At 39.6% G+C, this 144,179-nt stretch overlaps 4 protein-coding genes and 1 non-coding gene across 7 annotated transcripts; 2 read left to right on the top strand and 3 right to left on the bottom strand.

Moving 5' to 3' along the window:
• The first annotated feature begins 1,832 nt into the window (after window positions 1-1,832).
• Window positions 1,833-1,904, top strand: trnah-gug (transfer RNA histidin (anticodon GUG)). Its single transcript has one exon. It is a non-coding gene; the product is annotated as a tRNA-His (tRNA).
• A 977-nt stretch (window positions 1,905-2,881) lies between these two features.
• LOC128358800 (FERM domain-containing protein 5) lies at window positions 2,882-66,767 on the top strand. Of its 2 annotated transcripts, none has more exons than XM_053319187.1 (14): window positions 2,882-3,164; window positions 52,476-52,580; window positions 54,161-54,203; window positions 55,187-55,265; window positions 57,127-57,224; window positions 57,991-58,114; window positions 59,367-59,454; window positions 59,589-59,677; window positions 60,315-60,378; window positions 60,527-60,609; window positions 61,551-61,625; window positions 63,165-63,233; window positions 63,427-63,533; window positions 65,993-66,767. In XM_053319187.1, the coding sequence occupies exons 1-14, from the start codon at window positions 3,063-3,065 to the stop codon at window positions 66,577-66,579; spliced, it is 1,713 nt and encodes a 570-aa protein (XP_053175162.1). In that variant the 5' UTR covers window positions 2,882-3,062; the 3' UTR covers window positions 66,580-66,767. The 2 variants fall into 2 exon arrangements, with proteins under 2 accessions (XP_053175162.1, XP_053175163.1); XM_053319188.1 differs by lacking the exon at window positions 2,882-3,164 and adding an exon at window positions 21,255-21,373.
• Window positions 66,768-71,650: 4,883 nt separating this feature from the next.
• blm (BLM RecQ like helicase) lies at window positions 71,651-80,881 on the bottom strand. Its single transcript, XM_053319186.1, has 21 exons — window positions 80,667-80,881; window positions 79,127-79,854; window positions 78,891-79,020; window positions 77,215-77,318; window positions 76,976-77,090; window positions 76,208-76,884; window positions 75,817-75,993; window positions 75,611-75,729; window positions 75,400-75,513; window positions 75,200-75,298; window positions 74,961-75,109; window positions 74,772-74,878; window positions 74,268-74,428; window positions 73,937-74,132; window positions 73,640-73,830; window positions 73,395-73,539; window positions 73,060-73,259; window positions 72,763-72,955; window positions 72,516-72,638; window positions 72,225-72,426; window positions 71,651-72,094 (listed from the first exon to the last, which is right to left on the bottom strand). Exons 1-21 carry the CDS (start codon window positions 80,759-80,761, stop codon window positions 71,893-71,895), a joined length of 4,227 nt encoding a protein of 1,408 aa, XP_053175161.1. The 5' UTR covers window positions 80,762-80,881; the 3' UTR covers window positions 71,651-71,892.
• Window positions 80,882-82,393: 1,512 nt separating this feature from the next.
• LOC128358692 (pro-cathepsin H-like) lies at window positions 82,394-85,891 on the bottom strand. Its single transcript, XM_053319046.1, has 12 exons — window positions 85,719-85,891; window positions 85,541-85,572; window positions 85,215-85,320; window positions 85,065-85,135; window positions 84,879-84,983; window positions 84,362-84,448; window positions 84,134-84,189; window positions 83,951-84,032; window positions 83,764-83,832; window positions 83,572-83,678; window positions 82,754-82,879; window positions 82,394-82,668 (listed from the first exon to the last, which is right to left on the bottom strand). The coding sequence occupies exons 1-12, from the start codon at window positions 85,786-85,788 to the stop codon at window positions 82,599-82,601; spliced, it is 981 nt and encodes a 326-aa protein (XP_053175021.1). The 5' UTR covers window positions 85,789-85,891; the 3' UTR covers window positions 82,394-82,598.
• A 3,864-nt stretch (window positions 85,892-89,755) lies between these two features.
• Window positions 89,756-112,091, bottom strand: rasgrf1 (Ras protein specific guanine nucleotide releasing factor 1). 2 transcript variants are annotated; one of them, XM_053319041.1, is made up of 28 exons: window positions 111,816-112,091; window positions 107,886-107,992; window positions 107,393-107,540; window positions 106,588-106,680; window positions 106,239-106,492; window positions 105,090-105,169; window positions 104,701-104,894; window positions 103,046-103,155; window positions 102,727-102,845; window positions 102,085-102,245; window positions 97,554-97,617; window positions 97,072-97,214; window positions 96,855-96,937; window positions 96,516-96,764; window positions 95,661-95,669; window positions 94,544-94,914; window positions 94,329-94,448; window positions 93,229-93,399; window positions 92,931-93,037; window positions 92,296-92,408; window positions 92,133-92,193; window positions 91,455-91,558; window positions 91,267-91,351; window positions 90,973-91,170; window positions 90,805-90,884; window positions 90,599-90,716; window positions 90,441-90,509; window positions 89,756-89,848 (listed from the first exon to the last, which is right to left on the bottom strand). In XM_053319041.1, exons 1-28 carry the CDS (start codon window positions 112,089-112,091, stop codon window positions 89,756-89,758), a joined length of 3,780 nt encoding a protein of 1,259 aa, XP_053175016.1. The 2 variants fall into 2 exon arrangements, with proteins under 2 accessions (XP_053175016.1, XP_053175015.1); XM_053319040.1 differs by lacking the exon at window positions 95,661-95,669.
• Between the last annotated feature and the right edge of the window lie 32,088 nt (window positions 112,092-144,179).

A 144,179-nucleotide genomic window follows, 5' to 3' on the forward strand; every position in this document is an offset into this window, starting at 1 on the left:
AGAGCAACAGGACAAATCTATGTTGTTTTTTCGTCGTGTGTCAATGCTATGTTTCAAGCTGTTATACTTTAAGTCCCTCATGGGTCTAATTTGCATAATCTACCTGGTTCCTCAGAGAAACACGACTACACAACAGAGGTTTTAGTGCCATGTTTAGTTCCTTAGATTATTTCCTCTGCTTCCAAAGTACCAGGAACATTTAGAGGAAACAGCCATGGCTATAATAAGAGGAGTATGGAAGGAACAGGAGGAATTAAGGCAGGAAAACCCTATTCTAGTGTTCATATTGTTTTAAAAGCCCAATGTGTAGCATCTAGTGGAACAGACTTGGCAGAAATGGAATTTAATTTTCATAAGTGTGTTTTCATTAGTGTATAATCCCATGGAAATAAGAATGGTTTCTGTTAGTTTAGAGTGAGCCTTTTATATGGGAGCAGGTTCTCTTCCATAGAGCCCACCATGTTGCACTGCCATGCAAAGGAGTAGGTTTGATTTGGACATTGGTGGGGACATAAAAGTACTCCAAGGCAGTCCTGAAAGTTGATGGTTTTTTGCATTTGCAATCATAATAAAAAATAATCAATAAATCATAAATAAATAAATTAAACATCAGTAGGCCTAATTGACATGTTTATAATGCATATCTGAATATCTGGTAATATGCATTCTGTATTTATTAGTAACATATTGTTATTCAGGTCATCGTCACACTAACATCTGACACAATGCTGAATCTCATGACTAACATTCATCATGGTAGCGACACACGCCTCTCCACAGCCAATGCGGCGTCTATGTCTGTCTATGGACAGAGCTGCCATAGTAAACAGGGCACTGCAACAAGAGCACACCTTCAGAGACAGATCAGACCCATTCAATCGATCAGCAATTTCCTGCCAGCCTTTCTCTTGGATTTTATTAGTTTGTTGTGATCATATGTTTAAATATGTATTCAGCAGAAGTGGGTGCTAGAGACTGCTGCTGCTCTGTGGCTCATTTGTGGTGGATTTTGTCATTGTGAATCCGTTTGATCTGTGCGACGTCATGGGCTGCATGTGAAAGGCGTGTCTGAATACTCGAACCTGTCTTGAATTAGTTTGATTGCGTGAACGTGGATCGGATCGGATTTATAGAATCGCTTTAGCCTGATCTCATTTGTTAGGCTCATTCTAGTCAGGTGTTTGACAATAAGCGCCGCTTTTCTAAGCTTGCTTTATGGAACGGACCCCAGCTGCTCCTGACAATGCCTAAAGCTAGGCTTAAACTAGAGTGGATCGAGTTTTACCGTTGCAGCTCCAAAACTTTGGAATGAATTGTCGCGGCACATTAGACAGGCTCTACGGTGGCCCTGAAGGGCAAACGACAAAAAGAAAAAGACAACGACATTAACAAAATCACAACGGCAACCCCCGCCCCCAACCAATACACACACACACACACACAATAGCTATATGTAGCCTGAAGAATGACCGCACAAAATGACTTAAATGTCATATCAAGATCAATCATAATAAGTAAGCCAAAGCCTATTTAGCTACTCCTCATTTGTGGTTTCACTCTAGTTTCTAAACGAAAAGGATAAACATTATACAGACTAACGTTAACTACAGTAGGATACAACTCTGGAAAACGAACATTCTTTCTAAATACCCGTGTATCAAAAAAATAGTTCTCGTCATTCCTCATATCAACCTTTAGTGTGAAGTATTGAAGTACTGCTTTATTGACCGCAGTTTCAATATAAATAACCATACATACGATACATAACTCACGTGGTCTCTGGTCTTTATATAGACAGAATCCTCCTCCTGCGAACCAGTTCCTGTTAGCTCGCCGTGATCGTATAGTGGTTAGTACTCTGCGTTGTGGCCGCAGCAACCCCGGTTCGAATCCGGGTCACGGCAGAGATCTCTGCAATGAGGGGACGTGTATTTTGGGGTGTAAAAAAAATACACTATCCATATTTTTGCACCATCAACACACATGTACACCGATTCTATGTTAAATGTGTAATGTTGACAATGCAAGCCGTATCTTACAGGTATAATGGCCTGTAATCAAGATTTTTATGCCATCATAATGTGTAGTCGTGCTGTAAGTTATAGTAGAAATAAATGGAAATGGAAATGTTGTGAAATGACACCGTTGTTCACCCCTGCAGGGCCAAGCACCGTGCATTTTCATTATTTTCATACATTGCATGGGCGGCAATCCTTTTATACAGTCTATGGCGGCAATACGTTTTTAAAAAAAAATGTGCACTAACGAGGTCTGACCTGCAGGTGGCGGTCAAACACACCCAATTCTCATCATCATGGCATCGGACCCAATCTATGCATCGGACAACTATAATGCCAAATGTCCTCCTTTCAGTGTGGTTTACATCCCCAGTTAAACCAATTAGAGTGCTATGATTATAGATCAACATTTCGTTTGCAGAAAAAAAATACTATATTGTTTTTTTCTTTTTTTTTTTTTACATTTCAACACCACAACTTTTGTTAAAAACAGGGTAAGGCTCTGCAGTAGTAGTTTTGCTATATAAATAATATATGGCTCTATATTTAGTGTTAGTCTACGTAGGATATTTCATAATCAGAGGCACATTTTAAATATTTCCAGAGTGACCTGGATAGGGGTTTGTCGGGACCAATTGCGGTGTAAGAAAAACAATCTTGGATGTCAAAGCGCTGAGAAGACTCCTCACACCCCTATTGGATCACTTTGACGTCAGTTTCCACAGGGACCCGCCTTCTCGCTCAAGTGGCAGCGGTGAATGGTGAGCGATAATCCGCTGCTCTGCCACAGACACACTGCACAGCTGAGCTGCCTCTGGATCTGGATGCGGGCATCCTCGGATTCTGCTTTTAGCACGGCCCCACCGCACGCCAACTTAATGGGACAACAATGGTGCACGCCTCGGTGGCAGGATCCGTGGCTGCTGGTCGTTTAGGAGACCGGGGATTGTGGTCAATGTGACATTCACTTGCACGCTGGTGTTGAGTTGGGTTTTTTTTGTTCTGCTCCTATAGACGCAGGCAGAGCAGCGATTCTCTGAGAAGATGTTGAGCCGATTCATGAGTGGCAGCATCAGGAATCTTGAGCGGGAATACAGCTGCACCGTCAGACTGCTGGATGATACGGAATATACGTGCACCATTCAGGTTAGTCACCTGTCGGCCACAGTGTGTTCATTCTGCAGAGCTCTGAGTAGCAATTGTATGTATCCTGGCAGACAGAAGAGCCAGTGTCTGAGTAGAGGAACAGCAAGTGCCTGCATGACCCGCTGCTGGTGTCTGCTGAGAGGAATTGTTGACTCTGAACAGAAATGTGTGGGTAGTTATTTTTGCCATATTAACTAACAGAAGGCTAAATCAGGTGGATATTTTTTGCCTCACATGACCCACTATTGCCAGAACACATCAGTGAATTTGGTGGCAGGCTTTGAGACATCAGGGGAGCTGTGTAGGACAGACATGGCATTTCCCTCAAGCTCAGGTTGAAAGGATGCCAAAAGACAAATTACACTCTGAAAGGGCACTTTGGCAGCATTATTTCTCAATGTGTCAATTTGTCTTACAGCCCGAGGTAGTTGCTAGATCATTGCTCATTAGGAATCTATTGTTATCATTAGTGTTGTTGCTCATGCAGTTTCCCTCTGAACTTCTGACATTAATAATGCAGATAGGGTATCCCGTTGCCATTCCTGAGAACATGTCTGCAAAGTTACACAATGTGCCTCTACACTGGCGGAAGCACTGTCAAAAATTTGCTATGGAATTTTGATTTAGAATTGAAAAATATCAGATTTCTGTGTGCATGTGTAGCATTTTACTCCATAAAGCGGCAATTACTCCTATTAAGAACATGTCATGGTAATTTCAAACAAGACACTTTTAAAGATAAAAAAAAAACAGAATAAGGCCTTTTGTATTTAAAAAAAATCCACCTTTTTATTCCTTTTGTCTCACTACAACAAGGCTTTCTTTGATGATTGTGCAGTTTTATGTTCGTGCTGATTTCATCAGAAGTAGGTGAGAGGCCCTGTCACATCAATTACAAGACAATTCCTCTCCTTTTGTGGATGCTGCACAGTTGTGGGAAAAAGGTGTGAAGAAATCCTCTGGGACTTCTATGACTAGTCAGCAACATGTACACCTTTAAGCAGCTCCACAACATACCAAGGAAACATTAAGCCGGTATGTAGAACAATGAAACATTAATTAGACATGCCTGATTCTTTTCACTTTGATATCTGTTGTCCTCAGCAGGCCATACTGCAGTCGCTCCTCTCTTCTCCCACAAGAACGCGTGAAATAGATACTGCAATTACTGTGGGATTCGTGATTGTGGCCAGGTTGTAAACAGACCTGCATATCGGCACGGAGAGCCGAGCCAGAGATGGAGCTGGGCCAGATGGACTGTGAAACCAGCAGGTGTGCTGTTTGCAGCAGAGTCGTGTGGTCTGGGTGGCTGACGTCAGCAGGGTGGATGGAGGGGAGTGGAGTGAAAGAGGAGAAAGCTCCAGCTTCACTGTGGCTGTTTGGCATCCTGACAATCTTTGTGTCTAACCTGGCCCTGGGAGGGAGAAAGCTAATCCCCCTCAATGGCTGCTGGAGCGCGTTTGTAATTTGGTTCAAACTTTGTTCATCCTTCCTTCCTCCCTCACTCTCTCCCTACAGAATACCAGGACACCTAGACTAGGGAGTGCAAAGTAAGAGGCATAATTAGGTCATATATTCGGAGTCTCTCGCATTCTCTCTGCCTCTTTCTATACTGTATGTGTCTGTCTCCTTGTCTTTATCTTTTTTACCCTCCTATCCTCTTTCCAGTGTGCTGCAAATGTATTCCCACTAGATGTATTTCCATTACACTCTGATCCTTTCCCTAAAATGTTTAATGGTCCTAAATTCAAATTTGCCCCTGGCTTTGGCTGGCCTCCTTCTATTATCTGACATTGAACCAGGTATTAACTTCTTCAATGACAAACACATCTCCACCTTCAGCAAGTTAAGCATTAAGGCACAGAAGGCTTTCAAATGAGGAACAGAAAATGTGCCAGTCTTTTTGAAGCAGTGGCAGTTGTAATGCACGAACATAAGTTTTGCTTTAATGAATTATGGATCTTTCCACTATGTTAGGGAGAGGAAAAAAGTGAGCACTCATCATTACACAGCTCTGTAGATTTAGCACTAATGTAGTTGCAGGTTGACCGGAGCGCCTGAAATCCTCTTTTGCCCATAGGCCTCTTCTGCTGTCTGATTTTAATGCAATGTTACAGCAGAGTGTCAGACCGAGACATGAGCAGAGCCTCACATTTTTGTCATGTCTGAAGAACAGATAAATCGCATGCAGAGACAATATTATTGTAAATGATAGATTTAATGCAAGACGAGACCAGATAGATTCACCCACTCTGTTTGTGTGTTTGCTGCTGAGGCAAAACTCAAACATTATTCTGATGTAGTTTTGTCAGTTGCATTATTGATGAGTTTAAGAGACATCTAAATGCAGGTTGTTTATACTGAGTTTGCCTTCTAAAAGCACTGTCTGCCAGCTTGTGCATATAAGGAAGCCTCACATTTTCCATTATTTCAGTTTGAGTTGGCATCATTTTTCCGGATCATCACTCTTAAAGTGTCTGTTGTCAAAGTGGCACTGTTAAAAAGGTGTTTTGTATTTTGTGTGGGGAGAGAAAGCAGAAAGGCAGTGAGAAAGACCATCTTTACAGGAAATGATTGTTTATCTCCAAAAGTATTGCATGTCTTGTTGAGCATCGTTGTTACAGAGAGAGCAAGGCCTGTTTAAGCTGCCTTCAATCCAGTGCTTTTGCTGCAATTAGCATTTTCTCATAGTTTAACTTCTCCATTTACTTGTAATGTAAAAGTGTGATAATGTAGGACGTAGACTGGGCTTTATTTCTTCCTCCCTGCTGTAAAGCTCCTGCGCATTCCAAAAACCACCAGCACTTTGTTGTGGTGCTTCTAATTAATTACGGATTCATTGAATGGCTGTCAGCACACTAATCTGGCCCACTCTATTGCAGATACAAAGTTAATTATAGCTTACGCCCTGTAAAACCTGTGATTTCCGTTGGTCTTCCAATAACTGTTTCATTTAAGCAAACTGCACCCACCAGAATTTGGGGCAGTTTTGTTCAAATCAACACAAGGTTAAAAAAGTATATTCTGATACTAAATGTGCTAAGATAACTCAGAGAGTTTGTGTAGGACTTCTTATCCTTTCACTACTGCTGTGACCAAAAAAATCAATCAACACTGCAGTACAAGTTCTGCTGACGTCTCAGGGAGAAGACTGCCGGGGGATGGGAGCCTGTGTGTATTGAGGAAGCAGGGTGCTGGGCTCTCAGCTGTTGCTACGGTGACTCCACAGTTACTCTAACAAAATGTGAGATCATTCACCCTGGTCAGGATTCCCCTTCCAAAAGCCCTGACAAAGACTTGGCCGTTAGCACTCAGAGGAAGGTAATTTATTCCCTGAATGCCATTGGAGGGCACTGGTGGTGAGGTGACTAATGTCCCATCTCAACCAGAACCATCTTCAGACTGTCCCACTGTTCTCCTGACATACTTTCAGTCTTTTACTTCCTGTGGTGTCATTGTCATCGTAGATAAAATAGGTAAACAAGATTGGAGATGTTTGGCTGTGCTTGCTATTAAAGCTCACATTAATAGCTAGATGTAGTGCAAAACTGGAAAGTGCATGTAGGTCTGGGTATCATTTAATATACTGAAATGTTAGTGAAGATGCAGGACAGGAGCTTTGGTACTAATAGGCTGAAAGAAAAGCACAGGTGTAAATAATAAAATTAATGATGGCTGAATATCATTCAGTTGTTTAATATCAGGGTTATAATATTTAGCACATGGGCTTACTGGTGCACAGTCATGGTTTACTGGGACACTTTTTTGGTACCTTACTAGGAGAAAAAGTTTTTCTACAGATTTCTTAAAAAATATTAACAAGCACAGCACAGTTCTTAAATCTTAATCGCTATACAAACCGAGAACTTGTAAATTTGATGAGGTTTTGCATTTTATGAAGAACATTCTGATCAAGGGATTAGTGCCATTACAAATTTGAACAGACTTTTGACACCAGATATCCGTGCTTGCCTTTTTTTGAATGCTGTACTACAAGCACATTTTGGTTAGATCAAAGTGTTAAGGTTTGACACCTAGCCTCAGTGCAATTGATTTTGAGGTTTTCAGTGACATCGCTGGGTTTTCTCATTACTGGCTGCATTATTGTATGAGTATATGCATATCAGAAAATAAGACCAATGATGTTTGACAAAATAATTATTAGAAAGATGTTTCATTGTCGTTTTAGCTGCATCATCCGCTGTACATTGTAGAGATCCCTGGTGACTGCAGGTCTCTGTCATTTGCTGACTTTACACTATCCCGACCTTCTGAAGCACCCTGCACCAGGTCCACCAGGCATACAGTATGCTTGCCAGGGTTAAAGGAGTGTGTGTGTGTGTCTGTGTGCAGGTGTGTATGTTCAGATCTCACGCTGGCTGACGCATTGTTGCTACGCTTCATATGAATGATTAAAATGTGTGCTATGTATGAATATTTCATGAGGAGTAACCTCAAGAGGACGTCACTTGTATTTACCAGCATCACTGCTCACCAGCATCAAGATTGGCTGAACCTGTGGCGCACGGCTGGTAAGGATTACATCACTGTAGCGTTTAGCGACACAGCAGAGCAGGACAGGACAGCCAAGGCATGCAGCCCACTTCAGTCTCTTTCATGACAATTTAATATATGAGAGCAGCCACTTGCCCATTACCCTCTATCAGTCACGTCTTGTTGTCAATGACAGAGCAGATGCATTGTGTTAAAGTTGCAAAGGAGGCCGCTGCTCTGTTGCCGCCTTTGGATGTGGTCCTTAATCTTCACCCATATGTTGTCTCACACACAGCTCTGATATTCCAGTGATATTAAACTCTGTCTGACCTGAACTGGCTTACTGGGATTCATGAAAGAGCTTAGCTGAAGATGAGATGCCAAATGACTCTTTCGTTACGCCCCCCTTTGAAACATGAGCTCACACACGTAAACACATTACGCTTTTCTCTCTCAGAAATGTCATCAGCCCTCTTGTCGTATCAGGAGGCTGAGGCTACTAAATATGGGTGCAGAGCTTGTTTGGGTTTGTCTCACCAAATGGCCCTCTCATATTCCCTTGTGTCTCTTTGTGTGTTTCTATGTGCGTGTGTGTGTGCTGGATGGAGAGCAGGCAGGCAGTCTGTCAGTGCGTCGGTAGCAGTCTGTTGAGCCCTCCATTGTGCTGTCTGGGATGTATTGTGTGAGAAAGAGAAACGGAGAGGGGCCTGAGGTTATGCTCCACCTGCAAGCATGAATATTAAGCTTCCCGACCAGAGCAATATATCCCCGTGGTGGCTGGTCTGCTAATGAGAGAAGTGGACGAGACAAGAACAGCGCTGATGATCCTCCTGTTCTGTCAGGCCACTGCTCATTTTAAAGGACACAGCCCGCAGCCATGCCAACAGATTGCACAGCTTGTGGGTGATATTTTACTGTATATACTTCAGTGATGGGAATTGAGAAAAGGGTGAGAATTGGATAGCTTAACTCATTTGAATAAAGGGGAAAAACAGAGTTGAGTTAAGTTAAGTTTTGATCAATTACAGATAAGTGAAGGTTGGTTGTAACCTGCAGTCATGATACACATGAGTGATGCGCCACCTCAAGCCAGATAGCTAATAAGATAAAAGCTCAATGACCTAAATAAAGTTGTGAGCCCGGTTTGTTATCAAACACAATTTTAATTGCACTGTTGGAGTCAAGGAGGACAGCATAGCAACCTTGGTTAATATTGGATATTGGGTTATGTTTTATAATGGGCTGCATTTTGTGTGCAGTCATTTTTCATTGTGTAACTGCTCTCCTGCTTTTGTTTTGGGACTGTAGCATGCTCAATTGAAGCTTTGCAGACAGCTGCTAATGGAAGGGCACAAAATAAATGTGCTCTTGAATCATTTGTTATATAAAGTGTATTCATTTGTTTAAGGAGTGGCTGTGGCAGTAGAGGAAGTAGAGCGGGTCGTTCACTAATCAGAAGGTCTGTGGTTCAATCCCCAGCTCCCCCAGTCCACATGTCGAAGTGTTCTTGTGTTCTTGGGCAAGATACTGAACCGTGTGTGTGTGTGTGTGTGTAGGTGTGTGTGTGTGTGAATGAGTATAGAAACATTATGGGGTGTTTTGGATAGGAAGTGCTGTATGGCTCCTGTTGAGCAGGTTGGCACCTTGCACGGCAGGCTCTGCCATCACTGTATGAATGTGTGTGTTAGCATGTTTTGGAAAATGCTTTGAGTGTTCGATAAGACTCGAAAAGTGCTATATAAGTGCAGTCCACGGTGTCTAAACTAATACCAATATTGAAGGAGGAGAAGAAATGCTAATGTTGATTATTTGTTTATAAATTCTAGCCCAGAGATTTTACACAGCACATTATGTGTTGCTTGGGAAGAGGTTTCTACAAAATAGATGTAGCTTTTTTGCTTTTCAATTTGAGATGAACATGAACTCTGGTTATTTATTTATAATATGCTGTGATTGCTCTATTTTACACCAGTACCTGTGGCCTGTGTGCCATGAGAAAGTACTAATAGACAATGTCACTGTGCTACAATCCATAGTCCTCTCCTTTCCACTTCCTCCTCATTGCTCTCGTCCTTTTTGTCTTTAGGCCTCAGGGCGCTCTGCTGTATGAGAGAATCCAGCCTTTGTCTTGCTCTGTACTTCAAGGCCCTGTGCCTCTGCAGACTAATGAGGAAACACAGGAATGCGCTGGTACTATTACACCCATAGTGAAAAACAGCTGAACTGGACTTTAAGTTGTTGTATTTTGCCCAACAGCAGAATTAATTCTTTGTTGTTTAAGATATTTTTGATAAGTTTATTTTGTCTCTTTCAATCCAACAGTGCTGTTACTGGTAAATAATCCTTTGTTGCGCGCTCCGTCACAAAAGTTGCTTTGTGATGGAGGTTAATACTAATGTGGGTGTCATCAGCAGCACACAGGCAAGGTGCAGAGCTGACGTGGTCTGACAGCCGTGACACTCTTCTGTTGGCCAGCCTACCAACATAGTGATGAAAGAGACTCAGAGAAAAACTGGTACAGTGTGAAGAGAGACTAATTCAATCTTCAATTCAACTCTCAATCCAGTCTTCACTGACTCACTCAAGTTTGATGTCTCACAAGGGAGCTTTTTTTTTCCAACAGAAAGACGGAGGCGTTTTATTAATGGGACGTATTTGTTCTTTCTTCCTATTGTCCTCCTGTTATTTCTCTCTTTCATCCCACCCTCATCTGCTCCACGGGTCCCCTCTCTTTCTCTCTGACTATATCATTGCGCTTGTGGTTTTGCCTCACTGCAGGGTTTTTTGAGCTAATGATGGCCCTTCCTCCCCTCCTTCTTTCATCTCCCTTCTTCCTCCATCCATGCCTCAGCATCTGGCGTCTTGTTTGTCTCCTCAGCAGATTCACCTACTCATTGTGCTCTGTGGGATCTTGCTTCTATTCTGTTTTCAGTATGGTCGCTGCTATTCACGGAAACGGATGACTTACTGTTATTGATGCTATACTGACTGAAACTAGTGTCTCTGCTGTGCAGGGCCATTACATGTGTCTAATTCGCTGCTGCCCATCAAATACACATGAAAGCTCTCAGATGCAATAACTAAACATTATTTGATTTGATATTGATTTTTCTCTAACCAGGCATTTTCCAGACATAGTAGTCTTGCTCTGGTGCTTTGGGGAAATGAAACATCACAGTTCATTATAGAGTTAGGATTGTATTGCTGTTTTCAGTGGGCAGGCCAAGGCTTATTCCAAGGTTGACTGAAGCTTCGTGCTGTCAGTGATCAAATAAACTGGAACTGTGCTTCAGCTGATTTTCATAAGGCAGCTCAGCTCCTGGTTTCTGAAATCCCTCTGAGATTTAGCTTCAGAAGATTAAGGTATTACTTATAATGTTAATGTGACAGGAATCATGATTTTGCATTTGCTGGATAATTTCACACAATTTATGTTTAGTTACTGGTAAAAAAAAAAAATCCTAATTTGTCGTTTTTTATTTTTTCACTTTAAGTAGCTGAAAGGTCCCTATGACTTTGTCTTTAAGAGTTCCTGTTTGGAAGCAGCTTATATTCTCCTCATATCAACAGCACTTAAATACTGTTTATGTGCATAGTCAGTATCCACTTTGTTAAAAAAAAACACAAAACACTTAACTCCACCAGACAGTGAGTCATATATAAATAAAACATAGTCACAAAGCATGCAGACAGGGTTGAGAAACAGCAGATTGGATGGTGTATGAAAGTTCAGTGTTTTAAGTAACATTTAAGGCAGTATGATTGCTGCCACATGCTCCTTATTGTTTTTATATACAATACATTATATACTGTATCATTTTTATATTGCTTACCTTATTCAATTTTGGTGAATTTGCCTGCTTGTATTAGGTTGTGTTTTTCCATTTCTTTTTCATTTTGTCCTTTCATTTTGTAATTTCTGGTTTTGATAAGTGCTATTTAAATAAACTTCATTGTAATTTTGAATATTAATTTATAATGACTAATCTTCTGACAATGTTCTGAGATATTAGTTTGTCAGGAGTGGCGAGATTAACAAAAGCCATTATGTCAGCAAAAGTGCATCATTGATGAGAAGCACTGTGATTTACATGAAGATGTCAGAATGCACCTGTCCACTTCAGCTGTAGAAGATAAAGCAAGTGTCTGATCCTGCAGCTAAGAACATGAAACTACTGAGGGCTATAAATCTGTAAAAATGTTAAGTGGTCCAGCAATGTTAAAATTTAAGGACAGAGAATTCTCACTGATATCAGCATGTTTAGCACAGTAAAGACAGTGTAAAGTGCATTCAGACATTTTCTTCTAAACACATTAAATACATTAAAAAAGCATTTCAACCATTAAGATTTGAATTGTGGAGCTAGGCTTCACAAACTGTGTCAAGATTACTGTGTTCAGGATTTAGTGGGCGGGTCTGAAAATTGGCATAAACCCGCCCCTGCTGCTGTAGAGGTATAAATACATTCAGCGCACACTACTACTACTACTACAGTTAGCCAGTTAGCTGAGTTAGCCGCCGAGTTAGCTGCTGAGTTAGCAGCCTGGCTAGCGGCTGAGTTAGCAGCAGAAAGCTCTCAGACATAGCGTCCATGTTTCTGGTAGAGGTGGTGACTTTGATTGACAGGTGACACTTGGTAGGGGGCAGGGTTTCAGCAAACTCGGCGGGCACTCCCACAGCGTTTGGGAGCAGAGAAAGAGGCTGATTTGAACTTTGAAGCCTAATTTCATATATTTGGCGATTTTTTTAATCATTCAAATTTGGCAGAGTGGTTAACAACACACTTTTCTGTGGTATGTCAAACTCAGAACACATATTTATTCTTACTTTACACAGACTTTAAGTTCTTCAGTGTCAAATTATCATTGTTTGACATCAGTGCATGCATAAACACTAATAGAAATAATAACGCCACAAACAAATGAATAGGGATTGGCAGCCATCCACCTTAATATACTCTGTATAATAAGATAAATGTTATCTCCTGTGAAACAACAGTGCCTCACAGAATGTGTTTTGCGCTGTTTACCAGAAGGAAGGTGGCTGATCTCAAGCGTCATACTGGAAGTGGTCACGAAGGACAGCCATCCGCCCTCTCACAAATGTAGTATCTGGCTCTAAGAGAAATATGAGATCCTGTCATCCTCGTACGCATGTGTCTGGGTGCCTGTGAAGAGGGCCACTTGAGCAAAATGAGAGTACAAGGTCTGCCATTCTCTGTGGATCTCACTCACACTCTCCTCTGTCTTTTATCTCTCTGTTCAAAAGAGTGACAGTATGTGCTTTCACTCAGGTGTGCCACAGCACACAGTTGAACAAAATCTGCTTGTGAAAAATGAGAAAGGCGAGTGGAGGGGCTTGAACAGAGCCATGTGTGTCGGTGTCGGCGCAATAAGATGTCAAAATGAGATGGGCTGGTTGTTTTTGGTATTTAGAGTTGAAAAACCGCCCGTTGAATGTTTAATTCATCCAAGTCTAATTTACCACCCACTCTGGATAATTTTCCTCTGGAGGAGTTGTGTTTTATACCGGGTAGATGGATAGTAGGCTGAGTTTCTTTATGAGAGTCATTATTTTTGTGTGTGTGTCAAGCACTTTAAGTATGCATAGTTTGTGTCTGTGTGCATATGTATTTGCATGCTACATCATCCATCAGTCGATGGTTTATTCCATCTTACAATCAAATAAAGGGCCTGGGTGGCTCCTGTTGTTCCACGTGTCTGGGCCTGCAGATTACACTTACAGCTATTCATGCATGCAATCAGTCTCCTTTTCCTTTGTGTGTGTGTCAGCTCAGCAGTCAGAAGAGATGAGTGTCTCTAGAGAGGAGATAGATGAACACACACAGGAGACAAAGAGGTTGGCTAGTTGAAATACGCAACAAGCCACAGTCACAAAGCCAGCTGTCCATTGCAGGTTTTGGCCCAATTCAGCAGATGTGTTTATACAAAACAAATAAACACTGGATTTCTGCCGCCATGAAAAGGTTGTAATAAAATGTATGTATTGAATATAATAAATGAAAGTGAAGGTTGAAAACCATAGTTTAATTTAGGTTTTGTATCAGTTTTATAATGCTTGCTGGAAAGGCACAGACTTGTGTCTACATGTGCTGACCTGTCCGTGGTGATTTTGGATTTATGGTCTGTAATTCCTGTGACAGTATTCTTGATAAATCAGTTGACGGATAATAAAGTTCTTCTTCCGCCACAGCCACATTTCACTATCAGCTGCATAAGAAGAATATTTTTTCATGTGGATGATTTAATTTGTCTTAATAGAACAGTCAAAGTTTTAGAACACCCCGATTTTTCCAGTTTTTTATTGATATTCAAGCAGTCTGGCAGGCCCAAAGCCACAACAGAGTCAGAAGACAAGTTTCTGAGAGTCAACAGCTTGCGTGATAGGCGGCTCACAGGACAACAGCTTCAAGCACAGCTTCATAGTGGTCATAGTAAGCAAGTCTCAGTTTCAACTGTGAAGAGAAGACTTTGAGTTGCAGGTTTGGCAGCTCGAGTTGCAGCAAGAAAGCCATTGCTAAGATCTCAGAATAATAAGAAGAGGCTTGCCTGGGCCATGAAACACCACCAATGGACTACTGAAGACTGGAAGAAGGTGTTATGGACTGATGAATCAAAATGTAAAATAATCTGTTCATCACGCAGGAGTTTTGTACGCCATCGAGTAGGCGAAAGGATGGTTCCTCAGTGTGTGACATTAACTGTCAAATATGGAGGAGGAAGCATGATGGTCTGGGGCTGTTTTTCTGGATCCAGGGTCGCATTCTGCAGCACCATGCAGTACCCTCTGGTATGCACGTCGTTGGTCAGGGGTTCATCCTACAGCAAGATAATGACTCAAAACATAAATTCAAGCTATGCCAGAACTACCTTAGGAAAATAGACCAAGATGGTAAGCTTGAAAATTTTCTTTAAGAAAGACTATTAAATATACACACACACATATACACTTACACTTATATATATATATATATATATATATATATATATATATATATATATATATATATATATATATATGTGTATATATATATATATTATAGAGTAGATTTAGGTGTTTTATTTTTCAAGGTAGCTTTGGAAACTTGAAGATGTGAACTTGTGTAGAAGGATTTGTGTGTTTTGTGTGATTAACACCACTGTTGTTTTGTGGCTGTGTTGGGGGTAACGTCAAACAAGATTTGCAAAGAGATTTGCAGTTGGCAAACATGTTGTTACTGCTTAGACTCATGAACTGCTTGCACATATCACTGCCCAGATAATAAAAGGGCTGTCACTTTCTTTTTATATTGAGGCTTGGTAATGATATGAGATTATAGCTGTTACGTAAAAGGATCACAAAGAGAAATCATAGGCAATTTACACCTTTTATTACATTACTTCTCTCAATTATTCCTGTGGAATTACTTTCAGTCATTTGCTCAGTCATTTGTTCAGTCTTGGATTAGCTGGCCTTTTCAAAAACCAGCCAGGTTCTGTGCCTCAATTACAAGGACAACCACTGCATGTCACAGATTTCTGAGGACTTATTTTGGCCACAACATCTGCCAGAAATCTGTTCATTCTCATTATTCCTGGTTCATTAAGTTGTGTCTGGCTATATTAGACAAGAAGCAAAGATAGTGACTTGTTATTTGGGCAGCTCCTCTCCTCTCGTCTCCTCTACTCAGTCTCCATTTGCCTTTACGCCCCACTGACTATAGTGGAGAGTGATCACATACATAGAAGACTCATTGGCATCTTTTCATTTGGTTCAGAAAATTCCATTTTGTGCCCAATAATGTTTGTAATAGGAGACTATTTCCAAGAAAATCACATTAGGAACAGCATAAGCACTGAATAACTGCTTTGCTGTCTTTTGTAAAAATGGGTTTTCAGGCCAAATAGTGACATGGGGTTAGAGTTTAACAGTTGTGCATATGATTGTCAGTGTGCATGTCTCTAGGGAATGTTTGTATCATGACTGAGAACAGAATATGATTTTTTCTGAGCCATCAAATGCATTCCACTGCCCTCTATTTTGTAAAACTAGGGAGTTTCAGTGGAAAATTTTGTGTGTCTTATATTCAAAGCAAATTTCAAATTGAGATCATCCAGGGACTGCAGTCTGGATATAAATTGGATATGGAATTGAACTGAAAAAGATTAATCAGTTGATTGACAGGACTGCATTGATAATTCATTACATCAGTACAGTATTGTGTTCACCAGTGTGAGAGTCAAACTCCTGAAAGCCTCTAAAAATGTGCAACTTGTGGCATTTACAACATGAATAAAACAATTTACAAATTCCTCTCAGTGCTTTGATTGAAACAGAAGTTGTAGAAAAAAATAGTCCTACATTTGAACTGTGAAAAATATATTGCACTCTCAAATTTCTGACCTTCTAAGTGGTAAAATGTTAGACTTTGACTATGTAACCAAAACACTGAGATGATACTTTTGTGGCACTGAAATAATTCTGTGGACAAATGTCACCTTATTTTCACCTCGTTGTGTACTGTGTACCTATGATATGAGTTGTGGTTCTGCTGAATATCAACAGAAGTTGTACAAAGAAAAGAAAATGATTTTAGCCTTTGGTGGCAGCTCTGTGTCTTTGTTTTGGCTGAGCACACAGACAGAGGTGTGCCATATGGTAGCAGAAAAGCAGTCTGGAGGGGATTGTTTCAACAGTGGTGCTTCCCTCAATAAATGGTGTTCATGGAGCTCCCCACTGTCCCCGGGGTAGGAGACAGGTGCCACTGAGGGGAATAAAAGGCTGTTTGCACAGCGACTCAGCACGTCAGTCTCCCAACTCATTTGGAAGGGAAGAGTGATTGTTTGCCCTGGGCCTCTTTGGCTACGTCTACTGTGCAAAAGGGGAAGAATCATTTCAATAGTGTATTATGCAGTATGAAATGATGAGAAGTCTATATAAGATTGGGTAAAATATTTTCTTCCATGATTCTTCATTATTTGCAGTTACTGGTCTGATATGCCAAAGAAAGGTGGTATGATCATTATGAAGCTAATCTGTTAAGTTGTAAAGCTCACTCTCCTGTACCATAACTGCACGTGTTACAGAAGCTCTCCTAATTGGAATGCAATGAAGCGTGCAGTCAATACTAAGATCAGTAGCTATCCTGCAGGATGTGGGGATACTGATGATGCTGTGGTCCAGTTTGTGGTGAGCTATTTTTAGCTCTAGTCATTCCTCAGTGCGGGTACAGAAAATAATCAATATAAAGGAGTTGGCCTGACCACCTCTGCCCACATGCTGCCTCAAGCACAATGCAAAGCTAATGCATCATTAACACATTCTGTGACTATCATCTGATCTGTTGATGCCCTGTGTGCAAATGCTCTGGGAAAATCTAGTATGATATACAGCATATTCGATTGATTGTGTTGCTCAAACTGTGCCACAGTTTTATTCAAGCTGAAGGAGTTTCAGTCTCAGTTTAGCACATTGCATAATATGTAGCCTATGGCCTCTCTGATCGAAGACTTACAACTAGACACAGAGCTGATGCTCCAGTTGCCCTTTTTTTAGGCTGATCCGATAGCAAGAGCAGTCATGACATAACAACATGAGCAAGATGCCACACAGCAAACATCATATTAAAAAAATGCTGCACGTCAGACACATCCCAAACACTGGCATACATACATATGTTGACCACTTGTCAGGGATGTTTTAAAATGAGCCAACAATATTTATTTTCGTTTTAACATTCTGATATATATTATTAGTGATATTGGCTATGCTCCTAACGTTAGCCTTTTACTAATCACTAATGTCATCATCAGTTTTTAGTCTCACCTTGAAACTTCTTTTGCATTATAACATTCAGCATTTCTTTTTTTGTTAGTGTTCTGTATTTGCAGTATATTTCTTTGCTGCACTGTTGTCAGATTGGTGAATTGTAATTCCCTTGTGTTTAACATATGTTTTGTTAGAATGGTCATGCTTTCTTAATTTGCCCGTGTTTTGTTTAAGTTGCAGTGCATTGAACTGTCTTGGCCATCATACAGGGCATAAACACACTCAGGTTTACAAGAATAGATACGAGATATTTACCCTGGTTAAGTCAATTTTTTAAATGTATTTAAATACCTGGCCAAAAAAGTTTATTTTGGATTGGATTTTATGTACATTGTAATTTGTTTGAGCATTTATCAGTTTGCTGTAAAGACAGTAAACCATTTGACTTCATTAATATGATTGATAGTGAGGTTGACATTTGCCTAGATATCTGGTTTATCTGTCTGGTTTGACTCAGTTCATTGCTCATACCTTCTCAGTGTGGTGTTCAGCAGAGAAGCAAACTTCCCACCAAAATTAATGGCTGAATCTCATCTTAGCATCTTCATTGACCATGACTCTGACTCTGGGCTCCTTTGGGTTTTCCTGAAATGTCTCTTTTATACAGTAGGCATTAACTTCCCTCTATAATTAATGAGAGTAGCTAACTGAAGAGTGGCAGCAGAGCTTTATGGAAAGCCCCCAGCAGTGCCCTTCAGGACATCCCATTACGTCTCTCCTCTGGTGAGAGCAGACTCAGATTGTTGCTCCTGGCTTGGTAATGGTGTGGAGGCAGATGTGGCTGAGGCTGAGTGAGGATGAGGCTGCAAAGTGTTGTGCTCTGTAGGAGGTACAATCATGTTGAGATTAGTCTTTATCCAGTAGCTAAAAACATTTGTCTTTAGTGGCATGTTTACTTGTATTCACAGCATCAATGTAGTTTTCATCCCGTGGTCACCATTTCAGCCAGCAGGGAAATCATGAAATTGTAATTTATTTTCCATAAATTACATCATTGCTTCAACCAGGCTGTTTTTTTAAAGTTGCAAGTGGCTACATAATAGATGAGTGAATATATGAATTATACATTTGTGACCGAATAGTGAGGGTGTTGGATATTCAGATATTACTATGCTTTACTTCACACATCAGAACGCACTGTGGGCTACATTAATGACACTAAATGTAGACCACATCTCCTTGACCAAAGCCAAGGTTAATGATTGCTAATTTGAAAGAAATCAGCATATTGCTGTTCTCTGATGTTTCTCTGAGTTTTGAACTTTCATCTCCCTGAACTGTAGTGTGGGCAAAATATGAGTGTTTGAGTCTTTGCCAAGGCTGTGCCCTTCTGTGAATGGTGCAGTAATTACCAACCAGCTGTCAGGCCCTGTTTGCTCTGTGACAGTTGGCCAGACTTTGCAGTCAATACTTCACTGCCCACTTCATTCACTACAAACATCACCTTGATTTGATTTATCGCTAAGACTCTTGTCTATGAGTCAGAGCACACATGGCAAGGACTGTGGAGTGTCAGCGAAACTTTCTTTTATGTTATGACCTGTGTAACTTATTACATCAATTAATGGCAGAGTGAAGTTCACTCAAGCTGGTAAGGCTTACTGTCACACCTAAACATCTGCAGTGAGAAGGGTATATTAGCTTCTCTCCATGGCACAGCTGCTGTTAAATAACACAAATCTTTTCTATGTCTGTGTGTGTAGAAAAATGTACGCCTGTGTTACATAATTCCTCAGCTTTGTATGCCATATATACACCATGGATGTGTTAAACATTATATAGGGTATCCAAAAAGAGTATCTCAGCCTTTCACAGTGAAAGCCGCTTACCCAGCACATAGCCTATGCGGAAAAGGTTATCTATTGCTTTCTTCTTCCATGTACATAATGCATGCGCATTAATATCATTCTCTGGCTGCTTGCCCATGAGCCCCAGTGGCTTATATGTAAGTAGTAGTTCAATTTGCAATAAGTCAGAAAGTCATTTTTGATTGTTTGTGTTTCCCAGTCAGTTCTGTTGTAACAGATCAGAATGTCAGAGTCTTTTTGGGCACAGTGTTGCAGATGCACCACAGTGGTGTGTATGGAGGCTTGGTTTACATTTGCGTTGCACAAGATGATTTGTGTCAGAAGAAATAAAATAAAGACATCTTTATACCCAAAGTAGTGGTGAGTCTTTGCTTAGAAGAGCAGAGTAACCTGAAATATTCTCTTTGGCCCAAACAAACAGACACAGGCATTTTTGGCAGTGATATACATGCTGCACATTGCATTTGTCCCTCAGGATAGTGTTTGGCATATTGCACTGCTCCACTTTTCTTCCTCGTGTACTCGTGGCTGGTAGTTATAGTTTTGTTTTCTCTCATGACTGACATTAATCTTTATTCATTTGAACACATATATAAAGAAACTATATAATGTATCATATAATGAGCCCTCAACTGTGTAAAACCCAGATATACAAGGTTGACAAGTCGATCTGAAAAACTGCACACAAACACACCAGCAAGCCATGTACAGCATAGCATTACCTGTAAATTGAATCAGGCAGTATTACATGTCTGTATTGCACAAACCCACAGCTCTCATCAGAAGCTCTGGTAATGTTCAGACGATGAATCATGAGTATCTAAATGTTTGGAGACCTGCATAATTGGAAAAATGACAGATGGAAGGAAATGAAGGCCAATTCTGTAGCGCTTTGTAAATCACGTCGGTTGTTGCTATGCTGAGTGTGGGTGTTGAAGGTCATTTGTCAAGGTTATTGGCTGATGAGTCACCGTGGGGAGGCTTTGAGAGAAAGGGAGTGGGGGCCCTATACTGACAATGTTATATTATTTAAGCGCAGCCACAAATCCTTCAGTTTGTCAACACCAGAGAAAGAAAGATGGATGCTTCATTCCTTATAAAGCATAAGGTCACAGAATAGCAGCTGAATATTTGAAAAGATGTCTTTTTTAGTATTTTTCGCCTTTATTTGACAGCCAGTGAGGAGAGACAGGAAACACAATGAGAGAGAGAGATAAGGGCATGATATGCAACAGGGGTCTCTCAACCAGGCGTTGAACCATATGCATTGTGATTATGTGGTATATGTGCCTTAACCATTAGCCCACAGAGGCGAAGGCAGCTGAATTTTAATTCGCAGAGTATATGAGCGATATTGAAAGCTGATTTATATCATACTGCTATTTCTCTCTTTTTTATGGAAATGGAAGACTGATCAAACCCCATAATCATCTCACACATATTAAGTAGATTTTCAGCTCCGAGCATTAACAGCCGTAGAGAGAGAGCGGTCAGCTGCAGCTGTGCAGGTCTAATCCAGGTTTTCTAGCTCCTCTGTGTTTACCATCTCCACTTCCTCCTGCGCACAGTCTGTTATGTTTAGATCGCAGCCCACTCTGGAGGTTTATTTCTCTCTGGCCCTTTTCTGATATCCAGTAGTGGATTATTTCTCTCAATCAAGATGTTTTATGTAACCATTAGCCTGAGAGGATTATAGAAAAACGCTTTTAGAATTTAGTCCAACAAACCATAAAGATGTGGCCCTACTTTCTGATATGTAAATAATAATCCTCCTGGTGTGAAACATGCTTTTCTGAGGCATCAGTGGACATGTACTTAAACATATATCTTTCAATATTAAGAAAGATGTAGAAATGATGAGTTCCTTGATTCTACGATCCAAAATACCTTTACATTCACATATGACTGATATTGAAAATTAGTTGATAATAGATTAATAACATGCTTTGTGTTCTCATTTATCTTTGTTGTTCCTGAGTGGCAGCCAAGGAAAAATGACGTTTGCATGTCCTTGGTGTTCTGGGGTGCTGTAACACCTCATCACCATGGCAACTGCTCATGTCGTCATTTCTCTCCAGGTGTGCTGTGTGCCCAAACTCTCTCTGCTCCCAGCTCTGTCTCACCTCTTAGTGCACTAACTCACTCACCTCAAATAACACTAATTACACCTTTATCATGACAGAGCTAGATATTGTTATTGTGTTCCTGATTTAATAATTATGCTGTGTTTATGCTAAGCTTTTCCTTTTTCTTTTTTGTTTTGTCATCATATTGCCCCATTTGTGATTCATTGCTATGGTTGACGTGCAAGCTGGGTAATCAGATCTGTTATCTGTGAGATTTTCAGTTCGACTCACTAAACAAACTGCTGTCTTCCCTTCCTGTATTTACAAATTAAGCGTGCCAGTGAAGAATGAAAAACAACAGCAAGTGGCGGCACTCCACAGTGAGCAATACAGCCTGCAGATGAAAATCCACTTGTTCTGGTACAGTAATTAGTGCCTGAAGGGTGCAGCATTAGCACATTCTGCTAATCCAGCGCCAGTGCTCCAGTGGGCTCAGGGCTCGGAGAGTAGGACTGAATCCCAGTGGAGCAGATGGATGACGTGATCCGAGGGAGGCTGAAAGGGGGCCCTGATCATAAAAAGGCTGATTACATGGTGGTAATGGGATCAGCATTATGGGCTCAAGGCTGGTGGTTTGCGGGAGATCCGGTTCTCTCCGGGCTTTCTACAGCCGAGTTTAGAGGACTTTTTTCTTAAAGGGGTTTTTCTAGTGAATTTGACTGAAGGTTATGGTACCCTCAAGGCAACCTCCATTTATTGTGTTATGACATTGCCTGTTCATGAATCAAAAACATAGGACAAAATCGTCTTCACGACAAGAAAGCCTGTCACTGGGTTTTTATTCGAAGAAACTTAGATTTTTTTCTCCCATACACCCGCATTAGGAGCAACTTGGGGTTTAGTGTCTTGTTGAATGATACTGGAGCATGTGAACAGGACTGGGGATCAAACCACTAACCTTATGATTAATGACCAACCTGATTGGTAATATGTCCCCTGATTTTATAAAGGCCGGCATAAGTAGACCTCATAATGATGATAATGATAATAACTAATAATGACTGATTATCTGTTATTTGAAAATAAGGCTATCGTTTATTGTTTTACAATCACATTCAGCAATGACAATTGGTAAGTAGGCAATGCATTACCCTAAAGACCCTCTTTAGTTTAGCTTCATTCATCACTGTCACCGGACCAAGCAGCCAGTTACAGATGGTTGGTGTATGTGTGTGCGTGCATGTGTGAGTGTGTACCTCTATCCACATATCCATTCCTCTGACCTTTTCTGACTTCAGTGTGGCGATATGTGTGCGTTTTGTGTTTCTTTATCTGACTCTTGATGCTTTAAAGTAAGGTTTTATATGGCCCTAGTTTCTTGTCATTGAATTCAAGTTGGGAAATTTAATGGGTGTTCTTTTGCCCCCTCATTCATCCCAGAACAGGGATTACAGCTTGATTACAAGTATTTATTAATTAGTGAAAGTCAAAAAGAAGCAAGAGCCATTGTTTGGCAGGATTAAAACAGATTTAGTGGCTGTGTTGTTTCTCTGGGATGAAAGCAACTCTGCTCCTTTCACTTTTGGAAGTCAACCCAAGCCCCTTTATTCTTCCAGATGAAATACAGAAGTACTGTTTGAAGTGGATGCTGTGACTGAATGTATCATACATTCAGTTTGAATAGTTTCTTGGGTCTGTTTTTTTCTTCTTCTTTTTTTAAAATGCACTTTTAATCAATTGTTATCCCTGTTAAAGGACAAATGTAAAAGCAAATGTGACTGAATGCAGATTTTTTTCATTTACTCTCAGTTGACTTTCTTGCAGTTCATTTTGCTGTCCATAGAGGTTACACAATTTCCAAACCTCCGTCATGTGTCAGCAAAAATTATTTCAAGCATATTTAGACGTATGTAAATGTTCTGGTGAATCCCTTCTCCTGTCATTACCCCTGTCATTTGATGACATGCAGTCTGAATCACTGCAGAGCCATAAATTCAGGGATGCTGACAAATCTATCAGAATACTTGCTGACTAGGGAGGTTCTCATCTTATGGGCTGTGAGATTTTCGTCTTTCAGCAGCTCATCCATCTAAATCTCAGCAGCAGCAGCACAGTTGGTGAAGAAGGTGATAATCATTTTGAGACACACCTTTTGCTTCTAGGACCACTGCACTTGTGTGCTGTATTATGAGGTGATGGATGTTCATCTCCAAATCCACCAATGTTGACATCATCTTCAGCTCAATACTCCCTCCTATCATGCAGAAGAGTATCTGTTTATGTTTTTTTAATTTAAATGCAATCAACATTTATACACAGTAATTCTTCAAACAGATGGAATTGTTTCTTTAAGTTTTTATTTACTTGAGTTGCACGTTATGTGTTTGGCACTTGTTAATTGGTTTCCTCACCATCCTCCACTGGGATTTGAGGGATGTTTATGCATGTGAGCACACCACAAATGCATCATAAAATAATCCTAAGGATGACTTGGCAAATGAACTGCAGAAAGGCATTGTTTTTCAAGCATTTCTATCAGTCCACTGGCATTAAGATCATAAAAACAAGAATATTTGAGTCTTTCTTTAAATCTCAGACTTTTGCAGTATTTTTTAGTGAGACTCACCAGGGAGGCTGCCCTCTGTCTGCAGCTCAGGATGACATCATCGCTCCCAGAGCTGCATGACTGAGTAGATGTTGGAAAGACAGTGGGGGAAACGGCCCACAGCAAAAAGTGCAGCCTCCCACGCCACCCCGGTCCCAGTTACACCAGACCACATGCCACCCTGTGCAGCCAAGCCATGCCATTCTAGCTTCCCCCTGGGCAAACAAAGACCCCTTTCAGGCCAGTCCCTACTGTGATCATGCAGAGCAGAAGCAATCTGTTCCTCTTGGCTGCTCACTGTGAAGTGACCCAGCCTTTTCCTCGCTACAGCTTTACTGGTTTGTTCAACGCTCAACCTACCCGACTAGGTCTGCTTTTTGATTGCCCTGCTTGCTGTCCATCTTGAAAAGGGCATGGAGGCTCAGATGAGCCATCCCAGGGGTTAAACTTGTCAGGCACCATGCTTAATTTCAGTCAAAGAGCAGTTTTAAATTCATAGAATACTTAATTCAAGACATTTCACACATTTCCTCTTCGACAACTATTCAGACTCACAAAGTGTTTCTTGCTTCAATCCCTGCATCCTCTCAACTCTTTCTGGCAAGGCATCAGTGCATTTTCTGTGGGTTTTGATTTGGGAGGCAAGATGTACATGGTCCGTGGCCTTTATAGCAAACCAGGAACTGGTAAACATGACTTTAGGTAGAATTATCCAGATTTACATAACTTTCATAACTGTAAAACAAGATTATGAGATATTCCTTCAGTACACTGCAGCTCTGCAGAGGCTGACAATATGATTAAGACTGTAGGATGTATTTTTGCCAGGACTACAGCTTGAATTAACAAACATACAGCAAAATGACAAAACACACAAAATAGATTTCTACTTATCTATTGCAATATAAAATGAACCACCACCGAAAATGACCGAAAAACTGAAACTCAACTGAAATAGTTGAGGTAGTTATTCAAGATTAGCTGGAATATGTCTACATTGTTTGGCTGTAGCTGCTTCACAGTTACAGTTTTCCAGGCACTTGGAGTTTGGTAAAAACATGGCATGATGAGGCACCGATGCTTTTATAATGATGCAGCATCATGTAAATATATGATAGCATTCTAGGCTAGTTCAAATACTAACTTGTCAGTCTTCTGGATCAAGAATTTGTATTGTCTTTCCAGCCATGTAGATACATGAAAGAGAACAAAATACTGTGCTCAGGTCCTGGTGATCATAATAAAAAGAATATAATTAAACAATTTTCATATACATCTACACAACAAGACATAATAAGTCAATAAACACTGTTCTGAATCTACACATTGCAAATGTAGATTTAAATAAAAGAAAAGGTCCATCATTGAAGTGTTCAGTACATCCATTACACACCACATACCTTGACCATATCCTGAAGCCTGAGATGCAGTGATGTTAGCAAGAAAGTGGAGCAGTAGCTGAAGGTATTTTGATGATACTGAGTGGCTTTCCTGAACTTGCCCTCCTTTTGATGGTTGAAGATGCTCCAGGGCCAGAACGCTATTTGTTTGACCGACGAGGTTCAAACTGGGTTGTCTGGACCAGCATTCACCTGCACTCCCATCAGCCCTCTGGGGTGATGTCGCATCTCCACTCTGTCAATCAGCGGCCTCCCATTTCATTCTACCTGCAGCATCATTTCACTGGCCTCATTCAGTCACTCTGCAGTAGTCAAGGTGTTCAAGAAGCCTGGATGTGCACATAAGAGCCTCTGAGGCCTCAAGACACATGTAAGGTTATCAGGGAACCTTTTGTTTGCAAAAGAACTAAAGAAATTCCAACTTTTCTTAATAAAAAGATAGTTTTTTATTAGAATGACAAAGAGGTCATTTAACCACTTAAAGTCAGACTACAAAAAGTGAATAATAACAGTTTATAATATATAATAATTGGGACAATATGATTGGGTATCTGGTTGAGATCCTCACTGTAGATAGTTACTGTAGATATTTCTCTCCAGAAGACCATTTAGTTGTCCTGCATCGACAGGTTGTGTGATGTTGAGTAAGATGTATTTGTCGGGTTATTGACCTGTTGTTTTACACCAGTCACCTCTCTTTCATTGGCTTTCACACCAGAGAACAGTAAACCTGACTTATGTAACCCAACACTGATTTTATTTGCATCCCCCCGACTATCGATACATCCATCACAGCTTTTTAAAGGCTTACAAAAAAGACTGATCTAGCAATAGATTAATGATGAATATATTGTAGTTTACATGAGTGTGTTGCTATTGTTCTGAGAAAAATCTCTATGAATTTGGGAATTTTTTCTTAAAACCTAGCTTAAGTGTAAGAAAACTCTACTGGTATTCCCTGTTTAATTATTATTATATTAATTTGGTTATTGGTATTCCTCAATGATGGTTGACTGTCAGTGACTGTCTGTGAGAACAGTTTCTTAGTGCTACTCAGAGTTGGGTATTCAAAAGGGAAATACAAGGAGCTCTCTATTTTTGGCCACAGTGACAGCCTACTTTTTCCACTGTGGCGTTACAGTGGGTGAAAATTTTATCCAGTTAAGTAGAAAGCTCTTCTAAAGGCACTCATTTTCAATTGTGAAGATGCAGCTATTGTAGTTAGAAGTGGGAGATTTCCATACTAAGTTAAAAAAAATGAGAAGAAGCAGCAGCTGTTGGTCTTGACAAATGTTGCCATCATTGCTACTTTTGACTTCCATGAGTAAGTGTAATAAATTCTATAGATAGTTTACAGCTGTGACTTGTATGCAAATCATTTCTGATGTGCTTCTCTGTGGCTGTTCATTATCTCTGTGCACTAATCATTCAGCATTTATTAGGAATGTACTGTATATTCAAGAAGAATCTTATAAGCAAACAAACAGAAGAAAGTAATACATTAATTGCAGTTAATAATTTGAAATGCAAAAATGCACCCTAAATGTTACTTTTTATGGAAGCATGTAATACAATATATTTGAAAGTGTTACTGAGCTCAAAACTCAGATTCAGAGGCTTTAATGATGTAATGTTGCAGAGATTAAATGCTGAATTTAAGGGAAAAAAGAAAACATCATCATGCTTGTCAGTATCTTTGATCAAAAACTAAAACTCCCTTTTATTTAGTAATTATGTATCAAAGCAACACAAAGGTACAGTGTGGGCACATTTCCAGCAGTCCTGTTCACTGTATACAACGTTGAGAGTTAAGCTGTATGTTATTGCTTCTCAACGCAGTGTCAGCTACACACACACTTTCACACATTCCTGGACCGCAACGTGATTATTACAGATATTGAACATTAGTTTTCGGAGTAGCGTTGTGAAAAATTAATGTATTTCATAGATGACTAGTTTTGTGTGACAACAATTTTTAAGATATCAGCTACATTAAGCTGAACGAGGAAACTCCAGATAAAGCAAAACATAGTTTAAACTAAGAGCAACTGTAGTAGTGATACCAGCACAAGTGCATTTTTCTTATAGTGGTATACTTCTTAATTTCTTCTTTGAAACACACTGGGAAGAAGAAAAAGTGTTAGTCTGAATGGCTGCTCCTCCTACTCTTCGTGCTTGGAAAGTGCACGTGCAGTCTTGGTCTAATGTTCCAATATAGTATTTTTAGGAGGCAGATATTGGAACTTATTTATTTTGAGGCATATAGGCTCTGGCTTTGTGAGTGTGCCAGGGAGAGATGGTGGGTGGGTGTATGTACGTGCTGAGGCGATGATGCCCTCAACTCACAAGCAGCAGGTAAACATGCTTTTGTTTCTTTTCAAATCTTCCAATTTTCAGATTATTCTCTCCTACAATGCATTTGAAATGTGACAATCTTTCAGGGTCCTTTTTTGACTGTACAATTGATATATAATAACCACTATACATTCAAATACTAAGGTCAGTAAAAAAACTATTCTATTTGCTGTCTTTTTGCATATGATAGCAGCTGCTTGCATGTTGATTAACAATTCTTTGCTCAATTCTTAACATTTTGGGAATGCATATCTCGGTGGATTTTTGAAGATGAAAGTTTGCCATCATTAATAATTAAAGTTGATAATTCTGAGTTAAACAGATCTTCTTTGATGATATTCTAAAATATCACATTTTATAAGCTGTGTAGAGTCATGTCTTACTCACCTGTTTTTCCATTTGAAGTCTGGCACACTCAGATCAATACTGTATATAAGCTGTGTGGGAGACAGCTGAGGATGAATTGCAGCCTCTGTTGCTTAAGATGACTGAGTGCTATCTTTGCATTGTGTATGTTCTGCAAGAAGTCGCCTACTTTTATTCACAGGGCATGCATTGAAGAGCAACACCCTGAGTAAGAGAGGCTTGTGAAGCAGTGCTGCTCATGGATACCGCTGTTGCTATGAGACTGTTGAAAGCATGTTTAAAGCACAGCTCTGTTTTGATAGAAGTTGAAATATTTTTAACGCCTAGTGCTTAGGCCAATGTGAGCCAGAATTATGCTAAACCCTTCTGCTATGAGCATGCAATAATTTTCCTGGAAAAATGTGAGAATAAGAAGCCTGTGCTGTTAAAGTACATTGGGATATTTGTAGATTCTCCGCGCAGCTTCCCTCCTGTCTCTCTTACTGTCGACTGCTGTCTGATCAGCTTATGAAAGACAATATTTTCGCATAGCATGAATAACAGGGAGAGAAAAGGCCATGTTTGTCCCTCAGGGTTTATGCTGAGTGTTAGGAGGTTGAGGGAAGTGGTTACGGGAATACATTCAGATTGTCAGTTATGGTTTCGGAAAGGCCGCAATTCTGGGATCACGTGATGAAATGTGTTTGAAATAGTTGTGTCAGCTAACAGCTCGAGGTCACAGCTAATTATGTGTGTTCCTGTGTGCCAGTTTTGTGAATGTCTCTTACCTGTGCTGCACCAATAATTTGTTGAAAAACAGGTGAAATGCTAAGAGATATTCCAACTGTGCTCTGTCTTGCGTCATGATACTGTTGGATCCAACATGATTGCATGGGAGGTTTTTAACCTTTAGTCCCCGCAGAGCTGGAAGACAATCAGCACCATGTCTCCCCTGAGGAGAGCAAGCTAAGCTGGATGGGACTGAAACTGAAAGGCGGTTAGAAGAGTTCTCATAACTGCCTTTGAAAGTTCTATTTTTTGCTCCACTTCTGGAGATTCATCCTAAGAGGCTTAATTTATATTAGCCGTACAATCAGATTGCTCTCAAAATACCCGCTTTTAATTAAGCGTACAAACCAATTAAGTTATGCTCGTCTTCATTTTCTCCGTGGTTAACCTCAGACAAGGTTAGCAGCAGAGGCATCCACTGTCAAAGAGTTTATCATCCGATACATAAATCACCGTTGTTTAACGTGAACAAGCTGAAACTCTTCTTAAACATGATCAATTTGTGCAGGTGACACACAAACACACTGTCATAGCATCTGTCACAGCTGGACAAAGACGTTAAGCATCTGCTACTTTTACATGGCATCAAGGTGCCTTTCCTATTGCTAAGCACTTACTTTGATATTAAGTTTATCTGTGTAAAAGGCATAATTATTGTAGTATCAGTTTTTGTTTCATTTTGTTACACTTTCCAAAAAGAGATTAAAAGATATGTGAGGGTGAAATGTGTTCAGCTCAGCTTTCTCTCTTAAAGCTAATACGTTAAAGCTCCCCTCAGCAAATATTTCAAAGCAATCTGTCATCCCATTTTTCACATACTGCTTAAACAATATACTGTAGATCTCCTGGATGTCATCAAATTTTCTGTATGACGTCCTTTGAAGTTGAAAGTTGCATGCTGTACATAGTGAGAGCTTAGCATTAGAGTGTCTCTCTCTCTCTCTCTCTCACACACACACACACACACACACACACACACACACACACATGCACACTGTGAACAATTTATACCATATCCTTTTTGAGAAGGGGGCAGCACAGACTCGTCATAGGGTCAAGTTAATTCTCACATTTCCATCGTCAGATGGCCACTTTGTTTACTTTCGTCCTCATTAAAACCTGGATCAAAGAAAATAGTTCAAGCGAGTCCAATGTAACATTGTCAAGGATTAGCCAATAGGGAGACTCCTCCTTGTCACTTCATAAGTGACACCACAGTAAATCTCTGAAATAAGCTGTCACTCCAAATCCCCGGCCAGCACTTTTTAGCTTGTCCTGCCCTCACTGTTTGGTGCAGCGCAGTGGGTTGCAGACAGCAGCCACCCTCGCTTTCATAGGTAAACTCTTCATGGCTGTCACACTAAAAACTCAAGGAAAATAAAACAATCTCAAAGAAATGATTCTGCTTGCTACTGTGTCTGTTAGATGTTGGAAACTAAGAGGAGAAACTAAGAAGAGAGTTGCTGTAGCCTCAGTGCAGCTCAGTCGGCACAATTTGGAGCATGTAGTGCCTGCTGTGGTGTACAGTACAGTAACCAGAGATTACATCACATCAGATTAGATCAAAATAAAATAGGGTTTACATATATTAGGAACATTAATTTAATAAATCTCTTTTTGCTAAAGCAATAATAAGCTTTTGCTTTTTCTTAAAATCAATATATTGCAATCCTAAAAGACATTTTTATCTGTTCAAACATTTTTAGATGATGATGAAAGTGTCGTCAATATAAGGGGCTGTTCTTCCTGCTGAGAAGGCCTGATGGGTCAGATGCCTGCAGTGCAAGGACTTTTAAAGACTCCTCTGGGAGTTTTCAAAGACTACTCAGTTTTATAAGACATTGGAGAGCTCAGCCACATTGAAATGGCTTTTTTCCCAGTACGCGATCCAATTGTGTGTGACCAATAAGATAATTTGCTTTAATTTCCTCTATTATAGTGGAGCCTGTCATTACTTGGCTTTAATAAGAGCATTAGACTTTTGAAGGATATTTCACCTTGGTGTAACAGTATAGTTATCAGCGTCAGGGATTGTTGGCATGTGTTATTTCATGTACAACAAATCATGATTTCTTTATATGACAACAGAAACATTTTCTAAGTAAACAACACAATTTTTTTCATACTACGATATCAATTTGAAAGAAACTTTAACCTTGCGTCAACTTTAATTCATTGCAGCGAACAATATAGTTTTACCAACAGTCTGCTCTGCAACACACAACAAAGACATACTTGAGAAAAACAAACTCTGTATATTAAAATCTATTAAAATCCTAACACCCTGAACCTCTGAATCTCTGCTCAACTACTGAAGTGAGCCATCCTAACCCATCAAGGGAGTCATTTAAAGGATGAGCCACCTTTAGCCAAATGTATCCTTGTCATAACTACTCAGAGCTGCATTCTATGAAAACTTGATATTTCTGAATCATTTATTGAGAAGATTGCATCTCCCTTGGGCCTCCATTAGAGCGTTGACACGCAGGGGCAGTGGTGGGCCTTTCACGCCTGTGTGCACAAGCAGCCAGTCTCCAGGGCCAAACAGCTTTCTGCATTTTTATGGCTGGATTCACCACTGGAAAGTGATCTTTCCTGGGGCTCTGGGGACAATGGAGAGGGTGAAATGGTACCACGGAGGGCCCCTCTGCTCAGCATGAGATGTTTAAAACAGCCTGGAGGTGCTTAATTCTGAGAAATGGAGCTCAGCATCTTTCCACCAGTCAATTCAGCCGGCTTGTCTGCCAGTCACACTTATACAGCTCTTACACCATATAGAACCATATATACCATATATATTCAGAGATGTACTCATTAATTGTAGTTTTTGTGGTAAAGTTTTTGTTGCAGCAGTGGTTTACTTCAGAAAACTACAGAGGGTGATTTACAGTACACTGAGAGCCTCTGGCCTGCTGGAGTCAGATGCAGCTACAGTACAAATTATGTGGGATGACATAAGTATGAAAGGCTCACTGTGAGGAGGCAGTTTTCAAAGATGCACTATATCTGAGTCACTTGGTGTGACCTTGTAAAGAACGTCATCGTCTTCATCAGTCAGATATAGTTGATGTCATGCTTTAAATGCATAATCTTTGACATGTCCTCCAACTACAGCAAAGGCAGAACATCTATTGTCATTTTGTTGCATCCTCTGTGCTTTCATTGATTTTATCCAGCTATCAAGCAGAGTAAAAGGTCTTTGACAAGTAGGTAACAGAATATAAATGAATAATGTAGTAGTGGTGGGTGATATAATGATATATACCATGAGATAAATGTATACAGGCAGAGGTTTTGCAGTTCTATTTGTGCTGTGGTGGCAAAATTCTTTAACATCTCTCGATGTAATAGACCATTGTTGGCAATGTTGCATCAATGAGCATGATGAGTTTATGGTTTTATATGATCTTGTATCAATGTGATATATTAATTTGATTTGTTAGGTTCGTCATTTTGTGGATTAGCCAAAATACACAGTCATTCCTTGTTAGTTTGTCCATTAATTGATTAGTTGAGTATGGACAGGATCACAGCAGTAAATTCCATTTTTTGGTGTTTTACTCATTTTAAAGTTACTACAAGGATCTTTGATTTTGTGTTAGTTTTAGGAGCCCCTGTGAACAAAAGCTGCAGTCTTTTCCCAGAATGAAGACTGCATTTCCCAAGAGCACCACTGCCTTGTGTTGTAAAGATGTAGGCTAGCATAGACATGTTATGGAAGTGAGTGAAAGAAAGACACTGCTTATTTCTAATGCTGTTTGTAATGCTGTTGTTTTTAAACACAGCTGTTTGCAGGATGTGTAGCGATTATATAATGTTTCCTTTTTTAGCTATGTAAGATTAATAATTGTAATATGATGATGGTGAAGCAAAGTTAACTATTTTAGTGCCCTTTATACACCTAGGCTACATGTAAGTCTACATTCACCACCAAATCCTGCAGGGTTGTGTGGAGATATGGGCGTGTTTATCTGTGCTTTAAAACATAACTGCTGTGAAACAATCAGAAAATAACGTTTTATTTTTGAGAATCACTCCTTTATTTTTACTTCATTGCTGCTCACTCGCTTCATTCATTCTCTTGTTTGCCCGACCACAGCTGAACTCTTTCTCTAAACTGTTCTTTCTCGGCCAATGGTGAACCTCCAGTACTGGGCCGGCTGACCAATGTTGTAACTTCATCACTCAGTCAATGAGTCAGTCAGCCAGTGACAGACATTCAGGGTTATATTTGTGCTCCAATTCATTTTAAATCTCTGACAAATTATTTTTGGTTGACTGACAGCAACTCTTTCAGTGGTTCCACACTGCAAAGTCACACAAAAAACAGTGTCTGTCAAGCAAACCTTTTACCATCTGGAAGTGACTTCATCAGCACAGTCAGAAAATTCAAGCTTCCCCCTACGCTCTACAGAAAACCTTGACTTATTTCAAAAGGATTCTGCTGCCTTTGACTCTTCTTGCTCTCTTCAAATGTGTTGCCTTTACTTTTCCAGAGCGGCCTTATCACTGTTCTGCTGGAAAATGTGCATTTACTTATGTTTCCATTTCAAATAATGGACTCTCTGTGTGCTTTGGGTTTGAGGCAGCAGGGAATTATGTCATAATACCATTTTTAGGTTTCTAAAGCTGCCTGTCGATTTATGAAACTCACAGAGCTCACAGAAAGTAAGAAAGTTGGAGGCCCTGAGTGCAGGAGCTCTTACACTAGAGAATCATGCATTTGCTGACATATACAGTACCTGTCAACATTTTTGGACACACCTTTGCATTCACTTGAATGAAAAAATGTGTCCATACTTTTGACTGGTCTGGTAAAAGATTTAATTTCCACTCCCCAGCTATTCTCTTCATGTATGAAGTTGTTAAATTAGTCAGTGGTGTTCAAGACCCATTATTTATGCAAAAGGGACAGAGCCTCCCATGTTTCTCTGACCACAAAGACTCTTGTCATTGTATCCGTGATGTGCAGACATACCACAGATGCTGAAGACAATAAGAAAGTAAGGCCTACTGCAAGTCTGTGGGTCTCAGTTTAAGCCTTTTGATTGGTTCAGTGGGTCCCCCAATGAGCAAACAATACAAACACTGACCCAAAGCTCATTCAGACAAGAAGATGCTGCATTACAAAGGATTTCGTCTGGAATTTCTGCCTAACAATTGTTCACCCTTACATGCATTCCCAACATGGTTCCCACAGGTGCAATACAGGAAGATATACACAGGTTGTATCTTAACTCAGCTACACTCTTCTGAAGCTACTTTTTAACCACCCCAGACTAGTTGATGTGCCTGTCGTTGTCTCTCCGGTCAGCACTGGTTCTAAGCGCTTAGAGGGGCTGACTGGTTTAGACAAAGTAGCCTCACATTAGACTAACTTAATGTGACGACAGCGGGGCGAATCTCAGGGAGGAAATCTCTATAGATGGAGCCCTGAGGCTTGTTCTTCACTGCAAACCAACTGATTTTGAAGTGCAAAAACCATCCTTCACAGGTATCCATCCTGAATATACTGCTTTGTGATTTTAAGAAAAGTGTTCTGGGAGTGATAGTTAAATCCATATTTAAGATAATTTGCTATCCTGAACTAATATTCAAGACGTAATTTGATTGAATATTTTCACACTAGCTGTGATTCAGATTAATTCAGTCAAATATATAGGTATGATGGCAACAGGGTCATTCCTAACTGATGTTTTCTCCTGTGAGCTCACATTCAATCAGCAGACTTTACAAAAATAGGAGCTGCTACTGGGAAATATCCCTTTTCAATAATGATAGAAAAAGACCAAGAATTCAGAAGGGAAATTACAGTTTGACAGTAAAAAGATAACTGTGTCTGAATGAATTCTCTTCTTTCCCAGTAAGCCTTTTGGTTCTGCCCTCCATCTCATGTAGTCTTGCTTTTCATTAAAGATCTGACGGCTGCAGTTTATTGAAGGAGACACATAATGCTTTTACCAGCTGTTTTGTTTGTGTCAGCAGATCTTAAAAGTAGCATTAAAAAAGACAGTTTGGTAAGCAAACTATTAAGTGTGATAAATGGGAGGAAATTTGAGAATCTTGTTCGAAAGTGTCTGTAAATGTGCAGATGAAATGCTCTGACACAGGAAGGCAATCAGAGTTCATCAGTGTAGCGCCAGGAGGGGATTGTGAGATGAAACCAGTGAGTGTGTGCACCCTCACAGGAAGGGGGTTCACATTATCAGCACAGTATCACTGATAATCATGCCAAACAGAAGGTGCCACGGTACTGCGACAATTATACCCGATGGGTGTCCACGCATATTTTAGAGACAGCAGGCTGCAAAGAAAGAGCCAGTGGTGAACACTGTCTGGTAGGCTCCCGCTTCCTTTGCCTGACATGAGGTTAACTTTGGAAAAAAGGATGAGCCTGGAGCTCAGTGAGCTGGCTGCCTCTTTGTTTAATAAAAAAACCCAGGGCTGAGACTCACTGTGGAGGTTATAGCCTGAAACCAATTAGCAGACCATGTCGTCCAGCTTTTAACAGTAACTTCTCACAATGACCCAGCCAGGGAATAGTTTCCGTCAGAGTGAAATGTTCTTAAATGCCATTTATGAAATGGAGACTGTCGAAAAACCACTAAAGGATCACAGAGACTAAGCGCTGCCCCCGCCAAGAAATCCAGTAGTGCACTGCCTGTAGCTTTAGCACTGATAAACAATACGCATTAGTCAATGTATGAATGAGTCTTTGCCAAAAAAAACTCCAATGTTTGATGCAAAGTGTTAAGCCTCTAGACTAAACCTAGATGAAGGTATGATGATACCACATGCTGTACGAGTGCCCAGTTCCCCTTCTAGAAGAGGTTAACAGCACATGAGAATAAATGTCTGATCTGAGGGGTTGATTTAGTCGGAATTCACGACACTCAGTCATTGCTCAACAGCCTTTTCACTGCAATGGGGGAGACTGAACTGGCCATCACCACTAGGGCTGTGCAAATGCCAAAAAATGAAGCATTGTTTATATGCTAATCCCAAGCATGACACCAATTGTGCTGTTCATTCTGTTTTGGGGGTATTTGTCACACTTTTTAGGAAGAAAAACCTAACTGAAGCACAAAGGGGGGAATCTTCTTTTTTTTTTTGTGTGTGTGTGTGTGTAGGGGGGCGGGGGGTTACGGGACTCACTAAACCTTTGCAGTATACTAACCAAAGATGTGGACAGTTAAAAAGAAATAAAACATGTAAATCCTAGCCCTGTTGGGTTGTCTACATGGGGTGCACCCCATATGCTCAGCTGTACTATATGTGCAGCTGAGAATTGTGACAGAAAAGCTATTAGAGCCAGGTTGGCAGTGAATTCCATCACCGGTGGGCCAAAGGACTAATGACTCAGAAATCCTCATTGGGAAACATATTCATTATCTGACGTAGAGGAAGGCAGAGCATCATTTAGGCACACCGTACACGTCACAACAACTCTCCATCAAATGCACATCTAGAGCCACTTTTCAGGTGCTGAGGAAACATCCTGTTTGTTTCTCAGCAGCTGTGCTCACACATTGTGTTTCAGTGGCTGTTAATGAATAACAGTGAATGCTCTTATAAATGCTATACACTTTAGCGATATACAGTTGTTAATAGAGAGACTCCACTCCTCCATCACTCTCCTTCCAAACATCTGTGAACTTTACAGGATGAAATATACTGAAAACCATATTGACCTGCTGTATCACCATGGTATGTGTGGCTTCTTTTGAACACTGTCTCTTGTTCTGTGACTGTGGCACACATGTGAAGTGTAAGATTTGTTTAAGAAACATTAGGGAGTGGTTAGCTTTGCAGTGTGCTAGTATCAATTTGGGAAAAAAAGGATTAAACACTTTCAATTCGAACTGAAGATGCAAATCCAAAAAGAGTTACTAATGCTATGTTTGCTATAATGTAACACAAGTCATTCCTTAAGTCCAGCCATAATCATGATTTGAGGCAGTAGATGCAAAGCAATAGGACAGATCTTAGCTATTAGCCGTTTATTTCCAAATAAGCATTAAAGAAGCTAAGAGACATACTGTACTGCTGTCTTAACTGATGTTACACATCCTGTTAAATGTGTGTTTTGCAGTTTATCCTTAGGCAGTTAATTATCACTTTTAACTCAACCATTTACACATTTTTCTCCTGTAATTACTCAAATCCTCTACTCTAAAGCCTCAGCAGACAAAGCTTTCCTATAAACTGCAACCTCTGTTGCATGTTTGATCTCACCAGATGATAGTCTCATTGTCCAGTTCTCTGAAACTAATTTTATCTGCTTTCAGTCATGTTAAAGTACATAAATCAGGGTCAAGCAGGGTTAGAGCGAAGCGTTATAATTATAAATAATTATTGAATGGGGATGTTCTTGAGAAGTTGCCTTGGCATTTAGCTGAATAGGACATTTCTCATCCAATGGATTTCTCCCTTAATCATAAATGTCAACTCACATTTCACCCATTCAAACCATCCAACTGCTCAGAAGCTTTAAAATATATTATCTATGTCACTGTATCCACAGTTCTTTGGGTTTTTTTTTTTTTGCTTTTACTTATTCTCTCAATTCCTCACATTTCTGGGGCAAATGCTCACACATTCCCATCATGTTTTGATGGCCCACTTTTCGGCTGGTGACGCTGCTCTGCAAACTGTTTCTCTGGTTCTCAGCGTTGTCTTGTATCACATTTTGTCTGTGTATGTCATTAAACGTGGAGGCCTTTTCTAGTTTCAGTTAAAGCTACAAAAAAGATGTGTATATTCTGTTTACACTCAATTTTGCTCATCATTAAGCAGAGATTTATAGGCTGTTAAATTGTATAATGATTTCTTCCTTGAGACATCACTTTGACATCATGATGTATTTGTCAATGATGTCCCTTCAGCACATGATAGATGATCTTAAACCTTGTTTAGATATTCTGTCACCATCCATTACATATGTTGTGTCTCCCTCAGCAGCCCAGGGCTGCATAAGTTAATAACCCTTTTGAAGAGCTGCTGCTGAGGTTCTACAATCACAGCAAATGTTGGACCACATGCTGATCAATTGGTTCCACACCTTAGAGACATAAGCCATTTCTTGGAGTATTTGGCTTCGCTGTTTTCTTTAGGCATCCTGATATCAAATGAAATTGGTGATTTTATACACTCCCACTGACCAGCATATCCAGTACCAGTCATTTCCTGTATAAATCATGTTGTCCTCATCTACTCCTCTCTTCTTTTAGATAATGACCGTGATAATTGCTGGCTGGTTGTGGCTCAACGGGAGAGGAAGTTTTTATTGTTTCATGCAGAACACGCAGAACTCTTTAAATTAGTTTTTTACTCAAGGCTTTTTGTTTACACCCCATTAGCCACTGGAGGTATTTTGAGAAGTCTATTTGCAGTAATGGGTTGACAATTTGACAATTAATCCCATATGTAATAATCTGTATCTTTTAAAGTCTTGAAAGAAATGGGTGAAATGTAATGTAAACAAATGTAATGTATTGATTGATATATATATAAATACTAGTGCTGGATGAGAATTTAACATTGACGGTGGTTGACTCTCAGCAGAATCCTTTTGTGATTATTGGGCGACAGATTTATGTTGTCCAAATGATTGATTCCAACCAATGAAATGATGATGAAAAAACAGGGGGGAAATGTTATTTAAAACTTTGTTTTAAACATATAAAGAGTTTGGACTCGTGTAATGCATAATGATGCAACACAGCTCATTGCTTTGAAAATCAGTTTGATTACTTTATATATATATGATATTTAATGTATCATGAAATGCACAGCTAATAGAAAATATCCTTATTATTATTATTATTACTTTTATGATATTGATTTTAATCATATTGCAGCATAAATACAGTATAGTGCTGGTTGAGGAGTTAATAATTGTGACTATCAGACTAATACCATAAAGTATCATCAATTATTTTATGGAATAGTCAACATCAACTTACTATTTCAACACACTGTGTAGCGGCCCACTTGGAATTACCACACGTGACGCAGAGAGCTTCGACTGGTGTTACTTTAATTCTCTCCTCTTTTCACCTCCTGACACCATGACACCGTGAAAACTACGAAAATACAAATGCCATAATACCAGAATTCAGTGAATAACATATAGAAATCATGTTCACATTTTTAACTTAAACAAATACATTTTAGTAAACTTGAATAATGAATTTTACATGGAATTACCCTTTTAAATTGCTACGAGTTACAGCTTTTATGTAAATGAAAATAAAGACATTTTCTCTTTGTTTTAAATGAAATTAATCACTCTCTTTACAATGAATGCACCATTAGTCTCCTCCTACCTCCTTCTGCTTCCAAGGGCGCTAAGTTTGAGCACAACCTGCTAGCAGCCTGTCTTCCACACACACCTTGCGGTAACAGTCCTTATACAAAAAACACAATGACACAAACACGGAGCGAACTGCAATTAAACACCCTTTCATAAGCTTCAATACAGCTACGACATGTAAATAGTTTGTGTGTATGTTTTACCAACTTTGGAGTAACGTGAGCAGCATGTCGTTCTGCTGAGACGGGAGCAGGAAGTCTAGCATCGGCATAACAGGAAGTAACAAAATAAGAGTGGGTTCTTCAAAATAAAAGCACAAAAAAAAAACGTAAAGTGGCAGAACTGCATAAATGATCATAGACAAGATTAACTGCCATTTACACTCCCACCAAATCCTGCTACAATGAATGAGCAAATACACAAAAAGAGCAAATGAATTGTACAGGATTTCCTGACTGTAATAAACGAGTAACTTCATGTTGAACTATCAAAAGTACGAGTGATTTGTACTACATTATATCATTAAAGCAGTGTGCATTTAACTGTTGTGTTTGTTTGTTCTAATCAGTTCTCAAGGAGAAGCACTAATTTTTGGACTGGTCTCTCAATAACTGAGGGTTTGGAGGGGGGATCTTGTTTCCTTTGAGACTTTCGCTCTCCTACTTGCACTTTAACTCGACGTACTAAGCCGTCGCTGTCTTGAACAGTCTCCACCACTCGTCCTAGTTGCCAATGATTTCTCGGGAGGTTGTCGTCCTTTATGATGACAATATCATTGGCTCTGAGGTTGCGCTGAGGTAAGTGCCATTTCTGTCTTGTGGATATATTAAGCAAATATTCCTTTTTCCAGCGACCCCAGAATTGTTCAATGAGATATTGAACTCTCCTCCATCTCTTTGTAGCGTACAAATCCTCCTTCACAAACACTCCAGGGGGAGGAAGAGCAACTTTAGATTTCATCATGATGAGGTGATTTGGCGTTAAAGGTTCGAGTGCATGAGGATCATTGATTCCATCTACTGTTAATGGGCGACTGTTAACGATTGCCATGGCCTCGTATAACAGTGTTCTGAGAGAGGCGTCATCAAGTCGACCTGGGCACTGGGCAAAGGTAGCATTCAGTACATTTCTAACAGTTCTAATTTGCCGTTCCCAGACACCGCCTGCGTGGCTGGCAGAGGGGGCGTTGAAGACAAATTCACATTGCCTCTCAGACAGGAAGATTTCCAGTAGCTTGGTGTCACATTGTTTAAGTGCTTCCTTAAACTCATTTCTGGCACCAACAAAGTTAGAACCTTGGTCGCAGTGTAATTGTCGGACAGCTCCTCTGAGGCTGATAAAGCATCTCAATGCGTTGATGAATGAGTCTGTCGACAAATCTTCGAGCATCTCGATATGGACAGCTCTTGAGTACAGACATGTGAAAATCAGACCATATCGTTTGTATTCTTTGCGGGCTTTCTTTACAATAAACGGGCCAAAACAGTCCATGCCGCTATTTGTAAAAGGTGCTGAGGCTTCAAGACGTTCTTTAGGGAGTTCAGCCATCCGCTGGTTCTCAGTTGGCCGTCGAAGTTTCCTGCAAAGCACACAGGTGTGTATCAGTTTAGCAACCAGCTTGCTCCCACTAATGACCCAAAATCCATTTGTCCGAAGCTCCATTTGTGTCTGGCTTCGACCCTGATGGCACGTCTTAGCATGGTAGTGGGACACAATCAGCTTAGTGATATGACTGTTGTTTGGTAAGATGACTGGGTGCTTGATTTTGTGACAGAGATGACTGTTTTAATCTCCCACCAACACACAGAAGTCCTTCAGACCAGATGGGATCGAGACTGAAGAGAGAGCTTGAGTTTGGAAGGTCTTTCTCACTTTGAAGCATCTTTATCTCATGGGGGAAGGCTTGCTGCTGTACGATTTTGATCACTGCCTCAGCAGCCTTCTCACGCTCCTCCACAGTCACATGTTCACTATGTTTTTGTTTAGACCTCAGTCTCTTGATTCTTGCAACTACCTTTACAAGTGTTGTCCATGAGGAAAACTGACTCAGACGCTTGAGGATGTCATTGCAGTTTTTGGCTTCGGTTGCAAGCACCTGAATTGTCTTGACTTCAGGATCACCAACGAGCAATTCTGCTGGAGTGCTGGGCGTTAGATGTAATTCACGCTCCCAGAGAAACTTCGGTCCTCGCAGCCAGTTCGTTGAGTGAATGTCTGAAGCATGAAGACCTCGGGATGCATGATCCGCCGGGTTTTCTGAGGTTTCCACATAATACCACTGACTGGGATCACTATTATCTCTAATCAGCTGAACACGGTTTGCAACAAATATGTGGAACCTACGAGCATCATTGTTGATGTACCCAAGCACAACCTGTGAATCAGTCCAGAAAAACTCTTGATCAATTTTCATGTCAAGCTCACCCTTTAACAGAACACTTACTTTTGCAGAAACCACCGCTGCTGCGAGTTCAAGTCTCGGGATACTTGTGACCTTTGAGGGTGCGACCCTTGCTTTTGCCATGACGAGACTGCAATGGACTTCATTCTTGTCATTTTTGTACCTGAGGTAAGAACATGCACCGTATCCTACACAGCTGGCATCTGAAAAATGGTGTAACTCTACACTGACAATGTTTTGAAAGTCATGAGGGTGGTAACATCTTGGGATTGAGACCTCTTTCAATTTGAGAAGACCATTTATCCATTCCTCCCACCGTGGCTTTATGTCTTCTGGGAGTGGATCATCCCATCCGATGCCTCTGTGACAAAGCTCTTGAAGGATAAGTTTTCCACTTAGGCTGAATGGAGCGATGAATCCGAGTGGATCGTAGAGAGAGGCGATGACAGACAAACAACCACGACGAGTTGAAGGCTGATCCTTCAGGCTGATGTTAAAGCTGAAAGTGTCGTCTTTTATCGACCATTGAATACCAAGAGCACGTTCTGATGGGGTTGGATCGAAACCTAGAGGCTCAACATTTGCTGCTCTTTCAGAGGAGTCTAAGCAAGAGAGCGCTGCTTCTTCATTTGAGTTGAATTTGTGAAGGCGAAGGCCTCCTCTTTTGCACAACTCTTGTGACTCAGTGATCAGTTTCTTGGCTTCCTCAACTGATGGGACGCTGACTAACCCGTCATCAACATAAAAATTTTTCTCCACAAATGTTGAAGCTAGAGGGTAGTCAGCTTTGTGTTGTCGTGCTAAATGCTTCAAACCAAAGTTGGCACATCCTGGAGACGAAGCGGCTCCGAAGAGATGAACCGCCATCCTGTACTCTTGTGGTTCCTTCTCCAGATCACCACCTTTCCACCAGAGGAACTTCAGATAATTTCTGGATTCAGGAGTGACAGAAAATTGATAAAACATTCTTTCAATGTCACAGATGATGGCTACAGCTTCCTTCCTGAATCTACAAAGTACTCCTACCAGAGGATTGATTAGGTCAGGTCCAGTTAGCAGAGTGTCGTTTAGAGAAACACCGTGGAACTTGGCCGAACAGTCAAAAACGACTCTCAACTTATTCGGTTTTCTGGGGTGATAGATGCCGTGATGCGGCAGGTACCACTCTGTCTGTCCCTCAGATGTTGTAGGGGCAGGCTCTGCATCACCCTTGTCAATGGTTTCCTCCATGAAAGTTTTGTACTGATCATAGTATTGTTTGTTGGCCTTTAATTTTTTCTTAAGACACTGTAGGCGAACTGTGGCTAACCTCTTGTTGTTTGGCAGGTTGGGCTGACTGTTGCCTTTGAATGGGAGAGGCATCTCATAATGCCCGTCCTCCTTCTGTGTGATGTGGTTACTGAGGAACTGTATGAAATGAACATCTTCTTGGGACACATATTTATCCTCATGAGTTCTCTCAATAAAGTCTGATTCTAGGGCCTTTAGAACATCTGTCGCTGCTGGAACTGGCAGTTCTTTAACTGTGAGCCGGTGCACAAAACTCTGACTTCCTTGTCTGTCTAGGTGGGGGTTTGATGAGCCTATTATACTCCATCCTAGTTCTGATCTCTGTGCGAATGGTTGATTTTTGTCACCTAAGATGACTTCTCGAGGAGCCAGTGCTGCTGGACAGTCGTATCCGATTAGGAGCCCTACATCACAGTCTTGGAGGGGTGGTAACTTATCTGCCAAGTTTCTGAGATGAGGCCACAGTAACGCTGTTTCTTTTGTTGGAACATAAGATTTATCCACGGGGATAAAGTCACGGCTGTAGGCCTGCTGTAGTTGAATGCAGCTCTCAGAGTAGAGTCCTCGAACTTGTAGACCATGAACACTCTTACTCGATATTATTGTGTCGATAGCTGTCATAGTGCTAAGTTTCAGTTTTACTGGTTGGACATCCACATTCAGTTTATCAAGTACATCATCTAAGACAAATGTTGAATCACTTTGTGTGTCTAGTATCGCATATGTGAGTATTTCTCTGTGTGGTTCTTGTACTGAAGACACAAAAACTGGAACGATACTTGAGGTAGCAGACGTGCGTTGTGTTGATGTATGGGACATGACCTTGTGTGTTTCCTGGCTCGCATGTTCTTCTGTGGAAGTGGAACTATTCATTATTGCTTCCACAGGTCTTTGTTTCCTGTCTTCGTGCAAGCAGGTTGGGTGACGACGGTTGCATGTGTTGCACGTGTGTCGTCTCCTACAATCCTTGGTCATGTGACCCTTTCTCAAGCATCCAAAGCAGAGCCGATTTTCATGAATAAATGTCTTTTTATCTTCAACACTCTTAGCTGCAAAAGTGGGACACCTTGTGATACCATGAGCTTCACTTTTACAGACAAAGCAAGGTGATTTTGGTTTGTTGTTGTTCACTTCTTGTTTCTCTTGAGCGAAACTCTTTGTTTGTGTGTTTGTGTTGAAGGCTTTGGCTCTCTTTGGGATTCTATCATCTATCGGTTTGAAATTTATCAACAATGGAGAAGCAATAGGATTACAGGCTATCCGTGCTTCTCTGCTCAGGAACTCTGTGAAGCATGTAAGATCTGGATAGCTGCCTGATGTGTCAAGTTCATCTACAACAATTCGACTCCACTTTCGAACGATCCATTCTGGCAGTTTTTTGAGCAACTTGTGGTTTTCCTCACAATCGTTAAGTATAGCTAGTCCATTGACATGTGGGATTGCCTCAGTGCAGCTTTGGAGGAAGTCGGCGAACTCTCGTAGTGCTAGTGGATCGTTTGCGCTGATCTTTGGCCATTTCATGAGCTTATCACGGAAAGCTTTCTGTATGATGAATGGATTCCCGTATCTGTCCTGTAAAACTTTCCACGCTCCATTGTATGCATTCTCTGAATCTCGATAAAAGAACCCTTCTACAGCTTTGCGCGCCTCTCCAGCAAGATAATTTTTGAGATAAAACATCTTCTCGCTTGCTGGGAGTGGTTTTCTGTCAATAAGAGTCATGAATGACATTTTCCAATCTGTAAATCTTAAAGGGTCACCACTGAACGTGGTGGGTTCAGGGACTGGCAAGCGATTCATACTTAATGAGCTAGCAATAGCTTGTGCTAAACTGACAGACTCCTGGGTCATTGTCATTTCAGAAGCTGCATGGCGAGGTTGGAATGATGTCGCGGCTGGATTCAATTGAGGTTCAGATTTTAGCTTTCTGTAGCAAGCAGGGCTAGTTTTGTTGTTAACTTCTTCGTTGTGGTTCTCGAAACCTTCAAAACTGTCATATGCTCTCACACGAGCTGCTGCTATAGCAACGTCTTTTTCTGCTTGTAACTGCTGCAGTTTTGCTCTCTCTTGTTCCAACTGTTGTTGCATTTCCACCTCTTTTTCTTTCATTTCTGACAACATTTTTGCCTCTTTGAGTTTCCATTCACTTTCTAACTTGTGAAGATGTGCTTTCTGTGCTTGAATTTCTTCCATGGCCTTTGATTGCTCTAGCTTAGCAGCAAGCTCTGCTTTTGCGTCTACTCTACCGCTCTGGGTGCTGGTCAAGTCAGAGTGGTAGCTCGATTCCTCTGATGACTCTAAGCAGCTTGCAGTTTCAGTTTTGGTGTAGCCAAAGACAGACCCATATTCATTTTTGTTTAACGTTTCTCTTACTCTTTCTTTCTCAAGTTGATTGTTATAATCTTCATTAACAGTCTCTAGACGGTTACTTATGAGATTGCAGATTTCCTTTGTTAGTGTAACACAGGCGTCCATTTTGTTGACAATCTCAGATGTGGTGCTACTGTTACGTAGGATAGGTTCATATTGCTGTCTTACGGCGTCGTGCTTTGCTTCAATACCTTGCTGCAATGTATTGAGGTCTTCTAATGAGCAGAGGGTTTTTAGTTTTGTCCTTGTCTCCCTCGCTACTAGCTTCCAAGAGGCATAAGCTTTGTTAAATGTTTTTACACGTTTTTTGATGTCTTCTTTATGCTTCTCTTGGCCTTTCTCTGTTAGCTTTCTCTCACGTGAGCTAGACTTGAGTGGCGTGTCTGTGGGATTGTCCGTTTCTTCTGTTGGGAGTGACATTTTGTTTGTTTGTGCAACTGCTTTAGGTCGACTGTAGCCTCTGACTGCCCTATGCTTGAGTCTATACTTATAAGCTGTAGTTATCATTTACCACAGAGTAATACTTATGTCAAGCATTTCCAGATTATGGACATTCAATAGGATTTTTTTTGCATAAAACAGTAACAACAAATGTCATAAATGAGCGCTACAGACATTAATAGCTAAAGAGCTTCACCTTTTAAACTTTCTCATAAACAGACATGTCATGAATTATTACTCCATAAACACATGTGCCACTTGTCTTGAAATATTCACCAATTTCAGAACCGTTTTTTCAGAACGAATTATTTTGACCTCAAAATATGATACGTTAGTATGTAAAACACTTCAGTTACGCTGTAAGCTTGTATGTGTGTGAATAGTCCTTTTTTGCTCCTTGGCACTCGATGTCTCTTTTTCAGTATCCGTCGTTGTACCTTTAGTGTGCTGTCCTTTTTAATCTTGCCTGAGCATGATGTGGATGCGAACGAAGTCAGCTGGCTGGTAACAGGTCGGTAGCTGGATCTCAGATGAGATGGCGTCAGCTTCTCGGCAGGGATGGCAGGTCTGTTGCAGCCATGGAGTTTTCACTGTAGCGGCCCACTTGGAATTACCACACGTGACGCAGAGAGCTTCGACTGGTGTTACTTTAATTCTCTCCTCTTTTCACCTCCTGACACCATGACACCGTGAAAACTACGAAAATACAAATGCCATAATACCAGAATTCAGTGAATAACATATAGAAATCATGTTCACATTTTTAACTTAAACAAATACATTTTAGTAAACTTGAATAATGAATTTTACATGGAATTACCCTTTTAAATTGCTACGAGTTACAGCTTTTATGTAAATGAAAATAAAGACATTTTCTCTTTGTTTTAAATGAAATTAATCACTCTCTTTACAATGAATGCACCATTAGTCTCCTCCTACCTCCTTCTGCTTCCAAGGGCGCTAAGTTTGAGCACAACCTGCTAGCAGCCTGTCTTCCACACACACCTTGCGGTAACAGTCCTTATACAAAAAACACAATGACACAAACACGGAGCGAACTGCAATTAAACACCCTTTCATAAGCTTCAATACAGCTACGACATGTAAATAGTTTGTGTGTATGTTTTACCAACTTTGGAGTAACGTGAGCAGCATGTCGTTCTGCTGAGACGGGAGCAGGAAGTCTAGCATCGGCATAACAGGAAGTAACAAAATAAGAGTGGGTTCTTCAAAATAAAAGCACAAAAAAAAAACGTAAAGTGGCAGAACTGCATAAATGATCATAGACAAGATTAACTGCCATTTACACACTGTTTTTTGCTGCAATATAAAACTTAGTACATTAGCTCACTAAAATGACATGCCATTTCAGGTTCTATGTGTGACTTGACAGAAACATACATGATTTTATGATCCACAATAAAGGGAGCTTTATATTAACTGTAAGTGGTTGAGGGTTGCCCTTTGTGTGCCCCCAGTCCCAGCAGAAGCGGCACGGTCATGACTTCAACTCCACACAGCTCGGGCAGGAGAACGAATAGGACACATTAACCAGCACAATCACTCAGCCAACTGGGACATAAGAAATAATCTGCTTATGAAACCAAAGAAACCACCTTAGGGCTCCTGGTATCTTTACCTTACAGTGCTCACACATGCACACATACACGCGCACACACGCACACACACTCGCACACACAGTCAATGGCATCATGTTCCCACTCCTCCAGCTATAAAGTGATACAATCTTTTATTAATGGTCTGTGCCCCTGCGTTGACATGGAGACCATTTTAATGATTAATCTGAAAGTGCCTATTGTACACATGGGGCTCTTTAGGAAGTAAGAACCACTGTGTTGTTTTCAGTTATAGACACATCTCTTGTCATTGTCATTGATTATAGAAAGATCTTTTTACTTATTTCGTGTCCGTCATAGATGTCCATCAGCTTGTTTCAGGACATGTTGGTTTGTTGGCAACATACCATGAACGCAACATTTGACTGACTCTATCCATGAGTGGAACATAGGATTTTAGTTTGGTTTAGTTTGGATGGTTACAAACTAGTGATGAAATAAAAAATGTTATAAATGTAAATCATTTAATTATGTATCATACCCTCTACTCCGCTTACATCTGTTTATGGAGTCAAAAAACATTATCAATAAATATTCATATGTATAAATGTAATCACATAACTTGCTCTGCCATGTTTGTCTTGAACAAAAGACAAAGTCTATATGATGGAAAAAAAAGTTAAATGAAAACCTGCAATAAACTTATATATATATATAATAAAACACACCATGGTTACTTCAATTTAATTTATTTATTTCTCCACAGGGACAATGTACATCTGAACTAAAAACGTAAATGCACCCAATTGTAGCCAAGGGCTGATTTCCATTGGTAATCCCCCCTGCCAGATGTTACTGACACAATTCCTAAAACAAAAAAAATAACTACATTTCACATAATATATACGAGGCAATTACAATAAATATTCACAACAGTCATAACGTCAGTATAAGTCGTCCAGCGACACGTTAAAATAGTATTGCACACTTCATGTTGTTTCGGTACATTGTGCTTGTTTAAGCTTTATACCCTGGTTCTAAGTGCAGCAGAGTAGTGATCAGGCGTGGGAAAAGGAACTGCTTGGGGTGTGTAGATGGACTGTGTCATTGCAGCAATGCAGAATCCAGTACATATGTGTTATTGTGGTTTTGATTGATTATAATGAATGACAGTGGTAGATGTATGGACATTTAAGGGGTTAATGTGCTATAGTTCTGATTTCCAAGTGCTGCCAGTTACATAGTAAAGTACATGATGAAAAAGGTATAGCGACAGAAAGGCATAAATAAGTAAATGGGAGAAAAAGAAAAAAAAACAGAAAAGTAATAATAATAATAATTAAAAAATAAAAAATAACAAGTAAGATAAAAAAAATAAACAAGCAAAACAGACATTGTACATTAACAGTGATTACAGATTTGGTTATTTGTAAGCCACTTCTTTAGATGTAATTTGAATGTGTGTGATATGTTGTCCGTATTTATTCATATCATTATTTATTTCATAATATGTCATATTATTTCATTTATTTAATATTAAACAATTTGGGTTTCTGTATCAGTCAGGCTACTAAATAATAAGATTATATCCACTTTATTTTTAAGCTTTTTTCTTAATGAGAAATAACTTTGCTGACAAAGAAAAAAGAGATTGCTTGAGTAAGCAGCCAGGAATAAGCAATGCTTGTAAATTACATTAGTTAACATGGTAAACATTGCATTCTTGATTAAGTCGGCACTTTCAGGACAAGACTGGGCTTCTGCCTTTTAATTGTAGCCAAGATTTATTGGTGTGCACAACATTTGTTTTGTTTTGTTCTTGTTGTTTTTTTAGAGCTCTTTTTGGATTGGTTTTTCATTAGCAGAAGGTTCAAGAATTTATTGTTTTAAAACTCCACCCACAAACCTTTTGTAGGTCTGTTGGGTCTCCTGTAGGTCTATATTGAGATGCCAATCGAGGCGAGAAAATGATTCATTAGTATTAATTAGAAATTTCGGAACATCTCTCTCCTGCAATCACCTCAATCTTGTAATTAGAGCGACTGGTGGGGAATAAAGCAGCTGTGCTCAGTGTTGGGCAGAGACAGCGGTAGGGGGCACCAGGGAACAAGAAAGAGGGGGCAGAGAGGGCAGTTGGTGGGAGTGTTGTGGAATACTAACAAACTTGCGCTCTCATTGCAACAAAGGAGCAGATGTCCTTTCTGACTCAGTGTATCCTCTCCATTCAGAACCCTTTTCAATTGTTGTGGGCTTCCTTACTTGCACCCTATTATAGGCTTGGTGATAAAACAGGAGAAGTATAATGCATTTCAACAACAAAGAAAATCACATATATTTTTTGCCTGCTTTGTACATTTTTTTCCATGTAGAAGTTCATTTTGCACATGTTTAAAGCTGCACTCATTTTATTCTCATTATTTTTACCCACCAAAATCACTGGCAAACAAGCTCATGCACATAGTAGAGCATTCAACAGCTACCTACAAAAACTATTATATTTTCCTTGAAATTTGGTGGAAACCAAAACAAAGCAAAAACAGGTCTTAATATGGGACTTGAATTCATTAAATTGCCATAAAATGACTCTGTGTGCTCTGTGTCTGCTGCATTTGTAAATAGGAAACCGTTTGCCAACATGTTCATTATCAAAAAGATGGAGATATTCTGTTTGCAGCTTCTTGTGCTGCCACTGCCCCCAAATACCCCCCAAAAAATCAGGTAATGCAGGTTTAAGTTAATGAAGTATTGAAGGATGATTGACTGATCCCTATGAAAGCTGTTTGCAAAAGAAAATCACTGTACACTCTTGTCTGTGTGCATTTACATTTTGTACATGTGTGAGTACGTGTCATGATATTTTAAAACCGCATTTAGAAATGTGTGTGTGTGTCTCCGGAAACGCCACAAAGATCCTTCCTTCTCTACTTCATCCAGGCCCGCTAAGTTAGCAGGCATGTCAATTTGATTAGTAATCTTCCAACGAAGAAATAATCTCAAAGTGACAGTAGCGAGCACCCATGAAGCCCCTCGGTTTCGTTACAGAAAGGTCAGATACCTCCAGTAGTGCAGCTCTTATTGGCATTTGGTCACAGGGAGTCATAGCGGTTAAGCGACAAGCTCGGCATCGACAGGCCTTTGTCCTAATGAAGTGCCTGTTATCTGCAGCCTGAGTAATGACATGGAGGAGAGTGCTGCCAGTGACACTTCTACTGCCACCACAGGGCAAACGAGCACAGGGAGGGGAAGGAGGAGTGAGGCAGCTGACTGTGGCTGTCCAACCTTGACCTGAACTGACCTTCACTTGAATCATAATGAGGGCTGAGGCCTGAGTAGCCATTAGACTGCAGTGAATATGATATATGGGTTGGACTGGGTATGATTTTAAAATGTTTGCAGGGTTTTTCTACAAAATAATTTTCCATAGCTGGTTTAATACAGTTTAACACTAGCAAGATTTCCTGATTTAAATCAGAAAATGTCTAATCAAAAATCACTGAATAAGACTAACAAAGCTGAGTATTTATACCTACTGATACCTTCAGCTTCAATACTCATTACAGACAGTAGGTATTGAAAAGGTAATGAGGTTTTTTAGACATGATTGTGTAACAAACCATAAAGAAAATAATATATTATCACTATTTGTAGTTAATATGCTGAGCATGTTAGCAAACAGTAGTTCCTTACACATCCAGCAGACATGAAACAATGTCAGCATTCATTTGTAGTTATCTCTCCATCCACTCAATGAATATAAGTCCAATATTCACTCTGAGCTGAAAAACTGTAAAGCGCCATAGAGCCAAGGGTGATCATTTTCTGTTGGTTTGTCACTAGAAACGACACCTTTCTCATTATACATAGACAGTTTATCCATTGTTCATATAAAAATATTGATAAGTACAGCTTTAACAGACCATTTAGACCATTTATTCTGTGGACATAACTCATTTTAACTTAACTTAAAAACTTTCCTTTCCATGGAGTAAATTGTTCCTCATCTGTGTCTCAAATTGCCGCAAGCATGGACTGCTGTTAGACATTTTTGTATGCATATGCCGACTGACTAAAGTGCTACTACAAAAACAGCTTCCATTGAGATGGTTGTGGGATGTGGCACGAGGGCGTGATGTTTCTTTAGCAAGGGGGAAGACAGTGAGCCACTGGAGTGGCACTAGGATTAATGTTTGCAGTCTTCCTGACACTGATTAATCACACCCACCTTCTAACCTTATCACATTTACTGGAAATATGCTCTGATACAGTGCTTTAATGCCACGGAAATCAAGATACCGAAATGTCAAGGTTAGATCATGGGTGCAGGTTTTCCTTTTGAATGAAAATATGTTATGTAAACTCTGAAGTTTATGTTATCCAGGCTTGTGAATTTACATAAAATGCAGTTTTTCTGATATAATTGTACAATATTGATGATCATCTTGACTTAATTGTAGCCCTTCTGACGCTGATTTGCACTTCCACAGCATTACATTAGTTGAGAAATTGTCACTTGTTATTACTCTACCTGGCTCACTGCAGAAATCATCCCTCTTAATGTAGTTTGTGATTTTATCTGCATCGCTTATATAGGTGTATAAAACTCTTCCAGAGGTAAGGCAATGGATTATGTTGAAGAGAAGCCTTAACCTGTCATTGTTCTGTCATCTTTTTGTGAAGAGCAGCACAGTGAATGCTACAGGGCATTTCAAACTACACAGAAAAATGTGTTCCGGTCTGATCCAAATTTTCTGGTTTAAGCTAGGGTGGCCAGTTTAAGCTGCTCAGCAGTGTAATGCAGTCTACAGTGTTGTACATAAGGTGGAGGGTATCAGATGTGTATTGGACACAGTTTTCTCTCTGTGTTGTGGTGCACACAGCTGTTTCTCTGAGGGAAGCGTCCTCATGAGGTTCAGAATGCAGAGTATTAGCAGAACCCCAGTGAGATCTCGGCATATTTAATCCACCCTATATTTGAGTTCTTCTTTTAGCTGTGGATGGGGTTTATTCCACACACTTCAAATGGCTCTGGCTGTGTATTAATATTGAATGAATCCAAGATATCTCTGGCGGGATTTGAAGCACATTCTGCTAACAGGAATTACTGTGTTTCTCATGCAGAAACTCAGGACAGTGCCTTTCTATTGTTGAACCTTTTCACAGCCGCATATTAGTATTTGTGTTTTTGTTGACATTTCTCACTGAATGTTTCTTTTTTTTCTTTTACAGCGGGATGCAAAGGGACAGTATCTGTTTGACCTCATCTGCCACCACCTCAACCTGCTGGAGAAAGATTATTTTGGCATCAGATATGTGGATCCAGACAAGCAGAGGGTAAGTGTTTGTTGTGTTATGACCAAGGCCCTTTGTGTGGTCCCCTTCATTTGATTCATTTATCAGTTCCTGTATGGGTATTTTTAAATAATCAGATTGCTTTCCAAGAGACCCAAGAACAATAAATCATATCCATTCATGATAACACAGTGCTACGTCCTAAAAAGACTCGCACACATTAAAGCAAACTTACTTTAAAGGCCTTTAGGAGAATGAGAAATCCTAATTGAAAGCAGTTTATTTCAATTATACAGTGCATAGTGCAGTAGATACACCGTGCTTTGTGTGACGTTATCGCTGATTAAAAAGAATACTTTGATATTTTGGGAAATACCATTATTTACTTTTTTGTTCAGAGTTAGATGAGAAGAGCAATAACACTTGAGCACCTGTGTCTGTGCATTACGTATGGGGCTGGATCTAGCTGGGGGACAATTGGCCTAGCTTAGCATGAAGACTGGAAACAGAACAAACAAGATATATCACATTAATGTGTGAGTTTCAGGCTAGTTGTTTCACTGTTTCCAATCTTCAAGCTAAGCTAAGCTAAGCTAATCACCAACTGGCTCGAGCGCTATACACCAGTCTTCACATTTGACTCTCGACAAGTAAGCAAGTATGGATATTTCCCCAAAAGAAGTATTCATTTAATATTAAGAAAAATATCCAAAATATCACATACATTGGATTGAAATAGGGATGCTAAGCTTGAAATCTGTCTTCTTATATTAAAAGCATCCAACATTTCAAAAGCAGAAGTGATCAAATGTGAACTCAGAGTGACTCCATGCAGTACACACATGGCTATGTTGCTTTGTGTCTATATAAAAATCACATGGTTGACTATACTTAAAAAATGGATCAGATTTGATTTAGTCCATGAATGAGAGTGAGACTGTGGACCAGAGTGAAAAGTTGTGTTTCCTCAGATTTTTTTATTCACGCCACCTTTCAGTGTGACAGTTGTTCCATCAAGCTCCTCAGCTGTAGCGCGGCTTGATTCATAAAGTATTTACATGTTCACAGATCATATTGTTGTCTGCAGATAAGAGCCAAGCCCTGCTGATGCTGCATTTCCTATGCTGTCACTCAGGACTATTTTGGTGGTTGCTGCTGTGGGTAGGTTTGGTTGGTGCAAAGGCAACTTGGGAGAAAGATGGAGAGTGAACATGCTCCCAGAGAGAATGAAGAATCTGGCCATAGACACAGATCCAGTGTAACTGTCACCACCAGCAGGAGCTCACTGTTAAGTCAAAACCTGTTGTCTAATCAGCCTTACTGCTCTAACAGTCTCTCAAGAGACCTCCACTGCCGTGAGAGCTGTTTGATCTGATTCGCCTGAAAATCTTTGATGATTTCATAAAAGAAAACCCCACTAACTCTGTATTTTCAACTGCTTTGACATATTGAGGCAATATGTGATAAGAACAGGTGTCCCCAGAAAACTGTCAGTAGTGACAGGTGAAGATTATAGAAACTGCCATTGCAAGTGTCAGCTGAAGGATTTGATGTGTGGATTACTTAGAAAGGATTTTTGTGATCTAATTATGTGCATTTATCTGCTTTCCTTTCTAATACAGCACTGGTTGGAGGTCACAAAATCAATTGCTAAGCAAATTAAATGTAAGTACTGTGAGTTTATGTTTATCTTTGTGGATAATCTTGGAAATTGGGCGAATATATCTTTCATCCTCAATAAGAAGTCTGACACAAAATATATTTGAATCCATATTTGAATTTATAGGAAAAGTTCAGCATTTTGGGAGTTATGTTTTGGCTTGGACCAAGTAACTTTCACTGGTTGCCTGGCAACTGGTCCTGGCCAGGAAATGGCACATAACCACCCATAAAATCATTTTATTTCCATTTTCAATCCTTGTATGAATAAGCAAATGAGATATGACATTAATCAATAAGCCTTAGAGGTGGTTGACAGATTTTGTTAACTTTGGGCAGAGCCAACAACCGATTCTCCTGTCTCCAGTTTTTGTGCTACATTAATTTACTACATAGACATGAGATTGATATCAGTCTACTTATGTAGAAAACTCAAACTGATCATTACAGTAATTTGTCCTTGTGAAAATGTGATGATATTCTTACCTTTTTAATTGTTAAAATTCAATACTTTGGGTTTTCTAGAAATAAATTGAAAATGGTTCCACTTTGGGCTCATGTAAATAGGGTCTTATTATGTTTTTATAATGCAGAAAGACCAAACTGAAATGTATGATAGGGATGATGATTATTGATCAACAGAAGAAAAAAATGAAATCTAAATAAATAGTGGGTTAATATTCAGTCTTTAAAAAGGCACCCTAGAATTTTTATAAAATTCATACATACAAAATATAAAATATGCATAAGACAGTACAGTACACTTCAACCAATAAATAAACATTTCAACACTGGAGCAATTTTTAGTTGATGCCAGACATTTAATCTTGTAATTCATGAGGATAGATCTGCATTTGTCTGCTACAATGTAGTAATTTGTTGATGTTGAGATGGTTCTGTTTCACCTCATCTCTGGTTGATTGTCTGATCTGTTACCTGAAAAGGATTCCTGCCCATTTCTTAAATGCTGTTTTGTTTGTTTCCTCCAGCTCAGCCTCCCTTCACCATGTGTCTCAGAGTCAAGTTCTACCCTCCCGAGCCTGCTGCTCTCAAGGAGGAAATCACTCGGTATGACCTCCTGTTATTGCTTTCACTTAAGATGACTTGATATAGGTAGCTTTGTTTTAGATTCCTACAGTGACAGTGTAGTGTGGAAGAGGGACAACTTTTCTTTCATGGAGAGGCTGCCATCATTTGACAAACCTGTGAAAAGCAACTGTGGATGTTTTTTTGTGTGTGTTTAGTGCCTTTAGTACAGATTGTGCTCCAGAATTTTTAGACACATCAAACGTGTCTCTTTCTAAAACATTATTTATGAGCCTTCATAATTAAAATGCCCAAGTACTTTACTGTCTACTTCATTATGTTAAATATTACACAGAACACAGTTTACAAAAGCAGGGAGGGCAGTAAAAGCACTCAATGCACAACTTGTTTTCCCATCCAAATTATTTGTAAATCACATATTATCAAAATATTTTGCCCAGATAATTTATGGAAAGGTAAATATCACAAAACATCCAAACACTTACCAGCTAACTTATTGCCTCCAAATAATGTTGACAATATCCAGCTGGTTGCATCTAGTTCGCTGATGTATTCATCATCGCATGGCTAGAGGAGTCCGCTCTTTCTCTGAAGTGTAATGAGATGAAATATGTATCACATAGAGGGCACATAATGAAGAGAAAGGGTAGAGGAGATAGGGAGCAAAGGGTGATGATTGAGAGTGGGAAGGGAGAGTGGGAGGCTGCAGAGTGGGGGAAAGAGGAGAGAGAGTGATACATGATGATGAGAGTGGAGAGGACCCACAGAGTGAGAGAGAGGGTAAATAATCAATCACTCACAAGGCTCATTCAGCGTGTGCTCCCTCACGTCAAATTCTGTGGGGATTGTGTGGATAGTAAAGAAATGCAAAAGAGATTTAGCAAAGATGCACCACTCCTATGTGGTAAAATTTACGTAAGTTTTTTATTTCCAGCATCTTGACACGAAACTCTTATCACAGCATACATGACAGCAGTGAGCTCCTTTTTTAAAGAACACATCATAGAAAAGAAATTAAACCTGTCCAACCATGAAAACATGGAACTAAATGTCATGTAATTTAAGTATTATATTAATTAATAACCATGCAGAAGTGTCTCAGTCACATGTCTCAGAAACAAGAGGTCTTCAAACTGAGCTGCATATCACAGATTTGTTGTAACTCAATCAAAATGCAAAGCCCTTAACCCTAAATGCATGAATTATTACCCATCTATCCTTCTGTCACACCTTCAAAAGAATCTATTGTACTTAGTGCAGAGAGAACAACATGGGAAATGAAGGCAACTTTTTTACGCATGTCTCCATACAGTGAGTGTTGTTAGCCTTTGTGGAAATGGGCCAGTTAGACAGTTAGGCAGTGTGTAAAACAAGATGAGTGTCTTATTTTTGTGCTTTTGTTCCAGTTGGGGTTTTGAGAAAGGAGTATTTTAGTAATATTACCCTCGTGTGTTCACCTCATCATTAAAAAAAAAAATTATAATAAAAACGATCAACACTATTAGCTTCCCTTTTGCTGCGGATATTGTCTTGGAGTGAAATTCATGCTTCAGGATCTGGTTAGTTGGGTGAGTCTGAAACTAGGCTGGAGGCTTTAAGAGAAGCACAGCGTCAGTAGCTGCTTTTCTCCTTTCCCCAAGACAAAACCCTCATTTCAGCTAAATCAAAAAGAAATATTCAAACTACCCATAGGGAACGTGAACTCAACAATCTTTGAGGTTCATCAGGTTTGTTGTTTTGCTGCTGCTTCTGTCTTTTTTTATTGTTTCATTCCTCCAGTTTATTGAGAAACGTAACTGTATTAGTGGTTTAGAGGTATTTATGAGTCATGAATCATCAGTATGCTTATCAGCAGGCCTGATTTATCTCATTTTCCTCATAGATATCTTGTCTTCCTGCAAATCAAGAGAGACCTCTACCACGGCCGGCTCCTGTGTAAAACCTCGGATGCAGCCATGCTTGCTGCCTTCATCCTTCAAGGTAATGAATGGTGACAGATGGAAATTACTTTCACCACTCTTACACTGTTTTACCAGGCCCTGTAGTTCACCATGCTGAGAAATCCCTCCAGCCAGGCAAATAGATTTCTATGTGGAAAGGAGTTAATTAGGTGATACTCTGAGAATGTAACAGTATAATGCTCCAAAAAAAGATATGCTTGCAGTATTTTATTAGTCACAGAGAAAATTTTCTATGGATTAAGATATGTGATGATAAATGTTTTACGGCCATCAGATGTGCTTTGTTCATACTGATATAGACTATGAATCTGTACTTTGTATGATAATTCATTTAACGGCTTGCATAGTGTTTAATAAACAAAACATCACGCTCAATTATAATGTATTTGAAGTGGTTATCTGCCATCTTATCATCCTCTCAACACACTCACACCCATACGCTCACAAATGCTGACACAAACAAACAACACACGTGAGGTGGCACAGCTAACATCACAGAAGGTACAGTGTTAGAGGGGATGCAGGTTTTCTGGAGGAGGGGCTCATGAATTAAAGATGGGCTGCCTGGTCAGCTCCTCCTTGCAGAGAGAAATCAGCGTCAGGGTCATCCGAGGGAGTGCAGTCAGCGTGCCATGAAGGAACACAAATAATCCCGAGTATGTTCAGCCTGTCTGCAGTGGCAGAAGCACCAGTGTGCCTAAAACTGTAAACATCAGTTTAACTTTTATGTGCACTGAAAGTTTGTGAATATGTTAATATTCAACTTTTTCTGCTTCTTCTTCCAGCTGAGATTGGTGATTACGACCCCGGGAAGCATCCTGAAGGTTACAGCTCCAAATTTCAGTTCTTCCCTAAACACTCGGAGAAACTGGAGCGCCGGATTGCAGATATACACAAGACAGAGCTGATGTAAGATATAAAACAAATATAAGACTGCATCTCCATTGTCAGCCTACCTCTCAATCTTACATACCTGCAGATCCAGATCTCATACAAGCTGAACAAATACCACACTTCCTCGGACATTTTTGTAATGGACTGCAGTAATGACGTCCAATTGGTTTGTATTGGGTTGGCCAGACAGATTAATGTTGATTATCTGTGCAGATAGCGGAGAAAAGCACTCTCTTCTCTGCTATCAGCTCAAATAACACAGTTGGATTGTCTTGAGCTCATAGCCTGCCCTTTATTTGCACTTATTAGTGAGTGATCGGTCCTGGAACCAGCCCTAACTGTAAGAGCTGCACAGTGTACTGTAATAATGAAAGTGATTCTAAAAGTTTAAACTACACACACACACACACACACACACACACACACATACACACATACTACTATCACTGGCAGTAGGTGAGCTGATGAAGCGTTTCTCCTCAACACTGAGTCAAGAAAACATGGCCAAAAGGTATTTGAACTAAACTAATGTGACCTTTTCTTCTTGGCTCTGATTTGCTCTAAAATGAGTGCTTAAATGAGCCACTGTGTTACCTTACATTATTTAAGAGGCAGTTTAAAGGATAATGCTGGCTGCTGGTACTGTGACGCACTCCTGCTGCCTTCTGGATATTGGCTGAAGGATTGTCAGTGTAATATGGCTTTCCTGGACCTGCCAAGCTGTAAAAACACATGTGGTCACTCTTTCATTCCCTTTTTCATGCTGATATCCCCCCTGCATCATCTTCTTTTGGTTCTGTACCTTGTTACCTTTAGTTGTAATGAATAAGATTTGTTTCTTTGTCACATTCCTGAGCCAGTTTGTGACAGCTATGAAAATAAAGCCCCCCCCCCAAAAAAAACCCAAAGACAAAAGATGTCTGTTTAATTATATTCAGAGACACAATAGAGCTGGAATTGCATCAACCATGTCTAGTTTTGATGCTGCAGGAACAGTATGAGTCTCTGCTGCCCACTAGTGGCTTCTTCTTTTCTCACCACCAAGTGAACAGAGATACTCTGAAAACTAACAATGTAAGAATGAGTTGAATCCAACATAAAGAATAAGTGCTTTTTAGAAATGTTTTCAAATTTTAACATTTAATAACTTCTGTCTGCCTTTTTGGTCCTCCTCAATATGAATCTATTATATGAATTCATATGAATCCATTTTTAATGCTTATGGTAGACTGACACAGATGTTTGCTATGTTGTTGCCCTCCCTTAGTGGACAGACGCCCGAAACATCAGAGCGAAATTTCCTGCAGAAAGCCCAGATGCTGGAGACATATGGTGTTGATCCACATCCGTGCAAGGTTGGGTAGTGTTTTTTCAAGCACTGCTTTGCTATTTCTAGATTAACATTAATATCAGTAAACAGAAATATTCCTTGTATGTTAAAACATGCGGTTGAATTATGTTTGTGTCGTGGGTTATTTGTTTCTTTCAGGATGTATCTGGGAATCCAGCTTTCCTCGCATTCACACCATTTGGTTTTGTGGTCCTTCAGGGAAACAAGAGAGTTCATTTTCTCAAATGGTGAGCCAAATGTGCATCGTTGTCAAATGAGAGCTATACACAGTGCACTCCATGGCTTCAGTTTTACCTGATCTAAAGTATAGTAATCTGCTATAGGACATCAAGCAGCAAGTGCACAGCATCTGTTATATATTAACACTCAAAAAAGAGCATCCATCTGCCTCTACCTGGGAAAAGAGCTGAAGCATCTGCACAGATGGCTAATTATACCAGCTAGATTCACAAAACTTAGCAGAAGATCACGAAAATAGCAATACACCAGAAGGCACTACTTGTACTAAATGCTTGCTAATTCAAATTCACCAAGATGCTTTATTGAGAAATTGAAAGTGTGTACAACATGATGCATTTCTGCTTTAACATTGTTCTTTTTGTGCTCTGAAAAGTATATATAATAATATTGACGGACTTGTTATGTATTTTGTTGTCAGTATTTATAATGGCTTTGTTTGCCTTCAGCAGGAGCTCATGTTCCCCTGTTTTTGGTTCCCTGTCTGCAGGGAATATGATCAGTTATTTGTTTTGCTAGCCAAACACAGAGCTCCATTGCTGTTTATGTGATCTCCAAGTTGTTTTCATGAATATTTAATGAGGCTGTGGCTTTCTGTTCTGCTCGCTGTATGTGCAACCTGGACAGGAACGAGGTAACCAAACTGAAGTTTGAAGGCAAGACATTCCACATATATGCAAATCAGAAGGAGGTGAGAGCATGAATTGTTGGATGTTGAATAAGAGTCTGCATGTTCTGATGACAATGATTGTAGAGTGTACTATAAATATTTGTGATTTTCTCTCAGTGTGTTATATTGTCCTGCACGTTCTCTTATTTTCAACATGCAGGACAAAAAGGTCATCTTAACATACTTTGCACCCACACCTGAGGCATGCAAGCACCTGTGGAAGTGCGGAGTGGAGCACCAAGCTTTCTATAAGTGAGTCCATGAATAACTTCCTTCATTTCATTTCAATGTTATTCTTTTGCTCCCCACACTGTGATGATGTAGATATCTGCTCTGTATCCTTGAGCGCTCTTATAGTATCTTGGTGTCCTTAAAAACCCTCCCCTCCGGATGGTTTGTCAGCGGGAAAATTAAGTGTGAGTTGCTGCTGACCTTTAGTGAATGAGTGTGCGCTCGCACGAGACTGCAAGCACTTTGGTTCTCCTTCTGAGATATGGCTCCCCCATGTCAGCCATGAATTATAGTGCAGGTCCCCTCTGCTCTCTCCAGCTCTGAAAAGGTGATTAAAAAAAATAAGTAGCCTGTGTACTCAGGGGCCGGGTGTGGTGTAGTCATTTGGGGGCTGATGGTTCAGGTGATGAATGGTGTGTGGGGGTTAACAGATGAAAAGAGAGTAAGAGAGAGGGCATGTGAAGGGCACAGCTGAGCACGATGGATGGAGTTAATATGATGTGACCTTTTGATGACGCTCTGAAGTGGCAGACTGATAATATTTTAACAGCCTCCCACTTATTAGGGTCTTACTGCCTTAATAAGAAGTCAGTTGGGATAAAGACGTTCTGTCTTACGGCGAAGCAAGTACATCCCTGGAAAGCAAAATTAAACATTAATCATTAATGTCTCACTTACTATGACAACATACTGTAAACATATTGAATACTGTATGGAGACGTGCCTATAGTGCATGGAGAGCATGCATAATTTAATAATGGTATATTTGAGCCTGCTTTCTGCTGTGTTCTGCGATTCAGATGGAAAAGATTACAGATATTCACACTTTCTCCAAGAGTGAGATCATATTGGGAGCACATTCTTGCCAGAATCAGAAGAAAATTTCATTTTCAAGTTCATGGTGGCATTTTTTCTTTGTGTCCTTAATTTATCTCTTCTTTTTTTCCACCTTTTTCCATCAGGCTCGAGAAATCAAGTCAGGTTCGCACGGTGTCCAGCAGCAACCTGTTCTTCAAGGGCAGCCGTTTCCGTTACAGGTAGAGTACACAAGAAGACAGTGTGACTAATGTCAGGGAGAGGAGGACATTGCAGAAATCCCACCAGCTAGAATTGGAAAGAGGTGTTCCCAGAAGATGTGGCCTTCTAGCTTTCTGTGCTGTAACACCAGCCTACCTTTGCCTGGAGGATAGGACTGACACCTTACAATATAGAGGACACATAGGGGAAAATGAAGGGGACTGATCACGAGGCAATATCACATTGTATCTGCTGTATGCCGAAGGGATTGTCCTACATTAAAGGATCAGTTCACCAAAATGGAAAACATAAGAAACACATTTTCTAACTTATCCTCAGTGGTATTGACCCTACTGTTAGTTTTCATTTTTATCTGTTCAAGTCTTGAGATATCCATCTTTAAGATGTATGCATCTGGACATGAATGCAATTATTTTTGTGGTTCTCACAGCACAGAAAACTGCTTTTTAATGTGTTCCAGAGACAATATCCTGGTTAGTCTGAATTATCCACAGACTTTACTTTGAGTAGATTTTAATTGAGATATTTGAGACTGGTTTCCACATAAAGCTGTCTGTCTCCCCCCTCTGGCAGGAGAGTAAAGGGCGGCCCCTTAGATTGCCTGACACAGGCATGCAGCACATTCTCTCTTACACACCCCAAATAACACAGGGGGCCAGTAAAAACAGATATGTTTTGATGGTCCACCAGCCCATCGGGATTTGTCCCAGCATTCCCAATGGTCAGTACACAACTGGACGTAGCCTACCATTGTAGCTGTAAAACAGTGGGCGTCATACCCCAGTGACATGATTTGTTTCACTATCAGAATTTGCAGCCAAACAGCCAGCGTGGGAATGTCATGCCTAACATAAGATTTTAAAACTCTGTGCTGTGAAATACAGAGATTTATCTGGTTGTATGAACTAGTTTATCAAGGTCTTGAATGAAATGAATATTCATTTATATGTAAAAGTTCTACAAATACAGGTTTAATATGGAAGAAATTGTTCCTCTTGGGGTGCTGGTAGAAAAATGGATAACTCAGATCTTTGGCAAATAAAACTGAAACTCTTCATACCAAGATACCTCTAGAATTATGTGAGAAAATATGTTTCTTCTTCCTATGTGAATGAACCGGCCACTTTAAGAAGAAAATATTCATAATTGCCTGTTGAAAGGTCAAGATTAAATACATTAAAAGTCATTTTACAAAAATATCAGATGATATTCATGAATGGAGATTGTATATGAAGTAAGAACACAAGTGAAGTCAGTTCTCTGAAGTCAGTTTACTGTTGAAGGGCAAATCATGGTCATTGTTGTGATATTACTGCCTGCAAGTCTGTGTGTGCATTTGTCTGACTGGTGGTAATTCAGTTACACAAACCTGAATTCACCGGGTTTATTAAATCATGATGCTCATTTACTGTGCTCATCCACTGCAGTGATGGCTCTCATGGCATTGGATTTCACCAAGATGCCTGGTTTTGTGTGTGTGTGTGTGTGTGCGTGTATGTGAAACTCATCCTGAGCATCATCTCTGTGCTTTATAACAGTGGGCGAGTGGCAAAAGAGGTGATGGAGCAGAGTGCCAAAATCAAACGCGAGCCTCCAGAAATACACAGGTAGAGTTGTAAATTCAGGAGAGGTCCGAATGTTCTCCATTAGTTTTTTGTTTATTTCCCCTCCATTTTCTTAGGCACCAAGCTACTGTAAATGTCTTTATGTCAACAGCATCTACAAGCTACTGTATGAGTAACTTCCATTCATAGCAGTGCAGCGACTTTTGTGCATATGTGTCTGTGCTTGTCTCTGCAGGGCTGGCTTAGTTCCCAGCAGAAGTTGTCCATCCATCACCCATGGTCCCCGCCTCAGCAGTGTGCCACGCACGCGTCGGAGAGCCGTGCACATATCTATCATGGAGGGTAAGGAACAAGCTTTACCCAGAGGCCATGTGCCATCTTCATCAAGTGAAACATATCATTTGTAGTTTCAGTACCGTTCACTAAGCAGTTATGATCCCATATTCTTTAAATATAATCATTGATAATGTTCAGAGTTTTTATAAATGGATCAGGGAGCCATTGGTCCTTTTTGTAAGCACTCCTCCCCTTCTTGAGAAAACACACTTGTGTTCACACACACACACACACACACACACACACACACACACACACACACGCTGTAACTAGAGCCATTTGGCCCGGTTCATGCTTACAGAGTTGGTGGTGCTGCAGGTGTGTGCGTCAGTCAGTCCTCACATTTTGAGGTTTGTGTTTGTGTGGGTTTTTGTGTGTTATTCTGAACAATTGCATATTGTTTTGCACCAACAAAGTGGCAGTTAAAGTCACTTTTAATTCAGCCCACCTGCAGGCTCCCGGCCTAGAACAGGTGGCCTCACTTACCTCCTTTAATGAGATGGACACAGCAGGCAAACAGTCCTGCATGCCCCTGGATTAAATCAACAGTGAGGCCCTGTGGCCTTGCCTTTCAAGTTCATATTATAAGTCTTTATACACCGAGATAAATAGAGGTCAGTAGCAGGTGTACTGTGTATATTGAGGGTCTTTTGCAGTGGGTTCAAGAGAGCTATAAGAGTGTCCCACCCCCAATGTGTGCTGACTGGGTGTCTTAAAGTGGTATTAATACCCCAGCTGAAAATAGACTCCGTCTTCTACTCCATGTATGTCACTGGCCTGGGTGGGGCCAAACTAGGCCAGGCCAATGCTGGTGATCGTAGCACTGCAGCAGAAACCCACCGTTTTCACCTCACACACTCCTCTCCTCAAACTGCAACTAAGACAGAGCCCTGTGGCCTACCACATACACAGTGAAACTGTGGCCTGGATTCCAGGACAGGGACCATAAGGACAGGATAAACAAGTGCATGTTGCAGCCATGGTGAAGTGTCTGATCCGCATCACCACCCGGGTGAATGTCCACCTGCGTATGATCAACCACTGCTACCGGGATGTGAAGGTTCGCGTGCTGAGCCTGGGGCCTCGTATGTTGGGCAAGGCCCTGGGCGTCCTGCCCCTGTATCCTGCCCTGACGTGTCAGCAGGAGTCAGCCAGTGTGACCCCTCTTCCTGGCACTCCACTGCCCTGCGTTCAGCCTCCAGGTAAACTCATCACCGACCCAGCCAGGAGTGTGCTGTGCATGGAGCTGCCAATAGCTTTCTCTATTTTAAATCACTGGCCGTCTCATCAGTGTTGGTGAGGAGGGAGTGACACCAGCCCTGAGGTTACCTGTCTCTCCTGGAGTCTCCTGAGTCACTGGACATTCAAATATTTTTAATACAGTATTTCGAGGCATGTGTTCAAAGTATCAAATTTAAAGCTCATAAAAGTGTGTTTATGAGCATTTTGTCACCCAGAAAACACAAATTAAAACATCACTTTTCTGTTTGCTGCCTCACTTTTCGATGCATAACGTAGGCTAAGCAGATCAACACTAAGTAAAGATGGCCGCTGACAGTCATCCAGCCATTTATGCATTTTCTTTTCACTTGTCAGCAGTTTCACATCAACAGTTGCACAGACTCTGGATGTAATCCATCTTACTTTTCCTGACCTGATCAAAAGCAGAATTTTAATCCCTTCTCTTTATAGTGAAGGTGTAATGTTGCTGCTTGGACACTTTGGAGAATGTGATATCGTCAGCAGGGGCTCAGCCACAGCTCATCTTCAGTGACATGTACACTGTAAACAGGTTTTCACATACTGTTCTGTTACTTCTGCTGCAGAGTGGATTGTACAATAACAGTATAGTAAATCTGTAAAGCCTTGAAACTAGTGCAGTATATAGCCTACCGTAAGGAGATATATGGATGAGTAAATGAATCAAATGAATAATGTAGCTTTTGCTATCACGTTTGTTTTGGACTTTAGAAAGAGCTATTAGCAGCCAACATCCTCTTTGTATATCTATACAAAGAGGATGTTGGCTGTTTTAAAAGGAAGCAGGCTTGATTTATTTTATTTTCTCTCATGTATACTTTATCTTAATGGTTCTGTACACTTAGTGATTGTTAAATGAGGTCTACACTTCCAGTGCATCATGATTTGTTCCATTAGAGATCACCTCTTCTGTTCAATGAGAATATCCCCCCTGTCTGCTTGACTCAGGGGAAACATGATCAGATCTCTGCTATCAAATTGGAGACTGTTTGTCTGCCTCTGCTGGACAAACTGGAAAGAGTCATCTCAGCACTTAGTGCTACAGTTTATTGTGTCTGTGAACGCCACTCTAGAAAGCAGCATGAATGACCACATCATATCTTCTTCTGCTGTAAATTGTGTGTACTAATCCTTCCTTCCTACTGTTTCCCCTCCTCCTCTACGTCCCTGAACCCCCAACACCACCACCACCACCCCTCCAAAAGGTCTGGAGTCCTTGCGTGACAGTGCCCACTCTACACCGGTGCGTTCAGTGTCCCATGGGGAATGCTTCATGCCACGCTCCCGGAGCCAGGCCACAGACGCCAGCGAAGGGACGGCGGTGATCTCAGATGAAGCCTACAGCCCCTCTGACAGCGTCCTGCCCACACCGGTGGCCGAGCACAGCATGGAGCTGGCCGTCTCGCGCCAGATCAATGGGGCGCCCTGCAGCATCGAGGAAGAGAAGGAGTCAGAAGCGGGAACCCCTTCGTATGGGGAAGGGGGTGATTTTGGTGCGGACAGTAGATCAGCACGAGAGGGTGCATGGGGGGACTCGGCACTCAGCGAGGTAGAACAGGTGAATAAGTTTGTCTTAAGTGTCCTCCGTTTACTCCTTGTGACCATTGGACTCCTCTTTGTCTTGCTCCTCCTCCTCATCATCCTCACCGAGTCAGACCTTGATATTGCATTTTTACGTGACATCCGCCAGACCCCCGAATTTGAGCAGTTCCATTACGAATACTTTTGTCCCCTCAGGCGGTGGTTTGCCTGCAAGCTCCGCTGGGTGGGCGGGTTGCTCATTAACAAGTGAGAGTGAGGTCGTAGAGTTCGTAAGCCCGTTCGGGGGTCTGAGAAGACGGTTAGGACTCCGGAGTGATGGAGGGCAGCCTCGTCCCAACCATGAACCCTGCTTCTCTCATCATCCTCCTGCAGACATACAGCTTGGACCACTCCTGGTAACACTGGCCCAGGATCTCTCTTCCCCTCCACTTTGAGTTACCCCCCTCTCCTCCCTCCCTCCACACACACACACACACACACACACACACGTCCTCCTCCTCGTTTCGCTTTTCTTTTTTCTTTTTTTTCTACAAAGCCAGAGGACATTTTTTGCATTTCTTTTTTTAAATTTTTATTTCAAGTCATTTCAGGTATTTATTTTTTCAAATAACACAAAGGAAAAAAATGAAAACTGAAATCGAAGAACTGAAGAATTTTAAATAGTTCCTTTACAGCAACGGGAGATTGTTGTTGCAACGGATGAACGTTGCCTTCATTTGTTATTTATTACTTTTAAACCTGTATTTGTTTAAGAAAAGGAAGTAAGATGACTAAGGTAATTGAGGAAGTTGATACATCATTGAAATTAAGATGGAAGTGAGTTAGGTTAGAGTGGAGGTGTACTGCTGTGAAGTAAATGTGAAACAATGTAAAATCTTTTGGTATGAATTCATCCCCATCAGAGGTCAACAGTACAAACAGTAGATTCACCTCATTAGAAGAAAACACACAAATCTGATGGTAGTTAGTGAAGGTTCATGATACAGAGAACAGACAGGGTGATTACCAAATGCCTTTTTTTGAGAAGTTGATGACTGTTGGCAGTTTTGAATTTTGTGGATTGTTTTAAGACACTTTAGTACACAATGGTCTACAGAGTGAAAATCAAAATGTTTTACTAACATTCAATAAGGATACACTGAAATCAACCAGTACCAATAGTGTTATGTGACCCAGTAGTGTCAGATACGGTTAGAGAAATATTCATGATGAGCAAAGATTCACTGGCACCAATAGATAATAGTCTAGATAGATGTGCAATGCTCATATGGGTTTAATAATTAAGTACTTTTGAATGTGCTCATTTGTTCACTTTGTTCCATTATTTCACCAATTAATTTGATTTGCATCTTTTTCATCAAGTTGAAATTCAATGAATTTCTTTCTATGAAGAGTGTGATTTATTTTGGTTTCAGATCAACCTTGCTCTTAGGTTTATGTATCATACTATATTATTATTATTATTATTATTATTATTATTATTATTATTATTATTAGAGTAAGAATAATGATGTACTTTTTGTACAAATTAGTTTGTTTCCTAATATATTGACAGGTTTTCCATGTATATTTTAACAGAACTGAAATGTTATTTTGTTATTGAAGATTAAATTATACATTTTTTAGCGCTGTGTTTCAAGTAAGGTCAGAAGCATTTATGGAAATGTGGAAAGGGGGACTAAAAAACAAGGTTTTAATCCAGATCCGCTCAACACTGATCACATGTCTCATCAGTCCACCAGCAGTGAATCAGCCTTCAGTGTGTGTGCAATTTTAGTGATGACTTTTAAACGTGTATTTGTACAGAATGAAATCTATAGATTTCGTTACACCACCACAAATACCAAATAATCCAGAAAAACATTGTCACCTTTCATAACTTTACCATATCTTGTTTTACTTGAAGGGTTTGGAGAGGTGACTGTGAGCCTGACCGATACTGGATCTACACAAACAGCTAAACCCATGTCCTGATTTACAGCTAAGATTTATTAAGAAAATATGTTACACAAAACTACTTCTAAAACAATTAGTTAATCAATCATTAGAAAATTGCCAATTATTTTGATAATTGATTCATCATATTTCTGGTTTCAACTTATACAATGTGAGGATTTTCTGATCTGTTGGTCAGATTTTTTTAAAAAGTCATTTTGAAAATGTCTCCTTGAGACCTGAGTAATGTTTCACTTTCACAGTTTTCTTAGATTTTCTAGTTGGCAGATGAATTGATGATGAAAGTAATTGTTATTTTTAGCCACAATTAAAAATGTACAATGACATACAACTGGAAACATAATCTCTTGTGGAAATAACAGCACAGTCTGCTGGATACACTACAGTATGTGATGATGACACTTTCTGAGGTACTTTATACACATTGTTTAACAAATGTCAGCCAATAACATTGGCCCTTTGACTTGTCAGTCTGGCTCTAGACTCTTTTGCCTCACAACTCAAGGGAGCAATAACTGTCATGGCTGCTGGATTCTGAGTAAAATCTGTTTTTTCGTACTGCGTGTCTACCTCCTGTACCAAGTACAGGTGTGAGTGAGTGTGTTAATGTGTCTGTATGTAGGAGTGGAAACCAGACTCGAGGTGGTAGAGATAAAGGTTTAGTCAAAGAAGAGTAAAAGGTCCTTTTTTTTTTAAATGTCGTTTTCAAAAGGCGAGAGGAACGAAAAAAGTGAAAGCTGTGAAATGAGAGACAGAGGATAAGAAGACTGAGGGATGTTAGAGGCCTTTGAGAGAGGTCCAAGTGACCAGTCAGTCTATGAAAGTGGTTTTTAAAAAAACAACTGGGAATGGAAGGCACTTGGCTGTGCAGGAGTACTTGTTTTAGCCTGCTATTTCAAACCCCACACCCCCCACAAACAAACGCACATACACACACACACACACACACACACACACACACACACACACACACACACACACACACACCATCATACCAGCACCTGCAGATGCTCCACTGAAGGCCCAGTGGTGCTACCTTCTTTGTTTTGCTCCTGTGTAATCTGATCATGTCAGTACCAGGCTAACTTTTAGTCCTGACCACAGAGTAGCATGCACATTGGCATTGTGGCTGGATCCACTCCTGTAGCTCATTATCCTTAACAAACTGTAGTTATCTGTGGTGGAGGGAGCACAATACTTGAAGGAATATCAAATCATTAGAGCTGTGTTGGAAAGCAACCTGGTGTAGGAGCTTATTTATGTCAAGTTAATAATTACATTTTTTAACTGGGATATATCTAGTAAAATAGTTGCAAAGATGAAGCACATTTTCCCCTTACAAGTTGTGGTGCTGGGTAGGTTGGTGGGTTGATGTTTTTTTTTTTTTTTTTTTGGTGTACATTCATACTTCATATTTATTACTTACTCATACTTTACTAACCTAAAGGTCAACACAACCGACCAGTCCAGCCAGGTTGAGTTGTTAGCAGGACATCTTTTTAAAGGTCAGTCTGCAAGGGTGTTTCTCATACATCTATCAGCGTTATGTAGCTTCAGTGGTCTCTCTGAACATGCAACAATTTTTAAAAAGGCAGCGTTATTCAAGGAGCAATAATCAGCTGTAGGAGCAAAAAGATGTGATTTACAAACTTGTGTACAAAAATCCAACCATGGATAATGTTTGATAAGTCAAATATGTCCTTTCTGTTTCAAGAAAACGGCTTACCAAATTGCTTTTGTGCTAACTTTAATGATAATGTGACCACTGAGACATCTTAGTTAGCGTTGCATTCAGTGATAACATTTTATAGTCAAGACCTCTTGTGTGGATGTTTGTTCTGCTGTTTTTTCTTTGCTGTGTCATTGTCAAGTGACGGATTGCTCCTTGTGCCTGGATCCCAACTCTGCAGTTTACCAAAGTGGAAAAGATGAAGAAAAGACACAATGTCCCTATCAGCTGTACAATAGGTCACTCCATCCTTAAATGTCTTAGGCCGAGAGGGAAAACAGTGTGCATCTGTGTCTGAAACTGTTTGTAATGCACACTGGTTCTATAGCATCTGTCTTAATGTTTCTTTACAGGCATGTTTCATGTGACAAAGCTGACTTTACATTTCAGTTGCTGTGACATGTTTACATGTTTTGCATCTTTTTCACAGTCATGGGAGATGGCTTCAGGATTGGCCAGATGCGTGATTTCTTGTCTTTTTTTTTTTCTTTTTGGCTGAGCTAGTGTGATGATCAGCCATGGTTTATAAATCAGAAATAGCAGCAGTGAAGATACAGCTGTGCAAAACACAATGCGGTGCATTGGAAGCATCAAGTCTTTGTGCCCAGTTTAAAATACAGAGGAGGGACTCAATAACAGAGACACCTGCACAGTATGATGTAATGCCATACAACAGCCCTGCAACAAATCCTACAATCCTACACGTGTTTTGTCACATTTTAACAGAGACTGTCAAAGAGCTAACAATGGCGTTTTCTGAGTTTGTATTTTGTCTTGTTGTTCTATTTGACTGCACTATGCTGTGAGGTGTTCTTGTTATTTTGTCTACCCCCTGTGCCTTGCTACATATCTCCAGCAATCGTCAGATAGCTAAATAAATCACATATCAGTACATGCAGGAAATAACCTGGACTAGTTTTAAAGATTGTCATTGTCTGTCCTTCAAAAATCCTTTAAAGTTTTTGTTAATATTTATGAGATAGAAAAGAATTACATAACTCATCTACATGATTGAAATGAAGAGATTTACACTAAATTGGCTACCTAAGTTCTGATCCTAGTCAAAATCCATGTATCAACGTGGATGCTGCATGTAGAACTAAGAGTTTGATTTTTTTAAAAACAGTCCTAGCAGACAAAATCCTGAACCCCACTTTGCTCCTATTCCAGCTCCCAGTAGACAAGACCCTCACATGACCATGCATACACATAAATGATGCATATGCATATCCATGTCTGGTGGCGTTTTATGTAGTCTGCATTGTTTCTATCCTGGGATTGGAGATTGCTGTTTGATTACATTATATATACAAGTATATATATATAAATCCATGTGCCAAATCCAGTTCTTGTTCAGTCCGATCCATTCCGAACCCATGTTTGTACTGTAGGTAACCTTCTGTACAAGTCAGTATGAAATATTGTTTCTCTCCAATAGTCCCTTGTAACTGGTGCCATTAAATAAAACTATTCAAACTTGAAATAAACATTGAATAAAAACATCATGTGGTTCCCTGTGGTTTTGTAGTAAGACACATTCAATTCAGTTTTTTTTTTCTGTTCATAATACTGAAAAAGCGGGAAAATTTCCTCAATGTAGGAGATACAAAAAACTGTTGAGTGGTTCAATGCCTTTAATATCAAAAATGCAAATGTACATTAAATTTAACAATGAAAAGTCAGCATTTAAATAAATTTACATCCATATCAAAATCTAGACAACCCCACGACAATGACTGAACATGACATAAACAGACAATTTGAGCAGCAACAATTAGCCATGTGTATATTACAGGTTCATACTTTACAACAGTGATTCTTAAAAAAACAATTTGAAAATGTAGTGAAAAAGCCATTAGTTTTCTGCTCTAGACAGTCCTAGCCCATGTGTGAAAAGGTCGGCTTTAAGAAGGGTCGCTGGTTGGTTTGTGGGGTCGGGGCGGCCAAGAAGCCCGGTCTCCTGCCCGCTGATGCGTCTCCTGCTGAGCTCCTGGACCCTCGGCCTGCAGACTGGGGGTAAGCTTTTGATCCCCCTCTGGAGTTGGATGAAGCCCCCGATTTATTGCTGCTGTAGCCACGACTGCATCCGCAACAACACCACACAGCAGCAAGGCAAAAGAAAGGAGAAAAACAGAAAATTGGTTATCAGCTATGAAGTGAAGTTTATTTCTAAATGTGATGATGAAATGTGAGACGAACAGATTACAGACCCTTTAGAGTTGGCTCCTGTGTTGCCATATCCTTTTTTCTTCTTGGAATACTTGAAGAAAGGTGCTTTCTTTCTCTTCTGTCCCTGTGCGGCCTGATTACGGAAATATGTGGAGGACTCAGGGTCATCCTCGTCATCGTAATCTCCTTGTCTTCCTCGTGCCATGTCTATCCACCCATCTGCACTGTTGTCAGTCGGTTCCTCTACAGAGCGAGGGTATGGTTAATTGTAACAGTAATGAACAGAGGGTGCAAGATATTGTAATATACATAAATGTTAGTTAATCCATTACCAGGTAGCTTCCACTCAGAGTATTTCTCCAAGACCTTAATCACTTCAGCTCCATACTTCTCCAGTCTGTCTTCAGTCACCCCATCAATTTGTAGGAGAGTTTCGGGGTCGGGGGAAAGTTTCTCTGTTGAAAAAAAAAAAAAAAGGTTGACAAGTTATATTCTAGTTGTATAACATGAGGAAGTTGTGGAATTCAAAATCAAGACTGCTGCTAAATGCTAAATCTTAGCAACTACTTTAGAACTCACCAGCTATCTTTTTCAAGGCGGCAGTGGAGAAAATGTTGTAGTAGTGAATGCCAAATGCTTTGCCCAGCTCTTTGCACAGATCTGTCAGCTCCTGCAGACACTTCTGAACCATCTCGTCTCTCTGGGAAACATTCTTGGCCACAGCTTTGTTCTTCCTGATTGTAGATGCGCTCTCCGTCTCATAGAAGTCCACCTGCGACAAGACGAGTGCCAGTTAGCCATTTGTGTTTTGATGAATATCTGAATAATTGTGAGCTCATATTTCTAGTTCTTCACATATGATGTATAATAGGTTACCAGCATATGTCCAGACATGACTTTCATGGCATTTGGTCCAGCAGAGATATAAGACACAGCTTGGCCGCCATTGGTGATATACAGGTCTTCCACCAGGACTTTGTCCAGAACCAGTTTTTTGAAGAGACGGTCTGCGTTATGCCTGGAGTAGGCTCCTCCCATCCCAAACATTCCTGACTGTATCTTGGCAGATTTAGAACCTGAGAGAGAGAAGTTTAAACAACAATAATAAATAAACAAAGCTCTGAAAGTGTCAAATGTGCAACATTCGTTAAATTGTTGCGTATTGCATTTTTATTGAAAGCACATGCTTGCACTGCAGGTATGTACTGTACCTAGGAAGATATCCACCAGCATGTTCAGTGTCAGTCGGTTTTGCTGAGCAGTCCTGCCAAACCTTGCTCCCACTTTCTCACAGTTCTCCTGGACGAACTTCACAATCTTCTTCACGTCTTCAGTAACATTTCTCAACTTGTATTGCTGCACATAATCAAACATGTGGAAAGTGAATTACAAATGGCCAGGTGTGTTTTTTGTGTGATGAGTTTTGATTTGTGAAGAATAAAGAAAAGACTCCTACATTTGGTTTGGCACAGTTGTCACAGCTGACGTCAGAGTGGTCCTTACAGAAGCTTTTGTTGAACTTTAGCTCCCCAAAGTACGCAAGCAGCTGGATTCTTCTGCACTCCATCACGTTCTCACAGAAATGCACCATGCTGTGCAGATTGTTGAAATGAGTTGCCTTGGCATTTTTATCACCCTCTCTATCCACTGTAATAAGAAAAAAAGTATTTTAGTTTACATGACTGTTGTGGGTGGAGTCTAAATTATCCATACAGATTTTGCATGAAATAAGGAAAGTATTTTTGCCACATACTGCTGATAATTCTCTTAATGCGGTGGACGTCACTGTAGGAGTAGAAGAGAATACAGTGAGAGATCTCTCCATCTCTCCCGGCTCGCCCAGACTCCTGGTAGTAACCTTCAACTGATTTAGGGAGACTGGCATGGATCACGTAGCGCACATCGGGCTTGTCAATGCCCATGCCAAAAGCTATGGTGGCACAAATGACCTGGTAGACAAATGGGGACACAAAAACAATATAAGGTATACATGTTTTGTGAGTGCTTGAAATCTTACTGTTCAGTCAACAGTTTGTTCATTTCTTGGTAACTTTATAATATCACTGAGTGAGAGGTGTCCTCACCTGGCAGCCGTCCTGATTGATCCACTTGGATTGTACATATTCTCTGTCGCCGTCACTCAGGCCTGCGTGATATGACAGAGCCAGTATCCTTGCTCTCTGCAGACTCTCAGCCATGGCATCACAGTCATTACGGGACAGACAGTATACTATACCTGAATCACCTGCAACATGCAGAGGCAGAGAATAACCAAGGACAAATTTAGGAATGGCTTGTGGAGATGATTATGACGGAGATGATTAAAAATATAAGGTGGATTATCACATAAAAAACCCTATTTTCAAGTTATTTTTGATCCAATTTACACCTTACAGTAATTTGACCTGGAATATTACAATAAATTGGGCTTTTTGAGAGCAGAGTGATGATTTCAGACAAATGGTCCCCTCAGAAATGTCAATATCTTCACCTACAAATCTGAATGGAATCTTCCAACAAAATATATGCAACAATGTTTTGATAATAGCATGAACCAGGACAAGAAAAAGTAGCTCTGAATTACTTACGTGGATAGTGCTTCTTGATCCAGCTGATACAGTCTTCGTCAACCTTTTTGGGTTTCTTGGGCAGCACTGCATACTTGAGGTTTGTTCTGTTGAAGCTCATAGTAAACCTGTTGTTGAAATAAAAAATGTACAATTAATGAAATTCCGCAATAACAAAGCAGCATTGTAGAAAAAAATCAGAGCACGTACACCTGTGGCCGAGTCATATTCAGCTGGTGGAGGATGTCTTTCTGCACACGGGGGGTGGCCGTGGCAGTCAGAGCCATCATTGGGACATTGGGGAACTTCTGACGCAGTTCATGCAACCTCTTGTAGTCTGGACGGAAATCGTGGCCCCACTAAAACATTTAAGGGAAATGACTTATGATGGTACTTTAGATAAAATCATCCTAAAGCATAGAAAGTTAGTATAAAGCAGAGAAACACACCTGACTGACACAGTGAGCCTCATCTATGACAAACCGGGCCAAAAGACCTCGCTCGTACAGGTTCAGCAGGGCCGAGATCAGCCTATTACTTGCACTCACCTTGGGGGGAAAAAAAAAAAACATGCATCAATCCTGAGTCAGGCAGAATAAAAATGAATTATCAAAGCTCTTGTTACAAACATACAACACACAATCCTCACCTTTTCTGGAGTGACATACAGCAGTTTAATGATGGGGTCTTTCCTGGAAAGCTGCATATAAATCCTTGCTGTTTCACTGTCACTTTTATCACCAGACAGACTTATCGCTGGGATCTAAAATGTTGATCACAAAATAACTTATAACTTAGAATACCACACATAAAAACCTCGACTTCACCCTGATTTAACAGACCGGCTGCAACAAACTTACATCCAGAGTGGTGAGTTTTTGGATCTGGTCTACAATGAGTGATTTGAGGGGGGAGATGACCACAGTGACCCCTGGTGACACGCAGGCAGGCAGCTGGTAGCACAAACTTTTACCTCCACCTACAAAATACATGTTACAGATGCATTTGGATATCTTGTGTGCAGCGGTTTAAGTTCAGTAAAAGTGCTTCTGTGATTACTACCAACCTGTGGGCATCAAAACAAATGCATCCTCTCCCAGAACCGTAGCATTAATTGCTTCTAGTTGATTGAACCTGAATTGATGAAGACCAAACCGCTTGTGAAAGATCTTCATCATCTCCGGTGAGTGAGGGAAGTTGTACCCTCTCAGGCGATCGTGGGCAGGATTTCTGTAGGTGGGTTCTGCAGTGAAGAACATTAAAACGGAGTCAGTAATAATGCACCAGAGCACATTTGTCAAGCATCTCTGAATCACTATAAAAATAATACATGATTGACATGTTGTAAATTTTTGTTCTTATTTAGACACCACATTTGATTTGATGCAAAAGTGGTGACTGCAAAGACATAATGGCTCAAAATGTTTGGTAAAATTTCCGATCCCATGCTGACTGACCAGGGGAGCAGATGTTTGCAGGTTTGGGTGTACGTGCAGGTGTTGCTGGTTTCTTCTCCCACGAAGACTTGCTCAGTCCCCCCTCTCTCACTGTTCTCGTCACAGTGCTTGAGTTTTGTCCTGATGTTGAGGAGCTCTGGAGTTCATCAAAGTAGCCAGGGATATCTGAGTCGTTAAAGTCATCTATGTCAAAGTCATCAATGTAAAAGTCATCTGGTTCTGTCATCATGTCTACTGTAGCTGCAGTGGTTGCTGGGGTGTTAGATTTGTTCTGCCTAGAAATGACAGGCCTTTTGGGCGAGAAGAAGAGATCTGATCCATCCAGGTCTGTGTTTGTGTTCTTAGAGAAATTGTGGGATGTTTTTGTGAAGTTGTTCGTTGATGGAGAATCACAGACAGTCTCTTTTTCCACTAATGTTTTCCTGTTGTCCTTATTGTGTGAGGGCTTCATATCGATAATACTGTCAGAGTGATCAGAGTCATAGTCTAAAGGGATAACCGAAGATCTCCCGATCTGAGGAGGTTTTTTTGAGTCCACAGGCACAGAGCAGCTGGAAGACATAACACTATCCCAGCTAAATGAAGACTTTTCGTTAAAGCTGGGTTCAGAAATCACAGTGCTGTCTGGCTGTTGGTTCCTCAATAAAGTTTCACCACCAGTTGCAAGAATCCTCTTCCTGAAAGAGAAAGACAGATAATTGCAACCATACTGAGATATCATTAAATATTATGAATAAAAGCCAAGCTGTTTTCAACTCATGTACACACCTTTGAGCTCTCTTCAGTAAAAGTTCATCTCCACAGGACAGTGCTATTAGTTCATGTTCAGGGATGCAATCAACCAGATTGCAGATGGACTCCATGATACTGAAGAGTTGATCATCTGAGAAGGGATCAGAAGAAGAGAAAAAAACCCAATTAATGATCAGAGAAAGAAACACATTTGTGATTTGAAGAATAAAACAAGCAAAAAGTCTGCACAAATGAGTAAAAAGTGTAACACCTACTTGTTTTGCCTTTTAAGTGGCGATCAGAGGGTTCCTGTAGAATCGTGATGGGTCCTTTAGATTGCAAAGAATTGTCTCTGCATTCAGCATCAGTTGACTTTGATCTGTTTGAAATAAAAGCAATATTAGGTCCTGTGAGCTGTAAGGAAAGTGTGACACTGCTCACAGGTTAAATCCTGAATGGCTACGTCAAAGAACAACTGGACTTGTTTTTAATTCTTCTGCATTCCGGCTTTCTTAGATGAGTCCCAAATTTCCAGATTTTATAGACAAAAACAGGTTATGGCTGACACAAGAAAGATGCTTCTAGCTCTCGCTAAACTTTGTTTGGAGTCAGTCTTCTTAAAACACTCAAAGAGAAAATAAATAACAGGATATAAAGCAACAAACAGACATAGGAATGTGGTGGAAATTTACTGAGGTCATGGCTGTTTACCAGACTTTGGCAGTTTACCTGTAAAACAAAGGAACTTCAATATAACTAACACAATGTCGTTTCTTATGTTAAGTTTCACCTTATATGTTGAAATACAACACTATTAACAATGCATGCCAGAAAGAAAACCTGCAGGTTTAGTAAAGTCAAGAACATCTGTATTGTGCAGCTTAACAGTAACACATGAACTGTGAGTATTCTGGTTTTGATTACAGATAATATATCATTTAAGGGTCGGACATATGCACCAAGTACGATTTACCACGTGCTTCCTTTTTCTTTTATTTGCAGTTGAGATCAATTTTAAAAACAAGTGGTGTCCCTTTGCAGAGCCCTCTCACATCACATCCACTTCACAAGGTATAGTTTTCTACTAGAGGCACAAGTGGCTTAGTTTCTAGACGCAACATTCTTACAGACCCCTGGAATTAGGTGCTCTGTGGAGGACCAGCACTTGATTGGGACAAAGTGTGGGCTAATGTAGCATCCAGAAACCCCTGATCACCAGTAAATCCATTGCAATTTTATACATAAGAATGTCTTTAATGCCTAGGAAGCTTTACTTAATGAAAGCAATTGGTGATCCTACATGCACTCATTGCCCTATGAAAGTGATTGGCAGCTATTTTCATATGTTCTGGGAGTGTGCTCCAGTGACCAGATTCTGGAGGATGGTCGTTTCTAAACTCTCCAAGATGTTTAAGGTCAAGCTGCCCTGTTGGCTTGCTGCACTCATTCTGAATGACTTGTCAAATTTGGGCCTGACCTTAATTAAAAAACTAGTGCTGTTAGCTTACAGCAGCAAAAAAAAATGGTGGCTATGTGCTGGAAACCTCCACATTCACTTCCTCTACGTGCCTGGGTTCTGACATATCTGGACATTGCATGTTTGGAGTTGTCGACTGCTCAAGTCCGCGGAGCAAAGGAGTCTGACATAGAGGCTTGGTATTCACTCTCAACTAACCTCTGAAACTTCCTGGGATTATATTCTATAAGAGACTCTGTTCTGGATCCATGGGGTGGGGGGTGGGTGGGGTATGTTTGGGGTTTTGACATTTTACTTTATCTGTATTTTTTATTACTATTTATTTTGCTACGTCGCTTTTTCTTTCAATTCGATTTATTTATTTTCCTTTTAGTGAAAATTTAAATTATTGTAAAATTTTCTGCAAATGTATGTTTTATAATTTTTTTCGATAAAGTAAAAATTTGATAACCAAAAATAATAATTTCAGCTCACCTGCTCTCAATTGAAGATTTGGTGTAAGAGATCTCATCTGGGATTGGAGAAGGAGGAATGTAATCAAGGTCATCATCAAATTTGTCATCAAGCTCTATCACTTCTGGGTCAATCCATGGTTTCTTACTATCTAAAAGGGGAAAAAAAGAGAGATTCAGCCTAGACTGCTTTCCAGACCCACTTCTGCCCTCAAATGTAAAAATAAAACACATGAGCAGAAATAAACAGTTTGTTACCTGTTCTTTCCTCTGAGGCTTTGAAAGGAGCATCACTGTCTTCTTCACTATCACTAATGACAGGCTTCACGTAAGCAGGAGGACGTCGCCTGGTCATTTTAATTGGACAATCCTCCAGTTCAAAATCCACTGGATCATGGATAGGACTGGGCCTTGGTGAAACTTCAGCTTTGTCGTTGCTGTGCTCCACTTCATCTGTTTCTGTACAGGAATGTTTCCCTGTGGATTCTATTTTTTCTTTGACAGGATATAACACGGACTTGTTACACTTCTCTGATATTTCTAGACTGAATGAGTCATTTTTTGCTTTGGAAGGAGGTTCAAAGTCATCAAAATCATCCCAGTCGTCCATTGGGAATCCAAGAGATGCATCAAGACTTGTAGAATTGCTGCCAGTGCATTTGGTAAACTGGTTGTCAGGTTTAGATGGAGCTGTAGACACCTTGCCAGGCACTGCCGCTGTTAATGGAGGCAGGACTGCAGGTGCACAGTCACCTGCTGAGCTGATGGAGTCCGACTTGCATTTTGAGTTTACAGTGAAGAAGTTGTTGATTTTGGACTTTTGAAGTGTCTCAGGCTTGTTTGGAAATGTCAAAGGAGATTCAGTCACCAAACTGCTCTTAGGGACATTGACATTCCTGTTTGCCAAAACATTTGAGCTGATTACCTTGGTCGGGATTTCCACCTTGGTTGTACCTGCCGGGGATTTCTTCTTGAAAGAAAAGGCCCTGAAAAATAAAAATGAGTAATTAGAAAAAAAATGGAGTGACTTTAACATAGCTGATTTTTAAGGGTTTTTTAAATCCCAATCCAATTAGCATTAACTTGTCGTCTTTAGCCCACCAAAACTTTACAGCAGTGGAAAAATGCCTCCTAAAAAAAGAGAGGATGGAAATGCAGTTCGGAGCTTTTCTGCTTTGACAACTGACAATGAGACAATTATTATACAGTGTAAATAATAATAAATGTAGCTCAAACACCAATATCATGCATCTGTGACAATACCGGCAAATATTATTGGTTCACCAATATATCGGTTGGGCTCCAGACAAATCTTCACTTCTGGTTAGTTGCATCTTTTTGTTAAGTACATATAAGTTCCATGTTCAGTGATAAGGTTTAACTAATCTAAAATTGCTATTTATGGACTCTAAAGTACCTTTACTGACACAAATATGCTCAATGGATGCTCAGACACTCTAAATTGTCCAATTACTTCACATGTGGGTGGACCCTCACCAATCAGATTAATTAGATGTTGTAATGTTATAACAAATTAACGTTATGATGAAGTGAACCTGTTTATGTCATGTTGTGAAGCTATTTTGGATGCACAAAGTCACTGGTTAAGGGGAAATAATAAACCAATTTAAACAACAGAAACTATCTATAATAACGATAACTTATCCCTGTTGTGTTCCTAACTATTACAAAAGAGTCAGGAGTGTTTTATCTACACTTGGCACGGTTGACAGCTCGAGGCTAACAATGACTTAGCTGTTGTTATTTGTATTGTAGCATGAGCACACTTCAGACTTACCCCAGTTTGGGTTTAGACAGAGACAACTTGCTCTGAGCAGCATTGCTGTGCCTCGCCAGCTGCTCCTTCAAATTATTTTGAGGAAGACTGGACATTGTTGGTTGGAGCAGAGCTACCGAGTGTTAGCTGGCTAGCAGTCCAAGCTTGGTTCACGAAGTAGCGGCCAGTTTCTTTAACTTTGCCCGTAACAGCAGATGAGACAAATGGCAGGAGGCTCTCGCTGAGTTCGTCCCACTGCTGACTATGTTTCATTGAAGTTCATTAAAATGAAGACTGTGTTATCTATTACAGTAGCTGCAACGTTCACTGCAAAGGTCCCTCTCATAATATGCAGGATATACACACAACGTTTTTTGCGCCCATTCAAAACTGACTCCTGATTGGTTGATGGCAGCGATGAGGATTCTGGGAAATGTAGTGTTATGCTGCCAAAGACAAACGTCACTTCAGAGGCGAAACTAACTTTTGGCAAAGAAATTATCGCGAATTTAACTTTTTAACTCGTGCTATTCAATTAATTCAACCTGTGAAAAGTCACTTCAGTTATGGTGAAAAAAACATACCACAGTTTTCTCTCATGTTGAATGGTATTGAGCAGGTAACAAGTGTAACAATGAGCATATTCGCCAATCATTTAAAAAAAAAGAACTAAAAATTGATGACATAATTTGTAAAAGAGCTTGGCTTTTGCCTTAGCTACTGTATCACAAACAAAGCTAAAGAAATACACTAAAATGTATCCCACTGATTTATTAACTTTATGAATATTGATGTTTATTTCACCTTTTGTAATCATCATACAGAAACTATCTCAAACCTGTTATTTGAATGTGAAATATCCCTTGTATACCATATTCTTTATTTCCTCATACTGTATGTGCTGTACTAGCTTAGACTGTATGCGTGATGTCATGTTTGCCTGTATTGTGTTGTTTCATTTTTTTTTTAAACAAAGAAATAACTGATAAATAGTCAGTTGTAAGTTCTTGTTTGTTTTTTTAACAGGTTTTTTTTACACCTTCATAGCCTGACTTGAAAATCTGTCATCTTAAAACAATATAACTTTATTGTTTTTAATTTAACTGAGTTATTTTATTTTAACTTTATACATTCAGTCTTTTATTTGCTTGTCAGATATATCTGTTTATCTGTTTTCAATGTGTTGATAATGCATTTACATTCAAACATACCAGAATTTGTAATGAGGCTGGGAAAGTTTTGAAGATGGACCACAGGTTTACTTCTGGTAATTGACAATGAAATGTTTTAATGAGTCCCACAGCAGCAACTTATTTTTTTTATAAATATGGTTCCTTGAGTTTAAAAGTGTTTTTAAGATCTATTAACCACACCATGATCCTTGGCGTACAGATGTATAATGTTTAGGACAACCATTAATATTTGAGCTATGTTACGACTTATTAAGTGAATAACATATATTTAAGCATATTCTTCCTTTTCTTATTGCAGTGATCCAGTTGTTTCTACAGAGGTCTTGAAACTAGTTTTATGTCAATAATGTGCCCAGCCTCATTCTGGAGATATTGAGTTTCTAGAATCATTATGATAATTGCAGATTATAAATGTCTTAATCATTACTACTATAACCATCATATATGGGCACCTTGCAGGCAACTGCAGTCCACAATAAAGTGTGATGAAAGACTTAGATTGGATTCAAAGTAATTTATTTGTGAATTTAACAACAATGAATTGAGGGATCCACACAAAAATCACAAATATATTGATTCATCTACATATGATTTAACAAATCTTGTCATAGTGTTCATTATTGGATCAGACTCAATTTTGCTAAAAACCTATTGAACAATGATGCACAGTTGGCTGCTGATTATATAAAAAAGTATGAATAAAAATCTTCTTTTTTTTGCTCCCTTTTCAACCCTTTTGTAGTTTGCTATCTTGCAGAAATCACACCACCGGGAAAGATGAGCAGGCAGCTAGTCCACACATGTTCTTCCCACGTTGAATGAGAAAATATCTGTAAGTGGAGCATTAATGTTATTATCCCTCTGTTCTTATACATTTAGTGATATTTTCTGTATGTAACTAAACAGACAACTTACCCGTCAATCCCCCAGCTGGATCCCCATGAGTTCTTTACTATCCAGTGAGGGACGCCCTTTTCCTCTCCAAATCCAACAGCTAGCACTGCATGGTTCACCTTGTCTGTGGTGCTGTGGCATTCAGTGCTAAAAGCAGGAAGAGAAAGGAGCTACATCTTTCCAATTTTGTGCACATGATTGTTTTGATTAAGAATGAGGAACTAAACCACTTTCACTTCAGTTCACAGCCTAACTGACAGACAAGGCCTTTGTTTAAGAACAGACAGTATGTTAAATCATATCAAATAGTCCTAATCCGTACTTCTAGTGCAGGATGTTTGGTAAAATGTGATCCTAATAATACTCAATTAATTCCTGTTGATAAATGCACCAGTAAGTGTGTATGTGTCTAAGTTAACTGATGTAACTTATTTAGCAGTGGTGAAAAGGTTATTAGCAAACCAGTGAGAAATTAATACAAGACTGACATTTTCTCTCCAGTCTTGAATGGAGCAGGTAGGTTTTTATCATTTTAGAGACATCAGGTTTTTGATATGGTGTCAAAGTGTCTGGTCTGAGTTTGTTGGAAAAGAGATATTTCCCAGAGATAAATACTTCTAGATATTGCAAAACTATTACGAAACCTGCTGAATCATTTAAACTAGTGTTGTTCCTGCATTTGTTACCACAAAATAGCACAGACCATTGTCTTCAATTAGTAAATATAACCAGCACCTCGTCTTCATAGTTCATGGATTCATAAATGTTACAAAAAACAAAACACAGACTAATCTCTTTCCAATAAAATGCATGACAATATTTCTGTGACTTGTGCTCACCTGGTGTACACGCCCTGTTGGTAGTGCATGAAGTCAGAGGTCACCTCAAAGGCAAAGCTGACAGGATTGCGTGTGGCGACAGCATCCACCATCCCCATCTCGTCATACTGACATAGTAGGGAAAAAAATGTATCACTCACAGGTGCTCAATAAAGACATTTACCTTGAAGAAAGACATTGATGTTCACTCACCGCTGTTATGTTCATCACCTCTTTCACAAAAGCAGCTGCCCGTTCTGGTTTATATTTGCAAGTACCATCCTGAATTTAAAGAAAAAACAACAACAACAAAACCCATTAAATCTGTTCAACCAAAATCACTTTTGTTCATCATTTACTTTTTTATAGGATGCTGTAGGATAGCAAATCATTTAGTTACCATGGCTGTGTATGGGTAGTCCTCCTCTGTCATCACTCCCTTGCTGTACATGATGTATTCAAATGCTTGACTTGGAAGGCCGCTAGAAGACAAATTAAGAAAGATTTGACCACAGTGATGCAAAAATGGTAGTCACAGGGATATTTATCAAAATGGGAAAGAAAAGATTAAAGTGACTCTCACCCGTTGCATCCATGGTTGTTGAAATCCTGGGCACAGTCCACCAGCTGTTGTTCTGACTGAGCAATACAAAAATTGGGTAACAGGTAAAAAAACAAGAATGAAGTTCAATATTACAGTCTTTGTTCTACAACGACAAAGACAATATAATAACTTGCAGGTGTTGTTGTGTGTAATAAAGTAGGCGAATGCTGATACAACATTTAAAATATAATAACAGTATGTTTTTACCAGTGGCACCAGTTTCCCAGTGGCAATGGCAGTGACAGACTCCAAACAGCCTGTTGTGGAAAAAGTCCAGCAGCTACCACAACCTCCCTTTGGTGCAAAAAACAAAAAGGTTAAACAATAAGTACAGTAAGAGCATCTTGTGAGATAAAACACAAAGAAAGGTTGTAGCTGAGGATGTGTGCAACATTCTCAGAGACTGATTATGACAGTAGCCCCTCCCTTTTTGGAGAGTGAAAAAGTTTTATGACGTTTTATCTTGTTTCTTTACTGCTCCCAAATTAATCAAATGCATTTCCACAGCAGTCAACAGTTTGACTTCTCATAGCAGCTATAGTGCAGCTGGACTGCATCATTAACAATGGCTCTGGTCCAGCAGCCATTGGAATTCAGAAGTTAATATGTCAACTATCTACAAATCTGTTCAGCTTTAATCTACTTTGTTTCAGTGCTACAACAACATTGTCAACTTTGAAACCAATTACTGACAATAAAAAGTGTGTGTGGAGGCAAACCTCACCTGATTCTTCACATCTGTCACATAATTTCCTTTCTTCCTCCAGTCAATAGAGTCCACATGTGGTCCGTTGCTGCTCAGAAAGTTCCCTTGGGTAGCAGAGCAGTTCTGAAATAGACAGAGTGTTAAATGACTACCTTTCCTGTATAAAAAAAAACCCCATTTTTCCCACTTAATTGATGACCTCACCTGAGGCTCACTCCAGAGGAAAGACTTCCGAAATTCACCAAATGTCATGTCTGAAAACTGGTTCAGTCCCACTGCAGGCAGAGATTAAACAATGCTCAACACATTTGAATACATTGGGGTGGAGAAAATTAAATGATAAGGAGTTCATACTTGTGAAAGAGTGATTTCCCTCATTGTGTTTGTCAATCCTCCTTTTGTTCTCAGTGAATGTCTGCAGCCTGTCATAGTACTCTCCATTGGTGTACACTTTGTTTTGCTGTCAGGAGAGGAGACTGCTGTTAATCGTTTCAACCCAGCAACTACTTGATTACATGAAGATTAATTTTATGAGTATCCTATATGTGTTATGATGGTTGCGCAGTTGGAGAAATAGACTACTTCTGTTAATGATTTTTACGGTTAACTCCCTTATAGGATATTGATCTCAGTAAAATCAATATCTATGGACCCCATAACACACCGCGTTTTAAACGTACCTGCATCATCCATGACTTGAAGTGCAACTCGTCTGAAAACAGTTTAGATACAGTGATTTAAACATTAAGAAGAAACGAATAGACGCCATGGCGGGATATGAAAGTGAAAGCTTGAATTAACACAAATAATAAAACTCCAAAAGTGTTGACACTGTATGATAGAAAAGAAGAAGCTTACCTTGTTCAGACAGGTGAAAAGCTGAGGCAGCGGACACTAAAGTCAACAAAAGCAAAGTGTTCATGATCATGATCCTTCATTAAGACTAAAGCCGTCGGGTAAAAGCGAAGTGAAACAGATGAGAAAGTCACGGGTTGATCAACTGCGATGCAAAACCTCCCACTGACAACAATACAATAGAGCGGTTGATGAATCAGCAAATCACTGCGGGAAAAACCCCAGAAGTTTTTTCCCACTATTTTTATTCTTGTTCCCTTTTCGTTTTTGAGTTTGTTTGTTTTTTTCAAATATGCCTGATACAATGTGGGTTTTTCAGCAGGGTATCTGTAGCCTATGATAGACCACCTTAACCTCTGTTGTTAAATGTTGAGGGGACAAGAATTTACACCAACCAAAAAATATTTTTATGGTTATAATAAAAAGTTATGTATGTTATGGTTATATATTTTGGGTATTTTAAATAAATAATAAAAAACTTTTTTTGCAGGTTTTAGGGTATTAAGGAGGTTAAATTGAAAATTAAGGTCAGGGGTCATTTGACCAAGTTAACCAAGTTTTTTTTTCCATTGATAAAAATAAATTAAAAAATCACAATGCAAAACATGACTTCATACACTGAACACATGTTCAAAACACATGCCAAAAAAACCCACACACAAAAAAACAAACAAAAACAAAACAGTACTACTAAACTGGAAAAGAAGAAACAAACTCAACATCTCACAATGGTTGAATATCCTAAAAATAAATGGAATCCTACGGTGGCCCTGAAGTACAAAACACATCAGTAAATCGCAATATGCTGTTGTGTTGTGCGATTTGCTGTTGTGTTTTGCACTTCAGGGCCACCGTAGCATCCTAATATCAATGGAATAACAATCAGCTATAGTACAAGTAAAAATAATCTGAATAGTTCAATAAAATATATCCTATAAAATATATTGATCTCAGATCTATGTGATGCATTAATGCTACAAGTGGTTCATAACACAAGTATAGGAAGAAAACAAGGAAAGCAGAAAAGGAAAATGTGGGAAAAGTATGTGTATGTGTGTAGCAGAAAGATAAAAATAAACCCAACAAAACTCACCTGAAATGCATCCAATCCAAACAGATCAGTCCTCGGGTTGTTTATTTTTATTTATCTATTTAATGTTTTGGTTTATTTCTTTTGTCTCTTGTTTTTGACAGTCCTCTCTTGTCTTGCAGTCCTCTGTTATCTCTCCGTGTCCTTGTATGTTTTGTAAACAAATATCATCTCCTGTTGCCTCCGTATTTGTTATTACAGTATGTCCAAACTACTGTATGCACTACGTAAATGGTTTTTAATATCTTAATGGAGCAATAACGGTATAATACATATGATATGTTTGACTAAAATATTTAGTTTTGAAGGATACTGTAAGACAAACTGAAGAATTAGTGTCTTGATATATTCTTAATATACTCATTAATAAAATATTAAAAACTCACAAATAGATAACAAACCCTAGCTCCAGTTTCCACTACATTTAAATAAAAAATTAACCCAAACATAGACACTGAATAAACACTATATGTATTGCTTCTAACAATATTATTTCACCTGTAAGTCTGATCAGAGTTCAGAAGTGATCAGTATCAGATTATTATTATGCAAGCATACAAAGAATGTGTCTTGGTATTTTCTGTGTGGGCTTTTACTGATGCATTATAACTTGACAGTAACTCCATTGTCCAAAACAAACCCAACACGATGCAATTTAACAGATCCATATAGCTAATGAACTAAGAAGAAACAACAGCCTTTATATTGCCACCTCATGCATTTGTTGAAGCACGGAATATGCGTGACAGCCATATGTTTATTTTCCCACAAACAGCCAGGATTTTACAAATGCCTTAATACATCATTGCCTGCTAGGACAGAGGGTTGCTGTAATGTTAAATAGCTTCAGGTTACATTTTACTTCATACTGAGCGAGCATGATGTCAACTGATAGATGATCTACAAAAACACTTGAGACAAAATGCCCCTGAGATAAAATGGATTTATTAGCAAGAGGTAACTGGGAAACATATTTTTGTTTGTTTGTCATCATATCTTCATTCTTCAGATTTTTTTTTCTTACAAAACGGGGAATATTTCTTCAGGTGTGGAAACATGAGGGTTGAAAGATAATTTTCATACCACTGGGTATTGCTAACAGCAAAATGTTTATTTGTTTATATACCTTATAAGAGTATGTGCATGTATAAGTGTATACAGTATAAGTATATAGTATTATTCTGTCTGTGAAGGTGTTGCATGCCTGCCACATGAGCTTCAAAAGTGTACTGTACATACATAGTAAAAATACATACAAATATTCACAGAATAAGCACTACATTACTATATTCCTGCTAACAGAAATGGTTATAGACAGGATTACAGTATAAATGCAAAACACTTTGAAGTTGTTTTCCTACCTCTAAGTCATGGTTTCAAAACCCCACTGTTTTGTGTTTAAGCTTGAGATACTTTTTTTTTTTAAAGGATTAAACTGTTCCACATTGAGAAATATGCAGGGTTGCATGTACAAAATGTACAGCACATCTCAGTGAGGTGAATTAACAACAAAGTACAAAATACTTTCCCATGTTCATATAAAGAGCAAGTCACTCTCTCTTATACTACTACAAAAATAGTGTTTGAATGCTGCAGGCAGAGGTCATTCACATATGTTTTTTTATCATATTGTTAAACAGCAATGCATATAACAGAGTGATATACAGTCACGTTCCACAATCACTGGAACAGCAAAAAGGACAGATTGTCTTTTAATTACAGAAGAGCAACAACCTTTTACTCTACAGAAGTATCGCCGAACCTGAAGGTACAACACTTACCACCATGTGTGGTTAAAAACCAAAGAAAATTTGAAGAAAAGGGAATCTCATTTTACTGAACTGGCGAATTCCGGTGTAACAGTTACTTCAGAGGAGAAATCCATCCCCTTAAATCACAGCAAAACTAAAGAGGTGTAACCCCTCTTTATCATTGTATGTGTTTACATACAGATTATAACTGATCAGATTAAATTAAAGGAGGGATCTGAGGCAAGTTTGGGTCCTCTGACAACAGCCAAGGAAAGAGCTTTATCTTTTGTTAATTTTAGGTAAATGATGACATTTATCTTAGAGCAGAGGTTCCCAACCCGTCACTGGGCCTTGAAACGTTTGATATCGGGCTGCGAGGATGGTGCAGTAGATCTACTGTAGTCACACACCCGAAAACAATATATTGTTTTTTAATTATTAATTAAATAAGGTTATTAATAAGTGAGGTAACAATCTGTCATCTCCACCGTTCAGCAGTATTCTTTTAATTTAAGTAACCAAAATGAGAAACTTTGGTTTTCATTTAGTCTGTCTTATGCCTAATACACACCCACAATGCAACTCTCAATATAAAAATGGTCTGTGGTGAAAAACAGGTTGGAAACCCCTGTCTTAGACTGGTGAGCAGAAATTAAACAAATCCCTCTTGTTTTGGTTTGGCGAGCACAGAGACACTCACGCTCCCCTCGCCAGCATCACAACTAAACATAGTTCTCCATCTTTGAATACAACTAAATTCTCTGTGCTCTTTTACCTGATTTGATGCAGTTACATTTTTACAATGCTACATTGGTTGCAGAGAAACTCAGTCACCGACTGAAAAAGAGAAGAGAACAATGGCCGAGTGCTCAAAAAGTGCAAAGTAGACACAGTATGAGACGATGCAAAACAACATCATTGGTCACAAAGATTTGGTGGCAAAGTGACCTCTGCTATTATGCTTAAAATACCCAAAAGAAAGACTTTTTTTAAAAAAATACTAAAAGCAGGTGGCATCATGGCAACTGGAACAAACAAAAATTATACATTGAAATGTTTCATGTCGTCAAACAACCTTAAACGTCTACTGTACAGAAGAGCAGATATCTTAAACATGTACAGCTATACAAAAGTCAATGTGTATGTTAACTAATGTGTAATATTAATAGAGAAAATAACGTGGAGGACCATCTTCCCCATCAGTTGGGCACTTTAGGCTCAATTCTGAGCGAGGCTTCGTACATGCTTTCTTCATCCAGAGCAGAGCTCCCGTCCATTAGATAATGGGCTACCTGAAGCAGGAAATGAAAGAAAATGTCAGCTCCAAAAGCCAATATTCTTTATTACCAACAGTGGTTTCCAACCTTTTTGGTTTGTGACCCCTTTAAATAAAGAAAAAAAACACTTGAGCGCTACATATCACAAGCTGTACATGTCTATAGGTTATGACCAAATAAACTAAAGACTCATATTTCCCCGCTGTTACAGTACTTAGAATTTAAGAGGCCTGAAGGAATAAGAATAGCCATCATTTCACAAAGAAAAAAAAACAAGATCTACAGGAATGACTGAAAAAATAATAATGTATGTGTCCTATCCTGTTAATTGTTTTGCAACCTGTTTCATTTATAGCATTAGCAATACCTTGGCTGGGGGGTCCTTTCCTTTTTCCAAGAATGACTGAAGAATGACTGTGCATTTTCTGTGGTTAGTTTTTTCATCTTTAAGAGCACCTTTAACCTCTCTGGACTTACTGCAGGTATAAGTGAAACTGATTGAGACCCCTTCGCCTCTACATTCATTCTGGACAAAGCTACATTTAAGAGGTCACAACAAACCGAGAAGGTTGGGAACCACCAGTCTACTGTTTCGCTATACATTTACCTTTGGTTGAAGGTCAAGCTTGTAAGCTGTTTGCTGAAACTGCCTGATTTCTCTGATGATGTGAGAAATCTGAAACACAGGAGAAGCAAGACATGAAGTTGTAAAAGATTCTCATGCAGCGGCACACTGAATAAGGTGCAACAGCAAGATCGTCTCACCATTCTCATCTTTGAGAAGTTGACCAAGTTGTCTTCGGTGTAGTTGGGTGTTCCCTCCTCAATGAAAGCCAGGTCAGTAAGGTACATTCCCAAATAGGGCACACAGGGAGGATCACAGCTGGTGGGAGAAATGCACGTCATCCACTTGCACTAGATGTTTGCTTTATTGATCAAGTACAAAACATACATCCTTGAACTGAACTCACTTTTTCAAAGCCTCTCTCAGGTTTTTGAACCTCCCCTCTGATGAGACCAGCTTCTGCAGCTTGTCAATTACTGCCTTCGTCTGGAAGAAAAAGGTTATTTAATGATAATAAGCAGCTTTGGGAGGGGAAAATGAAACAAACAATGAGCAGGGGGATATAAGTAAGCACCTGCTTGGAAACCTTGAGCCAGGTCTTTTTGAGGCGGAAGACTGAGCTGCGGTTGAGAGAGGAGGTGATCTCAAGCACGGCGTTGTAATTATGGAGACAGCGGCAGATGTCAGCCACAGCTACCCATTTCTCAATGACCACGACCCGAGTGACCACATCATCACAGCGCAGGATCTCTGTGGCGATGAGGTTGCTTATCTTGTAGAGAAAAGAGAGAAACAAGGGGTTTACTCTCAATATTGTGTTAGAAAATCAATCAAGTTACAGGTGATGAGAAGATTGATTGGAACATACATCATTGAAGTGCTTTGTTGTTCTCATGATATATGGCGTCTTCTCATTTTTGTCATTCTTCATCCAGCCTTGTCCAAAGAATTCCCTAAAAAGTTAACAGATCAAGACGATTAAAAACGTATCTCTGAATTTGTATGTGTTTTCCTTTTGACCACAGACATGTACAGTAGAGATATGATGCCACTCACTCATATGGGATGACCTTAAACACCAGGTGGTCCAGAAGGGTGAGCTGCTCTGCAATCTCCAAGGCAGAGTGGCTCTCAAAGGGCTCGGCCTTCCCTGTGCCCACCTACAAGACATACACAGAGACTATCAAATCTGCAGCAGGCAAATAAACACAAAATGCTAGAAACAGAGCATAAGTACTGAAAATGAAATCAACACGATGTTGGTTAATGGCATAAGGATACACATATGTAAAAAAACAAAAACAACAACAACAACAACAACAACAACAACTAAACCCAGTTCAGTCTATGATCATTTTCTCTCAAAGAAAAAAGAGTAAGAGGCACAAATATCAATAAATATTCAATGCAAAGGTACATGCAGCTTTCTGTAGCCAAGGCAATGGTTCACTGATTTCAATTTTTCAGTTTCAGTGTAAAATGTCAGTGACAGTGAAGAAATGTACAGGTAAGGTAATAATTTTACTTAAATAGTAAAAATCCATGACTGCTACAAATGTACTTATGCTCCTGACAGTCCTCTCTATCACAGCCTGGCCTTGTGTGACTGACTTACTGGTGTAAAGGTATATATTCTTGCATATTTCTGTTACAATCTACATTCTGCAGTTTTTAAACTCCACACTAAACACCAACACTCACTAATTGAGGACAGCAGCCAAAGACTTCTCTTACCAGTTGTGTCACGTCTTCAAGGGTGATCTGATTGTCACCATGATCTTCCTGAGTTAGAGTCCTGACAAAAAGGAAAACAGAGGCCAAGCTGTGAAGTCGATACAATGTAACAAACTGTGTCATACTCATTGGGTAAATGGATTTAAAGAATACGAGTCAGTACCTGATGATATTAGCTGCTGCTTTCCTCTCCTGGGTCAACAGCTCAGGGTCATGCATCACTTCCTCCAGGAAGACAATAACCTTTGTTTTCAGCTCATTATTAGTTTCAAAGTCCTGGAAGAAACACATACAGATGGCTTGTGTGAAGAAACCTCATCTCCCTGATTCTCTCAAATTGTTTTTATGTCATCGAACCTTTTAAGATATTTTAAAAAAAAAATGTTTCCTATTTTTAGTTTTTGCTCTGTATTTCCTGTTTCTTTTGGGGGGGGGGAACTGTGACTGTCAAGAGTCACTACACTTCCAGGACACGTTGAGGCAAGATGTAAACCAAAAACCAATAATATTTTTTTGAGATATTGAACTTCACACATAGAAAATATCTAGAACTCTAAGACATTTTGTGGTTAAATCAATTTCACACAATGTTTTTGAACTAGATGGAAGATGGAAATCAAGCTAAAACATACACAGGGTTAAGAAATCTTGGCAATTTGCAGAATTTAGTGTAAAACATGTTTGCAGAATGGATGTGAAAACAGGCAATTAATCAGTATATGAATATGTAAACAAAATCATACTGCAGTTATGAACTGGGACTATAAATGTGCCATGGACTGTATTGTGGTGTTTTACCGGAGAGTGTTTGGACACCCAGTGCCTCAATACATTTAGAACTCTGTTGGTCGCCGCTCGTCTGATCACAAACTCTTTGTCTCCATTTCTCTGATCGGTTGGGAATCCTGCAGAAAATATATTATACTGAGTTTCAATACTGAGTGTCGACATGCAGTTCTCATCACAATGAGACATACTGCTCTGGCACTGAAACACAATAAAGTCTGTGCTTGATGGGTTGCACTCAATTCTTGGCAGCCTGGTTATGTTAACAAATAACCACAGTTGGACTTTGTGATAGTGGATAGGTGTGTACCTGTGCTGGCGAGGGACATCCTTCGATATTTTTCCTTGGTAGGGGTGCCTTCATTGGCTCCAGCTGTAGCAATAGCAAAGGCGGAGGCAGCAGACAGGGCACTGCGGTTGTTGTCCATCTCTCGACATGAGGACATCACCATGCCATTGTTGTAGGAAAATACGGTGAACTCTGTGTGGGCAGTTTGAGGAGAGTTGTTATTGCGAAAAATATTTTCATGAATATAATGACAAAAAATATTCACATTTTAAATATATATATAATTCATGCTACAGTGTATCACCGAACTGTGTATACCGCAGAATGGCCTGCTTGTCCTTACTCAAGCCTCCATTAGGGGGCTCTACAGGCCAACACAACTGTTCCCCTCCAGACTTTCCTTTACAAGAGGCTTTGATATTCAGGATGGTTGCAGCTAAATATAGCCACCAAATATCAGCATAACAGAGGAATCAACAGATTCTCTGCAGTCTGCTATGTTTAAATCCCGAGAACATAGACAAACCATAAGCAGCAAGAATTCCTACACCATGTGAGACACTCTCTGCTTCACAATTTCACTTAATTCGGTTCATTCTGGTGATGGCTTTGCTTTTAAAACCTATTGTGTGATTTTGTCATGAGAATTAGAAGGCACAGATAATCTTGGCTCCAGTGAAACAGCCTCGTTACTGGGGGCGGAAAGGAAAACACGCTCTTGATGTAGTTGCTATGACACAAGTTTCCCTAACACCCACTCAAGGCAAGCATTGGCTTTCCCCACATGTTCATAACCATGGACCAATTTATGTTGTTTATGCTTGATACAGTGTCTTTTTTTGGTTTTTCATATTAACAAACTGACCACTGCAACCTTACACTAAGTGAGAGCTTTAATTTACTTTAAAAACAATCAATCCACAACCTTCAGGCAGCAACATATGCCCTATTGTAAATTATGAATACAAGCTTTGTTTCTTTTTGCAGTCTAACAAACAGTTGAGGAGGGCTCAGTGATAAATGTGACACTGGTGAGGGCACTGGATACAGGTGGCATTTCAGTATTAGCTTAGACATCACACTATCGAGTTGTAATTATGTCACAATGGGACACAATGTACCTGAGGAGTTTTTGCATTTGATGTTTTTCGGGGTTGTTGGTGACTTGGTAGGAGAGGCTTCTGGATCTGCATCATCACTTTGGTTTTGATCATTGTCACTTTCTTCTCGTACTGAGAGATCTGCATAATAACAAAAGCATACAGGTCAATCAACACATCAATACACTGAACCAAAACTGGAATAATTTGATTGGAATTGGCTCTAGCTGACCCACCTTGTTTGCACGCTGTGGTATCTTCCGCCTTGTCCTTCTTGTCCTCTCCCTCATCTGGTATTTTGCTCGCGATAGGGCTGGACACGTACAGTTTGTTGATATCTAAGGTGGTCTTGCTGAATGGGGACATGGAGGAGTACATGCTTGCATAGCCATTTGAGGAGCAGCTGAGGGCAGCCAGGTCAAGAGCTTTGCCCCCAGTGATGATAGGGATGTTGAGGGAGAGCTTGCGCCGGCGGTTTGGGGATGAGTTCTTGGCGATAGCCAGAGGAGGAGGGGAGGAGAACTTTCGGCTGGCCCTAGGTGAGCTGGGTGGCTCCCCATAAAGGAGTTTACTGTTCTGACTGCTGGCAAAGAATAACTCCAGGGACCTGCATCAAGGGAGGATATATGTGTATGACTTTAGTACATATGAATATGTTTCTTTGATATTTGGTAAGTATGCTCTATGTTTTAAGAACTTAGTTAAATACATAATAACCTCCCAAATTATTTATGCAAACCAAGTAAGCCCAGCAACCAGAAGTCTCTTTGCAATCGCATCTTGCTCTTTTACAGCAGGATACAAGCTGCAGTGTTGCAGAAAACCTCTCCCACTCCCCGCCACCTTCCTGGCGACCTCACGGGTTCCCATAAATAGCACAGCGAGTGATAGTGCGCATGGCCACTGCTGACACAAGCAACCAAGTGTGGGTGTCTCACAGTGACATGACAAGCGCCACGGGAGAGCATGCTGCAGGGTGTGGGGATAGGGAGCTCCCCCTGATCTGAACCCCACAGTGGGACCCTTGCTCCTGGCCTGTGGAGAGCTGAGTTAGCCCCACTGCAACACTCTGTCAATATTTCACACTATGGATCTTTTGCAGACAAGGAGAGAGGGAGGGAGGGGAGGGTGGGGTCCTGCAGCATGAAGGTTGGTTGCCATAGAGCAACAGAGCCCAGTTGAGACACTCCCAGACAAACAGGAGAGACTGGACCTAATTACCGCCTTCAACCACTGAACACACACGTAAATACACACAGACACACACACACACACACACACACACACATGCAAAATGATACAGAAGCATCACACAGCCCATCTGCTGCTTCTCTGCTGCTTCTCTGCGCTCACATTAACCAACTGAACAAACTCCTCAAGTTCAAACACAAAAACTCTAAGATCACTCAGTTCCTTTGAAGTCCTACAGACCTAAACACTGTTTATGTCACATGTAACACACTATAACAAATAACCCTGAACAGATTTTCATGTTTCACCTTCCTCTCATCCATCATCTATGAAATTCCAATTTGCTTCATTGCCATGACTATAATTACGTACAACATTGTCATATTAGTTAACACTGTAAGAATAATAATTCAGAATATTTAGAGGGTTACTCCAGAAATGTAGTATCATAATTTCATGAAGATGAAAGACTTACAAGAAACAGATTGGGAATGGTCAATGATGCAGCAGAGGCCAAGACTGGCATCAATGTAATTTCATTGCGCTGTCATTTTGCATAGCCGTACAACAACAATAAAGCTTTATCATATCTTATCCCACATTTCTCATAATGCAACTTGATAGCGTCTTTTTGATAGATGTGCCCTCCTGGTAAATACCCACATCTTTCAAAATCTACACACCTTTCTCTTAAAAATGTGTAATCACAAAGGCCAAGTCGAGATAACTCCGATCTATCTATCTATCTATCTATCTATCTATCTATCTATCTATCTATCTATCTATCTATCTATCTATCTATACAACAGCTGCATTTGTATCTAAATGTTGGCTTCTGCTCATGCCTTGCATTGATCAGAGACTTAATTTTCACATCATGATAGATCAATGTCATCTTTATGCAGCATGTCAAGGTCTGAAGGGACTACAAACTTTTCAAATACGATTTGTTTATCTATTGTAAAAGCTGTCAACAACCGTGCAACATTCAAGTCTGTCCTAATTGAGATGACTCACCGTGCAGGGATGGCACTGATGGGCTTCTTGTAGATGGTGATGAGTTTGTCTAGCACCACATCAGCGATGGTGAACACGCGATAGGAGTGCAGGAAGGTGTTAAGGAAGTCGATGGAGAGGAAACGGAGGTCAGTCAGTCTCTCCAGCAGGCGCTCGACGCTGGCGTAGCGTATCTGCAGCACCTTGCAGGAGTTCATCATCTTACTGAAGCGGATGTCCACATCGTCACAGTACAGGCTCGAGTCTGATCTGTTCACAAAAAAAAGAAACTAACTTATATGGCAGTAAAAGCAAAGAAGAAAAGAGGGAAGGGGTTGCATATATAAAAACAAGGCTTACTTGATCATCTGTGGTACTGTGACTTTGGAGTTGTCTTCAAAGGCATTCATCATCAACCCATTGCAGCGAATATTGTCTATGCACTGTAGGACAGATACAGCACAAGTAAACAGAGAGGACAGAGGAAATGTTAGCGAGTTCTGTAATATTCAGGCTTTCTGCCGACATCCTCGGCTTCTTGTGTGACAGTCTGTGACTTTGATTTGTGTTGACATGCCTGGCTGATGTCACTGGTCCATGCAGACTTCTCCTGCCTCGAGGAAGCCACCAAAATGACTGTGAATGACTGGCTGTCTTTTGGCTCAACGACAATCTTGAAGTCCAGGTGCTCCATGTCCTGGCCACTCTTGTCTGATTTGGCTTAGAGGTGAACATAAACACATAACTAGGTGACACTTTGTCTGTAAATTCATGTACACATTCACTACAGACCTAAAAAAGTTAATATTAGTGCTTCTACTGTGTCTATTTACGAAATATGAAAGAAAATTACAAATATATATGTAATTTTTGTGAATCGATATTACTTTCTAATGGTAGGTAGCATTTAGAAAACGATTCTTTAAATGTTCCGAAATATTACTAATACAATATTTATAAATCTGGCACAGTCTAGTATGCATAAATTATATACATCACACACAGTACATACAACACATATTTCTGTAAGCTGCTATACTGTATGAATAAAACACTCACACTCATCATCTGTCCCCTCAGGGTCCTCCATAAGAGTGCAGTCTATAAGGGAGACTACTCCATTCTGCAAACAACATACAATTTACATTTAGTTTCTTCACACCAGCCTCATGTGACACACTGCAACATTGCATAACATACCATAGGTTTACACTACATGCAGACCATGAACTGAGGCTCACCAGGGTCTCCGACGCCCTTGTAAATGACAGTAAGCTCCTTTGAAGAATACCTTGCTTTTTAAAAGTATTTAAACTACTTTATTTGTCAAAAGGCCAAGAACTGTTTGCAAGGTGTGATGAACCCCAGCTTTACAATTTTTGGCAATAGACCTCTTGCACAACTTGCAAAAAGGCACATACAATTATGAGTGACCCAGTGATCATTTTGAGAAATGTTTGCTTACAGTTAGATGAGGAGATTGTTATGACGCTAATGTTTGTATGGTAAAGAGCTTATAGCTTAGCAGAAAGACTGGAAACAGGGAGAAACTGCTACCTTGGCTCTGTCCAAAGGTACCACAATCCACCTTCCAATGTCTAACACTCACTAACACTTTATTTGTCTTTTATTTACAGTTTTTCTCAGTCGCTTTGGTACATTTCTCAGATCCGAATTGAAATTCTCAAAACTACTTTTTCAATCTTCACATCATTGTGTCACTTGTGCACATCAAAAAAGCAGATTCTCATTTCTTTGAACAAGTTGCAAATGCTTTGGTATATCCATGCAAATGATTATGTACAATTCTCTGCTCTTTCCTACATTATCAATTGCTTATGTCATGTTGATCAAAATGTATTATAATGGGTCTCTGTTGAATAGTCGCACCCCCCACAACATTTAGGCGTTAGTTCATTGCATAAGTCTTACATGCAAAATGGTTGAACAAGTTGTTATAATATATGAAGCATATTTCTATACATTTCCATTAGACTTTTTTACTAAATCTGTCCTGAATTGGTAAATTGCTCCCAGGTGAATCTTGACTTTCTCTAACAAAGTGAAATGTGTGAAGCGTTAGATCAACCAACGATCAACCAGTTTTCTGAAATAGCTCAAAGCTGCATCTCATAAACCATCAACTGGCAAGTATATATATAATGGAAGGACAAGGAATTGGACGGGGTCAACAGCCAGAGAGACGAAGAAGAGGAGTCCCATGTCAGCCTCACAGCGCCTGGACACTGAAATCCTGCTCCTGAAACAGGCACAACAGGACAGCTTTCCTGAAGAAGTTCAAGCACTTCAGACTGCAAGGGCAGTGCGCCCTAACAGCCGCTTAAATGCCCTGTCACCTGAGTATGACCAACGCCTGGGGCTTATTAGAGTGGGAGGTCGCCTGTGTAAGGCTGAGGATTTGGATGCTGATGCTCTATACCCCATAGTGCTATCACCGGATCATCATGTCACCAAACTCCTCATACAAGATTACGACGACCGGCTCCTACATACAGGTCCTGAGCGTGTTTTTGCTGAGTTGCGAAGAATACTGGGTACTCAGCGGTAGGAAAGCTATAAAGAAACATCAACGCCTGTGTCTGCAGTGCAGGAAGTAGCGCAGTAATCCCATCATCCCTAAAATGGCTGACCTCCATGCCTCTCGGCTCCGCCTGCATCAGCCTCCATTTTGGTCCACCGGAGTGGACTGTTTTGGTCAAGATATGCAGACGACGAGAGAAGCGCTGGGACATTATTTTTAAGTGCCTCACAACACGGTGTGTCCACCTGGACCTGTTACCGAGCATGGACACAGATTAATTTCTCATGGCTTTACGCCGCTTCATGTCGAGGCGGGGGAAGAACTAGAACAGCAGTCAATCAAAGCCTAGTTGTCGTTGTCGTCAGTCACATGTCCTCATTGGCTTTGGGGGCATGTACTGCCTGAGCACTGATTGGCTTGGTCAGGACGTGCAGGTCAGGAAATGACATAAACGGACCGTGTATGGTTTGTTATTTGTGTTATTACGTTACGTGTTGGACTGAATACATGGACATATTGAGGAAAATATTCCAGTTTTATGGAAACGGATTTCATATTTCACAAGAATGGATATTTGGCGAGCTGTACAGAAAGTCCCGAGTCATAAGATGATCGTTGTGGATAAAGGGAAGACTTTGAAGGTATGTAGCATTATAGCTGTTCTTACTTTAGCTGAGTGGCTAGCCGAGCTAATTGCTAATACTATTACGGCTGTGAGCAACCATACAATGTGTGAGTGGTCTTGAATGAATCAGGACAATCTAAGCTTTCTAACAATGCACGGCATGAATATATATGTTTAAGGGTTGCTGTTTAAAACATTCAGAAGAACGTGTCGCTACCTCCTAACATCCGTCCCGTCCCGTAAGAGGAACAGCGTGCATTAAGAGGATAAACTGCTCTTCATTCATAGGAACATACACTCTGCCTTTTCACTCTAGAATACGGTGTGTTATGTGTGTGTAGTGTGTGTGTTTAATCCAAGACATGATGTAGTCATGCATTGGAGTGGAGGAATGTTAGCATTGATGTGGCAGCCAGGTACAGAATTACGAGTTCGTTTTTTACATTGATCAGAGTCAACTGACTCACTTGCGTTGATGCTGCCTCTACCGCTACTCGTTTTTTGTTTTCAAACGACGCATCGACGCACAGTTTTTGCGTCGACGTATTTTTTGCTTTGGCATGAGCCAAGAGAGGCTCACAGGACTGGCTGTTATGTCAATTGAGCGTGATATTCGCCGGTCTTTGGACATGGAGGACATTGTGGTTGCCTTTGCTGAAGCCAAGGCTCGCAAACAGCAGATGTAGATATTTTGCATATTTTTGAACGGTTAATCTTATATGTGTGTGTGTACTTTTATCTATGTTGGATTTTATATTTAATACCGAATTTGCAGTTTGTTTATATGTTAATTGCAAATGTTCAAATAAAATAAGTAAACATACTATGTGTGCAGTAGCCTATATGCAACATTTGTAAGCAGTATTTGCACTGTTAAGAAATATTTTATTGATATAATGTGTGGTTGAACTTCAACAGTGTGTCTATGCTGTGGTTCCTGTAGGCTTTGGGCGGGCGGGGCGTAGGTTTTTTTTGCTGTGGTCCAGGGGGTGTCGGCGTCGGTGGGCGGTGGTGGTGGGGGGGCCTCCAAGTTCATTTTGCTTGGGGCCCCCAAATTCCTTGAAACGGCCCTGTACAGCGCTAACTGCCCATCCTTCAACCTCGTCAGAGATGGCGGCAGTCCACTTCTGACCTATCAGTGGGACAAGTGGTGATGGTTTTAGACTCACAGTTACCACATACCCTTTGGCCAGTGGGCAAGGTTACTTGGGTCATCCCCAGTAGTGATGGAAGAGTCAGGCTCGCAGAGGTAAACATTGGAGGACGCACACAGTCGCCCTGATGCCAAACTAATTGAACTCCCAGAAATGCCTGCTGATACTGGCAGTAGTACCCCCTCTTAGCAACAGGGACCTTTATTGGATTTCTAATTTGCTTAACAAATTAGGGGGCGGCTGTATAAAACCCCCGTTGCACTCTCTACTTGGACTGACCCATGACATCATCAGCAGTAGCGGAGGTGATGAAAATAGTCACATAGTTGGACAAGTCCAGTCGAGTCCAGTCAGAGTTACATGCATCATTTATAGACCTGTCCAATCCTTTGTTGTGGACATATGTGGACGTTCATGAGAATATACACCATACTCTGTTCACAACAACCTTGAATAAAGCAGTTGACAATTGAGGAATACACGCAGTGGAAGTCCTTTCTTCATTCGATCAGTTGTTAGCCTTCTGACAGAGGCTGGGACTATCTGGTTGTAGCACGCCAGTGATAACTCACACACAGTGTCCCTAACAGAAGTGTAGGGACACTGGTAGGCAGTGTGTTTTGGAACCAAACTAACTGTTTGCCTGCTAAGGTAATGTCATACTACTAGCCCTTTAAGATAATACCAACAGTATAAGTTTTAGATTTTCTGTGTGTAAAACAAACAAAAAGAAAGAAGAGACTATAAGAATTATTTGGAGTTTTTGACATAAAGTGCCTTTGCGAATTGTTTTAACAAACTTACCATTTTAAACATTTTTTTTAGACAAATGAATTGTTTGGGTCTTTTTGTGTTTGCAAACCCATCTGCCTCAAATTGTTCCTTGAGGAATTAATACTTAAAAATTAATTATTGGTTCGAAGTATGCTTTATTTTTTAAAAACAGTACATTAAAACTGCAGTTTTTACTATATTTAAAGGCTTCACTTGAAAGTCAAAGTGACATCAAGCAGCTGCTTTCAAACAATACGCAATGTACAATAAGCATGAGCCTGTGTGTGTGTCCGTGCGTGCACAGACTTGTATGAGCACTTGTAGCTCTATAGTGGTCATTGCCACTGATAAAAGCCACGGCATTGCTAACCCTTTAGCTTTCATCTGCTGTCAGTTACTCCGTTCAATTTAGCTCTGAGATTCAGGGCTTTGCGGTGCTGTAAGATTGATTTTTGAAATAGTAACTCCACTGCTAGCTCAGCAGCATAGGCCCACCTTGGTGAGATGAAGCTTTCCCCCAGAACCCCTGGTGCAGATGATTAAATGCTTGGAGAAGAGAAAGCACTGCCTCTCCCCCTCCTTCTTCAGAGATAGAGAGCCCAGTCGCCCACGGGTGATCTTGCCCTTCTCACTCATCGGCACCTGGATGAGAGACCCTGTACGTGGGAATAAAAGAGTGTGTGCAAATAGAAGGAAGAGGGAGGGAGAGAGAGATACATATATAAATGGAAAAGAGTTAAGAACAGGGGGTTTAGGATTAGAAAAACTGCTCCTCTACATATGAATACATGTACAGTCACATGAGATACCCAAGATTAAATAATCTACTATTTCTATTTTCCCTTTTCTCAACCATCAAAGCCTGTTGGGGATGTGTGACATTTACAGTCCCAGATTCATCATCAGTTTGCCTCAGAACAGTCTAATTACACTTGGAAATTAAAGACTCATCTCACGAGGATGTACATGTTGTTCCCCAGAGAGAGATTAGCCCTTTTTTTTTAAACTGAGTATTTCCCCCACTGCAGAGCTGGAAATGTGAGATTATGTTGTGAGACAGGTGATGAGGGACAGGAATTTCTCTCTTGTAGAATCAGAGGTTTCTTTGCTGAGAGCGGATCTGAACGCAGGAGTTACCTTGTCTTACAAACGTCTGGCTGGTGTCGAGGAGAATCTCGCAGCCCTCTACAATCATGCGCTCTATCGCCAGGTTCTTCCTGATGTTCTCAGTCTCGCTCACTTCGTCATGCATGATTCTGGGAAAAAGGACATTTCACTGTTATTTTTTGTACTGTACAGAATGCCCTATGGAAAAAAGGCACAAAGAGACACTCATGTACAAGAAGCCATTTGCTTATTTGTGTGTATGTGATGAAAAGTGACATCTTGCTAAATTGAGACAACATGCTTGTCTTGTTTTTGATGATATTGCACAGTACCATCAACAGCATTGTACCTGGAAAGCTCCTCCAGCTTAGATTTTGCGTAGTCCAGACTGTTTCTCTCTACATGTTCATGGGGTGTGTGGGCCAAAAGTTCGTGGAGCGTAAGAATGTAGCGGGGAATCTGCCGAGACAGAATAGACAGCGACAGGGGAGTTACACTCAACGATAACAGCTTACATGCATGCATAAATGTAACCAAACATGCACACACAGGAATATACACGTGCCAACATACTGGTACACTAATGAGAAGTAGATCAGTGGAGAGCACAATCTACACTCATCAGCAAAATTTATAATATCAACACAGCACAGCCTGCAGTAGGCCCCAGCAGAGTGGACTGTCGGAAAACTGCGTGCCTAGCCAGAAAGGAGCCTGAGCTGCAAAAACAACTGCTTTTTACATGAAAAACAGTACAGGGATGTTCTGAGCATAAGCAGACAATGCCTGCTGTTTATGTTGTTGATCAGTGATGCTATAATATGGGACAAGAAGGAAGTGGGTCTTTGAAGCCAAGACCTGACTGAGCCACTCTGGCCAGAAGAGAAGCCAAGACACATTAATGAAAATATGCTCTAAGGTGGATATTAGTCACCACACCAGCAATAATTTATGAAATTTGGTTACAGTGTTTTTACTGGATCAAATCACCTCAATTAAATAATTTTATTTTTCTAATCAGAGAGGCACAATTCAACTTAGAATTAACTTGACATATTACCAACTATCTCCTATAAGTGAAACTGCTGATGTAATGACAACCCATTCATATAATGGCCTTTTTTTAAGTTGGCCAATCATTCAGAGGCATCTTTAAGTTAAAGCTCTTTCTGTCTTTTAGGAATATACTTTAGTTCATGTGCAGAAATATCAAATCCATCTTATGCTTTCCTCTAAAAACTGTTGCATTTGAAGATATTGACTCAAAAGAGTGTCTGACTTAAAAAAACACATATGTAATTTATCTGTTATTCTAGAATGTAAACTCCTCCTCAGGATGTTACAATACCCAAATTCACAATGACAAAATAATTGCTGAAGTTATATGTAGAAAATACTGCAGTGTTGTCATTTATAAACTTAATTTATTACTTAAGAGTTTTAAAATATTTCAGATTTAACTGCAGTATAAATTTAAAAAGTAATCATTTTAAAACACTTGCCAATTAATTTGTGAGTGATAGTGGGCTGCAAACCCACTAAAACACTAAAAAGTCACAGTTGTCCAGTGACAACTTCACACACATTCAGTTTTAAGAATGTAAACTAAATAAATTTCTAGGCCATATAAATGACAAATACAATATATAAAGAATATTCAGTGATATACACAAATGAAAATGGACAAGTGATTCATTTTCGGAGTGATAATAAATTACAGTTATGAGTTTTGGAATTGGTGGTGGGTCTATGTTGTTAAGCTTTAAACATCCAGAAAACAATGTGGCCAACAGCTAAAACTGGGTATCATTGGCATAGCAATAGTCAACTAGCATCAAGTTGGTGAATTATATGGCCCAACAACAGACAACAGACCATAAAGACAGAAGAATGTCTGGGAAACCACAGAGTTAACAACAAAATCTGTCTCCAGTCTGCACTTCTACAGCAAACAATGGGACTGCCTTTATTTCCTGTGTATATCAGTGGGACAAATTAGCTAACCTGGAACATGGGGTAGGTGAGGAAGGTCTCCAGGGTTCTCTCCTCGCAGTCGGGTTTGGCCTCATACTGCTTCAGCAGCTTGTCAAAGTCTCGGTTCTGCTTGCAGTGAGCAAGGATCTGCAGGCTGTACTGGTGGTTCCTCACAAACTCCTGGTAGATATTCAGCATGGGCAGCAGGATATCGAACAGGTCGGCTGTGGAGAGATCAACATCGACACACGGGGAGATGTCAGTTACAGCAATGAAAATGAATCAAACAAACAAACAACACTGCTGGTAAAAAAAAAATGACTATCTTTACAACTACACACAAAAAAAGACTTCAAAATAGCCACATTATGAAAAAAATCATTAAAATGAAACAAAGAAATTAGAAAAGATTTTCTTACCCAGCACTAATGTTGGCCAGCTTGCTATTCTGGCTTTTAACCCCTGGTAAAATATCTGATGTAGAAACATGATAGTTTCACTGAAAAAGAAGATATTAGGAAAAAGAGTTAAAACTGATTTTTTTTTAAAATCCTCTAATCTCAAATAAATTCAGAGTTAATAATTTTGCCAACATCCAGTGAAGTAAATGTAAGCCCTGATAGAAGACAGCGTGCATGAGAGCATGGGTGTGCCGGTTTTGAGCATGAACATGCTTGGATGAGTGTGTGGGTGGATTCTGAATAGACCAATGAGGTTTCATGCAGATTAGTGTCTCCATCATTATATTGTTTGTGTGTCAAGAGTTGTTCTGATGGGACAGAAAAAAAAGTGGAAACACAAATTTAAGACTGTCAGATTATATCCACATGGTACAAAATCGGAATACAGCTTGCAGAGATCTTGTGTAATTTTTGTTCAAATAGTTAGAAATAATGCTTTTTTGATTGTTAATTATTTCAAACTTAATCTTACTGTGGACATAGAAACAAAGCTAAAGTCTATGATGGATCCTTCTGGTAGCATGAATGTACAACAAACTAAATATTCTGCCAAATGGTGAAATAATTTCACTTATGCAGTTGTCCTCCTCCATTTCTTCTAGAAATGTTTGTCAATATTGAAAGCAGGAAGATACACTGGTGCACTAGCATAAAAAAAACAACTCTTGAAATAAGCAAATCTTGTGAGATCATTCTGCTATCTTTACGGATCAAGCAATAAATAATTAATATAACTTGTGGCTCTCATGAAAACGGGTTCCTAATGTCTTTCTGCTCTCTTATGGTAGAAAATCACTTCATGTAGCTTTAAGTAAATTACATTTTTGGACTCAATAATAGACAAAATTATTTTGTAAAAGTCCTCCCTGTGGAGGTTTATTTTAATTGAATGTTTTCAGTGTCTTTTGTTGGTGCATTGTTATGCTTTTTGTAATGTTACTACCTGACTGTCAATTAGCAGAATACAGTGAGCACACATAATACAAACCAATTGTCTCAAATAAACACTGCATCACAGTGCTACCGTACCAGTGATCCAAACCCCCACAGAGCACCTTTAAGACATTTTGAAGGGTAATCAGTGAATATGTGAGGAAAGGATCCAACCTGTTGAGAAATATGCTGCTGACGTCATCATGGGTGATGGGTGGCTTCTTGGAGCTGGCTGCCATGCGGAGCGGCCTCAGGAAGTTGTTCACCAGAATGTGAAGCTGCTGGACGTACTCAGCCTCCGAGTCCAACATGCTGAACACCACCTGGTTCCTCTTCCTCATGCTCTCAGCATGTGGTGAGCGGATGTAATCCTGGATGATGGTCTTCCACTTTCTCCTGCAGATCCAGCCTCGCAGGAAGCTCTGGACCTGCGGAGAACCGGGGTTTTGAAGGCTGTGGTCAGTTTCTCAACAACTTAATTTACTGTGATAATGCAGTGACAGGTTTGAATCATTTGCATTACTTTTTTGATTTTCTTGATTTCTGAGTCATCATCAGTCGGGGTGGCTGCTGGGCTGGCGTGGATCTTCTCATTGTCTTTGTGCAGCCCAGAGATCTGGCAGGGCATAAACCGCAAGAAAGACCAATCATTGCCACTTACACACTTCTCTTCTTCTCACTTACTGTACCAGCATGTAAACAAAGTGACTAAGTCAACAGGACAGGACCTGTCAGTACTGTCAACGCTGAGAGAGTAGCTTGACTAAACTAGCTGTGTTCACTTGGCTGGTATCTCTGCACCAATATTTATTTACATTGGTCATTTAAATGAAATGTGTACCAAACTGTCCTACATGTTAACAAGAGGTAAATAGGCTTCTGGAAAAAACAAAAAAACAACAACAAAAACAGACTGGAGCTGCCTTAAACTGTTTGAAGCTAAGTGTCTCCATTTACTTTGTAGACGCAAGAGAGTTAATTGTCATTGCATTTCATGGAAGAGATGCAATATAAATCTGTGTTCATGCATATTCAGCACATAATTTGATTTCAAGCATTACATTTGCACATTAAAGTGAAATGACTATTTGATCTGAAGAATACAGCTGGGAACGCAGCCCTTTTGTAGGTATTGTTTCCGAGAGAGGAGATGCAAAGTGGAGAGCAGTTGGTCTGGACACAGCTCTCTGTGGCGGGCTTCCTCCACCATTGTGATTTAGTCAGACAGGACAAAACAGTGTTGAGGACCCCAATAAAGAAGGAGACCCAGTTCCAAAAAAGCAAAAACAGATCATGTTCAGGATAAAAGGAATCACTCTGAATATTACCTCTGACTTAAGCCTTTCAATCTCTATTTCTCCATCTTCTATCTGTTGTCGAAGTTGCTTAGCAACTGTTTTTTCCGTCTCCACAATCTGAAGTAGATGAAGATACTTCTGCATGAGAGTCTCATGCTCGTTGGCCAAGTTTCTGTAACTGTGACACACACACACACACACACACACACACACACACACACACACACACACACACACACACACACACACACACACACACACACACACAGTTTGTATTGTAGCTTGAGTAATGAATTCCACATCAGTGCATGTAGTTTCAGCTCACATCAAAGCAATTGCATTTTACTTGTGAACAAAGCAGTTTTTCTTCAAGTCTGTCATTCCTCATTTCTTGACCCCACTTATGAAACCATGGCAACCTCCTCTACAGACTGAGCACATCCGTCAAAAATTACTTACCCTCTACTGACTAATTCAACTCCTAATTGCCATGTCTACACATTTCACTGATGTGTCCCTTTACCTGGCGTGTGATATGGCAGCCACCCATTCATCGCTGTCCTTTACATCTTCTGTGCGTAACTCAAGCGCCTTTTGGTTTTCTTGGGTAAAGCTGACAGTGAAATAGTACTGAAACAAACGGGGGGGGGGGTGGTGGTGGTTAGAAACATTAACAGTATCATCAACCTGACATGTTATACGTTCCACACAGAAAGGAGAATTCATTATTGGATACTTTCTAGATACAGTAAATCTATTATATAGTGGCTTGACTGAAGCTTCTCCACCGCTTTTGTCTTTGTGTTTGTTCCACTGCCTCGCTACTGCAGACATCAAGCGGGTGACTTAAAACCACACAGGGCCTGGGGAAGCCACATCTTACTCGCCCACCACTGCAATTGATAGAGCTCACTGAGGGAAGCCTCCCCCAGCTCGATTCCTGGGATGTCTCTGGTTCCCAGGAGGAAATGCCATAAGACATGGAGGCTGGAGCCACGGCCAATTACATAACTGTACGATACCTGTTTCCTAGCAACTCCAGTCAATGTGAACAGTTGGGCTTGTTTTTGCGTTTTCTTTCTGTGTCACTCGATTCTTGATGAGCATGCTTTCTTTCTTGTTGGGCTCCCAGCAGCAACTAATTATGAACAGTGTAGTTGTAATGAGGGAAGCATGCACTTTTTTTCAAAACATGAATCTTATATTCATCAAGTTAGGAACTCAATACTTCAGGCTATGTTTTTTTTCTGCATGTTAAGTATTCCTGTGCAATACAAACCCTCCTTGTAAAAAAACTGCCTCCTTTGATTGGACGAATGTCTGTTTGCAGAGGACCATCACAGACTTGTTAAATGCAGCAGTGGAATGAAACCATGTATGTTCAGTCAAGTGCTTTGACAAAGTAAAATCATGATCATGTGTTTTTTACTCTATCACATGTATTTGGCAGCTACAGTTATTTTGCAACATTTTCACACAAAAACATATAATGAGCTTATATAGAGATTTTGACTTGTACCTTTACTTGTAATGGAGTATATTTACACATTGGTAATGTTATTTTCATTCAGTAAAAATATGAATACTTATTTTATATGAATATGAAATAATGTGTGAACTATTAACCTTTCCATCAAATATAGTGATGTTTGTGGATTTTTATACGGTTAATTTTCTTCATAACTGAGTGTCTAATTGGCTGCTAATAAATATCTGTGCAGTGAAAATGAGACAGGAAGTATTTTCTCACATCAAGGAGAGAATAAAACATCACCTTTTTTTTATAAATGAGCAAACTATTGTTTTTTTAATGCAATCAATTAGCATTTTGGATTTATTTCATGTTAATGAAGGCCTTTTTAATGAGAGCTATGAATTTCCTTTTAAAACATAAATAATAAAATAATAAAACACCTCTAAAAGCGAGATGTCATCTTTTCCTGTGGACTTCTCCAGCTGTGTCGAGGGATGAGTATAGACTCTAATCTTTGGCCTGCATATGTTCAACAGGCGCCTATCAACCTGCAACTGATCATTATTCATGGCTGACTGCTCTTCCATCTTCACATTCATTAGGTATTCATCCTACCGTCAAAGAAAATCTATTTCTGGCAGGGAGGCATGCATGTTGTTGTAGTTTTCCCTCATGATCTCTCAAAGAGCGCGATGAGTGTCTGGTCTGAGGCGATGTTAAGCGCACTGTCTGCTTCCTGCTTTATGTTTATGGCTGAGTCATGCACCTTTAAAATCATTGACACATCTGAAATATATGATCGGATAAAACCTGTGATATTGTGCATTGAACGAGAAATGCTTCTTTTGTTTTGATTGATTGTTCTTTTTACATTAGTATAGTAATTCTTCTCTTGTATAATTGCTATTGACTAATAAACAACTCTCTTTTATTGCAGCAATACTATAATGGACTTTGCTGAACCATTTAATGAGATCTATACTGTAATATATTCCCTGGAGACCTAATTGAGAGTAGTAATTCTACTTTAATGAGAAGCTTTAGTTTGGATGTTAGCCCTCTCCATACCAACAACCCCAAAGAATGCAGTATATCTTCTACCAGTACATGTTGAAGTCGGAGCTTTCGATTTAAAATACAAATCATAACAAAGCAAATCAGCCATCGCTTGCTCCTGCAGTCTCTAGTGGATTTGGTTGGAGTGCTGCTGTTTCCAGTGCGAGCGAGCTGTGTTTTCTATAAATGGACTCTGACCCCTCTGAGGTACCGCAAGGAACAAATTTAGCCTGGATAGCACTCGCATTAATAGGAGAGATGCGACACACTACTTCTCTCCTGTAGTTACCCCACCTCTCCCAACTGCATCATTCTTTACGATGCAAATAAGGGTTGCCATAGAAACCCCGAGCTCAAAATCATTTTCACACTAACTGCATTTGAGGATAAATATAATGTAGGGATTATGGTGGATTTCGAAAACGTTGCCACAAAACCATACATCCAGGTGGGGATAGGAGATAGAGGTGATATTTTCTTATTTAGTCTCATTAGGGATGTTTGTTTGTTTACAATTGGAGGTGACTTTTCAAGCAGCTCTTCATTTCAGTCATACAAGCCATTTATTATTGCTGAACCTCTCCATGCTTTCACTCTCTGCAAACAGGATTCGTGGAACAAGTATCTTTACAATACTTGAATTCATGAATTCAGTCCAATGGCAGATAACTATGCACCAGGATTTAACATTTCTGTGTTCAAAACAGCACAATGCAGGGAGAGCTGCACTGCTGATAACATTTTGAAAGAATCCAAATTCTTTCAGGGAGGTTTTTTGGGTGCATTTAAAGCAACTGTGAGAGCACAACATTAGCCAGTGTGTTGCATTCTGCTTCGTCAGCACAAGGGCAGCTGTTCACAGGAAGAACCTGGACTCACTTTGGATTGCAGCCCTACCTACAGAGTCAGGCACAGAGCCTGGAGTGAGGAGAGGAGAGCTTGTGGCCTAAACAGTAAAGCATTGCTGTATGTTCTGTCAGCTATTTATTTACAATAACAGTTATAACAGACCTGCTAACCTCTCTACTCCTCACTTCTGTGTTTATTCTTGCAGATGATGATTTCAATTTGAAAACCATGCCACATATGTCCTTTGTCATGCTGTTCATGGGGTTGTGGGGGAAAGCCTGAATGTCAGATGAAATTATAAAATGTGATACTATTATCATGATGTATAATGTAAATAAAGGCTCAAGCATCTGAAAAATAATCTCATTTTGGCCATGTAGATCAGAGCTGATTGATCACTGGAACCCTGCTGTTTCTTCAGCCTCCACTGTAATTTCACCATTTTACCACAAGATGGAAACCTTGAGGCCACAACTTTTTTTTTGCATGTTTCATTAGGATCATTATAGATATATCACTCTCCGCCCCGAAGAAATGTCAAAAAAGATGATGACTGAAAGTCAAAAGCAAAATATGTGACCAACCAGTATGCAGATTTTTAAAATTGATAAATCCAGAAATCCGATTACATTTCATGCACCACTGAAAACTATCCCACCAATAAAAAAAGGAAAAGAAAAAAAAGGCTCGAGCGCGGGTTTGCTGCAACCCCAAGCAAAACACTGCATAGTCCCACTGCCAGGGTTGCTGTAATATCATTAGGTGTTCATATTGTTACCTCATCATTAATGCCATGCATGGATTACATAACGTGCAATACAGCAATCTGGGACCTCGTGCTATTCTGCTGCGCTGGATTTGAGGTCATCATGCGATGGGAAATAAGAAGAATAAATGCATAAGGAAAGCGCTTTGATGGGGACTAAAATAGAGTTGAAAGGCGCAGGAACAAATTTTGCATTCAGTGTTTCACCTCGTCAATATTTCAACATGAAGCCTGCAAAACAATAAAGCAGTGCCACGGAGAGGGAGAGAGCTTGCGCGCGTGCGTGTGTGTGCGCGCTCTCTCCATACCTGCTTTTCCAAACACTCCTTGGCTGACAGTGAAGGTTTCGGTGAAGGCGCCCTGTCGCATATGCATCCTTCCAGCAGGTATAATCCGGAGGGTCGAGAACTGGACTCGTTCTCAAAATAAAATAGCATATTTTGTAACAAAGCAAACCACTTTGTGTGCCATTTTGTGTTGTCTGAGCTCTTTTTGCTCAAGCACCCTCGTCTTGTACCATCCTTTTTTGCCAAAAGCCCCAAGTAGGTGACATGACCATCATTAAGTCGTATTCCCTTCTGCATTTTGATAAGGAGACTTCGGCTGCGCAAGGTGGATCGGTCCTTACATCCTTCTGGAGTCTCTCCGGAGAGAAAATCAAATAAAGAAAGACCAGATGTTGACTTTCTGTATGCGGACTTCTAGCAGCAGGCTTGTCCACTTTGTCCGACGCATTAACCGTGTTGGCATTTAAGTAAAAAGAGAGGAACAAAACGCGCAGCACAAGTCCTGCATCCTAAAATGTTCTGTTATACTCCGAGCGCTTTGAAGGTCCACATTATCCGATCGTGTAAAAAAAAGACGGAAGAGGAACGAGAAAAAAACAGTCCAAACAACGCAAGATGAGAAGGAAAGGGGTTTGTCCTTTTCTCACATGAAATCTCCAGAAACCAGTAGGCTTGGTGCTGAGCTCGGCAGTGCTGCTGGGCGAAGTCACATGACGCATGCTTGGGAAAGCAGATTTCAGGACCTTGGACAGGGACGTTTCAACAAGATGCCGCATAAGTTGAGTTTCCTTCTCAGTCACCCCCATCAAGCCGATCATCAAGCCAGTGTAGGAATATAAGAGGAAAATGGAAAGTGGTGCACGTTTAAAGACAGAAATCCCCCATTTTAATGGTCGTTTATAAGCTTCAGGGTCAATTCATTTTCACTTTATATTCTCTGAGAAATTTCTGTTCTGATTTTGCGGCTGATTGAACAGTTTTAAGTTAAGTATTTATATCAAAACTTCACGTAAATTTGCAAGTGGATCCAGTTTTCTTTAATACAAAATGTTTTGTCATGGAAACCAACAACCAATCTACAACCAATCCATATAGATATTTTCAATTTTTAAGTGGATGCATCACTAAAAGTTTCTCTATGACCTTGAGCACAAATAAGCCATTTATTTGGTGTAGCTCAATTTCTGGCAGAGAGCTATTTTTAGTTTATACTTTCAAACCTGAAAAAAAAGGTCTGAGGTTACAATGTGTGTCTTTTCCCCAATTAGACAAAAAGTGATCATTTGTACTTTCGGAGCTTTCAGCTGCATTTCAGAGTCTTCATCCACCATAATAAACAGTAAAATGAAGCTCGAGTTGAAATTATTTATCCGGTCAAGAATGAACCAACCACAAACCCAACAACGTTACATCACTGTTAACACATTTTCAAACCATATTTTAGACTTTTTTGTGTAATAACTCTCTTTTGTCATCTGTTTTAATTGTTGTGAGGGTTGATTTATTACAATTACTCTGCATTACCATCAGTAATACATCAGTAACCCTGACAACAATTAAACTAGACACAATGTTCACTGCAATGGATTACCAATAAGGTCAAGCCTCTGGTTTTCATGCTATCACTGCTCACATTAATGGAAAACAATGACTGCCCAGGAATTGTGGAGGGAAAAAAATCGTAAAGTAGTGTATATGACTTTTAGTTAATAGGATAAAATATGTTTGTATGGGTGAAGATCAGTTGTAGCTGTGAGCGGCTGCTGCTGCTGCTGCATTTTAAACCTAAAGAGAGCCAACTACAGTAAATCAGGGTGCAATCGCTGGCAGAAAGTAGATAGAGGAAGACAAACTGCTGTGACTAGTTGGCTCTGCAGGATCTTAAGCAAGCAAATATTGATAACATTGGTCAGGTATAGATCAGATCCAGATATATGGATTATATGGAAAGAGGAGCATCCAAGCTAAATGTGAAACTGTGGAGTCTTTGTGAGGAATCAAGCAGTAGTCACATATTATAAAAACAACACCTCTTGATCTGAATTCACACAATTATTGTGCAAGATGTTACTATTTCACTAATTAAAAATATGTATGGCTTATCTAAACCAATTTTAATACACACATTTTTTCTCTTAGGTACACATTTTAGGATTGAGGTTATTTTATCATCCATTATTTGTTTCCATGGAGACTGTTAGACAACAACAAAGGACACAGTACTCGAGAATGTCATGTGATATGAGACCCTACTATCACACAACATCACCTACAATCAAACAAACCAACCAACAAACAAAATGCAAGTGATACAACTCTTATATCACAATAAAGATTTGTTTATAGCTATAGTGGCAGGTATGAAAGATCTCTAAGCATGGGTTGATGGTAGGCTATATGTATATACTCCACCTTTTCTAGCACATGATTTATCGTCCTGTGGCCAAATTCCCTCAAAATGTTGAAAGTTTTTCTCTCACATTCATTTAAGTTCTAGGAAATCAAGATAATATGACAATTCCTTAAAGTGTACTGAAAGTAGAAAATACAGAGATTTGGTGAGTTTTCATATTAACATTAATACACGTGTAGTCTGACTGTGGTCCCTTCAGGTTTCTCTTGGACTGTTTTGTCATCTGCTTTGTTGAGGTGTTTGTTTCCTTAATAAATGAAATAATCCCCCAGAGAACCTCATTAGGGTGGGTCTCTAATATTTCATCTTCCTAACTATACTGTTAAGTTGGGCTCTGCACTCTCAATTTAGCATTTCATACTAGATGCAGTACCACCTTAATAGATTTGTTAGTTTAAAAGGGTGATTAAAAGTAAATAAATAAAAAACAAAGTGAAACTGCAGTGTGAGCTTGTTTGGGCTGTACCGTGATGTCATGTGGGAACTGACAGGCTTCTGTGTCTCGGTGGATGCAGAGCTGAACTATAAAACATGCTCAAGCACACAGCCAATATGCCTCTTTGAGTACCCAATTTGTTTAAAAGGCACAAGCTCTAATCTGCTGCTGTCAGTCCTCTGGCTACTTCTCAGAGAGGAGGTTTATTTATTACTCCATCTCTATTGTCTCTCTGATCTATTCTGCCATAAATCCCTCCAGGCTCTGCAGCTTCTTCTTCAACAAGCCCATTTTTTTAACACTTCAATTAGCTACTCACTTGTTAAATATTAAGTAAATGGAGAAAAAAAAGTGGGTGATCAGTGAAACCCTGGCTGAGATGTAGTGAAATGTAAGTGAACATCTGTTTTGGTAATAAACTGATCCAATGTTAGCTACATGTGCAATTAATGCTGCCAAGATTTGAATAGATTTGCACAGACACACGTGTGAGCGGCTGATAACACTGTGGGTATTGTCAGTCAGCGCTGAATGAGCCAAGGTGCAACACAACAGGGCTGTTTTGCTTAACGTGCTCTAAAACTTAAGAGAGCAGCAAAGGCATGACCCAAAACGAGTCTGAATGTAGCTACTACCAGGTTTTTCAGCAAAATTGTGTGTGTGTGTATGTGTGTGTATGTGTGTGTATGTGTGTGTATGTGTGTGTGTGTGTGTGTGTGTGTGTGTGTGTGTGTGTGTGTGTGTTTGAAGTGATCTGAATCAACAGTCCTTCAGTAGCACAAACTGAGGCTCAATGTCCCTGCTGGAGAAAATACAAACAACTGATTGAGCAGGGAAGGTGTGTGTTGTTTATGGGTGTCAGTGACAACTGATCAGAGTGTATTTCTGTACAAAAAGAGCTGATGTTTCACCAAGTACATTGAGTTCACATCCTCAACATACTGTATATATATTTTCTCACAGTTAACTGATAATTACATTCAAAATATATATTTGGAAGTAGTGCTAGACATTTTCTTTTAACTATAACAATTCATTTAATCAGTTTAAATTGTATATTTAATCTCTAACTAACAATTATTTACATCACCAATTAAGCTCTTGATTTTTTTTTGATCAATTGATTAATAATTTAGTTTAATAAAATGTCGGACAGCTGTGAATGGCCATCAAAATATAGAAGAACTGTTGATGAAGGCTTAAAATTGATTTGGTTCAAACGACAACCAAAGATTTTCACAAAACAAACAAAAACAGAAAATCATCACAATTCAGAAGCAGAAACCATCCGTTTGGTAGGTTTGCTTGATAAATGACTTAAATGGTTATTTGATCATAAATATCATTGACAATTAATTTAATATTGATGAACATTAACTAACAAACTATTAAAAAGTCACATGTAGAAATCCACATTTGAACTGCACAAGTACACATTTTTTATACACATGTTGGATTTGATTCAGTAAAATATGAAAATTATTTGCAGTCCAAATTATTTGCAAACATAAAAACATAATTCTCAAACTACCATTTCATTCTGTCACACTGTGTTAAAATTGTTTATTTTATTTTTTTAAATCTAATTTGATTTTATTTGATTTAAAAATGATTCTATTCATGACATCGAGAGATTTTTTTTTTTAAACAACAAAACAGAAAAAACAGTCATACACCACTCTCAGCCTTGTTTGACATTGTGGTCTGTCCCTGTATGTGTGTAGGAATGTGTGTGTGTGTGTGTGTGTGTGTGCATGTGTGTGCTTGTGTGCTTGTGTGTTTGTGTGTGTGTGTGTGTGTGTGTGTCAAATGGTGTTTTGCTGTAACGGTTCATGCTGCTGTGTAGTGTTCAGCAGAAGATGCCGCCGTGGTGTCCTCGTCCTTCCCTGAGCCGCCTATGAAAAGGCTCCAGTCCTAATTACATGATCCACCAAGCTTCTAATTCGCCATACTCCTCTCAAATGACATTTACTAATTACTCCTTCCTTTTTTAGAAACAGCTTTCTGGATTTGATCCAGGCCCCCTCATGCTCATTGTCATGTAGGAACAAACAAGTTGGCTGTTGTGGCAGTCACAGCCTATTTGATTGAAAGTGAGTAAGCAAACATACAAACAGAGATCTTAAATCCCTTTAAAGCATGATGTTGTGTTGAACAATCTGGATTAGTCGCAGAGACAAACTAAATAAAAGAGAGATGGAGGGGGAAATCTGCAATGCAGTAATGTTGGGACAAAAGGCAGTACCTCTTCAAAAAGGGTAACCAAAATGTTCTTCCCAGTGTTCAAAAATGTTTCATCGATATTTCAGTTCTTTGGAGCTGCATTCACACATTACGTTAATGATAGATCCATATTAATGATACAGCACAAGAAAGAAAATATTTTCCTCTTGCCTAAATGGAACAAGCTATGTGATACATTTGAGACCTGTCTGGGATGCCTCAGTACCTGCCCAGTGCATACTGGAATAATTTTCAGCTGGTGGTGTGCTGTGGAAGCAGCAGGGGTGAAAATGAAAAAGGTGTGTCTCTTCCATGTGCAGGGTTAGGGTTCATTTTTACCCTCAGGCCGCATCAAAGTGGCACTTGAAGTAACCAGAGGGGCACTTGGGGGCCCCTTGGGCTGCTCGAGGACCTCTTGAGTGGCCCCTGATTGAAGGATGAATCCATAAATGTTAATTTTCAGTTGACAACAATAATGGAAGAGAGCAATCACAGTTGCATTACATACTGTGTACCTGCCCTGCATCAGTTTTCTGCAGTATAATTAACAACCATAGGACTGTATTTATTTTCTGTGGCCAAGCTTAAGCTGTTGGTTTGTGGTACAGCACAAAACGGTTTGGGGACTTAAACTGGAATAGAGGCTGACATGTCTTCTCTGATGGTCTCCAATGTGGCAGGCAGGCATTGCTCCCACGGCTGCTCCATCTCAACTCAGGCTGATACTCTTGTGTCAAGACTGGTTAGTCGGGCTGCCACTCACAGCTCATGAGTGGGGGGAGTGGGAGAAACTGGACCCATCAGGCACTGCCTGCATTATGTTCTGGCAGTACAGTGATACTACTGACACACAATATCTAGCCTCTTCCACATTTTCAGGAAAACTATTTTAGTTTTCGCCTTGTTATCAGGAGAGCCGTGTGTAGTCTGCTGAAACTCCCATCGCTCACATCCGTTGTGTAACAGCACGGAAATGTTCCAGGATCCCTTGGGGCCACTGAATCTTGTTCACATGTAGGATGTCTGGGCTTGTGTTCATGCAGATTTCATGGTAGCCTGGTTGATCCTTCACCAAGTAAGATTTTATTTACAGTTCACCCTCTCATTAGCAAGTTTGATTCAATGTCCAGTAGTATAAAGATATGACTGTGCAGAGCCGCCATACTTTACAGTTAACCTCCCACATGGTGAAGTTAGAGAAGCTCATGCATGCACACATCACATCCTGAACAGAGATACAAATAATTTCTCATGTCCTAATATAATCCCCCTTTGTCTGAAAATATGCAGCTCTTTACTTCATATGCTACGTTTCTATTTTTTGCAGGCACCAAAGAAACGGTGCATGCTGTTCAAGTACTCTATTTTCGGAGCAGGACATGAATTATAAAGCAAAGTGGCCAACAATGTGTATTACATTCCCTTTCTTCTGACCTGAATGCACTGAGAGAGAGAGGCACATGGAGAGTGTCTGTGATGAGTGACCATGAGCTGCTCTTGGAGTGTTGGTGGGCTGCGTAATGGCAGAATCCCAGCTCTTGGCAGCAGCCCAGGCCATTGTGATTTGTGCTTGCTGCTGCCTACAGGGTCGCCACCTGGCTGCCACTTCCTCCAGTCTCCCTGGGTTACACAGAGTGCTTCCACAGCAGGTCTGTAATTGAATTTAACACATGTCACACTCAGCTTAACTGTGTTTTCTGCAAGGTGCGTGTACCTTGAAAGAATTTCATCTTGAAATGCTTGAGAATTATCATGATGAGGGAGAGTGTTCACTGCACACCGTACACTTTAAGTTATTGTGACTGTGAAACATTTAAATGTTGTTAGGTGTTTTGACCCTTGAGCTGGCAACCGTTACGTCATTAGGCTGACATAAAATACATCTCCTATACCTTCTCCTACTGGATGACTTTTCATAATTACTGGAGCCTTAAAGGTAGAATATGTAGAATGAGCAGAACAACGCCATCTAATGTCTCGAGATCGTAGTCGCAACAACCAAAAAGCAATTCCAGCAGTCGGGTTGCCAGGTCCGGTGCCGGATTTTATTTTAGCTCTAACTCTGTAAATATACCACTTTATCCACATGTCTAACATTTTTAGGCGAGAAAGTAGCCCTTTAGATCCACAATGTGACGCTAATTTGTCCAAAACATCTGCTTAAAGTTTTGTTCCTGCGAATTCGGAGCCACTCAAGTTAGCCGTAGCGAGTAACGCACTTCCGGTCATTTTCACAAAATAAAACACCCGTTGCCTTTTATTATTAAGAAAACCATAACGATAGAGTTGGTGCTTTTATTTTGAAAACAGGAAGCGAACATACCCTCGCTGTAACTGACTTGAAACCACCGAGGTACATTACATTGTAACGCCAGTGGGAGTAGCAGTTAAACCTGGGGAGCGTACCTATATTCCCCGGGTCCTATGTTCCCCGATCGCGGCTAACTCGGTTGCTAGCTCGGCGGCTAACTCGGCTGCTAATTCAGCTGCTAACTCGGCGCTAACTCATCTGCTAACTCGGCGGCTAACTCAGCTAACTGGTTAACTGTAGACGGGATCATCCCGGGGAACATAGGACCCGGGGAACATAGGGATGATCCCCTAATTATGTAGCAATACAGTCATACTGCACATCAAATTAAATAGGAGAAACTCCGCTACAAGCACGTCATTTTTACACACACTAAACACAACTCAAACACCAAGCATATTAATGATCAAATATCAAAATCCGAATAGCGTCAGAAAGTCAACCCACTCTCCACATTTCCATTGCTACCGTTTTGATACTTCATGATACACAAACAAATAGCATCTCATATGGAAGCTAAGACCCTGGCGAGTTCAACAGTAGCCTACTACTATTATTATTATTGCAGTGAACCAGCAGCCAAAGAATACAAAGGTAAACAACCACTTATTTACAGCTACTAACAGATATTCTGTCTTACCTTCGAAGTTTTGTGATGAAAAGTTGTACTTGAGAGCTAAAAACGCTGGTTTTAGTAAGTCCAACACGGCTCTGCTTGTTTACAACTCCATTTCACCCAGTGGCAGCCTACAGTAGCTGCACCGGAACAACCCTGGCAACCCGCAATTCCGGCCGCTAACTGGCTGGTACAATGTACACAGAACGTGTCAGAACGTCATTGTCGAACCCGTCAAAAATTTTTAAAAATATTAATTCAGACTAAATTTTTTTTTTTTTTATGGAAAAGCAATACTTTCATTCTGTACCCCTCAAAACGCCCCGTGGCTGTATTATTTAAAAAAAAAATATAGCTTTTAATAAATATTCTACATATTCAACCTTTAACCAACCTGATGAAACACTTTTTGTCCCACTCTGCAAGAGACATTTTTGACCTTTACTAAGCCTTGCAGGTTGCACCTCCTCCAAGGCTGCAGCTCTAATAATCAATATGTTGATTCAAGGATATTCTGTACATTAGATGTGTATAGTTAGATTTTTCACCATGGTTAAAGGTTCTCTCCAAGTGAAGGACGCAGGATGTGAAAGTGATGTGAGGGGAAGGTCTGCCTTGAAGGCAAAATGCCCTACTATTCTGTGCTTCAGCATTACCAGCTGTCCTTCCAAAGCAGACATGATCTTTGTCAACTTTTCTGCTCCGTTAAGACTTGTTTATAAGTTTATTAATGAGTGAGAGACACCATAACCTTGGAAATAATACAAGAGACTGCTGAGTTTCACTTGATCATAACAAGAAAAAAGTATTTTTTGCCCTTTTCTTTAACCCAAACTCTAATGCATACACTATAGTATATACAACTGCATTAATATATAATGGTGAAAATGTAAGAATATTTACACAACAGATGTGCCTTTTTATGAAAAACATTTTGACTAAATATATGTTCAAGTGTGTATGCTTAGTATGACGCTGAAATATTAAATTTGATATTAATTTTTCATATGTTAATTATTTTTGTTGCCACAATAGCGAGCCTGGTGAAAATAACTTGTTCAAATAGCACTTTACTAAGGCTAATACGATGAAGAAGGTAGCAATTTAGCTGATAAATCTCAGCTGATAAGTTATAATGTTTCACATTATAGTCATTCGACCCTACAATATGATTTAAAAATAATTCTAGTAAGAGCAGCTTTTATGTCTCAGATGTGCTACACTGGAATGATCTTTATTACAATATTAAGCAAAAAACAAGATATTTCTCCCTCTCAGAGCTGCATTAGCTCACACTTCATTACAGCTTGATATGCAACTCAAACAGATTTACAGTAAATCTTTTTACGTATGAATATTGTATAAAGTCACCAAATTGGCCACAATTAAAAGTCATTGCTGAGGCCTATAGACATGCAAAAAACCTATATTTAATCAAAATGGTAAAATCAAATAATTATTCTCAAGGTTTTCATTCCTACATTTAAATTATTTTTTGCACTTCCACTTAAGTGTTATCTTAAGACAGCAGTTTCTATTCCTTTTCCTTACTGTACAATTTCACATGAGAGACAAATGCTCGCCTCAAAGTAGGCCAATTACCAGTCAGTATGAATAAAGACATTAATGCAATGTGGCAGAGCCCAAGAAGAGCAGCAAAGGCAGGGTGTCTTCCATCAGCTAACATGAACTCAGAGGGGACACATAAACAAGTCCCTCCATTACATAATCAGTCCCTTCCTCCTTGAAGCGTCTTCCTCTTGTTTTGCACACCCATTCCTCGCCATGTCAGCTCTCTGCTTTCTGGCTAGAAGAGATGGAGGAGATGGAGATTTGTTGATGTCTAATTTTATACTTCCTCTGGCGTTCAGCATGTATAGCTGCCTCATTACTTCAATGCCCATCCATTGCTCATGGCAAGCCAAGCTCATCAAGACAAGTTTGTTTTGGTTATGCTTGCAGTCGGTCCACCTCTTTGGTCTAGACTGAGATCTAAACAACTTTAGGATGAATTGCCAGTACATTTTGTACAAACATACTTGGTCCCCAGAGCATGATTCCCAACCACTTTGGTGATCATTTGTCATTCAAAGTGAAATATCTTGACAACTGATGGAAGGATTGCTGTAAAATTTGCTACAGATATTTAAAGTAGAGGATAAATTCTAATGACATTGGTGGTCCTCTGACTTTTCATATAGTGCCACCAGCAGACCAAAGTGCCTCCGTGGAGGCAGGCACATGTGGCTGTAAAGGTTTTGACTTACTCAGTTTGTTCCTGTTTGATCCCTGATGTTGATGAATTGCGATGAATACTGATGAATATTTCTTATATGTATAACTTTTTGTGTTTTATGTTTTTTCTGCTGCTGCCTGCTTTGGCCAGGACACTCATGTCAACAAAATTTTAAATCTCAATTAAACTTTCCCAAGGCTTCAAAACATGGATGTATTACAATTGATACATACATGTTTTGAAGCCTCATGTTTAGCTATTGCACCAACACCATCTCTGATTTTTGGAGCCAGAAATTACCATAGTTGGACGAGAGGGTGGAGCCTAGCGCTAGCTGCTTGCTTGGTTAGCATGGTGCTTTGACAGTCCATGGCTAACGGTGATATTGCAATGCTAATTTTGGCTACCAAAAACAGGCCTAACCAATTAAAACAAAATGTACTTATCAGAAAAACCAAACAGTTGATACCTTAGAGATTAAAACAATAATAATAAGATAAAAATAATAAGATAAAACATTGACCTGAGACCAAAAGTTGTGACCTGATACCACACATAATGGAGAGAAATAATAAGATCTATTATGAATGATAGCCTCTAAGTCAATAAAATGACTGTAATTGGCCCTAGCATAAGTTGACTGTATTCACGGCCTAAATGGGTACAGGATGTGCCATAATGGGTAGCAGACACAGACTTCTGTAACAACCTGGATGACGGGACAGCCCACAGGAGTTTATTGCCAATATGGTCTCTGCACCGCTCAGTCACTGTTAAATTAAATCTAAGGATGACAGATGCTGCCAATCAGTGACAGGTTAGTGAGGTCAAATTAAGATCCATACACTGACCTTTTCCTTGGCTGCCTCCTCTCAGAGTGCCTATCATCACAGCTATCAATAGGGACAAATGAGCCTTAATGGTCAGATCCTGGCAGAGCGCCATCACTTACACTACAGCCCAGTGATCACCAAGCCCAGGCAAGGTTGTACCACTGTTGACGAGTGCTCTCAATAAAAATCCTATTATCTCAGCTGTTGCAGTGTATCAACAGCCCCTTCAACACCATCATCCCACCCAGCATGAACCAATCTTCAAGTTTCTTCAGTCTGGTGGTAGCCTACTTTTTTCCAGGATATGTCTGACAAAACTCTGTATTTTATATAACCCTAACCCTAACCAATACTACACATGGGCACTAGTTTATTTTTAGTTAATGTCACATGCACAGTCCTGCTGAGGACTAACCCTAACCCATACTCACTAAAGCACTAAATGTGTATTCATCACTGAAAAATAGTCCCATACAATTGCACTTTTTCCCTGTTTGAGTAAGTTGTCTAGCTATTTTAGGAAATTATCTCACCTTTCCAAAAATGAAACTACAGTATATTCGTGAGCTGTTTTAAAATATTTATGTCTTCAGTAGGAACAAATGTGTTTGTAGCTGAGAATGATGGAGAATGATGGTTTTGGTATTATGTTAAATGTATCCCAAATGGTCATGGTACCAGCCAGCACAATGGTGGTGACGTGCTCATGTTGAAATCCAGTGTGGGAATTGTATCTTTCACAATCTATGACTTACCATCTCTGGTTTATATTTGTCTATCAAACTGCCCTTTCCAACCTGCTATTAATAAGACACAGATCATTAGGTCTCCAATTTATCATTCATTTGTTATTGTTGTTTTTGTATGTTTTAATGGGCCATGTACAAGAAATGTTGTGGCAAAGCATCATGATGGAGATGATGATGTTGAAATACTGTAGTTTAATTCTTTGTCCTCCTTTTCCTTTGTTGACTTCTTGCTGCATTTAGTTTCAGCAGCATTAATAGAGTAAGGGAAAAAAACCCTCCCTATGCACTTTCACTCCAGACAGTTATCTTTAGCTTTTATCTTTACTTCAAAATGCAAATATGAACAAATTTGGACACATGGGTGAGCTTTTATGCATTGTAATACTAATGTGCAGGCTCACCAAGTCTTGCACAGACTGATTGAGCCATGAACTGTGAAAATGTCAGCCCCTATTAATAACAATACTGGATTGAGCATGCTGGATCTCAAGGTCTGCACTTCATACTGTATATTTAGATGATCAACATTAGAAGTCTATTTATGTCACACAGTTAGTGCATTTTTTCCTGATTGTGGCCTTAAGAAGGAAGCTGCAGCCCTGGGATTAATAAGCCTCTCTCAGTCTGCCTCAGTTAGACTCAAAGCCACAAAGCCACAAGGAAGCCGAGAAGCAGCCGCCTGCAGTGCATAACAACAGCTCCAAATCTGATAGAATTGGACAAGTCAATGTGAGGGTGTAATTCTCGTGGAAATTTGATATTTTCGTGCATCCTAGCTGTAAATTCAGATTGTAATGTGGTGACAGTTTTCATCATTGATTAATATGTTGATTATTCCCCTCAATTAATTGACTTATTATTATCTATTAATATCTATAAAATGTCCAAATAATGTGTTAAAAATGTCCATCATAAAGAGTGTATGGTGATGTCTTCAATCCCAAACATCCAAAGATATTCAGTTTGTTATTAAATTAGACAAAAAAAGCAGAAAACTGAGAAGCTGGAACTGAGTAATGTTTGACTCAAACCATTAAAAAATATTTCAGCTCTAACTAGTTGTTTTTCTGGTGATCAGTGATGAAAGTTATATTAATTATATATGTGTGTGTGTTTGTAAACAATCTGAACACAGGTTGAGGCACTGGTCTGTCAAGCAGAAGACGCAACATTTATTGGTAATAAAGTCATCATATATACTGATTTTCTTCTTTCTTTCTTTCTTTTTTCTTTCGTTTTCTTAGACATCCTGTGAAGAAGAGATGAACCATCTCGTGTAGACACAGACGTTCATTTCTTTGAAAAAGTCATATCATATATTGCCAAGTCAGATCTTCCAGCTTTTCAAACTGGATTTCTTCCAACAAGCTTTGACGCAAACCAATGCCATCTCGGTCCACTGAAGATCTCTCAGTATTTGGACTCGTGCATCTATTTATTTGAGCCTACACTGTGCACACCCTGCCTGAGGACTAATTACATTTGCACAGTCCAGACATCCTCTATTGTCGCCCTTTTGTGAGGACCTCCCCATCACAAGGAGGAGATTTGAGGACAATAAAGCATTTAATTGTGATTGTTTGTAAAGAACAAACAGACATCATAGAAGTTGTGCACACCGCATAATCTTATTTACACATTGCTCAAGGTTAATCTTCAAGGCTGTTTATTAGTGTGTATGAAGTGGAAACACACACACTCACATGTGCTCAAACATGCAGTGAGGACCATGTTAGATACAGAAGAGCAGAAACAGACACAGAGAGGGAAGCACAGTTGACTTCCTCTGTCGTTACTCACACCTGCAGTAGGATGCAATCTCCATAGCAACAAGACTTGGCAACACTGTGCAGAGTTGATATTTGAGGTTGTGATCTTTAATACCCCCTTTCTCTCCCTTTTTACTGCAGTATTTTGTGGAAATGCATTTGTGTGTGTGTTTTTCCCCCATTTGAGTCACACCTACCAAGAAATTATTCCTCTGCTGTCAGATGTCATCAATCTGTCATCTGGAACTGATCATTAAAGGGGGGCAATCATCCCAAATGAAGCTCATACTTAGGGAAAACATGCTTGTGTAACAGTTTGTTTGCCCACATTATTCATTTCCTGGCTGCCTCAAACCCAGGATTGTTTTATGTACAAGGCATGAAGATATGTAGCTCAAATTTGCATGGTGTGCAGGTTATATGATGCTATTTGGTTTAAACTTTAACCCTTTTCACAGTCATTCTTTGACAGTCTAAAAAGCTGTGTGCAATATAATCTTTAATCATTCACTCAGCAAAGTCAGTTTAACAGAACAGCCTTGTTCATCTAAGCATGCACTGAGCTGGATAGTCAGATGTATTCACAGTAAATGCTGCAAAAATCTTTATGAATTAAGCGTCTATCTTGACACAGTTTAAAGACCCCAACATGATGATTTTGCTGAACTGTGACACATCATTTCAAAACAGATGTGGACATGTTGTATGCTTACTTTATTAAATAACCTTTGGTGTGTCTGCTGCTCTTAACGTGTATTTGTCCTGAGTGGCCTCCATTATGACTGTGTGTATAAAGAAAATCATTTTTAAAACTCCCATTGATAAGTGCGCAGTTGGTTAAATTTGCACAGCAGGAAGGCCATTCTTCCTCATGATGATTTTAAAATGCATGTGTATTATGTATCATTACAAGCACTGAAAACTGCTCAAAGCATTACCCAGCAGGTTTTCACATCCTCTGATGTAAGCATCTCCCAAACCTTTGTGACTTAAGTGTGCTCAGCTGAAAAACCTTGGAGATAATTGGAAATACAGACACTGTGAACAAGCTCAAAGTGACAGAGACATTTCCTTTGAAGATGAGATGTGACACACATGATTAATAACACCCGTAACATGTAACTCATGCAAACCTTAAAAACATCTATAATTTATCCAAGACAGATATGAAAGTGCTGCTGGAGAGCCCAGAGAGTTTCTGGGGTGGTTTTCTTATCAGACAATGACCTTGGATGTCCACTTGTGTTGAATTTGTTGCAAGTCAGTTTGTTTTCTTTATCCCTCTTAAATATTCATCCAGTAGCTTCTCCTGCATTTGCTTCTTTCAAGAAGTGCATCCTCATCATGTGCTAATAATGAGCCTGGTGGCCACACAGCCCCATCCTGCTGATGGTTGACTTGACGCTGCCATCTAGTGGTCCCACAAAAGGAGCCAACCGGCTTGAGCAAAACTTTATTTTAACACCCATTTTTAACATTTATGAGCAATAGCTGGTGTATTAAATGACAACATAATATATAATGCACATAATATAATCTAAGTTATCATACAGTATATAAAAATATATTTTTATAAGTTGCAAAAAAGACACTGTAAGGGTTTTATTACATCCTGTTATCAAATATCCACTCAATTTTACACCAGTTATTGTAGCAGGAGTTACAATTGTAGACAAACAGGTGATTAACATTTTAAAAGCGTCCTTACATTTGCCTCTACCTACATTATAGTGTATCCATATACTACTTATTGAAGCTAAATAGGGGCGATCAAATAGATAAGGTTAATAGAATGAGAGACATGAATATAAAGAAAAGAACACACACAACAAACAATACACATAACAATGCAATTATAGTTGAAACAGCTCTGAAAAGTTTCCTTCTATAAAGATGGTGAAAAATTGGCCAAACAAACAAAGTGACAACAAAAAGCACCAACCTCCCACTTAAATCAGCTTTTTAGGCTTCAGTTGATATCAGCCCACTCAGTTTATCTGAGTATACAAGTTTCTGATTTGACTATCATCTGTTAAAACTAATACTTAATCTAAACAGTACAATTCATCACAGAATAAATTACTGTTTGATGGCAAACATGCTTTTTGTGCTATTAAAATGACAAACAGCAGTAAAAGATTTTTATGCATTACAAATGCTGTTATATGAAAAATGTTGAACACTTTCTAAAGGGTCAAAAACAGTGGGAAGAATATAGACACCTAAATAGGAAATCATGATCTATTATTATAATTATCAATATCAAATACAAAAATGTATTTCTCACCAACATGTATGTTAAACCACCATAACTAATGTAGATATTAACCCCCTTCTCCTCCTGGCTTCTTAAAATGCATACAATCTCTTGTAACAGCCATTTTGTTGTCATGGACACAGAAAGAAAAAAATAAAGGGAGAAAAAAGAAAAATAAAACATCATCTGTGTCCATAGCAACTGAGTCAAGTTTAGTTCTGCCAAAAATGGTTTAGGCAAAATTCTTCTCAGAGATGTGAGATATGTGTATTAGATGCCGGTGTCTTGGATGGTGCATACAGCTACCAGCACACAGATCTTTTAGATTCAATACCAAAATGTGATCAGAATGTGTTGCATTCGACCTTAGAACAGATCAAATGTAAACGCATAAAACAGCTTGTTAGAGAAACACTACGACACAATGAGATCATGTTGGAAATTGTGTTATTATCACTGGTTCCTTGTACCAAATGGATAAATGACTGCTGTTCAGTCCCCTGCAGGTGAAAGAAAGTGAAAGAAAAATAGGCCTTTTCCCCCCTGAAAACAGGCATCCTCAGGAAGCCTCTAATCCCCCTTCGAAATCTTAGTCAACTACTATAAATAGAAAGAATCCATGGTGCCCTCTGCTGGAGATTAATTTAAGCCACTGACATGCACTGTACTGTATTGTAGAGAATCAAGCAATGTTGCAGGAGTGTTTTCATACTGGAGATATGTTGGATTTCATGTAGACGATACAGTGTTGCTTGTCTTTTGTTTGCACAGCGACTTGTAAGGCTGGCACTTGTAATTACACTGCAGCATTGATCAACAGTTTTTGTGTGCTGTGATGTTGAAAACCAGCTTGTTTCACCATGAAGAGATCTCCCACATCCCTGCACCATCCTGCAGTCAGCCATTCCCCAAGCCCCCCTCCTCTCTCAGGGCATCATTAGTGGGAATTATCTGGTTTCCCCAGGAAAAGCCTAATCAAGCCTCAACTAAATTGAGTGCCTCTTTTGTTTGCAGACAAAATAGCGCAGTGGAAATCCCCTTCTGTCTTTGGATAATAATCTATTATCATTTAACAACTGGCAATCATGACCTAGGAGGACACAAGGAGGGAGGGAGGTGTGGGTCCAAGGTCACGCCAGGCATCCTCAATTGGGATGCGACCTCTTTAGTCCAACAGTGGAAGAGACAAGGAAGATAAATAGTGATGGGTGCTAGTGGTTAGACATAGAAACCTAAAAGAAAGAAGGGAAAAGCAGACTTTTTGCATCTCTCGTGCAGAAGCAAAATAATTTCTCTCCTTTCCAATTGAGTTATCACAGTTTCAAATTCAGCAGTGGCAGCAATGTAGCAGCTCCAGAAATGGAGGATTTTTGCCTTTTCTAGTGCTGCAGCCTCCCAGCATTATGCGATGATGTGCACACTGACCTCTTGTTCATACAATCTGATCCACAGACTCTAGGGTGGGTGAGAGGAGGTGAGAGAGGGTCTCAGTGCAAAATGACATAACAAAAGCCACAACCTTTAAAAAACTTTTTGTCAGTCTATACAGCATCTGTCTCTGAGGTGAGGGAGACTGATTCAGTGCTGAATGCATTTGTGTGTGTTTGTGTTTGTGAGAAAGAAAGATGAAGCTTGACAGTCAGAGAGATGCAACAAAAAAAAGTTCAAACCAGACGGGTGTGAGTCTGTGGGAGACAGAAAGACAGAGAGAAAAAGAATTTATGTGTGTGTTTGTATAGACAACCCCACCCCTCCCTGCACTGATTGTGTGTGTGTGTGTGTGTGAAGGCCCCGGTGCTGCTGACAGTGGGAATGCAGTGCAGCTAATCCCAGAGGAGAGCCGAGCACTGCAGAGGAGATGCTTGGCAGATCTCCCCTCATCCGTGTGACTGCTGTTGGCGGCTGGTGTGGAGAAGAAATCCGGAACTGGATCAGAAAGCGAGCCAGCCGTGTTTAATTTGCGCGGGACTTTTCACACCGAGGGGAGGAACCAGGCAGAGATAACCAGCACAAAAGCATACAGAGACGTCTGCTGTCCTTCCTCTGCCAACTGCATGCCCAGGAGAGGCTATAGATAACAGTCAGGAGGGGTCAGAGCATGTCACATATTTGTTTGTTCATCCTTACTGGTCCTGATTCAAAGACAGTGGAGCAATGAAAGGTGAAAAACAAACTTTAAAGAGTCTATTCACAACATTTGATATTTTTGTTTTTACTGTTATGCGCTTATTTCTAGAATTTAGGAGGTAATTGAGGCATGAAGCTCTTTCACAGTTTTCTTTTAAGTTTGCTTAAAAATGATCCTAAATAAGTTAATTTTACATAAAATTTAGTATGCATTTTAGACATCATGTGTGTTCATTCATTACATATTTTATAGTCTTCCATTCTAACTTATACTCATAAACAGTTCATCAATTGTTAGACTTTTCCAGTCCAGTTCAGTTCAGTCACTTTACTATCCCAGGTTTGAAACCTAAATTCAATATTAAATTAGTATTTTGTATAATTTACTGTAAAGTTTTGCCTACATTGCACAATCATTTTGTACAATAGTTACTTATTTCACTTATTCACTTATTTCTTATAATACTAATATTTTGACAGTCTGGGACTTATGGGTTAATGACTGGTTAATACAACCACCATTTCATAATTTCAGATTACAAAGCAAACACCTCTAGAACTAAATGTTTCAATGTAAATATGACCGTATATTTGCTGGTTAAGCTTTCCTGACACAAAGCCCTATACAACGCTGACTGACAATGACGATAGAGTGAAAAGATAATCTGAGTATTCAATATTAACCAGTAAGAGACAGGACAGCACCGGGAATGAGGTGGGGCTAGAGTGACATAAAACTGCTCATGGGACGTGTCCTCAAACTTACTTTGCCTGTTGGGTGCTGTTGAACACGAAATGAACACCGAGCTGTGGTGACACCAGAGGACAGAGACTGCAGCTGGATGGCATCTTGTGGTTCAGATGATGAAGGACGTTTGTCTCAATCGACGATAAACTGTGGACAAAAAAACTTTTATATACGACAACCGTTTTATGGTGATGATACTGTGTGAAGACCAAGTGAGACTTTCTTTTTTTTTCTATGACCTTTGCTAAGGTCAGGTGTTGTTTTGAGTTGCTTTTTTATCTTATTGTTATTCATTTATTTGTCTTTTGGTATTGCTTCATTACAAATTGCTGTTCAGGTTATAATGTTGTCGAGCACATCTCCTTATCACTTTTCCAGCCCAGCTATCTATCAAATGTTTGTTGGACGGAGAACTGATAAGGGTATGTGTCTGACACTTTCCATCACTGATAACTGGATACAATATGCTGCCACTTGGAAAAAAATATTATATGAACCAGCAACTGGGTCATTAAGATGACCAGGTTTTACCCTTTTCAAGTTTTAGTTCCAGTCTTAAACTATATTGTTTCAATAATTCTAAACGCCATTGGCTACATTTGTCTGGCTTTCTTGTTTTTTATGAGTAATATCATTGTGGTGTATCATTGCTGTGAGATGAATCCAAGGTTTGGTGAATTTCTTGTTTCAAGTTCTGCTAAATATTTCGTAATTATTTGTTTTAGGAAAAAAATACACCATATTAATGAATATCAAACAATTTAATACCAATAAGATTCAAATGGCTTAAACCAAAATAAGCCAAAAGCAAACTGTGTTCATCGAATTTGGCATTTTGGACATACATGATTTTCGCCTGACAGAAGATTTTGATAGTGCGCTTGTTAAAGTCTATATACAGGACAATATTGTTATATTATTCATAGACCCTCACTTTGTGATTAATTGATCTTCCTGGTCATTTTTGGATTGCATTTTTTTTAATCAATTTTCTTTTTCTTAAATAGAACATTTGCTACTTTCCTCACTAAACAAGTTCAATCATTGAAATCTAATCAATTTAGAGAGTGGTCAGTGAAATTTTTACATGAAAAGTTTCCAACAGGTCTCATTTAAATATGTTTAAGTGTGTGGTGGCATATTGTTAAACCACCCAGTTTATCTGACTTGACGTACACTGACTGTTTATAACAGAGGATATTAATGTAGACATTTCACTGCTTAGTCTCACGCACTAGTGGTGCAGGTACAGCCATGATTAAAACATTAATTAACATTTTTTCAGATAACATGAAAATGTGCAACCTGTCCTGGGTTTGTGCTATAACCTAATGTGTCCTGTGATAGGATCCTCACTGCGCTGCACAAACAAGAATAAATACAAAAATGGTGTATATATCAAAATGCATGTGCAGTTTTTAGTTTCTGGACTACAAAATGCGGCAGCATGCTGGTTTGCAAATTCTGCAACTCTGCTGCATAACCTCTTTATTCAAAAAGTACAGATAACATGACTTAGATGTGTAATCCTACTTTAGTCCGTTATTCAACAGTGTCCACAGAGCATATATCCAAAATACTTCTCTGAGGAGAAGAAGGGTTTCACCAACCTTTTTATTTTAGACATCACCATAAACTATTTCATACATGTAATCATATGTATTACTGCATATAATGTTTATATAGATAGTAATACAATACGTCCCTAAATATATTGTACGTGCTCGAGGATCGCCCTTCTTCGCATCATTCATTTGCACATTTTGATTATCTAAATATGTATATATCTACATATGTATAATATTATAACATACAACATGTATGTTATATTGCATGATTCTGTAGCATCATATAATATAACATGTAGTCGTAGTATGTAGTATTTATGTAGTTAACGTTACTTGCTAAGAATGACTCCGTTTCACAATGTTCACTAATTTGCTCTTCATAAAAGATTCAGAATAGTTGTTCAACCTCAGTCAAGCTTCTATGGTCTTTGCTGAAACTTTTCTTGCAATATTAAATTCAGTCATGTTTTATTTTTTACCAATAAAAAGAAAAGTAATGTTTTTCTGATTTGTTCAGGTGTACTTTGTGAAGCACAAATGTAGTGCAAACATCTCACTGGAATTAACTGTATGTATATGTATATATATATATATACACATTTACACACACACACACACACATATATACACCCTCATATGTATATATATATATATACACATACACACACAAATATATATATATATATACGTACAGTATATGTATGTTGGTGTATACATACATACACACACACACACATATATATATATATATATATATACACACATATATATATATATATATATATATATGTATATATATATATATATATATATATATACATACATACATACATACATACATACATACATACATACATACATACATATATATATACACACACAAACATATATAAACAGAATCCTGTGCTGAGATGTAGATTGGCGAGAGTGCAGCTGCATGAGTCGACACAAGAGGGTATTGTTCCTCTACTTTTGCAGAGCAGCTCAGATACAGGTGGAGTGCATGTTGTACACACAAGACACACCAATGATACACCCAGAGCTCCTGTAATGACTTACCTGGAGGAGCAAATGCAATCAATTTAGATTAGCCAAATCTAATACAACAACCACCATCCATGTCAAATGTGCAAGGTCAGCCAATGTCACCTGATCCATGGAACAGGGCATAATTTAGGTGCAGGGATTATTAACCTGTGTTTCAAGCGTCCTCAGATGTCAAGTAAAGGGCCCTTTAGTTTTGTCCTGCTTGATATTTTTTCAAAATCTTTGACTCTGTTATGCATTGATGCATAACATCAAGGGGTGTGTGTGTGTGTGTGTGGGAGGGGAGGGGGTGGGGGGTTACTGGGGAAAGTGCAGGATATGAAGTGTAGACAAGATTAACTGCAGTATTATTATTACCAGTCCTAATAGGACAAACAAAGATGGCTCACTTTATTCAAATATAATGCAGTGACACAAAACAATGATGCTGCTTTGAAGTCTTTCTCTTGGCTCCACTGCCATTATGCTGCCATTATTTATTGTAGTGTGGAGGCAATTATGACTGTGTTTATAACTGTGTTTATATTTGCATAACAATAACTGGTGCTTCTTCTCCTCTTATGGCACCGTGGACTGTTCAGTTACCCCAAGTTAACAAATATTTCAGTAAAAGGGACTGCCTGAAGTATTACAAATCTATTAAAGAATAAGCTCCAGTTTAAAAAGATGCTACTGTCCCTAAATGTCATGACCACAGTCTGTATGATTAACTCATGTTCCATAATGTTGCCTCTAATAGGGTACCATGACAAACATGAAGTGAAAAGCCATGTTGAAACTAAGCTTTAGCTCATCTTTTCCTATTCTCTTGGTAACTATGGAAACTATGTGTTTTAATTAAGAACTTGATTTTTGATTGCTGACACTATGGGATAAATTTGAGGTTTTCGCACATCTCGTGATGTGTATTTTTTTAAACTTGTTTACTGACACCCGCATCTGTCAGAAAAGGTCACGCAGAGTTTACTTGTAAAAAGAGTTCATTTTCACAGATAAAGAGGGACAGGACCAGAAATCTTCATTCAAACAGTTTAAATAAATACCAGTGTGACAGCCATCTCTGTTTCTGATACCATTTGTCTCTAAATAAACATACACATGTATGTTGTATGTGGCTGCATGTGCCTTTTGCTAATTAAAGATTGACTGCTTGATGACGACATGAGGGAAGGTATTGGAAGAGAGTTATTCTGTGATCTGGGATAGTCAATACATCTAAAGCTCTCTCTTTAATTAGACACAAAGAAGAAACCCATCACCATGACGACACAATAAAAAAGCTAGAGGCGAAGGAAGACGGGTTGGTGTGCATCTCTAGAAAAAAGGGCACTGCATATCACCATACATTTGGCAGTAATTTTGTGATATGATCTCCATGTCCTATTAATATCGTCTGCTAATTTATTTTGACACGGTTTTCAGATCAGCTGTGACCACATCACGATTCATTATGTCCTTTTGAATGGATGGCAGCTCCACTGGTCAAAATATAGAACAGTTAATGAGATGTGATTATGTCCAGGATGTTCAAGAGATGAAAAATGACCTCATGATTTTTTAAAGGAGGAAAGAGGGACGAGATGGAGCACACCTTAAAGTGAGTGGGTAACACATCCCCGCCATCACTTGATATCAGCAGACCACCCACTGAAGCTTGGAGCTCCCCACCACCATCTGTTGCCATGTGCTAAGAGTTTACCCAGGCATCTACGAAGCAGACTTGCATCATCCCTACAGCAGCCAACCACTGAGGAACAGACTGATTGACAGATCCCATTGAAACAGTACCTGGGTAGGTTCAGGACACCCGGAGAAGGAGCACAGCAATTAATTTTTGGAGATCTGCACTGTGCCTGTTGGGAGCGGTTTGTATCCATGTGCTTGGTATGAAGCTCAGCAGTTACTATGGTTTGACACGTGGCAAAGCGAGTGCTGACACTAATTGATGTGAGCTCTTACGTCAGAAAAATACTCACAGGAGGGATGACACTGAAGATAAGACAGGAGGGCCGCGACTATAGGGTAGCAATAAAAGAAATCAGGGTAGACCCTTTTGTGTACATGGCATGCAAATAATGAGAAGGTACACATGAGACCAGAACTGACAAATTAACCCATACATTCATTCAGTCAAATCATAACTGGAAAACCATGTAACTCCATATTAAATTCTGTAGCTCGTTAAAATTGTTTCCCTCTAACAAATTGAGTTTTGGAGAGTGTAGTCCTAAGTGGTCCCCAGCTGTTCTGTGACACTGGGTTTGCATTTTTCTTCTTCATGCACCAAAATGCTGACAAACCCCAGGGAGGTGGCTTATGAGTGACATTGTCATACCTTTACACTTCAGCTTTGACAGGAAGTCTGGCAAAGTGCTAATAAGAGATATTTTGCCATACAAAAGCATATTTTTTCCACAGGTTCTTATTTCATACATCAGTAAACTTTAACAAGGCAAGAGGGGCAAATTCACACACTAAGATAAGCCATCACAAAAGTAGAACGAATAAAAAACAGAGACAGATATTTCAGCTAGTCCTGTTATTGGCTATCTTCAGCCAAAACTATGAAGGACAAAAAATCACATGACAATAAATAAATAAATAAATAAACAAATACACATATAAATAAATAAATAAATATTTATTAGTCGTGAAAAAGGCTAATTTTACATTTCTACAACTATTTGTGTATTTATACGTTTATATATTTATATATATGTGACGGGTCACAGGTATCAGTGAAATCCTCTTTTCCCTGTGCAGCTCAATAAACAATAAAATAAAATACACAAATCTTTTCACAAAACAGAAACAAAAATGACCTAGTGTGAACGTATAGTGTATATTGTTATTCCAAAAACATAAGTAAAAAACCCCACATAATCTATTATGTGATATGAAATGAACATAATAAATTGAACACTTTCAACATTTACCATGAGGTAAGTATAAAAATACACTAAATTCAGAGCTAAATTAATGACTGTCAGCCTTTTAGCTGAACAACTGGCAGCTCACACAGACAAAATATACAATAAAACGTCATGAAAAGTAACATAATATTACCTGCAACACAGCATAGGCCTACAGCACAGCAATGGCGTGTGAAAATGATCATTGGCCTCAGAATAACCTGAACAACACATGAAATGGGGGAAAGAATTTAAGCTAGTTTAGCATCATTACAAGTCTCCAAAAAGTAGCTTTATGGCTTAACAAATAGTAAGTAAGTGCTCAAAACACTTAGCACAAATCTCAATGAATACATTACACAGCAAAATATGAAATATGAATATCTGAAACCTTTAACAAAATCATTAATTATCCCGGACCATGCAAGAGGGCATCGTACCACCGTGAAGTCCTCTTTTCTATGTGCAGTTCCCATGCCAACCACTGCGCTAATAGATGGCAGTGCAAATCTACTCTGTCTAGAAATGTAGAAATAGAGAAATAAATGTAGGAAGAAATAAATAAATATATAAATATATATATTTTTCACGACTAAATTTTTTTTATTTTATTTATCTATTTATTTATTGTTATGTAATTTCATACAAAACTACCCTCACTCTATTGTGTTTTATTGGACTCCTATGAGAACCTTCTCTGCAGGACACGTTGCCTTTGCCACTCACCTTATTGACCTTTCACGAACCAAAAGCATGAATCAATTAACCTTTTCTAAAGCATAGGACATGCACAGGACAGGTGAACAATTGTGTAAGCTCATCAAAATGGGCTGCAGGAGAATGGCACAATTTGCTTAAAAGGATGCTTTTTCAAGCTGTAACACAACGTCTTTCTGCATCAGAAACATACAGCATGTCATAAAAGGGAAAAAGTTTATTTCAGCAGAAAAGTACAAAACAGGTTTTAGTTCACACAACCATGTTGAAACAAACTGTTTTAAAGGTAGTAATTTACTGAAGGATTTTTTTTAAAGACACATTTTATAGCTATTTTCAGACATGTCAAAAAAAATGACATTTTCATCTGCTCATGTTTTAAATGTGCTCTGTAAATGTTCATTGTGTGTACCTTCCCTGCTCCTTTTGCATTGTGCAAGCTGATAAAAGCTGACACATGAGCTCTCAAAAGCAAGCTGATGAGAATTATGTCAGCCGTTTAACTACGACAGCAAGAATCTCATTATTTGATGTCATATTGTGAAGAAGCTCTGTGGAAAGAGCTTCAGATCTAGACTGGACTGCCTCCATCCCCTTTAAACATTAACCAGCATATAAATGCAAACAGTGCAGATCCCAGCATCTTCTGTCATGTTTTAAAGACAAAATATTTTCTTCAATCAGTCAAAACTGATCAGCAAAAAAGATGACGTGTTCAGTTCCAGATCTACACAGCAGCACCATGTCACATTCAAGGGCAATTCACCAATGTGGAAGGACCTAAAGTGGCTCCCCATGTCCCCAATACCCGTTTCTTCTTTGTATTTAATATCTGCAGGAGTCACCAGTTTTTCTGACTTTCATCCGCTCTAAAAATGTATCAGCTCTTGGAAAAATGCCTAGCATTTGGAAGAAATGGTAGTCTTGTACAGCAGAGCAGTGGACATATGCAGCCTTGATAGTGTGATAATAGTCTACTTAAAGCAGTATGAGATGTTAAGAAAAACATTATGCAAATATTGCATTTACAATCATGATAATTACAAAAATTAACCCCGAAAACACAATTTTCTTTTAATTTAATGCAATTTGGACATTGTCACCAACAAGGATGACAACCTGGAGTTCATGTGATGGTCTATGGAAGCATGTATGGACTGGATCAATGATGGTTAGTCATATGTTGTATTTTCTATTTTTAGGAAACAATAATGTTGAACTATTGAAGCATGACAATCTCCTGGTTATTTGCCAACTGTCACATCTGAAAAGTTAATGATATCCTCGTGTAAAAGGATCTCTGGATGACTATTTATGAGAACGAGGTGTAATGACAGCTTTGGCAAGCTAACACATCATTATCCAACAAAAGATGCTTGATAAGATGAATGATTTTTTTTTTTTGATTTTCACCACTGAAATGCCATGACTGTTTTCTATTTTAGAGCCTGCATGTGCTGCAGAGCAGAGATTATATTATGACCCTGCTCGCTCTGTGTGTTTCTTGGTGGTCTCGGCTGGATGTGTGGTGCAGCGTGGTGGTCATCTCCCCTCAGAGACATGGTCAGAGCGCTGCTTCTCTCTAATGATGCTACTCTGGGCTGACTCACCTCCCAGCTGACAGACAGTGCTTTATTAGTTTCTTCAGGATAAACGTCTGCCTTTCCACCTCTTCCAAAGCCGCATCTCAAGGGTCACTGATGGCACAGTCCTTTATTTGGTATATTTATAAACCCTGTCCCTGTGTCTTGCTGAACTTCTCCACACACCTGACTGTGCATGGTTGATCACATTGATTGAGTCAAACCTTTACTAACAATGAGCATTCAACAACAACACCAGCGTGCCTTGAACACCTCAAAATGTCTTATCTTCTCTTCTTAAATGTCCTGACTCAAAATGTCAATCATGTCTTTGTAGTTAATAGTGGCAGTGACACAATGCTCAGATGCTGAAATACAGGTACAGCAGGATGTGTGGACATGTTATGAAATCCATCATTGTTTTTATTATTGTTTATTATTGTTATTGCTGTTATTACTAAAAATATGTATATATTTAAAATGATCAAATTATTACATCAAAAAGATCAATTTTGTGCTACATGTATGAATTGAGGTTCTTTCTGTTCCCTTTAGTTATTCAATTTTGTCCTCCTGTCTTTGTACGCTTATGAAACAGATCCACAAATACCTGGAAGACGAGCAACCTTATGAGGCAGCTGGATTTGTGAAATTGCGACATCAAGCAAGATCACGCAAGAATCCATCTAGTCAGACTTCAAGTTATGTGCTTGTGTCTGAACCACCGGTGTTTGAGACACAGTGGTTGGACCAATCAGCATCATGAATCCAGCTGCCTCACAAGGTAAGACAGTGATAGACGGTGATGGACATATGGTTCATCCAATCAACTGCTAGTATTTTTCCACAGAAGGCTTCTCAGACGGTTCTGTGTAATAAAATAGCTGTCACATTTTTACTTAAATACAGGCATCTTTCATTGACTTTGTATGACGATTTAAGATATTCATATGACCCATCGCCTCTAAAATTAACTTTGCATTCTGTCTGAACACACAGTAAGCCAAGAAGAGGTTTCAAATATACAGCAGCGGGTCTCACTCATTTAATATAAATAAAGATTCAAACCCCCTCCTCAAATCTTTTTTTAATACAATCCAAACCAAAAGAAATTTGAAAGATTATATGAAAGACAAGTCAACCAAAAGCAGGACTAGAAAGCAACAAATATTCATATTAGAGTGAGTAGTTAAGGGATAATTATAACAGAGATGTAAAACAGAGTATTGTTTGCAACACTAATTACAGTAAATGATAAAAGTAGACATTTGTAAGTGAACCCCAAATGAAACTACATGAACAGATAAAACCTAAATATATAAAGTAAAAAATATGTTTTAATGCTATTAAAACAGAAAGTGTAAGAAGCAGGGAAGATGCACTCTGTTTCTCATTCACCGGTTGTGTTTGTTTTCTTCTCTAGGTTGACCCCATTCAGTTTCATCCAAAGTCCCTTATGGATTATACTCTCTAGTCAGCTGTCCTGGTTTGGGAAACATTAATCATCCTTAAAATTACACATTTGTCTTGTTGGTGTAAAAGCTCCTTAATCTTCTGTATTCAGTAGCTGCTATAGTGAACCTTAATGTTTATTAGTATGGTAATTAGCACCATAAAAAAGTGTATCTCTCATCTTTGAGGTCAGTGGGCAAAGGTACAACTATGTCTCAGTGATGTTATCAGTTGCATTTCAACCTCTCTCTCTCTGCCCACTGTGCACTGTAACATTTATTAAAGCTTAAATGAGAAGAATGACTTGTTAAACTTGAATGAAGCACAAAGCTATGAATGAGGTTTATAGAATGAACATATCAACATGACTACACCAATTCTGAGGTCTGTAACTACATAAATCTATATAAAAATGTTACCATCATTTAGAGGATAATTAGCCAAGTGAGTTGATGTCAAGAGACTCTCTCGGCTCATAATCAGGACCCCTAAAGCTGCTTTTGCTGACTAGTTTACACTGGAAACATTTCAGCTGAGGCATTTCGGCTTTACAAGAGCAATTAGATCAATAGCATCAGTGGGAGCAGCAGGAGGACAAGCAACTCAGCACGGCTACTTACATATTTATTTAGGGCAAATCCCCTCCATCTGCGCCTGTTTCAACAGTGACACTGTAAAACATAGAAACAGGCACTCAGTCCTCATGACTGTGAAGGTGCAAACATTCATGATTCGACAGATTCTGACACATAAAAAGGCTCAACATCAACAAAGGCAGTGACGCAGTAAAACTTGAAGACTGTGTAAAGTGAATTCAGACATTTTCTTCTAAACACATTAAATAAGTCATACATGTATTTCTAAAAAAGGTGTAAAAAGCATTTCAACCATTTAGATTTGAATTGTGAACTGTGTTTCAAGATTTCTGTGTTCAGGATTTAGTGGGCGGGTCTGAAAATCACCTTTTTTGGACCATGCAGCATTTGATAAATTGCAGATTTGGAGTTGTGTTGTCGCAGTGCAACTGCAGAGCATATAATTGATTTCACAGTGATGACCCAAAATCTTCATCCCCAATATCTACTTAAAAGTTTAGGTGCAACGACAGGCACAGCTGGCTGTGAGCACGAACGAGAAAAACACTTTTTTAAGAGAGATCAGTCATAACAGTGAAAAGAGGAGGTATTTCTGAAGTTCATATGTGGGTGTGTGGATACTTTTGCAGAGATTCTGGATCAATGGGAGTTAAAGTATATGTAAGGTCAAAATAAATTACTGTCTTCTATCTTCTTTGTTCAATAATGCCTCAACCACTGCATCATATTGTCTGTGGATCAAATCTGTTGCTGCGACATCGCAGCCATTGCAGATTATGCTTTGTGACCATTTTGTCGAGGCATATTTGGACAATGAAATGCACAGCAGACCCTTTGATCAGCGGTAATCAAATCAGATCCCCCACTCTATTCAGCTTTCAGTGTGTCCCTCTGAATAGAGAGCAATGAGGCTGAGGACAACACAGCAAACCAGTTGCCAGAGGAAATACATGATATAATAGTCAACAGAAGACAGAAGACTTTCCTAAAATGATTTACCTTTTTCAGAGGATATTTCTGTAAAAGTACATAGTGGTAACTTGTATGTATATAAACTTAAATACAGACACTAATATGGGTATCACACTGTCTGCCACATATTTTAAACCTCATATTAGGAGGAGGCACAACAGGAGAAAAGATGATAAACATGAGCCACATTGTCATACTGACAGAATCATGCCATGGAAAACATTCCAGCAGCACACAGGGTGTCTCCAACTCCACGGAATGTGTGCCTTTAGAAATGTGGCATTAACGGAAAACAGGGTCAGGAATCCTTGAGAATTGGACCCTGACATTATTGGTGTGATTTTTCAAATTAGAAATCAATGAATGATGGGATACATGCATCCTAGAACTATCAGGGATGTAACAGTAAAATAAATTGATAGATTTGAAATGATAACAGAAATGTAAATAATTTCATAAGAAGCAGAGGAATATAAATTCAAGAAGAAGTTTCAAAACAGAACTTGACTTCAAATGTCCTCCCAAAGTTAAATCAGAGGTAAAAGCAAAGATGAAGTTGATCAAACACTTTCCCTGTGTGATCCCGAGAGAATGAAGCAGCGCCTTGCGTTAGCTCTACACCGTGCAGATAGAAAGTCTTTATCTGGACAGAGTGGTACCTTGAAAGTCTTTCATACAAAGATAGTGACGTCATTTCACCACACAAGATATATTTTGTCATGAAGTGTGGTGAAGATGGACATAAATACAGGAAACAGCATACATTTATGCAACAACTCAGGAACAGGACACACAAGGCAGGTGAGACTAAACTCGATAAAATGGAACAAACTCAAGTGAAACATGGGGCTGAAATACAAACTACACTGATGACGGAATGAAGTGCAGGTGAAACAGGAGAACCAGAAAGGCTGGGGAAGACAGGGAGCAGGAAAGGGTTAACAAGACTGATGCAGGGCTGGTGTGGAGCACAGGAAAACAGAAGGGAGACAGTGAACAAAGAGAAAACCCAAAAACCCAGAAAACACAATGTGACCCCGAACAAACATCCCAGAACTCACAATTGAAATCAGTGCACAAGTCACAGCAAACTTAACTTAAGCACACTTTGCTTTTGACAAAAACATGAAGAAACTAGTCTGTCAAGTGGAGTAGCTTAAATATTAGCCTGCATGTAGCAACATAAATCAGACCAATAGACAACTATGACTCTGAATAACACAACTAGTCCTTCAGTTCACTTTAACACTGAGTTCCTATGAGAGTCAATGCAGCAAGCAACAGCTTCTCAAGTGGTCCTTAAATATAATCTTGCAGCGTCTCTTATCTGTCCTTCTTCCCGCTCAGTGCAAAGAGGAAGTGAAGTCTGAGGGCATCTGGTGGACTGTTTGAGGGACATGGAGCCAGACTGTGAGAGAACCATGACAATATTGTCCTCAAAGTGTGCCAACTGGAGCTCTTTCACCTTAGTTTAGAGCCAAACTAAACAGACTCCTCTTCACACAAATGTTGGGAGACCAGTGTAATGAAAGGGTCGACCAATTCATCCTTCATCTGCTCCAAGACTGAACTGAAAAAACAAACAAACAAAAAAACAAATTCAAATTGGTTTCACTGTGATGAACCAGCTGTAGTGACTTCCAAATCAACAAACATTGTGGAGCAATAAACGGCTTAAGAGTGAGATATTACTCTCAGAGGCTGGAGGCAGACAAAAAGAGAATTAATACTGGACTTCTGGACTGCTTGTGTGTGTGTGTGTCTGTTCTGAGTCTGAATTAAATTATGTGTTGTGTATTGTGACTTTTTTCCAAAAATATATTTTTATTTGACCTTTTCTTTGACTTTCCTGTGCAGCATATATGTCGTTTTTTCTATAGTGTGGATGACATGTATGTATAGATAACAGATTAATGTTCCTGTCAGTCAGTCAGTGGTTAACAACACAAGATGTTGTAAGAAGCAAACTAGACTCTTCTCACCTTAAAATTGGATATTAGGCTCACAATTATCAGGTGGACTGAGACAGGACTCCGAATGAATGCTAATGTTGTTCCGTGTCTGCTGGATGTGTAAACTACTCAATGCTAACGTGCTAACACGTTCACCAACAACCTTATAGGGTGATAATATTTGTGTATTTTTATTCCCCAGGTGGCCAAAAAAATCGATTACTGTAATGTAGCTTTAATGGTAAAGCATGATTAGTCTAAAATAGTAATGGTTTTCACAGGCACATTGCCACTAATGGGCCTGGGCGGCACTGGTTCACCCACATTAACCGGTCTTGCTGGAGAAAATACTGTATTTCAGGCTGGGTATAGGCTATAAAAGATGGCTTTCGTCTATATTGTTGTGTACAGCCTTCATAGACTGATGCTCTGTTAGTTGAGCATGTTGGATAGGCAGATGTTACTGCCTTTGTGAGGCAGACCATTGCAAAGTAAACTGGTCTCTTTCCAGTTTGTCTGTGTTTGTTCTTTTTTCTTCTTTTAACTTTTCGTAAGAGCGTTTTTCTGGGAAAAGGTGGCCCAGGTACTCTTTGTATTGTCCCACCCAAAACAAAATTTCTGCCTACACCACTGATGTTTCTGAGATTTCAGTGCAGTACTTCACATATGATTAGTTTGGCATCAGATCGCTTGTGTCCGTGTCAGCACAATATATTTTGAGCTGAACTTCAACTCTCACCAAACCTAGTGGTTGGTGTTAAAGCCTTAGAATGGACATATATTATTCTCCTGTTTTATCTGTCTTATTCTGTTTTAGCCTAATCTTATTTCCAATTGAATACTTTTAATTGTATTTAAATGTATTTTT

The sequence above is a fragment of the Scomber japonicus genome, chromosome 5 (genome assembly GCF_027409825.1).
Source record: "Scomber japonicus isolate fScoJap1 chromosome 5, fScoJap1.pri, whole genome shotgun sequence".
Lineage (NCBI taxonomy): Eukaryota > Metazoa > Chordata > Actinopteri > Scombriformes > Scombridae > Scomber > Scomber japonicus.

Bases quoted from the DNA above. Each gene is read 5' to 3' on its own strand.
- LOC128358800 (XM_053319187.1), top strand. From the start codon at position 3,063: ATGTTGAGCCGATTCATGAGTGGCAGCATCAGGAATCTTGAGCGGGAA. The intron at 52,581-54,160 runs GTAAGTGTTTGT...TTTCTAATACAG, and splicing joins TGGATCCAGACAAGCAGAGG to CACTGGTTGGAGGTCACAAA. The intron at 55,266-57,126 runs GTATGACCTCCT...TTTTCCTCATAG, and splicing joins CTCAAGGAGGAAATCACTCG to ATATCTTGTCTTCCTGCAAA.
- blm (XM_053319186.1), bottom strand. From the start codon at position 80,761: ATGTCCAGTCTTCCTCAAAATAATTTGAAGGAGCAGCTGGCGAGGCAC. The intron at 73,540-73,639 runs GTAGGAGTCTTT...GATTATGTGCAG, and splicing joins ACAACTGTGCCAAACCAAAT to CAATACAAGTTGAGAAATGT. The intron at 72,956-73,059 runs GTAACCTATTAT...GTCTTGTCGCAG, and splicing joins TCATGTCTGGACATATGCTG to GTGGACTTCTATGAGACGGA.
- LOC128358692 (XM_053319046.1), bottom strand. From the start codon at position 85,788: ATGATCATGAACACTTTGCTTTTGTTGACTTTAGTGTCCGCTGCCTCA. The intron at 85,321-85,540 runs GTACGTTTAAAA...CTCTCCTGACAG, and splicing joins TCAAGTCATGGATGATGCAG to CAAAACAAAGTGTACACCAA. The intron at 84,190-84,361 runs GTAAAAACATAC...TGTATTGCTCAG, and splicing joins CTGGGAAACTGGTGCCACTG to TCAGAACAACAGCTGGTGGA.
- rasgrf1 (XM_053319041.1), bottom strand. From the start codon at position 112,091: ATGCAGAAGGGAATACGACTTAATGATGGTCATGTCACCTACTTGGGG. The intron at 107,993-111,815 runs GTATGGAGAGAG...CGTTTGTTTCAG, and splicing joins AGGAGTGTTTGGAAAAGCAG to TACTATTTCACTGTCAGCTT. The intron at 97,215-97,553 runs GTGAGTGTTTTA...TTCACCTCTAAG, and splicing joins TGAGGGGACAGATGATGAGT to CCAAATCAGACAAGAGTGGC.